Consider the following 112,647-nt stretch of genomic DNA (forward strand, 5'->3'; position numbering starts at 1 on the left):
GTGAGTTGCTATCAATAAAGAGAGGAGGGGAGCCCGCGGGAGTGAATTGTATGTGCTCTTATGTACTATTAACCATGGCTATGTTCCAAATTGACTCTAATGGATCAGACGGGAGCACAAATAGAGCAACGCTGTGGAGCAAGGAGGGTTTTCGAAGGCGAAAGTACAAGACCGCGAGAATGAAAATCTTAGCGCGGCCCGTATGGTCGTGTGCAGTCTGTTGACCGATCACAATTAGGCGAGCCGCGCTCAAACGTCAAGTGCAAGTAGGTTTATAATGAGCCAGCATTGTTCAGTGACGAGGAGCTGTTGTGCTCGGTATTCTGCAAATCGTCTAACGACGAAAAAAGACGCACCTTCCCCCCTCTTTCGCCACTACTGGACGCTGGATCAAGCTCGTTTCTGGACTGCAAGTGCCACAAGTATACAGTCGTCCGAGTAAAGTAAGACGCTTCACACACATTGCACTCTATCGCAAAACAGATCCACACGGCATCGATTCTTGATTGGTATCCAAGTGTGCATAGGCACAGAGACACAGCACTTCGGTGTACCGAGGAAGCTTTGAGCTCGCTACGAGACCGGCGAAACTTGCTATCGACGAGCTGCGCCTTTTTCCTGCGGCACTGCACTTTTGTAAAAATTTCGTCGTGTTCTCAATGGCAAGTATCATGGCCCACACAGGAGCTTAAAGAACGTCTTCGGCGAATGACGACAAACAATTAGAAAACGTGTCTGTAGCATGCTGCCACCAACCTCTGGAATGCTAGCCAAACGAAAAAAAAAAGGCATGCAAGATGGCCGTCCTGTGGCCGTACTCGCGCTGCAGCGAACAAGCGGGGATGCACGATCCAGCGAATTTTTGCCGGATTTTTTGGTCAAACTTTCGGGGTTCGACGAACCTTGGAACTTTTAACCATATTCGACCAGTTTGACTTTGTGAACAGTGTGGCCAGACCTCGATACAAGCATGCCTAGGTTTGGAGAATTTTTTTTTTTTTTTTATGCAAAGGGTTATTTTAATTTTATGAACAGTTGCAATTAAAAGAAACTAATTCTAATCACTGAAGAGGTTAATAACGTAAATTTTTGTATTGTATTAACTAAAATAACCAATCAGTGCTGCCCTTAATTTATCCCTTAGCCATCACCGTCCAATCCGAAGCCAACTGGCCAGCCTGTCGCTCATGAGCATAGCAGTCGAACTTGAGTCGAACCTTTGTCAAACTTTTCACAAGTTTGAAAAGTCGAACATGGTCGAACTCGAACCTCGACCGGTTAGCGACATCCCTAAAACGAGCGCAGCAAAGGAGCTGCTTGGGAGAAAGTGCAATGTTTGACGTCAGAAGTTTGTTGTACAAGATGTTTGCTTTGTGTTGTTGTTTGTGTATGTGTGTTAGATGCAAAAGTCTGAACATTTGCCTTGGGTTTTTTTCAAGCTTTCAATGAAAAGTTAACCAACTGAAGGGAATCATCACATGTGTCAGAGAGTGTCACAGTGTGACTTTGGTAGACAGCCCAAGAAAGCTGAGAAAACAAGCTGGACTTTGTTCGTCTCTCATTCAACCTTACACCAACTGCCCTAAATCACGTCCTGGCCGACGTACCATTTGAAAAGAAAACAGAAAAAACTTCTAGGTTATAAGATTGGTGGAAATTATCTAGGGAAAATTGAACGAAGTACAACTCAACATTTTGAAAACTTCTAAGATGTTGAAAGTGCACTGCTTGCCTGTATATTCTGTTATTTCTGAAGTACAACTAACTAGCACAGCCGGCGGAGAGTCGGGATGGAGGAAAATTGGGACTCCCTCCTGCACAGCTCCAGCCCAAAGTCTCAACCCTGCCTCCTACCATATATGGTGTTGGGGAAATGCCGACGAGGTTTGACCAGAGAAAAATTGGCGACTCCCTCGGCGGGGGGAGAAGGCGGGTTGCAAGGGGGAAGGAGGGGGGGAGGGTGCACATCTTTATTTTTTTTTTTTTTTGTCCAATCCCCCCCAAGGTTATCCTGGCAATGTCCCACGCTCTCTGATGATAGTTTCAAAACGCAGAGGGGAAGGAAATTGGCTTAAGCGGGCGAAGGGAAAAAGATTGCATGTTTCAGTTTTTATGCTGGGCGACGCAAGCTACCGCCCGTCAAGAAGGGCACAGCCGTTAGCACTCATCCATCCGTCCGTCAGAGGAAACGTCATAACCATCATCATCAAAACTTGGATTGTCCATTCTGCAACTTTAGTCTGTATGAACCCAGGCACTGCAATTTCTCGACAGTCCATCTTTCAAACCTTATTTCTAGAACTAGATGGCGGTCACTAAACGTCCTAAACGCTGTGCAGAATTTGTGAGTGGTTCTCAGCCTGGTCACTCTTCACGCTCTGCAACTGCCCAATTCATCCCCTAAAATGTTGTCTATATAGCGGGGTGTTCGTATTAACGGGGTCCATATTAATGAGGCATCACTGTACTCCGTTTCACCTTATGAAAGACCTTCCAAGAATTCCTATCAACAGTCGTCTCCAATTAATTGTCTACATGTTCCCATGCAAGCACTCCTCTTTCTCAATTTGCCTGCCATGCTATCTCGCTAGTTGTGTTCAGCGTTACCAAAAAACGACGGTGCAAAATTGGCGGTTAGAGGGGAAAAAGGAACCCAGACCCTCTTTTGTGTATTCCCCCGCACTTTTGTCCCCCCAGAACGGGGGTCTCCAAACCCCGGAGGGCAGAAGTCTTCCGATCGGCCCTCAGCCAGTGGCGGTCCGTGCAGCGACTCCCACTGCAACCGGCGCAAAAATAAGCGTGCGTAAAAGTTAGCATGGTGATGCACATCAAACGAAGATGCCAGAGGGAATGGAACATATTATTTATGGCCCACTGTCATCACCATTCATAATGACGTTTCATGTCTGTGCAACCATAGTCATTGGCATACTCATTTATAATGCGCTTACATGTCCTGTGTCGTAACTATTGATATTTTTAGCATCAGTTCTAGGATTCTCGCTGGTCTTTTGCCTTATGCTAATATGTCGAAGTTTTTATGCGCTTTGATTTATGCCGGGCAAGTTGTCTAGGTTTATCTACTGCGTTGTTTACTCATTTAAATTAACCTGCTTATAGACGCTTTCAGCGCGTGCCAGATTGAGCCGCCATAGCCGACCTTCTCTTGTCTTACCGAGATGCCGAGCCACTGAAGCGGGCGCTGACAAGTCTCCACAAGGGCCTATGCTGGGGAGAAGGATGCAGTAACACTTAAAATGGCAATAACCTCTCCTGCTGTGGTAGTGATGAAGTGGAGCGAACGGAATAAGAGGCAACCAAAACTGAAGGTCAGTTATGGCAGCGCCCACGCACAGCTGCCTGAAAGCGTCTATTTTCTGGAGATGTCAGCCTTGTAAGACTCATAAACGTCTATGATCTACGCATATGAGAGGTCATGAAAATAGGGTATAGCTTTGCGTGCTGCCAATGCTATTTTATATATATATATATATATATATATATATATATATATATATATATATATATATATATATATATATATATATATATATATATATATATATATATATATATATACATATATATATATATATATATATATATATATATATATCTGGGCCTCCCAATGTCCGACCGGACATTGGGAGGCCCAGAGTTCAAATCCTGGCTCCGCCAATTTTTGGCTTTCGGCGGGTTCCTGAAAAACTTGAATTCTTTAATTCATTGGATTAAGTACGGTTCATTCATCTGCACATATTCGTTTATATATATATATATATATATATGTGAATGCACAAAAAAGAAAACGAAGACAAAGAACATGCACGACATTCAAAACACTCGGGGTACGGAAAGGATATGCTGACAAAAGGCATGGTAAATATTAAAAAAAAAATAGACGATTGTTTTAGTCACTTGTCAAATAACACGCATGGAAGTTTTGGCACTTTTCTGCAGAGCAAACACGGGGTTTTTCATCTCGCACGCTCGAGATCGCAAAACGCAATAAATTTCGTGGCCGCCGCCATGAACCTTGCTGCCTTGCTGCCGATGCCAACGAAAAGACGCTTCTTGATTGAGGAAAGACAAGATAATATCACAAAATGTCAAAGGCAACAAAACTTGCGCAAATATAATACCAACGTAAAAAAACTATAAAAATTTAAAATTGATTTTTTTTTTATTTACTCGTTTTATTTACTCAGACAAGTTCACAAATATTGCGGGGAAAAGTCAAAATCCGATGTCAGAGGACGCTAGAATAGCGCAAATGGCGCGCATGCGCAATGCTATTAGCAACCAGTCGCGCGCAGCAGACTGCATAGCTTACGTTTCATTTTGAGCGTGCATCTCTAATCATTTTGCAAAATATCACGTTTCTCTGGTCGTCTCACCATTCGCGTGGCAATGCAAGCTCCCCAAAGTCGCTAAATTCGTTATGTGGTGACATTTCCGATTCCTACGCCACCCAAAAAATGCAAACTAGCCGGTCAGTCGTGTCACATAGCAGCACCGACCGACCCTCCCAAAAGAGATTGATATCAACAGCTGACAGCGCGTTTTCAGCAATCTGGAAAGTAATCAGTGTTTTTTCAGCCTGTGAGTCCCGATCTTGGAAGCCTGGATCAGCGACATCGGCGCAGTGAGTGATCGACCAACAGAAGCCGTTTCCTCTCTATAATCGTAATATATCGCGACGAGTTCGAAATAAATAAACAAATGACATAATGCACGCGTACGCGAACTTTGACCCATATATACCACCTCTGTTAACAGTTATATGCAGTGTGGGGCAGCATTTGGTGCTCGGTGTATCGCCACGTCTCCACTCTGTTTCGTTTTTCCCCCAAGCTGTTCACGGTTCGTCGGTGTGCGCCAGATAAAAAGATTTAAAAAAAAAAAAAAAAACAACATATATATCGAGTGCTCGTACGATAAAACCTCGCACGAGCGCTCGTGCGACGCCGGCATTCTCGGCATTCTTTTGCACCGACGGCGCACGCACGCACGCACGCACGCACTCTGGAAGCTTCACGCTACGGTGCGTTTATGAAGCTCCGACGCCGGTCTAAAGCGTCAGTCTAAACGTCTCTTTACGTACAAACTGCTAAAAAAAAAACAAAAAAAAAAGAGAAGAAAAAGTTAAGCAGTTTGAGTTTTAAAATGATAAACCAAGTCGAGATTTCTTTGCTAGCTTTAGGTCATTTGTCGAATTTTCAATCTTATTCGTTATTTTAGATAGTGGTACACAGATGTCTCATAAGGGAAGGGGTGTGGTGACGGTTTATTGCTGAGACTCTTCAGAATATAAAGCGATAAATTTGACATTAGCAGTAAAGTGTGAATTTTGGCGTCCATATAATCAAATTTGATGCGGTAGAACACTGACCCCTCTCATTTACAAAATAAGCTACACTACCAATGAGTGGATGCACACTTAATTTCTCTTCAAGTTAGAGATAAAATAACAATGGTGGTACAAAAAAAAAAAAAAAAACAGTTACACAAACATAGTATGGATTTTAGGTCTGCAAATAACTGTGGGAGTGCTGTATACACCATCATTTAGTTGCGGCTCATATGCATACATCAGCATTTTTAGCCAACCTCACTGACACTCATAATCGCCTCAGTCGCCCTCATCAAAAATTACACTCACAATCACACTTCAACGCAAAAATTACTATCATGATTCAACGCGAAACTAAAACTCACTTCCACCCACAATCACAATTTATTCGAAGCAAGGTCATCACACACACACACACACCATCACGATTAGATACAAAACCAAAACTCGCACTTCCTCATCATGTTGGTCATCATGCTCACAGGTTATCACGGTCATCGCATACACTTGCGGATCGTCAGACTCACAGGTCGTCACACTCACAGCTCATCACATTCATCACGCTCGCTCACTCATCGACCTCACTCAGAAATAGTCCTTTCCCTTATCGTAGTCACGGCTTGACTCCTTCTGAGCGCTGGCCAAGTGCTCAAGCAAGGCGCATTTTGTTGGGATACAAATGCGCGTCATCATGACTCTCATGAAGTATTCTTGAAGTCTCATGGAGTATTCCAAGCTTGCAGTACTGTATTGTCCAGTGTGTACGTAAGTCGCAGATTTTCCCCAAATTTTCATCAGTGCATCTTATACGGTAATGCGACGTATATGAGATTTTTATAAGCATGAACCTTAACTGTAGAAGATGTAGGCCACATGGACATTTATGACAAAGGAGGAACAGCAGCGCAGCGTTTGGTCACATTGTTGCATTGTACTGAATCCCGATCCGTCTGGTATGTGACCATGGTACCGTGGATCCGCTTTCCCTCACAATTGGCGCCCGGCAATATGGTGGCTTCCTGTAGAAACAACGGCCGACATATCAAAACAAATTTGCTGCAAGTGTTATATTTCTCGTTGGATTTGTTGGCGAGAATGTCGGGAATGACTCCCACTGGCGCACATATTGCAACCACAATATACATGTGTGCAGGCTTATCGTTCCAGTTTCGCTGTGCTGACCGTACAAAGATGTGTGTCATATAAACCTTTTTCACAGGGGCGCCGCCATCTTGAAATATTGTCACTTCCAGTATGGGCGAAAACGCTGTTTTGCCGTCGCCACGCCAATAGAATGCATTGAGGAGATACCGTAAAATACCAGGCAAGCGCCCACTCAAAATTTAGAGATAATCGCGAAAAAATGAGGGATGGGCGCTTGTCCGGTCGTCAATTTTACATATTAAATGTACTGTGCATATTTTCTCAGATCTTACAAATTCGGGTATGGGCGCTTAGTGTGGTATGGGCGGATGCACGGCATTCTACGGTAAGCGTAATCGTCACCCATTCTCATTTTGTCTCCCCTCTATTTTTTTACTATTTGGAGGTTGAAACGTTTTACTATTTTTTTGTCACCCATACTGGATGTGCCTACTTGGCAGTGGGCACAGACGTTTTTCCGTGCTTGTTTTTCAAATAGCAACACAAGAATTATCGGTGAAGAAATCTAATGAAAAACTAAGAGTTCAAGAAGGCTTCAACAAAAACACTCCTAGCTGGAGCAGAAATTCCCAGAAATTGGCGTTTAGGTTTTTAACTGATTTTATATTTTTCACTCCAGTAGATGTTTATCCAATTTTTTTTTCCAGATTTAGTTATGTTTGCGTTATTGTCACAAACAGATGTTTATTGGTGCTTTTCAGTTAAAACAAGGAAGTCTACAGCCTACTTGTATACCGACTATTTCAAGAAAGTGGTAATTTCAAGGGGGTGCAATTTATACAACAAATACTGCACCTAGAAACTGCACATGTGCCTCTATTTGTGTGCTAGGGTTCGCACCTATCTCTCCAGCAATGTTCTACGCCAGGAGGGCTTTAAAGCCTGGCTGGTATGGTGGAAGTCAAATTTGTTGCATAGGGATTTAGGCAGCAGGAAGTTAGTCTAACTTAAAATGACATCTGATATGTCTCCACTATAGAGGGGAAATCTGGCCAGTGCAGTTTGACTGCTAGCCTGAGGTCTTCAGCATGCACGGTATTCTTGGTGCCACCTGCCAAATGCTCAGCAGAATCCATGCACGCTGGGGACGAGGTGCGTGCCTCTTACACCACTCCCCCTCCATGTCGTCTGCTAGCAAACCTTGTCTGGCACGCCCAACATTCCGTCAGCAGATAACATGCAGGGTATTAGAAATTTTAGCCCCAATGCTGTCGGCAGTCTTTCACCTCCATTTAATGCCAGCTTTGTGTGGCCAAGTAACCGTGTGACAGCAGTACTTCTCTTTAATGTAGAATGTGCCATGGAGCTGATTTGGGCAGCCTTTTGAGCATTATGTACATTACAAGAAAGCATTCATGTACATTACAAGAAAGCATTCATGTGCATTACAAGAAAGCATTCAATGGTAAAGCAAAAAAGGCTCATATAATAGTTAGCCTGCATTCATGTGTATGTGCAAACAGCCTAAGATAACGCTAACAAACACACAATTCATATGCACATATATATCAACTGAGCAAAAAAAACATTTTGTGTAATTTTGACTTTATAGGTAGGATTACTGCTTGCTTTTTGCAGCAGCTAGAGCTGCTTTCGTTTTATCTTCCGTAGGATTGGCCCATTGAGGTATAAGCAGTGTGCGGCATTCCCTTTAAAAAATCCCAAGTTGCAGAAAGTGCCATGTACCAGAAAACATGTTCGCTGTGGCTGGCAATGCTGATAACTGAAACTAACATCTTTTCCCAGCAGAGTTGAAGGAGACAATCTTCCTTGCAGCATCAGAGGCCCTCCCGTGTTTTTGCTGCGACAGATCGTTCCCATCCCAAGAGCTTTTATTCTGTGTTCCACCTTAAGACGTACCGCAGCGAAGGGCTACCACAGCAAGCCCCATGTTCAAGGATGCACAAATTCTCGCGCAGTAGGTAGTATTCACTGGCTGCCATAGTCGAGCCCTTTGCTGCTGAGCGCGAGATTACGACAAACTTCAATGCTCCTGCAATGTACGTTTTACACCACTAAGATTCTAGTTCTTGCAAGACAAGTGGGGGCTTGTTCTAAGCATATGCTGTGACACCGCACTCAAATATGGCGCCCAGTGAATGCCACCTATACAAGCACCTGCCAGAGCTATGAGCTCAGGCTTTTAGCATTTGTTGAACTGTTCCCTGGAGAGAAAAATGTGGACTAACGAAAAAACGCTGTTACCAGGTGACGCGCCTTCGTGCTCAACGCCACTCTTCATAAAAGTAATGTAGAAAACCTAAAATGAGTTTTCATGCATTTTTTTTTTTTTGCGATAGTGATGTTTAGTTTTTAGCGATGGGAGTGTATTGCAGTTGACTTCGAAGCAATCTTATTGAATGTGTGGAGATTCTAAATTTGTAAAATATATTGGAATAATGCTTTTTTTAACTAAATGTTATGAAGAAAGTTAAGTACAGTCAACTCTCATTAATTCAAACTAACATGCAGGTCCCTCCCATCCAATGTGTCTCTGTGAGCGGAAACTCTCGGTAATTTAAACTTTGCTTTATTCAAACAATTTTTCGGTCCCCCTCAATTTTGAATTAACGAGATTCGACTGTAGCTAAATAAACGGACCGCTGGAACTTGCACAGCCTGGGGAAAAAAATGTTTATGTCTACGCTTTGTGGGCTAATTTTCGTCGGCTCTATCGGTCGATTTGTGCATACTTCAGGTCACACGAGACGAGAAAAGTGTTGTTTACTAAGTACAGATGTATGCCTTTCTTGAGTGAGCTATGTTATGCCATTGTATATTGGATAACTTGTCTTGTCTTTGCACTTGCCTCTTCAACCCTTCCCCATTGTTTGATGTTTTAGTGTTTTTTCTGGCATAGTAATGCTTTAATTGTTTTTCACTCTTGACACTCAAATGCACCCATGAATGACCAAAGAAGTTGTCTTGTAGACTTATGTGGGGGTCCTTCCTTTCGTCTCTTTCCTTTTCTCCCCTACTTCCCCATTCTAGTGTCGATACCGTGATGTTGTCCAAATGCTCGTTACTTGTATGTACTGTTGGCTTACTATTGCAGGCTGTAACAGTGAGATTTATAGGAACTGTATAGATTATATAACCTTCAGATACAAGCAGTATATGTAGTTGCAGTTTATAAATATAGGGAGCTTGTGAACTCGACTCATACCGTATATTCACATTCAAGCAGGTGAGTATGACCACTGAAATTCTATTTTAAAAGAAATGGCAGCTTCTATGCAGAGACATTTAGACTTTTCAGGGTTATTTGGAAGGCATGCAGGTCCCTATTGCCTCTGTTATGTGTTTTTCTATCATCCTCGACAAACTCCAGGCCAGCACACTTCGACGAAATCTTTACCTTAGTTTCCCACATCATACATAAAAGACTGGATGGTGTTAGCTAGGTGAGACCTAATGCAAAATCAGTAGCATTTGTGAGTTTGCATGCCACAACGTTTTGATCGACAAGAGAAAGGGCAGAGAGAGGCCGGGGGGTGCGAAACTCGCACGTGACTTGATAGTTCCGTCTCGGCCCAGGGGACCTGGACGGGATGGTCTTCACCACGATGGGGGAGAGCTTCCGGTGCGGGGACTGCGGCAGCCTCTTCTCGTCCAAGGACTACCTGGAGCGCCACTGGAAGATGACACACAACCGCAAAGAGGGCCGCCACCTATGCAGCTACTGCGGCTACTCGAGCGACATCCGGGCGCACGTCATCAGCCACGAGAGGACGCACACGGGCGAGCGCCCCTTCAAGTGCGCCACCTGCGGCAAGGAGTTTGCCCAGAAGAACCGCCTCATCACCCACCAGCGGATCCACACGGGCGAGCGACCGTACAAGTGCGACGTCTGCGGGCAGGGCTTCAAGCAGGTGGTGCACATGACCATCCACAAGCGGCTGCACACGGGCGACTGCCCCTACGTGTGCGAGGAGTGCGGCAGGGCCTTCAACCAGAAGGGGACGCTGGTCAGGCATGCCCAGACGCACCTGCGGCGCCTCAGGCGCTGAGTCGTGCGGTGACTCCTCTCGCGAGGCGGGCCGTTGGCAAGTGGGCACAACGTGACTGGTTGGAACGTGCTCGTTCTCTAGGTCTTCGAAATGTGCGTCGTCGGTCACGGTGAGGCCGGACGGGAGGTTGGGGGAGCCGGAGACTTTGGCCGGAAGCCGGCGACAGAATTGTTTGGAGTACTTTGTTAAGGGCGCTTGGGAGAGCTAATTATATTTATAGGCTGATGCAGAATTGAGAGTTCTATGCCTGTTTCATTTTAGCCATCCCTATAGTCTTGGGGAATTTCGCCATTTTGTCCTTGTTTGTGGGGAAAAAGGGTAGAACCTTGAGCTGCAAATTTTAAATTGTGCTTAAGGCCTACGTAAAGGGATTGTCCGGTTGAAACTGGAAGTACCTAAGTTTTTACACTCGATACGTCGAGGGAGCCTTCATATAGACAAATGTCATTTTTATTATGATATGTAATATGTCTCAATATTAATTAAACCTTTCGTAAGCGTGTGTTCAAAACTGCACCCCTGATTTCGCCAGTGTCAATAGCCGACATTCGTAGCTGCTGTGTGACGTCGCATAACGCAAAGAAAGATGGTCAGGATAACAAAGAGTTGGTCAATAAATATCTGGTATTTGGTTTCGAATTATATAGTCTCCTAGGTGGAGACTATATAATTCCCTACTGAATAATGTCTTGTAATGCAGTTCCCAATTAAGCGCATACAAGAAAGTCGCGCCTTTTAGCGGGACATTGTTACTCGAAAATGGCCGTTAGCTTCAAGCAAACGTATGCCGTTTCGCACATATACTCAACTGCGACGGCTACCGATCGGACAAGGAGCACTTGCAAAAAGAAGGAAGCAGATTTTGCCTCAGAAGTGGCATCTGGGTTCACGAAGCGGCATCTGGTCGGGTCCACATATCGACGTATCCACTGGATTGGTGATGCGACTGCGGGTCATTCCCTCGGAGGTGACGCTTGTGGGTCGAAGGCAAATGCCGAATCGTTCAAAATGCTTGGTAACATTTCTTGATCGTCACTTGACTTTGGCGAGCTTGGTGAATCGTAGCCATGTTTCATTTTCACACGCGGGTCAAACAGAATCGGGCTGCATGCATGCTAGCTATAACTTTTGGAATCATTTCAAGATGGCTTAGCTGTTGGTTTCGGTTTTGCTGCATAATCAAACCAATTGATTCGATTTGGATGAGGAGTGGGTGGACATAGTTGAATATCGTTGGCACAGCATCACACCTCAACTTCCGAGCCTTCTTTGCTCTTAGAGCTCAGCTCGTAGCTCTCCTCTGTGAAATGATTGCTGCATAAGCGGGCTCTCTATCTTGACGGGAACCCAGTCCCTACGCACAAGGACGATCCAGTTTGTTTGTCTCTGCATGTCTCACGGATGTTAGGTGCTGCCCGGTGGTTGTGACACCCAACTGCGCAACAAAAATCTCACTCATCCACGAAACAAGTCGAACACAACAAAAAATTCAGCAGAGACACTTAACACTGCTCACGTGTAGGAATGCAAAAGCATTCCTACATGCAGTGCATTCTTTTAAGTAGCACGCCGCGTATTCCTTTTCCAGACGGCACTCCGGTGGTGACACAGCTTTCATGACGATGCATCTGCATTGCTGTGCTTTTCTTTGCGTTTCATTTCCGAGGCACGTCCGCTTTGACCTCTGGCAGCCTCGCCGGCTTCCATGACGAAGCATCGATGCGTTGCAGCTAATGGGACTTTAAATGCTGTTTTCCTCATGCAAATGAGCATTTAGGCGGCTTTTTTCACTGCTACAGACAACAGCTATAGACACCGTTGGCTCCATTCCATGGAACAGCTAATACTTTCGCATTAAAAATGAAGCACGCTGCAGCACTCACCTGCACTTCACCCGTAGGCAAGCGACGAGATGAAAATGCTTGCTTTGCGTTATGCGACGTCGCAGCTTCAGTGCTGCCGATGAAAGCGCCGTTTATGCTAAGATACAATTGGTGCAGTTTAAAATTTAATTACTCATGCAGAGGGGCATATAAAATTCAGATATGGCACGGACAATGCGTTTCAAGGCAATAACAATGATATTCAATTGTTTTGTCGAACACAAAATTTGAGCGGACAATCCCTTTAAGTCAAACGATACTGCCGATTATTTTACAGTATATGGCTCAGGAGAACTTGTTCCCTAAACCCAGTTAAGTGATTTTATGGCCCGATGAATTTGCAAGAGTGGCATCAAACGCAGGCACCAAAGGAGAGGTATAGTATATGCTCCAATCAGGATATTCCGCTCCTGCTGATGCAGCAGGATATGGGGATCAAGTGATACCGTAAGCTACTGAGCATGGATCCATGTCTGAATATGTGCCCATTACCTACTTTTTGAACGTTTGAAATGTAGGCAAAGGACGTATCAAGCGTCCATCCTAGCAAACTTCCGGGCCAACCAAGCTAACTGAGGTGCTCGTCCACGTCACCTGCTTCTCCGAGAAGCCGGTGTAAAGCGGTGAAGCTTTATGCTTGTGCGGCGGTGTGAAGCGGTAATGTTTGACGCCAGAGCACGACGCAAGAGGGGCCCGACGAGCGATGCAGCTACCGCTTCAAAAATGGAGGGTTCTGCCATATCCCTGTACTGCTGCTTTACCGCCCTGTCAGATCAAACAGGGGTCTACTACTATGTGGCCCTTCTACTTTCAGACCTAACAAATGCTCATCCCCATTCGTTTCATGATTATCTCGCAAACTTTGCATGGGTGCTTGTTCGGTATTTTATGGCAAGCTCAAATCAGCAGCACAATAACAGTCCAGAAGCCCCGCTTGCAATTATGCATCAATGCTACGACGAAGGAATGCGAGAATAGTGGAGAGTGTTTAAGTCATTCCTATCTTTCCCATTTTCAAAGGGCTTGTACTGTGAAAGCTACGAGGAATATTTAATTCAAACCTCTCTGTTCCCATTTCTATTACATTTTTCACTAGCACCTTCTATTGCACCCAAGAAAGAAGCTACAGAAAATTAAGTTTTGCCTTAAAGGGGATGTGCAAATTCCTATTGGGTAGGAATGTTTCTCACTTTACACAAGCTTACTGGCACTAGTGATGCCCAAGCACACTCGCACCCAATGCCATTGACCAACAAACTCCTTTCTCGCTGCATAATTTCAAGGATTAAAGCGGACATTTTCTTTCGTTTCCTCCGCAAAACCTGATGACGAAGTGCGAAAATCGCATTGTTGACAACACCAACAATGTGATCCTTAGGGTTTCCTAATCAAGCTTTGCGATCCTCGCGGTGACAGTATTTAAATGTGGCTCATACAGTGGACACAAGCACTTTGTGAGCATACAATTTGGGCTTGTGACAGTCAGTGCCTCGACATGCATTCGGGTAGCGGCCGTGTCCAATCGCTGCGATGAGGGGAATAGCCAAACGTGAAACTCTGCACTTGCCTTGTGCCCTGCCATCTCGAGCAGATGATTGTGATGAACATTGCTGGCATATGATCGGCTCCGGATCACATGTCCTCTGGTTCTGGCTGCGAGTCGAGGAATGAACACTGTTCGTTTTGCTCTCATTTTTTCTACAACACTTATTGTGTGGAGATAATGCATGTTTCATAGGTTGTGAGTGTCGATCGAGGAACGATTCTAAGCAGTATGTATTTATCGAAAGTACAAAAATCATTGCATCGCCTTAACTTTTTTTGAGTATGAAATACCATGCTTTAGAATTACGAGCCTTCCATGCTTCCTAATGAAACTTTGCAGTACTCCATCCAAAATGTGGCAGTAGTGTTGCAGGCATGTCTGGCTGGAACATTCCCCTTGGAGCCTAAAGACAACCATGTTTTGTAGTAGACAATGAAAACAACCTGCCTGTATGAATGCTGCTGGGGAAAGTTCCCACTTTAAATTTTAAGTTGTCAAATCTTGCACTGTTGGCTGGGTCACATACACCGTGCAAGCACCAAGTGACGGCACCTTTTTTGGAAATCACAAGGTCGGGAGGTTTTCGTACGAAAGCTGGTGAGCATGTGCTCGAACGAGTGCGGGCTCTTTCTTGACCAAAGAAGCTAGACCCTGCTAGCTCTACTGAGCCACAGTGACCGTACACTGGGCTCCTCCGAAATCCCTTTTGTGCGTATTGTGGCTTATCTGTTTGCCTCCAGGTTCCTTCCAAGACGCTTGTCTTTCCTAATGCACCTGTCATTCCGTCCTGGGAATTTTCAAATCCTGTTTTCTATTAATGGTGCCAGTTATTTCTAATGTGGTGGATTGGAACTTGGGATTCTTTGTCGGTGGCATCGTCAGGGAAGGCTCATATTGAGTCAGCATTGCCAAATGCACGGGATGTAATCAATATTGAGTTCAACACTTGTTGTTTTAACGTGCAGGACGGAGGGATCGTGAAGCGTAAGGCTTTCACATTATATTTATCAGCCCGGCGCATATGCGCATTTTCCTTTACGTGTGCAGCTAATAGCAATATTTGTGTATAGTTTGTCACAGTGTCGGGTGTCAGAAAAGTACATCTCAAAAGTACTTGAAATAAAGTGCAAAGTAATTATTAGAGGTAATGTAGTTCAACTAGTATTATAGGTTACAAACACGTTTGTTTTTGCAAACTCGAATAATTGTGCAAATTGTCCAAAACGTGTAGTGCAGTTCTCATGGAGAGCATTTAAATTTATAATCAATCTTTAGAGAAAATTAGATAAAACAAATTAGTAACCAATCGCCTTAATTTGTCCAGTTTAATGAGGTTATGGGAATTCCAGTTTTCTTTCAGGCAGAAATCGTGAATGGCGAACTGTTTTGCCCACACATTCCCATGTGTGAGATGGGAAACACCACTGACAAAATACAAAAAATTGTTTAGACTTAGTCCACACAGTACCGTACAAGTGCTTGCCAGCATCTCTCGTATCACGCTTGGAGGGAAACGTCGGTGCCGGCAAGCTCCATTAGCAACGCAACAGCACATGTGTGCACTACTACATAAGCTGACAGCTCGTTCTACAATTTGGCGACGGCAAAACAAATTTTTCTACAGCAGCCTTCAGGGATTTAATGAAACGAGAATCGGAAACGCCAAGGACAGCTGTAACGCACAGGACTCAACCTGCCTTATCAAGCTCCAGGCTTGTTTTTGGACATTTTATAGGTTGTATCGAACAAAGTGACTCGTTGGCACTGTATACAACAAAAAGAGCTCACAAAAATGTGATATTGTTTAAAATTAAATAAATCATTATCAATCGGTACAGAAGCCAGCGAAGATAACCACATTGGGCGACTATGTGGCACGTCGTCTGCTAGAATTTTATAGACCATTTGGAATATTTCCAAGCACCCCGGCCCGCACTCGAGAAATCTAGTGATCGCCAATTTCATCTGATTCCATGGTTACACAGTTTTTGAGCGTAATTCGAAGTCACCTTAAACGAGCGCCTGATATACCCCAAGGACCTGTCATATCACTTTTAAAATTTCTTGTCAGTGTCAGCATTTTTGATACTGTGTATGCGATCCACCCTTTAACCTGGCTGAGCTGCATAAATCTCTTACAATATTATCATTCTCGTGATTGTTGTTTTAGCAGGAATTGCTTAAAAAGCCGAGAATTCACAACAACAAAAATCGGGATTTAGCTCGGAGTCCGCGGGGCTGCTTATAGCATTTTTAGCGTTTCTAACTTTCAGAGATACTACAAAGAAATTTTGACGCTTATTTTTCTGTCTATATATGTTCAAAGGAGCAGTATCACATCAGACACACCAATATCTTGTTAAAAAAGACACAAAAAGGAATTTTAAAATGAATTAAACAATTAGCAAAGAGCACCTGGTGAATGTCGCTAATGCCTTGTTTGTAATGCCCGTCTAGGAACCTTGACAGGTAGTGACGATAACTGTTTCGATAACTGTGCACCAGAGTGGCAAAATAAAGTAAAAATATAAAGTAATTTAAGAAAATTTGGGGAGCTTCAAAAAATTTATTATTTGGGGTGTCTTTGTTATACCTCTACACCCCCCATCCATCTGTAACGATGAGATACAATGAATTGCATGCTTCTCAAAAGGAAAATAACCTCAAGATAGAAGCTGTTCAGCTCCTGAACAAGCAAGAAACAAACGCACCAATGGCAGTACTCCTGTTGTTCCTGGAGAGTAATCGCACAGGCTGTTCACAACTGATAGAAATGCCCTTATTTACAAACTAGGGCCAGTAAAATTCGAGACAGAAAATCACATGTCAAAACAAAAGGAGCCTTCCACACAAACTACCTCCAGGTAAGGTATGTCATATATCCCTCACTCATGCATACTCTTCCAATGTCTATTTAAATTGTTACTCTATACAAATGCTCTCTTGCAGGCTTCACACGAGTAAGGCTGCTCACCATTGTGGATTCTTTCGTGAGCGGACAGAGTCTATCTTTCTGCAACCCACTTCCCACATCTGGCGCACTGGTAAGGTTTCTACTTTTAAGTTTCTGTTTCCACCCCTCTGCTGCTCCTTTCGTCCCATGTTGGGGAGATCCACCAAACTAAGTTAGTTTAGTTCTTACCTTGCAGACATCTTAGAAGATTTTGTATACGGTCCGCTGCCAACATACAAATGTTAGACCAGCTTAGCTAATTTACACAGCCTTCGGCACAAAGTTGCACACATGCGCTAGCATCTCAACACCCATTTGTTACAAAACCAACTGCAAATGAGGTAAACAATTAACCCCTCAACAGTCTTAAGTTTTGGGGGAAATTCCTGACCCTCAATGGCTTAGTGGTTGTCTTCATAATTACATTTGTTGCCTTCAAAATCAAGTTTCAAGCCATAGACAAAATGGGAGCAAAATTGTAAAAATAATCAGTGCTGCCCAGCGGCGCAGACTTTCCATTTTTCCGGGGGTGGGGCAGGCTGAAAAGTTCTCCAGGGGGGGGGGGGGGGGGGGGGAAGGGTGCGCGCGCGTTACCTTCTTGCCAGAACTGGAGATTGAAGCTAACGAAAGCGCGCTGGGATTCCATTTGCTATGTATTTTGTCAATAAAGGCAACGTGGGCGTTCTTTTGTTTACATGCCACTACTAGAGGCTCGATCGTTACGTGGCACGTAAACAGCGTCTCGGTAAGGATCATAGCCCGGGCCCAGGGGGGGCAGAGCCCCCCCCCCCCGGATCTTACCAGGGGGGCACGACCCCCGATGCCCCCCCTTAGTCTACGCCTATGGTGCTGCCATCTGTTGGCAGAGCTTCAAGCTAAGCCATGAGCAAGCCTAGTTCATATAAAATGGTCGAGCGCGTGAACCGGGGAAAGCACTCAACCATACTCATCCTGAACAGTTTGGGGATGGCTCCCCGTTAAAGAGCTAGGCTTGTCGAAATTAAGGGGCTAAAAAGAGCAAGAGAAAAGAAACACTATTGCAACTTTAAGGTGATGTCACACATTGAACTAGTGGTGCAAAGCAAATGAGCATAGCCCCTTCGTTCATAGCTTCCATGCACACTAGTCAGTGACAGGTTAAGAAAAATTTTCGGGCTGCTGGGGAAAAGGAAGCAGACGGAATGCCAAAGAGAGGAGGTGGTTTCCTCCTCTCCAGCATTCCGTCAGCTTCCTCCTCCCCTGCCCTCCTTTCTCTCGAAAACTTTTCTTAACCTGCAATGACTATATAGGATTTTTAATTGACTCGGCTCTTTCCTTACGGCCACATGCAACGATGAGAAAGCCTGATTGCTGCGTCTCAAGATTTGCTTTGAAATATGGTGCTAGAACAACTGCTGGGGCACCGTGGAGACTCCTTTCTGCAACATTTGTATGCTGTGGGGAAGTTTTTCAAAAGTTACCTTACAAAAGTCAAAACAAAACCATACACTACTTGAGAGAGCACGCAGTGCTTCCAGTACAATGCAATTACAGAAGTTTGCTGATATCTTGTATACTCTAAAGTGTAGGCAAGTGCAAACATGACAAAACAACCACATTACAGGTTTCATTTATAATTGCAGGGATGGTGAATGGGTCATGTGGGTTGATTGCTGATATTAATCTAGATTGAAGGGACTAGTTTCATGCAACAGCCAGACTAGGGACACAATTCTGATCCAATGATGCTGGATTGTTGTAAATAAGGACACTGCACAAAGAATGCATGCTGCCCAAAGAATTGAGTTGGCTGGTGGGAAGGAGTCTTTTTCCGAGGCAGCAATTTGCCATTTGCCACATCTTAATTGGGACGGTTGCCAGAGTCAACCTGCAAGGTTGGGAAGAGTGTAAAAGGTCAAGAGGCATTATAAAGCAATATGATTCTTTTTAAAGCCACATTAAATAGCAGACTGAAAAAAAAAATGAAGGCTAATGTTAGCAACAAAACAAAAGGGCAACGGCTAGGAAAGAGTTGGGAAAGGACATCCACATAAATATTGCTTACCAATGTCGACGAAACAATAAGCACGGGAAAAAATATTCCATGATTCAAACATTCAAAGTATTTATTGTTGTTGCCATTGAATGAACCCTTTCACAAAGCAGCACCTGCCGTCGTGCAGAGTGCACGAAGAATGCTAGAAAGCCCGAGGTTAGCACTTGCAAAAGGATTCACTGTAACGGCTGATTTCTTTTTGCAAACGTAATTTAACACATCTTTACTGTTGTACACATTGTACAAACTACCGCACTGGCAGTGCTTCTGTTCAATACACACTAGAAATGCCAGAGAAACCTCTCACTACTATGCGATGCTTCGAGGAAAAAAGCGTGAAACAAAACCTTTCCTCATCTCTGCGGCCACATCAATGCAAACATGTAATGAAATACATGCAGCATGCCACACCAATACAAACACATGGTGTCTGCCAGCCTGGGAGTTGCTCTGGTAGCGAGATATTTCATGTGTGCCCAGGGGCGGATGCAGGAATTTCCTGAGGGGGGGGGGGGGGGTCAGGTGTTGGTCAGCATACCATTCGTTTAGGAACCCCCTCCCCCTCTCCCTCGTTTCACACCCTAAATTTTACACATGCAGAAATCAAGAGGGGGGTCAGGACCATCCGGACCCCCCCTCTAAATCCGCCCCTGTGTGTGCCCCACTTTTGAGTGTACTGTAAAGTACTGACAATTGTTTGGATCTAGTCCAGATAATTTTAGCTGGTTATTGGGGAAGGGAGGACAGTGGCAGATTCAAGAGGGGGGTCCGGATGTCCTGACCCCCTCTTGAATTCTGTATGTGTAAAAATTTAGGGGGGACTTTATTTCTGATGTATTTTGCGTGTGTAGGACAAGGACCTATACATTGCACAATATAAAGCTCTTTCGTCGCACGAGCGGCATAGCTACTGCATTTTCCAATTGGAATTGCACCATGTGAATCGGGCACAATGCCTCCATGTAGGAAGCACGTAAAAGCAGTGCTGATTGGCCGTTCACTCACCTACGCTAAGTTGGAGTATCCATGATTCTTCGTCAATTTCTCACTAGAAAATGAGGAATCATTGTAGGCTAGCCGCAATGACCCTAAAAAAAAAAAAAAAACTGATTTTACCCTAGATGGAAATAAGGTTCTCCACATTATGGTGACATATTTCCCCAATGCTTCCTATAGTCAGTGGGCTCCTGAACCGTGAAAAAAGGGTTTGACGAACATTCTTGACAAAAATCCCTGGAGAAGGAAGGGATTGTCCAATTTAATGCAGGTTTGGAAGAATGTCTGTCTGCAAATGTTTCAATTAAACATAAACAAATTGCAAATATGGCATTTTTGCTCAATGGGAGTCTTTGAAGCAGGAGGTTCAAAACGAAGCACTTGAATGCACATGCATTGCATCGCAATGTCCAAAGCGTCGCTCGTAAAAATACCAATGTTTCTTAAGAGGCTACACATATATATATATAGTTTTGAGTCTGAATAAAATCTTTAATATTCCGTTCATTTACGATTTTGCAATTTTATATTTCATACTCTGGAGATATTTGCCTGCAATCAAATATATCAAAAAAGAAAGAAGCAAAAAGGAAGACACGTTCCAGTGTGCTGGAGGAAGGTCAATTTTGATAAAAGAAAGTCTCTTGAGTACTGTATCAGAGTTCATCCACTCGGGTTTCTTGAGCAAAGGTCCAGCAGATCAAATTAAGGCCACAGGAGGCTAAAAAAACACAAACTAAACATAATAAAAAGAAATTTAGGATGTTTAGAAAAGTTATTACTCTTACCAAGATAAAGAATGCACGAAGTCGTTTCCAGCAAAGGTCGGTTGAAGTCCTTTTCGCATTGTACTAATGGAGGCAAACTGGTATTGCTGATGTAGTCGTGACTTGGAGAAAAACGTACTGGGCATGTATGGCAGTCATGCGGTAGGGCACCCGTCATAACCGTTCCATGAATGCTAAAGAGGGCCATATTAACTTAAACCGCCAAGATGGATGTGGCAAACATATTGAACGCAACACCACTTTGTTGGCACTAATATTGTTGTGGTCCAGAATCGGATTTTCAGTTTTCTGTCCTGCTGACACTAGTGGTGTAGTCAGGGTTGGGGATGGGGGCTTACGAAGCTTTAGCTCCCTCGTCACTGGATGATAAGCTGTTTTTCACGCTACACAGCCATCCCATAAAATTGAAGGCTGTGACAAATGGTATGCTACTAACACAGTTCATTGATTGACCACATGCCTGGAGAGAATCCCGATACCCCTCCCAAAAAATAAGTTTGAACGCTGAGTGAGCAAGAAAACAAAGCTTATGACATGGGAATGGGATGATCTCTCTCTTCATGCGGCCCAGTGACCCTAAGTCGCCGTTGGTTATTCAGGTATCTCTAGCTGTTTGCAATTCTTAATTGCACTGCTGAGCACAGAATCCACCCAGGCTTTTCTTTCCTGGGTGGATTTACACTTGTGTACACGTGTGTATAAGACACACATGTACAGAAGTGTGTCTTATACACTGGAAAATACGGTACTTATCTATCAGGCACCACACAATCTTCAAAGCTGAAACGGTTCACATACTGCTATTCATATTAGCTCGTAAAAACACAAACCTTTTTTTCTGACAGAGCTACCAACGACACACTGTCAAGCTGTCGATACATTGTTTTCTCTTAGAGCGCAGCTCTTAGGCACCCGTTTCCAGCTTGAGCAGCATCGCCGTCGTCGTAACCGCGCGTTGCATTATGGGACATTTCCCATAATGACGTCACACACGTGACATCACGTGTGATGCCACGAGGGTCACGAGTGATGTCAAGGTCACTCGTGAAGGTCATGACGAAGATAACTACCTTCACAGTGACCTTCACGAGGGTCACAAGTGACGTCACGAGGGAGAAGGGGAAAAAAGGAGAGGATACTCTCTTCCTCCTCAAGAGCTGCTCTCTAATTCGGCATTACTGGGAATTGTAAACGTCTTTCATTTTTTTATGGGTGTTCCATGTTCTGACTTTATATTTGCGCCGTCATCACTACACAGAATGGGTGATTACTAATTTCTGAGGAATTAGTAAATATGCCCAATAAACTTCAAGGATATTACAAAAAAGAGGATAATTATTTTTAATGAAGTGACAGACCTAAATTATTTTAAATTGCATTTGTGCAAAAAAAAAAAGTTTTTTTTTTCAGCTTGGCAGATATGGGGAATATCCGCCAAGCTAAAAAAAAATTTTTTGAAAATGGTGTGCTCTTTTTTTTGCATTTGCTCAAGGCTTGGCGACTTCTCTCTGCATTTCCCGGTTTGGCAGTGAGCTTTTCTCCGGTGAGCTTTTCTCTGGCGAGCTTTTCTCCGCCACCCTAGCTTCTCTAAGCCTTTTCCTCTCTCACACTGGCCCCAACCTCGTTGACAGCCCCGGAAAATAAGCCATAAAAATTAGTTTCTGATGGTGCTGTTGGTGTTGTGGTGGCATTTTAATGGACTCATCTGTTGCATGCCCAAGAGTTTCAGTCCTATGTATGCTCCGTGCCAGTAGTTGCGTGCAGTACAAGCAAAGGCAACACCAGGCAAGGGGAGAAAGGACAAGCACTAGGAAGGCTGGGGAGGAGGAGAGAAACCTCCTTTCCTTTCTAACGTTCCTAGTGCTCCTCCTTTCTCTTCTCGCCCTCCGTTGACCTCATCTTTCGCCCCGCCTTTCTAGTGCTCGCTCTTTCTCTCTCTGCCTGGCGTTGCCTTTGCCTGTACTGCACACAACCAGCGACACGGAATATAGTTGGCAGTGCCTGGGACTGGCTCAGCAGCTGATCCTTTCGGACATGACACGCCCGGTGGCGATGTTCTGAGCGTTTTGAGCTCGCATTTCGGCATGCGTCTCACTTAAAATTTTGAATCTGCAACAAATGCGATCTGGATATCCATCTGTCATCCCTGCACGTAACAAATGTAAATGCGTACACTACGTAACACTGAGAAATTGGGCACGCTTTTTGTGCCTTTATATCGCGCAACCGCACCTTCACCTGGTTGCAGTCTCACTCTCGCCCTGCTTTAAGCAGGTTTCATGAGCTCATTATTTAGTTGAGATTTTCTGTTTGGTTAACCCTTTCCCAACCATGGACGAGCCGAGTTTGTCCACACTGTTTGTACCGCTCCCCCCGAAGACGAGCTGGGCTTGTCCACATCGATTCGGGCTCCAATACGCTACCATGGACGAACTGGGCTAGTCCATGTGTTTCTAGTGAGCTTTGCCGTGGATAGATGGCACTTCACGGAAAATAAAAACCTGGTAAATTTTTTGAATTTGGCAGAAAATTGTTCCAACGGAGGCAACAGGGAATTTAAAAATGGCGACGTCAACTTCTGGTCGCTGCGTTTATAGTGACAATCTTGCCTCAAAATTGGGGCGAAACAAAGATGTTGTGACGTCTCTTCATATCCAGAAGACGAGGAAATGAATCTTTCATCGAACAGCGAGAGCAATGCAACTGAGTTATTGGATTTGAGCTCAGACGACTCAGATTTCGATGAGGAAATCGTGTCGGCATGGACTAGAATCAGCGTAGAAAATCCCCCTCCAGCCTCTCCACGTTTTGCATTCACTTTGTGTGCAATGTGAACTGTCTGCAGTACTGCTACACCCGGCCTGAACGTCCATGTGGAAGGTGATGTGAACTGTCTGCAGTAATGTAGTGAAGCGGAACTTTAGTCTTCTTCTTTTGCAGTGTGTTCAAAGATTTCTCATATAATAAATATTTTGGCATTTGTTTTGGCCTTTGTATTGCATATTAAATTTATAGGGCACATAAAAACATTTGGTATTTTCAAATAGTTTTTTTCAAAATTTTTGCGGTAGGCAAAGGGTTAACCACGTAACAATTGGGATGTTAAATAAAAGGTTGTGAATGCAAACATTGCCACGAGAAAGGGGCAAGTTGCTCTTTGCAAATTTTACAAAAAAATATGCACCATCTGTGGGCAACGCTTCACAAAGTCATAGCGCGATAGGTTAAGAAACCGAATTTTGCGGTAGATTTAAAGAGCCTGGCCGCTCTTGAATCACCCGGTATATATATATATATATATATATGTTTTTTTTGTTGTTTTTTTTTCAAAATGTTAATGCAAGTTTTTATAATACCACAAAATCCTGAGCAGATGCCCATTCAAAATTTGGAGATAATCATGTAAAACTGGGGAATGGGTGCTTCTTAGGTCAACAATATGTAATGTCCTTTGTGTAATTTCCAAAAGTTACAAAATTGAGGTGTGGTGCTTATTATGGAATGGCAGGGTATTTTACCGTATACATAAAATATAGCAGAGTAAGCACTTTGGCAGTAGTTGGTGCAAACAGCACATCAATCACTTAACCGCATATATACCTGCTGTTGGCTGGCAATGTTCGAGCCCCAGGTTGCATACAAAGTGTGCTTGGTATTGCTCTTTGGTTACAGTGCTCATCTAGAGCAATAAGACCATTGATTGCATGGGATAGTATTTTATTTGTGATCCACTAAATCCATAAAATAAGACAAAACCTGGAATGAAGTACCTAGTGCAAGGTAGCATATTTTTTACAATATCAGCAACACTATTCAGCCTGCACCAGTGCCAAAAAAACTTCAAAACATTATTAAAATGATGAGACAAAAAGAATTACATGCACCTCAAAATGAAAAAAGGTCCTCAAGATAGAAGCTGTTCAGCTGTATTGAATTAAGGCCATTAACAAGCAAGGAACAGAAATGCCCCAATGGCCATACTGCCGCTGTTCCTGGACAACAATCACACTGGCTGTTCACAGCTGATAAAGATGGTTGTATTACAGTAATACCTCGCAAACTCGAAGTCATAAAAATCGTGAAAAAATTTGAGATAAGCGAACTTTCTAGATTAGCAAAGTACAGGAATTTGTTACCCCTGATCTAGATAAAACTTATAACAATTGCGGCAACATTAACTTCTTTGATGAGAGGAACTTTCCTTTCAAGCGTCAATGATTTGCACCGTTTGGGCTGCGCCATAATCACGGTCAATTGAGTCACGCGCCAACAACGTCGGAAAGTTCTCAACCGATGACCGAATTGAACACTTGACCTTTACTCGTATGGTGCCGCGAGATGATCAAAACACCCGAAACAAAAATGGCGGACAAGCAACAAAGTGCAGCAACACTTGAAACGAATGAGACACTATCCGAAACACTAGATCAGGGGTGGCCAAGCTGCGGCTCGCAGCTTCCTCTTCTTCCCCTCCCCCCACAACGCCACCCTCCCGGTCACACAATCACTTCCCTCTAAAAGAGACATGGAACGCGTTTTAAATCGAAAGACAGGTTGCGGTTTGGTAGTCTTGTGCTACTGCTACATTAGGTACAGTTAGACTGCTTTCGACTGGGATAGATTTAAAGTACTTCCAGTTTCATTTATTACTCTGGACAAGTTTGCCGCCTTGCGCCCCCCCCCCCCCCCCCCCCTTCCTCCCCTACCACGGCTCTTGGAAGTTTCGTAGCTTTGTTTGCGGCTCTTAAGCCGGGTCAGCCTGGCCACCCCTGCAATAGATTGACAAGATGAGGACCGGACCGGGAAGGGAAGGGAAACGCAAGGAACCCAGAAGCAAAAAAGAGAAAACGAAGGACAAAGCCGAACAAAACACTCGAGGGAGAGGGGGCACCAAACGCCAAGCACCTCAGCTTGCCATTGGCTTGTCCAAGTGGGGGTCATAAAAAACAAAACAATTTTTTTTTTTGTGGTTGCACACTTTTTTTTAATTTGCGTCTGCATCTTTTTTTAGTTTTTGCGGTAGTTTTTTTTTTTTTTTTTATGATTTTCGCTGTGTAGATTTTGAGATATCCGAAGCCCGTCCTCAAAACCTTTCGAGATAAGCAAGGACAAAATGCATTGTTCTTATGGGAGCTCATTCCATGACAAGGAAATTTTAAGACTTAACCACTATTTCGAGTTAGCCGTGTTCGAGTTAACGAGGTATTACTGTACTGAACTTCCTCTTGTAAAAAAAAAAAAATGCTGGACAGACAGCAAAGTGCACAGTCAAATATTAAATACGTCCTCATAAACCACATCCAGAAATAGCACAATGACAATTTTTCAATTGTGTGTCGTCTTCCAATGCCTATTGAAAGAGCTGCTCTGCCTGAACGTTCTCCCACAGGCTTTGCATCTGTAAGGCTGCTCGCCACTGTGAATTCTCTCGTGTGCCGACAGCGTGGATTTATCTGCAAATGGCTTCCCACATGTTCTGCACTGATAAGGTTTCTCCCCCGTATGGACTCTTTTGTGAACCACCAAGTTAGTTCTAAGTAAAAACGCCTTCTGACACACCTCGCAACGGAATGGCTTTTCACCCGTGTGAGTCCTCATGTGCTGTTTTAAGCAACCGCTTCTAGAAAACGCTTTGTCACAAACAGAGCAGCTAAAAGGCTTTTCCCCTGTGTGCGCCCTTTCGTGCTTGGTGACACGATATATGTAATGACTGGAAAAAGGGCAAAAACGGCACTGGTGTACGCCCTCATGTTTGGACTGTGTCGTGGGTTGCAACGCGTCCAGTGTGCCTCTCAGGGAAAGGGAGTCACTCTGGCCGTCTCCACTGTTGAAGCAGTCTGCCCCAGCCGGCCCTGTTGGGGAGAACAGACGAACAGGATGAGGACAGTTTCTTTTTTTGCAGACGTTCTACAAGATATTCTAGGCTTTGATGCTAACATGCAAACTTTAGACACCAAGTTTGCTCGTCCGCACTGCCTTTAGCCCAAGGAACAAGATGCCAAACACACTATCAGACAAAGACATTCAAATTAAAAAAAAAAAGCACCTGCAACATCACTTCTACAACTACCACACGCAATTGTGGGTGACAGTTGTAGAAGTATGGAACGACATCGTGGTTGGGTTCTTTGTCTGCTTCACTGTATTTGTGTCGCCTTACGATGACTTAAGTTCGGCGAATGTGTGCAGCGGTCGACTGGTATGCAGCCGTTCCTTAAGTGGCAATAATGTTTAGGAGTCATAAAGATACCCCCATTTCTGAACTTTATGCAAACAAACACTATGCGGGTAGAGAGGCATACAATAACATCAACATTTTCTCAAACCACCTTCCAATATTGAGCAGCAAAGATCCCTCACTCGTGTACATTTTTTCTTCTTTATTTCATTCTTCGCCTAAACATTTGCCAGCAGGCCTCGCACCTGTACGATCATAATCACTGTCGCGAGGTCCTCTTATAAAAAAAACAGGTAGAATCTTTGTGCAAATGCATTCCCCCAAGTGTTGTACTGGTAGGGGTCTCCTCAGATTGAACTCTTAACTCTTTTGTGCATTCTGGCAAACATGCACCAAAAATGCATTTCCTTTGTGTGCATCCTTTTTTGCATTACGACTGCATTTGTAAGAACTGGAATGAGGGCAGAAGCGACACTGCTATGCTTCCTCTCGTGATCGACTCCTGGGTTGCACCCAGTACAACTTGCCTTGTAGGGAAGAGGGCTCACGGATGCTGTCCTGGAGGTGAAGGCTGTCTCGATCGTTCCAGCAGTATGCATGCTCAGTCTTCACTGTTAGAGAAACATGTCAAACATGAAAAATGTTCTTAACTTGCCCATGCTGAAATGATTTCTCTAGGCTGCAACAACAGCAAGCACATGTTACCAGTCTGGCTAATGTATGCCAGCTTTCAACACTAAGCTGCGCACATGTGTCTCTGCACCGTTGCGTTTCAAGGTCAGATTCACTCAAAGCCACCAAACAAGGAAAGTCAAAGTACACAAGCACTTACAACACAAAAGTGATCATGCTTTGAGGCGATGCAAAAATAGATGTCCAAAGCCTCATTCCAGCAGAGCTTCTCTAAGCTCTAATCTCTCTCCGACCTGTTCAGTGCAGCTTACATCATTTTGGCCACAAGCAACAATGGGTGACCCCCTGCCTTGTTTCCTTACGGACTATAAAATCTCAAATTGCAGCAATTGGTGCAGGGCACAGCTCTGGCTACTGGTGAATCTGTTCACTGTAGGGATGTTTGTAAAAATACCATAGCACCACAGAGAAGTCAGCACAAGAAGATACTACTCGAAAAACAAGCACTGCTTAAAATACAACACAATCCTAGCAGAGATGTCTTGTACACTTTATAGCTTCAAACATTAGAGCAGGGGTCTCAAACATGCGGCCCACACCTTGCTGGGACGCGACCCGCAGGCAGCCGGCTGCAAACGACCGTTAAAGAAAGGCCCGTTCAGACACTTGTAATTTCTTAAGACCGAGTGCCTTGGAACCTTTGAAAATCTCTTACGACGAGAGGACTCACTGGCACCATCTATTGGGTAGCAGTGAAAACTTGGCGATCCCGCATATTTCCTATTTCTCTTGTGCATCATCCTCTCGGCCTAAAAAACTTTTGTCAATATTGTAAACGAGACTTTCTCATAGGTATTAAGCACAATTGACCTCGGAAATCCAACAAAACCTTCGCTCTTGTGAAATGCAGTTCCAGGATCACTGCATAGATGGCGCCAGCGTGCAAGTGTTCTCTCATTCTAAGAAATCTCAAGAAATTGCGTGAAGAGGTTTTTCTTTTTTACACGTGTTGAGCTTAATACAAATTTTAAACGAATTGAGCAACGAGAACAGCACGGTGATTGCTCCCTTGTTCTATTAAAAATGCCAGCACGTTGTTGGGGCGGTGCCATTTTATCATTTTTATCACATCAGGTAAACCCAAAGTATTCCTATAATCAAACCAGAGCTAGAGATGTCACTGGCACAACTGTGAACACAAAAAGTAGAAACTCCAAGGTCCCTTCTCTATTAAATCTCTTGACCCCTTTTCCCCCACCCCACCCATACACGTTATGCTGGCCTCCTGCACTATACTTTGTTTCACCGTAACTTGGTAAACAGCAACCGCTACGACCCATCTTGCCAATCAAAGTGATGAAGGCAAAGCATGTGAAAGCCCTTACCAAAGGTGCAGGGGCAAGAGCGTAACCAAAAGAGTTGGAGAAAAGGGGAAGGACCAACTTCCCTGTTATCATCTTTTGAGCGTCCCAGACTTGCCGAGACGCTGCTTTTGTCCCCCCCAAAGATTCGCTTGTTTGCAAAAGAGGCTCTTCTCTCTTTTCTGCCCGTGGCTTCGACAGCACTGCGCGCAACGAGTGAGATTTAGTCCCATATCTCCCTCTGATGAGCTGATTGTTCACTGGGACCGTAACTTTTGCCGTTTGCCAGGCTACGGTGAGACGGAGACAAGAGCAGCAGCACAACCACAGCACACTGTCTGAAGTGGACTTGGCTGGTGGGGAGGAGTCTCTCCAAAGCATCAACGTGCGTTCTCCGCCTTTTCTTTGGTGATTGCTTTCCAGATATTCAACCTGCAGAATCAAAACCATCAATGGCCACAAGTCGTTCGAATAAAGCGAGCATATGAGTGCATGTAATGTTACAATAGGGCATTGAAGTGAGCAACAAGGGTCAATCTTAGAAAAACTGAAATAATGTACTCAAAAATGAAGCAACAGGAGGAAAAAATCTTTACAATCATAATGACTTGCATCCCCACAGAACCAAATGGAAGCCAACACAAGACCATACTACTAGATCAACAAGCACTGCTTTGAATACTACAGACAGACCTATAGTCGGCGACAGGTCAAGAACAAAGTGGCTCCTCCTACCTCTTCCCACTTTAGTAGAGCGAATGCTAGGGAGGAGACAACCTTCTTTCCAGCGTTCACTCCGCTGAAGTGGAAAGGGGTGGAAACAGCTTCCTTTCATTCTTGACCTGTCGGTGACTATAACAGAGAAGTCTTTTATATTTTAGAGCTTCAAATACTAAGCACAAAAACTGCAGCAACACAACCACATCGAACTGTCATAAGTGGACTTGGCTGGTGGAAAGGAGTCTCTTCGAAGCAACAACGCGCAATTCGCCAACCTTTTCGTTTGGGGACAATTTCCCAGAAAGTTGACCAGCAAGACAAAGAAGCTTCTGTAGTCACAAGAGTCATTTGAGTGAAGTGAGCACATGACTGCATGTAATGCTATTGAAGTGAGCAACAAAAAGCAATTTTAGAAAAAAAAAAGAAATTGCGGTAAGAATTTTTTTAGAAGAGCGTTTAGAATCATAATGATTCGGGTTGCCACAAGACTCAATACGATCGCGATGTTATAAAAATGCAACTCGGCTTTCATTAAAAAAAAAAAAAATCTGGAATATCCAATTGAGCGAAATCGCTCCATTAGTGTGAGACAGTGGTTCTCAACCAATGATGTTTTGGGGACTCCTTCTTAATTGGCAGAAGTGATGGGGGACCCCACTTACTCGAGGCAAGGGGGGGAGGGGGGGGGGGGGTTTGAACGATTGCAATTACAACAGGGTAAATGGAGGAAACTATACATGCGTGCAAACCAACTCTGCAGCCCTGAAATAGAGAATATAATGAACCCTACGCATTCGGTGCACTTGGTTTCGTCTATTTAGCTTTGCAAAGCAGCCTGCATTAATTGAAAACATTTTTCTTAGTGATCGGCTTGACTGATGTTTCAAGGCTTCAGGGACACCAAGAAGACCTTCGGGAACCTCAAAAGGTCTATATTTGAGAACTACTCGAGATGCTCGAAACATTCTCGATTTTGTTCCTGGTATGTTTGCAAGTAGACAATTATGTTTACTCCCTCTTTCTTTTCCGCTTTCAAGTGTAATGAAGATGCAGAATCAAAAACACCCAGAACAAATCTAATTAATCTCTCTATACTACGCAGACTTAGTCAAACTGCATCGCGATGCTCTGCACAAAAATAAAACTATTTTTTTGTGCCGGTATGGGGCGATCAATTGCCGTGGCTGAGGACAAGTTTCGACTGATCCCAACATGACAGCGACTTCTCTTGCATGGGATGATTGGCATTCCAACTTTGTTACCTCACAGGCAAGAACCCTTACCAAGAGCTGATCCATGGCTAAGAGGGTTGCGATGAGCGAGCACCCTACTTTAAATGCACTATATGTAGGAAAGGATTCTGCCTTAAAATTGTGATACAGTGCTGTCAGCAATTGCACGGTATTTTGGCAGTAATGTAGCACCTTAACTGCTGGAGCCTAAAGCGGGTGTTTGAGGTGGATACACTTATCAAATATCTCAATGCTTTGGAGAAAATGCAAATTATTGGCCTGTCAAGATCATAGGACGATCAGTTCATGCTTTGAAATCAATACACTTAAAGGCCACGCATTAAACCTCACAAGAATTGCGGGTTTGTTTAAAGATCAGAGTTTGCTCTGAAGCAAGCTCAAACTCTGAATAAATTGCTTTTATTCAGCACAAAAGAGGTTAAAAGTGCACAAACTATATGCAATAGAAAAAGGAAAAACAGAAATGTAAGAAAAGGCAGGAGATGCTTGAAAGAACTACCCTTGACCTACCAATAAAAATAGGGTTAATGTTTGACTGGACAAGGATTTTATTTTCTTGGGGTTCAAAAATGCTAAAGTGTTTTCTTCTTTTCTACGTCCTGTCTCTAAGTGATATTTTACATTTGGTTTAGAAATCAAACAAAATAGGGGAGGATGAAAAAATGTAAAGCATCCACTGATAGAAATGCATAATTGTTTTATGCATGGATTTCTATTCAAGTAATGGAAGCAAAAAAAAAAATGGTAAGTTGTTAATGATTCAAAAGAAGTCACCAAGGTGAAGAACATTCACACAAAAATAGACTGAATTCCGTGCAAAAACAGAGATTGAGTTGTGAGTCAGCACTGTGTGAGTGTTTTGTCTGCTGTGATTGTCTCCCTAGGTGTTATTGTTTTTGTGGCCTGTGGTGATGTGCATTTGTGAGGATTCCCTACTTGCACTGTTATTTTTGTAACATTTCTGGAAGAGCAGAGCATTTTTGCTTCTTCCAGCATCAGAGGTGATGACTGAATACGCCAGTAACCTTGTTGCATTCCCTAAAACTACATTCTCTTCGGACACTGAAATCAAATGAGCTTGCAATATTATTAGCGGTTGCACCGATTCAAATAGGAATTGAACAATAACCTAACTGTTTTTGAATAGTGGGTAGGCAGTTTAAAAAGGGGGCACTGCCTGAAACAGGTGTCTCAAAAGACATGCGGCCACAACTTGTTGGGACGCGGCCTGAGAGCAACCGACTGAACGCCCCCTTACCCATGTCTCGAGCACTAAAAATGGCATGCACCATAAAAATCTCATGTAAGCAACTCATATCTGCTCGAAACATAGTTCTGTTCTTATAATGTGCTCATATAGTTAACACTACTCAGTTTTCATTTGCCTTGCATTTCACTTTAATTTTCTCTTCCCAGCTTTTTGTCACAATAATTATCTGCACACCGATTCTGCTACTGGGCTGCAAGTGCGAGACCTTTGCTTAAGGGCGGACGTCGGCAGCACTAACTCTTGCTCAGGAGGAGAAACTGCAAAAGATAAAGCTATGAGCTTGGGATTGTTGCCTTCAGAAAATGAAGGTTTTTTTTGTTTGTTTTTTCCGAGACATGTTGAGCTCGACAGTGTTTTGTGCTCTTGCTCTGTTGCAGGGGTGGCCAATTGCTGCGGCTCTCAAGTTGCATGCGGCTCTTCGCGTGTTAAAGCGCGGCTCGCGGCTCTTCACCCACTTCCCCGCTTCCCTCACAGTCACACGAGCACTTCCTTAAAAAGATAAATGAAACGAGTTTTAAATAGAAAGACAGGTTGTGGTTTGGTAGTCTTGTGCTACTGCTATCTTACATACAGTTGGACTGCTTTTGACTCCGATAGATTGAAAATGGTTCCGAGTTTCGTTTATTCGTCTGGACAAAAGTTTGACACCCCCCCCCTCTTCTTCTTCTTCCCCCCCCCCCCCCCCCCCCTCCCCCCCTGTGGCTCTTGGAAGTTCTGTGGTTTTGTTTGCGGCTCTTAGGCCGGGTCAGCCTGGCCACCCCTGCTGTATTGAAACATGCCAGCACGTTGGCCGAGCGGTGCCATTTTAATTCTTGTTATCACATCACGTAAGGATCCAAAGTAGCCCATAACCAGATGAAAGCTGCAGATGTCATGGGCCAAACTGCGAGTTTACAAAAAGCAGAGAGCATGAGGTCCCCATTTTTATCAAATCTCTCGACCTCCCCCTCGCCTTACGTCGGTTCTCAACCCTTTGGGGTGGGCTATCTAGACCCCACACTTTAATTACTTTGGGACCTAACCTATCACTGTGCAAGTTGGCATCACACGGATGAAGCACACACGAGAATCAGTCTAAGCACTTTCACACTTCACCCTTCTTTTTTTTTTTTTTTTTTTACCAGAAGTTTTTGTTTCAAATTCACTCACACTGAGCAGTGGCACCATATGTGAAGGGCAGTCCAAACAAACCACGACTCCGTCCGACTCTCCATAGGTGCAGACATAAAACACATTAGCGGCAAAGGTTTTTTTTTTGGGGGGGGGATTTTTGCAGGCACTTTTTTGGAGCGCAAAATCGAGCCCCCAATATGTCAAAGGGAATTGTGTTCAAACTGTACGAAGTGAGACAAACGAGTACAGGTACCTAACTTGTACATTTACACGTAAAAGGCAACTGCCTGCACCAATCAGGCGCGAATGCGGAGAGCAAGTCGTCTGCTTCTTACGCAGGGGTTGCGATGATGTCAGAACACCAAGCTCTTACTCGCTAATTAAAATAAAAAAAACAATGGTAGATTATAAGGCACCTAGCATCAAGGAGGATAGAAGGGTAGGAGAAGGCATGACGCCAGCCGCTTAGCCTCCACAAGCCATGCTCCCTTGACGCCTCGCCTCTTTCTCATTTTCCTCCTTACTCTCCTCACTTACCATGCCAACGTGACCACATCACGTGAAAGCAGTGAAAGTAGCTAGCCTTCGTCTAGCTATGGGGTACTAGAATCCACAGTCTATCCTTCGATCCGATTAAAAACTACCGGACGGAGCGCGCGCAAGCCTGCAAGGAGTCATTGTACGATCAACCATCCATCTCACACGTGACATGTCACGCGCACCAATTGCCAGGGAGATCTACAGTCACGTTGGCCACATCATTTAAACTTTTAATGACTAGGCTTCACCAATATTGCAACGTGCACTCTCCTAGTACAGGGTGTCACAAAAGAAAATTTACACGGTCTTTTTTACCGCAAAAATAAACTAGGCATCGCCGAACGCTCATTCTCCGCCCAAAGGTAGAGCTAGAGGTCACAACCAGATGCCAAAGTTTCAGCCCCATCCGATAAGTTAGTCAAAAGTTATAAATGATTTTCTGAAAATTTCAATGGGAAAATGGTGGCCGACGGAGTTTTCGAACACATGGGGCTCTATGGCACCAGAAACCGAAAACGAGCAAAAATGGGCTCCATTTTCCCATTGAAATTTTCAGAAAATCAGTTATAACTTTTGATTAAGTAATCGGATCGGGCTGAAACTTTGGCATCTGGTTGTGACCTCTAGCTCTACCTTTGGGCGGAGAATGAGCGTTCGGCGATGCCTAGTTTATTTTTGCGGTAAAAAAGACCGTGTAAACTTTCATTTGTGACACCCCTTCTAACCTTCTTGCCTAGCATTCAGTTACATTCAGTGCTACCCACTATTTTTCTCGATCGGCCAATACTAGTTTGGCGCCGTTCAGACGTCACGGCAATTCTTATCCTCTTTTTCGTACAGTTATTTTGCGAGGACTTCCCGAGGGCCTTCATGCGAAGAACACAGGTGCAAAGTGGCCATGGGTTATTCGTTAATCTAATTTCGCTGTCGGCACGGTGTTTGCCTAGCTGCATGGCGTATACAGAATTGGGTAAAGCAGGCACGATGCCTAGGTGCGGAAAGCATCCAAGAGAAATTCTCAGAGGCCGTTCACTCACCCAATGCTGGAACTCGCTCTAAACGTGGAAGAAGTCTGCCTAATAACCTTCGGCACACACAAACAAGAAAAAGGGGAAAAATGCATTTGATGAGCGGATTAGCGCTTACGCGGCGCGTCAGTAAAAGGACCGATTGATCCTAAAAAATATTGCCACCCAGGTTATGATGAGATATTTCCTAGATGCCTGAGGTAAGCACCGGCTCTGGTAAGCACGTAAGCATGCTAAAGTTGTGGTACATTTTTCTGTCTTCTGTTTTCAAGTCGTCAGCGACTACCTCGACGTCTACGTTCAAGATAAACCATATTATTTTGACGTCCGTGACGACACTTTCTGAAGAAAACATTGGGCAGTGATTTCAACGTCCACCGTCAAAATATCTGAAACATCATTTCGACGTCTGTGACGTCACTTCCGTAAACACTCAAAATAGTTTTTCGAAGTCCTCCAGCTTTTTTGTGGTTTCGTAGTTTCGCTCTGTTTAGTTTCTGATGGCGTCGTCGGTGTTGTGTTGGCGTTTTGTGGGATAGTTTCGGTTTCGGTCCTAGTCGGCAGTGAAATATGGGCAATGTGGGTCTGGCCTGGCCCAACGAGGTAGAGGGGCCTCGTTGGTCTGGCTCGGCAGTTTATCGTTTCGGACGTGACACGCCCGATGGCGATGTCGGCAATGTTCTACAAAGGCGAGATGAATATTCCCCAGTCTTCCCTGCACGTAACAAATGCAAGTGCGTGCACTACGTAACACAGAAATTTGGCACGCTTTTTGTGCCTATATATCGTGCGAGCGCGCTTTGCACCTGGCTCCCGCCGTTTTTAACCGGGTTTAGCGAGTTCCTTATTTAGTTGTGTCTACAGTGCCGTTCGACGGCACTTCAATCGCGCATACAAGTGCCGTCCAAAAGAGTCGGACGGCGCGTGTATCACTAGGGAGTGGGTTAAGCCAGCCCCCCGCCTGCGTTCACGCCGCTTCGCGGTGACAGTCACAGTATGCGGCTGCTAATTACAAGAACTATTGACCCATTCACGAGACATTGACCCATTTGGCCCCGTCTTACACGCCGCTTGGCGGCGTCCAGTCGGCTAACGAAGCCCCGCTGTACCCCATGCACTTCCGGAAACGAAGTCCCATACCATTTCGTTCAGCGAAATTTCGGCGACAACATTCGTTTTATCCTGTGTTAATTGTAAAAAAAAAATATAAATGTAAATATCGCCAAATGCGTCGGCAAAATAAAATGTTGCGTATAAGGCAGACTATAGTCACTAAGTTCTGTACAGCTTCCAAAAACTCATTCTGACAATTCACTTTATACGAGACTTTCGGCCGGCGCTTGAACACCCTGCAAGAGTGTCGTCGGACGGTACTATAGACACTACGTCTTTTATAACGAGCGGGTTAACTACGAAACGATGGGGATGTCGAATAAAAGGTTGTGAACGCAAACATTCTCTCCTTGATGTTTCTTCACGTACTTTGCGTACGAACAAAGATCCCGGCTCGATTGTACAAGATACAGGCATTTTCCCAAAAACTGCAAATTTTAATTGCACGGCATTTAGCTCCTTCGTCTATATAAATCGCCTGAAATAAATCGTAGAAAGCAGCGGTGCTGCATCCTGTAATGTTTAGCATCTCTAAGCTTCAGAGTTCGGACTGGAAAGCAATCGAAAATGGCGCTCAAACAAATATCTTGCTTGCAGGCGACGTCACGCTCGTTACATACAGAAAAGAAACAAAAAAAAAACCCACTAAAATAATGAACTTGTGAACGGCGGGAGCCAGATGCAAAGCAAGACTGCAACCATACGAAGGCACAAAGAACGTGCCCAATTTCTCAGTGTTACGTACTGCCACACTTACATTTGTTACATGCAGGTAGAGGGAGGGATAGACAGAGGGATATCCAGCTCACCTTCGTTATACATACAAACTTAAGTGAGATGCGTACAGACGGCTCAGAACATTGCTGCCGCGGCGTCATAGGGTGGGCGCGTCACGTCCGGCGGCACAACACGACTCCGCCAACACAACACCGACAACACCATCAAAAACTAAACAGAATGAAACCGAAACCACGAAACAGCTTCACTGTGACAGCTCACAGCTGCATTGGCTGAAAACGTCAAAATAAAAAGCCCCTATTTTGTTGATTTTGCGGAAGTGACGTGAGGGACGTCGAAATAAATTTTGAGATATTTTGACGGTGCGGATTGGTGGAGATATTTTGACAGTGGTTAGAGTTACAGCGCCGGGTGAGTGAAAGGCCCATGCTTTCCACACCCAAACATCATTCATACAATTCTGCTTACGCCATACATCTGCGACGTTTCCTCGGACGGCAAGAAAAGCCTAGGCAGACCCCGTGCTGACAGTGAAACTGAAAATTAACGCGGAACGGCTTACATAATTCACGGCCACTTTGTACCTCTGTTCATCGCATAAAGGCCTCCAGGAAGTCCCCAGAAAATAAACTGCACGAAGAGGAGAGGGATTATCCCATACCCCTGTTGCGAGTTTCTTTTCTTGGTATCTTTAATCTAGCCTAGTTCTTTTTTGGTGGTATGAGGATTCTGTCCAGGCATGTGGGCAATGATCTGTTTCAATAGCATACTATTTGTCGCAGCTTTCAACTTGTAACGTGACAAACAGCTCATCTCATGTGTTGTGGTAACCGTGGCGTGTCGGTGGATGACGGGAAACGAATTTTGGACCAGAAAAATTAGTCCAGTGCCGCCAGAGTGATGCCACATTGGTGAACGCAGTGTGTTTGCTGCAGCCCCCTTGGCAGTAGATTGAGTTTCAAGTTAATGCGCTAAGGAAATGAGGGAGATGAGGAGATGAGAACGCGTGGAGACATCAGAACGCCCAACCCTTATTGGAATGATTAGTGGGTAGACCCAAAACTAGCTGCCTTTGTCTCCACTCCACTCATCGAATGCGAGATCCGAATACCAGACGCTGGCACTCCGTGTTCTACAGCGTTCGACGAGTGCAGTAGAGGCAAAGCCACTAATCGTACAACCAGAGCTCGCCGTTCTGGCATCCCTGTGCACTCTCATTTCTTCCCCTTCCTCACTTTCTCGGCGAATATGGCACTTAGCATTAATGGAACGGTCGCACAATTGCCATACATGTCAGATGTTGACACTCTTTTCTCTGAGGCGCAATTGCGTCGAGCAGGATGGCTAGGTTGATCATCTACGTGCGTGGTTTAAAAAGGTCACATAAGTGACGGAATGGCGTCTGATTGGTTGGGTAAATTGCCTCCACCAATCGGACGCCCTTACGTCACTTTCATGACCTTCTAAAACATCCGTGTAAACGTCCAACCTAGCCACCCTGCGCTTGTTTGTCTCGCTCCGTGCAGTTTGAACACGACTTCATCCGACGTTGTTGCGGGCTCGATTTTGCAAAACAAAGACGTGCCCGCAAAGGTCCCCTCAAATCCACTTTGTCACAAATGTGCTTTATCCGTTTTCATAAGGAGAGCAAAATTTTGGAAGAAGGTTGGAGAGATTCGTGGTTTGCTTTGACTGCCACCGCTCAGTGCAAGTGAATTAGAAGCAGAAAGTTCTGGTAAAAAAAAATAATGAAGTGTGAAAGTGTTTTGACCGCGTCAACATTGTCTCGTTTAAGTGCCTCGTGTGTGCTTCATCCTTGCTATGCCAACTTGCACATTGTTTTAGTTCTTGTCCCTATTTACTTGCAAGTCGTTCACCTAGCTTTGGTCTGCACAACAATGTCTAGGAACCGTGTTGATGATAAACTGTATCTTTCTAGACCAGAGGTCTTAAACTAATTTGAGAGTAGAGCCCAGATGACCCACCCCGAAAGGTTGAGAAGCGACTTAAGGCGAGGGGAGGTCAACAGATCTCATACCAGGAACCTTGTGCTTTCTGCTTTTTGTAGACTTGCAGTTTGGCCCGTGATATTTTCAGCTCTCATTTTGCTATGGGCTACTTTGGACCCTTGTGAGATGTGACGTGCTAGTATTTCAGTACAACCAGAGTGCCGAACCGGAACCAAACCGGAACCGAACCATTATCTTTTAGCCTAACCTGAACTCAACCAAACCAAAATCTTCGCCGCCATCTTGGAACTGAACCGGAAAAATGTATAATGGTAGCCGGTTCAAAACTGTTCAAGGTAATTATTTTCTTCTTTAGAGCGCAGCTCTTAGGCACCCGTTTCCGGCTTGAGCGGCGTCGCCGTCGGCGTCGCTGTCGGCATAATTGCGCGGTGCATTATGGGTAAATTTCCCCGCTAAATCTAGCGGAAAAATTTCCCCGTAGATTTAGCGGAAAAATTTCCCCGCTAAATCTAGCGGAAAAATTCCCGCGCTAGATTTAACGAAAAAATTTATCCGCTAGATCTAGCGGAAAAATTTCCCTGCAAAATCTAGCGGAAAAATTTCCCCACTAAATCTAGCGAAAAAATTTCTCTGGGGGGTCACGTGACCCTCCCCCCGAAGTCACGTGACCCCTGAGGTCATGTGATACCCCCCAGGTCACGCTACCCCACCAAGGTCACGTGACCTTGGTAGGGTCACGTGACCCTACTAAGGTGCTTGTGTACGCAAGACTTCATTTTTGAACGTAGCACAAGCAAGCGAACGGCAATGTAGCTGTTCATCTCATAGAATTAAAAGGCTGCCATAAAAGCTATTACTGTCTTTAGAAGTGCTGATCTGAGCCAGTACTGTAAGCCAAAAAAATTGAGGCTTGCTAATATAATTTCGAAGTAAAATTGAAAAAATTGACAAGGTCGTCTTTGCAGTAACGGTGTCGCAGGGTGTACATAGACAGTATCGGGGGTGCGCGTTATGGGGATCATCTTGAAATAAAAAAAAAAAGCAAACACGCTTTAGGTGATTGGACTAAGAATAATACATTACTTCGAAGCTTGCTTGAAAGAGGTGCATGTTTTTAGCAAACATTGGTATGCAATAATATTTCAGAACATAAATTCTTAAGCAGGAAAGGTGCGCAGACCAGGGTTAGAACAATTAGACTTTTCGCGAAAAGGTTGCGATGCGCAGGGTATTATACAAATGGGTTGAAAAGGGACAGGTTCAAACGCAAAGGGTCTTTCGAGTATCGGTTGAAACCGGACGAGTTCAAATGAGAAGGTCGTTTCGAGGATGGGTCGAAACGGGATGGGTTCAAACGGGAAGGTCGATTCTGGAATGGGTCGAAATGGGACGGGTTCAAACGGGAAGGGGTTGTTTCGGGCTACACCCATTTGCTGAGCCTGGTGCTTCATCGTGCAACTAAACAGCTGGTTCTGTGTTTGAGGAAATCAAACCTGCAATTGATGAAGAAATTGATAAAAAAAAGCACAGGAGAGCTGGTGAATGACATCCATAGTAACCCTGAGACGTAGGAACAAAAGATTGAAGCACACCTAAGCACTTCTTATGAGTTGTGAATGCGAAAGCATGTACATCAATTTTGCTCCACGCGTGTTGGCACGCTGACTGGCGCTGACGGACGCTCAGCGCCATGAGGTGGCCGGTCGTTGAAACTGACGCGCAGCGTCAGTTTCAACCATTAACCACCCCATGGCGCTGCGTGTCCGGCGAATGGGAGCCTGGTCGACGCACGCTAGCCAATGGGGTCGCAGTGGTGTAAAAGGTGCCGTTGGCTGTGAACGCGCGCTAGCCAGTGGGATCGAAGCGGTGTAAAAGAGGCGTTTGGCGTGGTTTCAAAGCTGACGACGTCGGCTCGCTTCATGAGACAGTTAATACTTTTGCATTAATAAAAAAACGGACAGAACAACGAAGTCTCTAGAGACTTCGTTGTTCTGTCCGTTTTTTTATTGTTCCTACGTCTCAGGATTACTAAGGATACAATTGATGCTAACTAGAGGTTGCAGAGCAGTGGGAAGACAGAAGAGAGACTATCTTTTCAGTTAAACAGGCTCGCACACATGGGGAAACATTTCTTTTATTATTTACAATAACTAAATTACATTTTTACAGTAAAAATAGTGACTCTAATACTCGGTGGTTAATACTTCTTGTTAATCCTTCTTTGGCCTAATTTGTCAGTAAATATTTCTAGACTAGTAGCCAGAAAAGTGTTTTGGGAGGAAGCCGCCCGAAATGTCAACATTGCACGATACGCAAAACGCGCACGTGACCGAGAGGGTGCTTACAACTTTTTTTTCGCAAAGACTTTTTTTTTTTAAACAAGGATTTGTTTTTGTTTTTTGGGGCACGGAGCCAGCAAAATATTTTTTTTTTCATCAAAATTAGAAATGGTCACCGGACATGGTTATTCAATCTTATCTAAAAACACCCTTCTGTTACTTCATTTTTGAGTGTACTTATTTCAGTTTTTTCCAATATTTACTTTTGCTGCTCCCTACAATATCCTATTGTAACATTACAATGCGCTCATACACTCACTTCATTCAAATCTCTCTCGTGACCATTGATGGTTTTGATTCCGCAGGTCGACTTTCAGGAAAATTGTCCCCAAAGAAAAGGGGAAGAATGCACGTTGGTGCCTCGGAGAGACTCCTCCCCACCAACCAAGTTCACTTCAGACAGTGTGCTGTGGTTGTGCTGCTGCTCTTGTCTCCGTCTATGCTCTGGCTTGAAGATGCTGTAGCATTTTCTCTTTTCCAAGTTTTGGTGAAACAAAGTATAGTGCAGGGATCTCGAACTCATTGAAGTGTGGGGGCCGGATAGCCTACCCCCTAGAGGTCGAGGGCCAACGTAAGGGTGTGTGTGTGTAAGTGGAAGGGTCAAGAGATTTTAAGGAGAAGGGGCCTCATGCTCTCTGCTTTTTCTGAACGACATCTTTGGCTCTGGTTTGTTTCCAACTACTTTGGGTTTACCTGATGTGATAAAAATAATAAAATGGCAGCGTCCCATCAACTTGCTGGCTTTTTTAATAGAACAAGAGAGCGAACACACGGCTGTTCTCGTTGCTCAATTCACTAAAAAATTAATCAAGCTTAACATGTCTAAGAAAGGTCTCTTCACGCGACAGTTCTTGCTTTTCTGACGATTTTTATAGCAGCTGTATGAGAAAATACTTGTATTTTAATGGTGATATTTTCAAAAGACTGGAATAGTGCTCGTAGCTTTACCTTTGACAGTTGCTCCTGTTGAGAAAGAGTTTGTGCAGCAGAGGTGCGTCTTCGAGCGAAGAGATTGCGCTTGCAGCCTGCGAGCAGAATCAACATACAGGTGATGAACACAACAAAAAGCTGGGAAGTAAAAATTAAAATGAAGCTTATGCTCAACTGAAATATGGATTTACAAAATAAGGCCGCAGAAGCGTTCAAGGGACGCTACAAACTCTAAAACATCACTTGTACACCGATATCTCAAACGGAAGGGTGCTATCAAACGAGGGCTACGACGTCATTGTCCTCCTGGAAAATTTGAAAATATGAAGAAGCGGCTTCGCTTCCTCGCTTTGGTTCATCAGCTTGACGGGATGAGCAAGGAGCACAGGGAACGAGGATCGTAACGTGACTTGTCTCGTCAAACGTATTCAATCACGCACTTCTTTTCCAAAAATACAGCGATCCGTTAGAGATATCGCTGTACGAGTAATGTTTTTGGGTTTTGCAGCGTCGCGCCTATCCGTCCAGCCTTGTTTTGTGAGCTCGAAATTTCGGCTCAGTATCCCTTTAAAGGGGCAGTTTAACGGTTTTAATGTTGAAAGAATTGCCAGTTTGCATTTTTTATATTGTTTATACAAGCCCAAATGACCACCGCTGCTACACTCGCCGTCAGCCCCGTGGCGAACCGTCCTTTGTGTCAACCACTCGCCGCGACCTTCGACGAGGCTAATCCTTTCAAAGTCGACAATCGCGGAGAAAGCGGCTGGGGTCTCTGAAGGGAGGGCCCAAGGGGAAACCACATGAAACCCCAGAGACGTCACTCGAAAGTCGGCGTGGAGAGTTGAGGGGCACTTCGACCTTCGATTTGTTTCATTCTTTTTAAATAAGAACTAGCCCTCGCAAGAAAATGCGGCTTTCGGTTTTTCGTTCTATAGGTGACGCAGATTAATTTCTGCAGTTAATTGGCCAAAGTCTGAAAATCGTTGCACAGCCCCTTTAAAGTCCTATAAAGCGAATTATGCATCGAATAACTTATGAACGTTCCCCGTTGGCACGTTCGCTTTCCGCGTGACGTAGCAGCCACTGCGCCGATACCATGCGCAGAGCAAAAGCCGCCGGGCAACCTTTGCCAATTTTTCGCAGCATATTCGTCCCATGGAGTTCAGCCTTATCATAAAAAGAAGTATAAACTATGTGAGTTCATAGAGTGGAGCTACTTTTCAAATGGGAATGTGTCGGCGACATGAGATCATTATGGCGCATGCATTTCCGTAGCAGTCGACACGTGGAAACAGTCTCTCACAGATGGCTGCCTGCGGGTCGCGTCCCAGGGAGATGCGTTCCGCATGTTTGAGACCCCTGCGCTAATGTTTAAAGCTATAAAGTATACAAGACTTCTCTGCTAGGATTGTGCTGAATTCCAAGCTGTGCTTGTTTTTCGAGTGGTATCTTCTTGCGTTAACTTCCCTGTGGTGCTGTGGCATTTTTAAAAGCATCCCTACAGGGAACAGATTCATCGGTAGCCGCAGCCGTGCCCTACACCAATTACTGCAATTTGAGATTTTATAGCTCCTCAAGGAAACAAGACAGGCGGTCACCCATTGCTGCTTGTGGCCAAAATGATGCGAGCTGCACTGAACCGGTCGGAGAGAGATTAAAGCTCAGAGAAGCTCTGCTGCAATGAGGGTTTGGCCATCTGTTTTTGCGTCACCTTAAAGCATGATCACTTTTGTGTTGTAAGTGCTTGTGTACTTTGACTTTCCTTGTTTTCTGGCCTTTGATTGAATCTGTGACTTTGAAACGCAACGAAGCAGAAACACGTGCGTGCAACTTTGTGTTAAAAGGTGGCATATGTTAGCCAAGTTGGTAATGTCTGCTTGCTGGTGTCAGAGCCTAGAGAAACCATTTCAGCATCGGCAAGTTAAGAACTCTCCTCATGTTGTTTCACACGTGTTCCCAACAGTGAAGGCTGAGACATGCTGCTGGGACGATCGAGGCAGCCTTGACCTTCAGGGCAGCATTGGCGAGGCCTCTTCCTTGCAAGGCAAGTTAGATTGGCGGCAACCCAGCAGTCTGTAACGAGAGGATGTACCAGTGTCTCCTGCCCTCATTCCAGTTCTTACAAATGCAGTTGTAATGCACAAGAAGACGCACACAAAGGGAAAGCCTCTTTGGTGCGAGGTCTGCCAGAAAGTTTTGCACAAAGTACTATTAGATTAGTGATTTACAAAAGAGTTCATTCTGAGGAGACCCTTACCAGTACAACATTTGAGGGAATGTACCTATTTGCACAAAGATTCTACCCGTTTATTTATGGGAGGACTCGCGACTGTGAGTGACCGTACGGTTGTGAGACCTACAAGCAAATGTTTAGGTGAAGAAGGCATTGAAATAAGCACCGGGAGAATGTACACAAGTGACGGATTTTTGTTGCACAATATCTGAAGGTGATTTGCAAAAAACTATGTTTTAATCTGTGTTTCTCCGCCTGTCCAGTGTTTGTTCACATAAAGAAGTTCAAAGTAGAGGCATATTACTTCTAAACATTACCAGCCATTCCGACTACCACTTAAGGAAAGGCCGCATACCGATCGACCGCTGCAGACATTCGCCGTGACCTCAACAGATTGTAAGGTGACACAAATAGATACAATGAAGCATGCAAAGATCCCAACCACATTGTCGTTCTACACTTCTACAGCTGCTGCCCCCAACTGTATGGTCGTAGAAGTGTGAACCTGAATGTTGCAAGCACTTCTTAAAAGTGGGTTTGGCATCTGGTTCTAGAACAAATGGTTCTCGAGATACTTCTAGATGTGTGAAACTTTGTGCTAAAGGCAGTGCTGATTACCAAACTTGGTACAAAGTTTGCATGTTAGCACCAAAGCCTAAAAAAATATTTTAGAATGTCTGCAAGAAAAGAACTGTCCTCATCCTGCTTGCCTGTTCTCCCCAACAGTGCCGGCCGAGGTAGGCTGCTTCAACAACGGGGACAGCAAGAGCGACTTCCCTTCCCTGAGAGGCACACTGGACATGCTGCAACCCACGACACAGTCGCGACAGAAGGATGCACACCATTGTCGGTTTTGCCCTTACTACAGTCGTTACACAAAATTTGTCACCATGCACGAAAGGACTCACACAGGTGAAAAGCCGTTCCCTTGCAAGATTTGTCATAAGGCATTTGCTAAAAAAAGTTACTTAAAGCAGCACATGAGGACTCACACGGGTGAAAAGCCGTTCCGTTGCGAGGTTTGTCCGAAGGCATTTGCACTCGTTAATAACTTGGTGGTTCACAGAAGGGTTCATACGGGGGAAAAACCTTACCAGTGTAGCACATGTGGGAAGCCATTTGCAGAGAGATCCACGTGGTTGTCTCACGAGAGAATCCACAATGGCGAGCGGCCTTTCTCGTGTGAAACCTGCAAGAAAGCATTTGTAAAGAGAAGCTATTTGATTAGACATTGGAAGAGTCTGCATGAGCGAGGGATCTGCGACATAGATTAGCTGGAGGTGGCCTGTGTGGAAGGCTCCTTGTTTTGACATGTGCTTTCCTGTCTGTCGAATTTTACTGGCCCAAGTTTGTAAATAAGGGCATTTCTATCAGTTGTGAACAGCCTGTGCGATTGCCCTCCAAGAACAGTACTGCCATTGGGGAGTTTCTGTTTCTTGCTTGATCAGGGATGAACAGCTTCTATCCTGAGGTTATTTTCTTTTTGAGGCGCATAAAATTCCTTGTATGTCATAATTACCGATGGATGAGGAGTGTAGAGGTTTAACAAAGCACCCTAAACACATTTTTTTTAGGTTCACCCGACATTTTATAGATTTCCCTACATTTGTACCTTGTTTTGACACTCTGGTGTTGGCTGAATTGTATTTCAGATATTGTAGAAAAAATATTTACCTTGCACTACTTCCGCTTGGAGTTCGTCTTTTATGGACTTAATCACAAATAAAATATGATCTCATCCAAGTTATGGTCTTATTGCTTTCCTCCACATGAGCATTTTACAAGCAACGAGCAATACTAACTACAATTTGCAACTTTGGGCTCATGCACAGACAGTGGGTGTATTCGAGAAGGGATCTTTCGGTGGCCCCACCTCGCGGCCACTCCCCCAATGTAGTGAATAGGATTCGAGTAGATGACATGCCAAGTTGTCGCACAGACAGTCATGTTCGCTGGCTTCTGTACCAATTATTAACGGTTTATTTAGTTTTAAAAAAAGTTTAAAACATTTTTGTGAGCTCTATTTGCTGTATACAGTGCCACTGAGTCGCTTTGTTTGATGCAACCTTTAAAATGTCCCAAAAAAAAAGCCTGGAGCTTGACATAACAGGCTGAGCCGTGTGCGTCACACGGCTGTTCTCGGCGTCTCCAATTCTCGTTTCGTTGGATCTCTGGGGGCCGCTGGAAAGAAATTTGTTTTGCAGTTGCCGAATTGTAGAACGAGTTGTCATTTTCGTTGTGCACGCGCACACTGTTGCCATTGCATGGTGCCGCACACCCTTTGTGGCTCGTGCCGGCACCGACGCTTGCCTCCAAGTGACACGACAGATTCTGGCGAGAACTTGTACGGCACCATGCGGACCAAGTCAAAGTGATGGTTGTTTTGCATGAGCGGAGGAATTCCATTCTAAAGCCCCGTTGCGTAGCATGCGCCAACGCAAGCGCCAAGTTTAGCACCAGCGTGCATTAAGATGGCATACATTATTGTAAAACTCCCGAATGTCGGAGCACTCCGAGCCCAGCAGTTGTGATCGGCTAAGGCAACCACCCGAATCCGCCATAAGTTCATTGAACAAGGTACTGAAAACAAAAATCATTGCAACTTAAAATAGAAAGCATATTACAACGCTGATTTCAGTTTTATTTTGAAGTGCTTAGTACGCGTATGATTGCACGTTCTGCATCTGACACGGACTGCCTCCGACACCAATAAAGCATTCTGCATTCTGTGTGCCATGAAACGTGGTCGATCTTGATTCCCGGGTTGACTCAAGACCCTCCTCCCCTTCACTCACCTTTCACTGCTAAAGCATAAGTCGGAGACGAGGAGTGCAACATATATTTACAATTTTATTTGAGACAGATTTCGGCAGAACACGGGCCATGACGGTAATTCCATGCACGGATTCTGCTTTGCGTTGGGAACAGAGAGATGGGCATTAAGGGTCAAAGGCTTCATCAAAAATTATACATCGGCATTTAGTTTTTTGCCCTTCAAATACCATGTTTTGCACAGAAATAACATTTAAGAGCACAATAGTATCAATTAAAACATATCCAAACATGTAACTCGCTACAAGTTTGAATACAATGATTGGAAGAAATGAAACGAGAATTTGGAGAAATTGACAAGCTCGTGTGAGGAATGACAAATGGAAATAAACAAAACTAAATACATAAATATAATGTGAAAAGAAAAAAACAGCACAGTTTATTTAGTGTTGGGGCGACACCTTTAAGATATGTTCAGGAGTGCAAGTACCTAGGCGTTCTCGAGTTGTTCTGCTACCAGCCGACATTACACGGTGGATGAAGGAGTACCGAGGACAAGCACATCGGAGGCCGCGAGACCTCTTGCTATTGGTATGTTGTTGCGACGTTCTTAACAAAATATTGCCAGATGTGAACTCGAAAACAAGTAAGAAATGTATCATTGGTAGACTATGAGCAAGTTGTGGCATCACGTCCAATTGGGAGCAGAAAACCATCTCACTCCCACCTCGACCAAAATCAAACTCTTGGCGCGGTAGTATGACAAAAACCACATGACAGAACGAAAAAGTGCTTCGAGCAAACACGAGACGTCCGGCGCAACTACCTTGCAATGAGCACCTTGAAGAAGACGATGAGGTCATTGACCTCGGTGATCTGGCGGGGCCCGAGCACTCGCCGGTTGCCCAGGAAGGATGAGGCCGTCAGGTCCCTAGACACCACGACGCGCGCCTGGCCTCCTGCGGACTGGGTGACCACGATACCGTCGGGCCCTTCCTGGATCTCCCAGGCACCGCCCACCAGCCAGGGTAAGTCCTCTTGCACCTCCTGGAAGGTCAGGGCTGGAGGGTTGCCGTTCGAACCCCCCTCCTCCTCTTTGTCAGACCAGTCCGGGTCTCCATCCCCCTCCCACACGACCGCGCACATGTAAGCACCATCCTCGTCTCCCACGGGGGTCACCACGACAGCGTAATTGCCGCGTGCGGGGGTCGGCACGCTCGACGTTGAATTTGTGGTCGGCAGGGAGCTCCGATGAGCTCCGACGGCACCTGAGGACCGTTTCGGGTCAGCTGCAATCGAAGACGGCATCCCCGAAGAGTCGTCGCCCGAAGCGTCTGTGTTTGCGTCGGCTTCAGTCCTCCCGACTTCTGGAGGTACTCCCTCCGGTAGCTCTCTGGAGTCCGACGGTATGGGCAGGAATCCTTGAGTGTTGATGTAGCCCGGAGCGTCTACGTTTGCGTCGGCTTCAGTCCTTTGGACCTCTGAAGGTACTCCCTCCGGTAGCTCTCTGGAGTCCGACGGTATGGGCAGGAATCCTTGAGTGTCGACGTAGCCCGGAGCGTCTGTGTTTGCGTCGGCTTCAGTCCTTTGGACCTCTGGAGGTACTCCCTCCGGTAGCTGTCTGGAGTCCGACGGTATGGGTTGTAATCCTTGAGCGTCGACGTCGCCCGGAGCGTCTGTGTTTGCGTCGGCTTCAGTCCTCTGGACCTCTGGAGGTATTGCCTCCGGTAGCTCTCTGGAGTTTGACGGTATGGGCAGGAATCCTTCAACATCGACTTCGTTCAATGTTTTCCAACTCCTGCCCGGGTTCTTCGGCTCTGGGAAGGACCTTGTGCAGTCCTTGACGGCTGCGCTCGCACTGCCTATCTCCGTCGTTTTTTGCGAGCCCGACGGTGCGGGACTAGCGGCGCAGGAAGTTCTGGCCCCCTCGCCGGAACTCGCATCGTCCTGGCTCGTATCTTCAAGACATTCTTTTCCGTCGATTCGCAGGACGGTTGCCGCATCACGAACGTCGTATGCTTCGGACGCCCCGGGACCGTCTCTTGATGTGGAGGCGCCGAGCCGGTCCCGTCCGCCATCGTCGTCCGGTTTTTCGGGGATGCTCAGTGCCAGCTCGGACGGGTCCATTTCCTCCGACACGAGGTACTGCAGAGCGTATTGGGTGAGGACGACCTCCTCCTGGAGCTCACAGACATCCGCGTTTTCCCACAGAGGAGGGACCGGCGAAGCGGCAGGCGCTTCCGCTTCGACAAGCCCCGGTTGCAACGACGCACCGGACGGCGGAAGAAGCAGGGAGTCGTCGGCTTTGTCGACGGAGACCCGTACCTCCGACAGACTGACCGCAAGTTCAGACGGCCTCTCCTCCTTGCCGTCGTGTTCCAGATTTCCTGGTGGAGTCAACAGGGGCCGGGGCAGTTCCCTTTCTTCCGCAACGTCTTCGGGCGAATGCGGCCCCTCAGCCGCACTCTCCGAACCGCAGGCCAAACGTTCGGTGGGGGTCACTTCTCCGCCGTCAAGCCTATACTTGACGGGTGTCACGCCAAAGGAACTGGGTTGCTCCGGCACGGGAGGGACGACGCTGGCATCTCTCATCAACTCGGCGGTCGCCAGATCGACGTAGTCGCCTTGCGAAGATCCAGGTGGGGCGACTTCGACGTCGTTGCGTGGTTTCTCCGACGCCACGTCGACGGTACCAGATGACGCAGCCGCCAGACGTTGCTGCGTTTCCTCGGAAAATGGTCTCGTTTCTTCTGCGGACTCCAACTCCTTTGACAGATCGGGCGTGGACGAGCCTCCTTCCGACGGAATGGAGGCCTTCGAGGCGGGGACTCTGCCATCGCTTTCCGCCTCCTCCGACCGCTTTGCCGTGGATCCCGACGCCACGCATCTTGTGGGGGTCTGTCTGTTGGACCTCATCGACGCCCCTGCCGAGGAGGAAAGCTTTGATGCGTTGATGCAGGGCACCGCAGTTGGGGCGAGCCCCACGAGGCGCAACCTACGCCTCACAAAGTCGCCAGTGTTGAAGTGCTGGAAGCACACGCGGGGACTGAGGGGCCGGTTGCGTCTCAGGTTGATGGGTACTGCCTTGCGCCAGGCTGCCGCCAGCTTCTCCTCCTGGGGCAGGGCGAACATCCAGATGCCCCGGCTGTTGCCCGTGGAGGTTGTGCAGTCTCGGACGCAGCAGTGGTAGTTCTTGCCCGTCTCGCACGGCCTGCGGCGAGAAGAGTGGAGCACGAGCTGGGGTACGGGCAAACAAGGAAAATGACACGGTGGCTTGGTTAGCTTTCACTTCCGGGGGAGCTCCACAAAGGTAGTCACTCCTTTTCCTCAAAACTGAATGATGCATTGATAGACCCGTCTGAACTAGTCCCCCAAATTGCAAGTAACAATTTTTTTTATTTTTTTACAAAGGTGTTTAAGTTTTAAATTTGGTTCAAGAGTTGAGATGCTCTACTGGCGACAGTGAAAACGTCATATGTTGTATTATGAGGCAATACATTAGAGCCTGTTCCCAACGAGTTACAAAAGGTTTGAGGGTGTGAAATGAATGCTGGCTAAGCTTACGCTGGCAAAATGAAAAAGCAAGATGAACAAAATACCGTGTTTTTAGACTTTACAAAGTAAATGAGAGGTTATATACTTCAAGTAAAGTAGTACCGTAATATCCCGAGTCATTGCCCATCCCAACTTCGAACGAATATTGATTTTAAAAAAACATGAGTGATTGCCCACCCCTACAAAGACCCCAATGCAAACTCCGCGATCCACGAACATTCATCCTACCCGAATGATGCGGCTGTGGACCTTACGGTTGGACATGTCCGTGACAAAGGAAAACAATGGACGGAAAGACACTTTTCTTTGATTCCGCGACTCCGAAGTTGTACTACATGCATGCGAAAAAAAGACTATGGAGATAACAAAATTAAATCTTGTTTTGCTTAAAAAAAAAATGTTGGAAAGATAACACTAGCAGTAACCCATTCAGGGATTGCGAGATGAGCGAACTTCCCATATCCTGAAATGTAACCGCGGAGTGTAAGGCCATAGTCCGCCTCCACCGAAGTAAGGTCGCCGCAAACCCACTCCTTCTCCCAGAACGTCGCAACTGTGGTTGTGCAACGTTCAAAAGAAAGCTGAAAGACTTTTGGAAAAAAAAAAAACGAGTTAGAGGTGAAAATAATCCCTGGAGAAGGGGAACAAGAGGGACAAAGGACAAACACAAATCTCCAAACACAGCTAGGTGACTGGTGCGCGACCGAAAAAATCCGCCTGGTCTGGGTATCGAACCCAGGACCTCTCCATTACAGGTGGAGCGCTCTACCAACTGAGCTAACCAGGGGTTAGACGTCAGTAGAGCAAACGGGTTTTATCAGCTGCCACCAGTCTAACACCAACAAGGGTGAAGCTTGCAATTTAAGGTTATGATTATAATGCAATTAAATGCAAAGGTGCAAGCGAGCTGGAAAGTAAGAGGTGAATTCTGGTGCATTTCTATCCCGTAAATCTGAATATCACTTTCATTTTCTTCGAAGAAGTAACTAATTGCGAGAAAGCGCGAAAAACATCCGACCAGTTGTGACGTCATACTAGGATCTTGAAGCCGCCAAGCGCGTGTCGCTCGTGTGGGCAGTGCGTGCAATTGCAAGCTCGCCAGGTATATTTTTCTACACCGACACCAGTCGTGACGTCTCTTTCTGACCTTTTTGAAAATAGCAAGGATGCGCGTGCACAGCGTTGATGGACGTTGAAGATGCACGAGAGCAGAGATTCTGAAAACTCCTAACATGACGTCACGCCCCGAGAAGGAGGGGCGTCGGCGGCACTTCGAAATTTAATTTCTGCAGCCTCCGTGCACCTAATTGAAAAATAATCTTGATATTCGTGATCCTGGAAGCGAATGGAGGCAGTTGAAGTGTTTTTTTCTCAAATACAGAAGCACTTCTCTTAAGACAAAGAGAATGGGTAAATAAAGATTTGCTGGAACGCCACACACGTGCGGTTGTAGGGCGTCCCATCCCGAGCTCCGCGTTCCCGGTGACGTCCACGCCATGCAGCAACGCCGCCTCAACCCGCGTTGATAGCATGCCATGCACGGACATACGCATGTATGCAGCAAACAAGAAGAGTGCGCAACAGCCTGACGAGGCGCCCGACGTGGCCCGACGCCAAAGTATTAGCCAATGCGATCGCCGGTTTTCCCGCTACCCCAACATGTTAGAAACGTCACGGAAGAAACGTTTGCGCTGTAGGCCGATTAGCGGTGTTCATCGTGCGTGTGCAAGCAACAAACTTTGCAGTGGTAAAACATTCTTTCATGAGCATTTCTTGCATAAAACAATGAAACTAATTTGAGTTTTATGTATCTCTTGTGCAGCCCTGCTAGATATGTAAAGGAAAATGGGCATTTATATGGCTTTTTCTAAACTATTTGTGCTCGCCCACCGGGACATGGCTCACCCCAAGTCTTTTTATGAATTTCGAGTGACAGGGGAGTGGGCGATCACTCAGGATATTATGCTGCTTGAAAGTTATAAACCTGTAGATTTCATAAAAGGGGGCAGGTCTGCTGGAGCTTACTTGCCTCCCAGGGAATACATCCAGGTGTTTAGTTACTTGAAAGTATTGACCTCAATAGACTATTTACCAATGCCGCTCCATCGAGCAGCGCTGATTCCAAACTGCGCATACTTGCTGGGACTACCGCTGGCACCGTGGCCGCCATTACGCGGTATGTGGCTGCAAAGACCAGTAATCGTAGCACCCTTCCAGGTGCATTTTTATTGCAGCGCAGCACTGTGCAAGCAGTAAGGCATGAAGGATAACCACCAAACAGGAAGACATTTACTGTTTTGCTGCAATACAGCTGTCAGAAAAAAATGCATTCATATATAGTGCACCCCGTTTGGAACAAACCCACGTACAGCTAATTATTGTCGATATCGAACTCACGAAAAATTTAAATAAAAATACACGTAAAAAGTAATTTTTATAACGAACAACATATTGGCTATATCGAGCTCCCCCCCCCCCCGAGAAGGCTTCCAAAAACACGCAAACAATCGTCTTCCAGCCTGTCCCTGCCCCCACCAAAAAAAAAGTAGGAAAGAAAATTTTAAAAGCTCAAGCTGCAAACAAATAAGAGTGAAGAGAAGTGATTCAGAAGGGCAGAACACTAAAACAATACCCTCTGCATGCACGCATAGAAAAAAAAAATATATTTTTTTTCATCCCAAAACGGTTGCTTACAAAGAGAAGCGATTCAGAAGGGGAGATAAGCTAAAAGAAGAAACTCTGGTCACAACGAACGCATCGTGGAAGTTCCTTGTAAATGCTATATCGAATTACTTGCTATATCGAACTGATTGTAGCATTTCCTGCTGTTCGTTATAAACGGGTTTGACTGTAGCCGCAAGCGCAGCTGACAAAGCAGGCAGCGAGACTGTGGCCTAACGGTTATCGTGCTTGCCTCCCATGAGAAGAGACAGGGTTCAATTCCTGGGAGCGACGCGTCTTTTATTTATTCTCGCAATTTAATGTTCTGGTAAACTCGAGAGCCCTGTTGCTTCTTCGAGGTCCAAATGTTCTAGTTGCCGAACTTTCTACGCCGAATATTCCAGAAACCCACGCGGGTACATGAGGGACTCCGCATGGCGAGCCTAAGTCAGTCTCGCTCCAGCGCTTGATCCTCCTCTTTTGCCGACATCGACGCATGCGACAATAACTTACGTCTATTTTGTTTGGGGCACAAGTTCGCCCCAATAAACATTCAGTTTCTTCAGTTTTGCTTTGCCTCATCATTTGTCATTTGTGAGAACATAAACCAGAGTCCGTTAAGCGCATGCTCGCTACGCTCAAAATGAATTAAGTTGGGATACGCGTGCATGCAGGAGTGTTTATTGTGGCTGCTTGTGCACTAAAAAAAAAAATATCATAGCTGCGAGCACATGCACGTAGCTCTCCCGAAGGATACTTTATTTGGGCGTGGTGTATGAGCTATTCTGAAATTTGGGTACTATCCTTTCCCAGGTGTCCCACTGCTTTCCTTTCCAAGTAATTCATTGTTCAAAGCAACCAAGAAATTGTTATAAAATGTCAGGGAGTAAACATAATAACAAAAAATATACGAGGCTATAGGCTGAAGAAGCGTAGGCAGGCTGGCTACCTCTCGAACGGTGCATTTTTGTGATTTTCAGGACTTAAGAGGGGACACTACTCAAGAGGGTGAACTTTTGAATCTTTGACTTAAGATAAATTTAATTGACAATATATGCCGGCAGTCGTGAGGCATAATGCAGTGCAGTTTCATCTGTGTACGTTAATTGTGAAATAAATTATAGTCATTTTTATCAGGAACATTGACTGTTTAGGAAAAGTGTCGCTTGAAAAATAATGTAATAGCCAACCTTTTTCTTCACTAGACCTGCAGCAGAATGCCTGGAGAGTGCAACTGTGAAAACAAAATTTCCTAGAAGGAATTTTTTTATCCTAACATTGCTGTGAAAAATCCTTTTTTTTTTTTTTTGCCTTGCATGTCGTCAATAAAATTTAACATACATTTATAAAAGACATCCACGAAGTAAACAAAAAATATTCCATTCCACGGTTGCATTGCCTATAAAATTCCAAAAGCAATGAGTCTTTCTTTTTGTCCCATTAATAAACAACAGTTTCCATAAAGTGAAATTTATGCCAAGAAGTGGAACAAAGAAAAACGTGTTCACAGTGCTCCATTCCCTACTTTTTCTTTAGCATTGGTGGGCCCAAATAATGTATAAAAAATTAACTTGCAGAGTAAACTAATGAAACTTTTTGGGAATAGGTACTCTCTAGATGCGGGAGGCACTCACTTGATCGAATGACGTTTTAGCGAACGCCCACGTTTCATCGAACAACACTTTAGCGAATAGTAGGACGCCGCGAAGCGGCGTTTTCGGGTGGGCCAAGTGAGTTCATATTTTTGTAATGAGTTGCCGTAGACTGTCGCCGCGAAGCGGCGTTAAGCGCAGCGCGACGGATGGGTTAACGCGCGCCCCCGTTATTCGCTGAAACGACCATTCGCTCATATGTCGCCGTTCGCTAAAATGTCATTCGCTCTTGTGATATGGACCCTCTAGATGCTGGTGGATATACATGTGGCATTTTTCAAAATCAACTTTTTTGGCAGAAATATCTGAACTACTCAAGTGATGAAAATTAAATTTCCAGGAACATCTTGATTCTGGTATCAGAATACTTTTACCTTCGAACAAAAGAATCCTCGAATGAAATTTGCAGCAAAAAGTGGAGCTGAGAAAAATGCATTCGAACATTGAGCTCCTTTACTTTGTTACTGCCTCGCAATGTGTTGAAAATATTTTATATCAACGTAACTATTTCATGTATGGTTATTAAATTTGTAGCAGTGTATAATTAGTTTTTAAAACCGAAAACCTAAAATTTGAAATATGGACTTTTTCAAAAAAATTTGAAATATAGGCCGATGTCCTGCTTTAAGAAATATAGCAAAAAAGAAATCACACAAACAACTTTCCTCGTGGTAAAGAATACAAAACATACCACTCCAGACCGCAAAATCTTCCGCAAAATGCCAGATATTCTCGAAAGCCACTCTTCGTAAAATTTGTGAAATATCGAGGCCACGAAAATAAAGTTAGCAGTATTTGCTTAAAACGTTCCTGAAAGGTCCAAGAGGAGAGAACATTGTGTCGAAGACTACCACTGCCACCGAAGCAAACAATCCATACTGGTGCTGCCGAAGACGTGATAAGGGACACAATCGTGGACCATGTCGGCAGCAGCAGCGTGACCAGCAACTCAATCGTCAATGTAAAGCGGCAACTCAATCAACAAAGTAAAAGACGCAACAAGCGACTCCATCGCCGATGTAAGAATGCAGCAGCAAAAACCAAGTCGCCTTTGGTTTTCGTCGACTGCACCTTTGGTTTTCGTCATTCATCTTATCGGTGACAGACTTGTCATTTACTATATCTAGTGTACCAATTTGGAATGTCAACAAAGCTGCTGGTCCACGATAGCAAATCGGAACCAGCAGCACCGGTGTTCGTGTTCGCGGGCGCGTACCACGTAATGGCAGCGCCTTGCCCGATCATAGAAGCCGGCTGCACTTTCGAGCGCCGTCGAGGCAGCGGGTCATAGTTGCCGAGAGCAATTTTGGGAAGGGCCTAATGAAGCAACACTTTATTTGCAAGATTTGTCGTGGGACATTTAGTATTACCAACGGCAAGTGTGCCAATGACGAATTCAGCTGCAGTCACATCATTGGCGAGTTCTTACGAATTTAGTATACTTTAGTGTCCGGATATCATTTTTTTTTTTTTTTTTTAATACTGAAATTTTGGAAACAGTAAAATGAATCTCCCCATCTTGGAGAATGTGGAACATATAAAAATAAGATAAACTTAGATAAACCTCGGGCGAAAGATTAACTCTGAAATACGCCCTCCATCCGAACGAAAGCAGAAAGCTCGCACTGGAGGCAAGACGACCGAAGCATCTCCCTGCCGTCCTCGCCTTCTCGGCGACTAGACTCAAAACCGTGCCCTAATACATAATCCGTATCAAAATCCCGCCGGTGCGATTGCCCTTCCCCGCCACTCACGCAGGCTTCACGGCCTCAACTTCCGAGCTTGAGAAATCCAGGACCTCGGAGGTGGACCTGGTAGGCGCCATTTTCGCTACAGGTAGCTCTTTGTCTCGACGGCCCACGGAAGCTTCGACGGCCGGGAGCTGGGACGCTGCAACGGCAGCAGTGCTCGCCTCCTTTGGTGACTTTTTTTCCGTGACTTTTACATCCAATTGCCTGGGGGGTGACGGTTCCGGCCGGGCAGGTGTGCGCGGCGAGGATCGCAGGTGTGCGCGCGAGGTTCCCCCGGAGGGGCTTCTCGACACAGCGGGGGGCGAGACATCCTTGCCCGTGCTGGCCGCCACCTTCCTTCCCCGGCCCCTGCGCAAGGAGGGCAGCAGTTGGGCGACGGACTTCGTGACGGTGAACCATTTATGATGGGCAGTAGCTCATGCCACCTGGCCAAGAAACCGTCGGCATGATTCCTCGCCTCGCCCTTCTAAGCCAATGGACCTTTTTCCATTAAGCTTTTGCACATGTGTACACCGCCTTTCCTGGCCTTGCTTCGAGCCGTCACCATATTTGCGGGGCAAAGTTTCGGTCGACCGACATATTCGGCACATAGCTTTGCGCGTATTTTGTCTTTTTTGGCCCTTCTCGTACGAGTACACGCTAGTACGGGTCATAAAAGATAACGAAGATCAATACAACGGCACAATGCCAATGTATTCTGACGGACGGAGGCAAGTTGGGCTGCCCTTCATTTGTGGTTAGAAGACAACCCCCCAGACGACGCTCATTACTGGAAAGAGGTCCATTTACTCCCCATCTACATTTTTGTAACTATCACCGGGAAGTGCAGCCCGGCAACAGTTAGTTTGCCCGACAACCCCAAAGGACGACCTTTGAGGGATCGGGCAAAAAAATCTAGAAACATTACCCCCCTGCCTCCTCCTCCCGGCGAGGCCAATTTTCCTCCGGTCAAACCTAGTCGGCGTTGCCTCAACGTCGAGCCCCCTGGGAAGCGAAGGCGAGACTTCGAGTAGGAGCAGCCATCATCTTGGTGCTTCGAGTAGTCGCCGTCAGTCGTGCGAAGTGTTACCTGAAATCTCAGAAAGTGCTTTTCCATCCCCCAGAAACACAAAGACGGCCCGTGACAGAGAAGAACGACGTTGCCCGAGCTTCCCGACTTTCTTATCCAGTGCTCGGGACTTCTACGCCCAACCGTCGGGATTGCTACGTACAACTGTGCGGCACTTAGAACGTTTCTGACGACGTTCCTGTTGCTTCGGGGCCGCTTTCTTTAGAAGCGCAGTCGGAACGGGACGCTAAAAGCACCGGTCCGAGACCGGTTCCATGCACCATACCGTTACGTTGAAGACTGCCCCCTTGGCAAGCTTGCTACCCTCCCGGAATCGAGGCGGTCACGCGGCGAGCAATTTGACTAAAAGGTGCCCCGTGGCAAAAGAGGAAGTGTGGAAAAGCGAGTGCGGCCGATCGCATGCGAGACCGAGCCGTGCTCCGGTAGATGACGTCCTCTCCGGAGGGCAAACGTGCGACACCTCGGTTGCAAATGCTTCGCCGGTCGACACACAAAAGGAAAAAGTACCATATCTGCCGGACTATACAGTAAAACCTCGTAACGTAATTGACTATAACAAAAAAAAAGGGGGACATAACGAAATATTGCAATCCCCTTCGAAAGCTTCTATAGATGGCTATGTATTAAATTTCTCGTCTTAACGAAATAAAATTATTTGAGCATTGGCTATAACAAACTTTTTCATTCCAACGAGAAACTGAACTGACACTTTGCGCGAAAAAATTAATTTACGACGGAGAAACTGAACTGACACTCTGCCGTTGGAGCAATGTGATCTCGGTCACCTCCGCAGTTGCTCCACCGAGCTTTTCGGGCTTTCCAAGTGCATGCGCTCCCGACACCATCTCTCGAATAAATGGTCAACTACATCAACTTTAGCATCCGCTAAAGTTGATGTCGCCTAAAAAAGAGAGGAAAAGTGCCACAAGCGTCACAAGAGTCGGTTTGTTGATTGCTCTTTCTGTCCATTGAACGCTTTGTGAGGATTTTTGCTGCTGCTACCGCAAAACTAATTGTTCGACAGCAGCAAGACGAGTAATTGCAGCTCTAGACAAAACAGATCTAGCCTGTGAACTACAGACCAGAAATATGATACCGTCCAAGGTATTTTCCTTGAGTCCCTATCATCTCGTCGAAATGCGTTTCACGGAAACACGATTCACGGACTTTTCATATACAAACGTTTCATAGATAACGTTTCATGGACACACGCTTTGTTGACACTGCAATGATTTGTAGATGCGTGCTTTGTAACGTTTCGTTGACAACAAATTTGTTTTACTAAGTGGATCGGATCGCATTGCAGAACTTATTTCATCGGCCGGAAGCACGCCAGAACAAAAGCGGGCTCCCCCAGGCGGCTCCTATAGGGCTAAAACAAATTCGCTCGGCCAGGCAGAAACTTCGGTGTATGCATCAAAGTGACCCGAAACTTCCACACTCTGTTTCACAGAAAAACGTGTCCCCTTCTGAAAGCGCAAAACACGGGCTTTTAAAAAATTTACCTCGAGGCACCGCCCTAAAAAAAGAAAAAAGAACCCCAAGAAAAAAAAAAAAAAAGAAAACGAACAAAGTGCAACGTACGGCAGTCGGCCGTCTCTTGAGGCTCCGGATTTGCCCGCTTCCCGAGAGCTGGGGCCTTTGGAACTGTCGACGCTCAGAAGCTTGGCAGGTGCAGACGACTTCACCCCGTATATTTTGAGAGGCCGTCCAACCGGGTGCTTTGCAGCAGGGCCCGCTTTCTTTGTGCCGCTGGATGGAGCCGCTTTCGCACCGGACCCCTTCTTGAGCGGAACTGCTGGACAAAAAGAACCGGGAGAGCGTTGCAGGCAGGCTGCGGACATCCCGCCATTCGTTTCGGGAACAAGACCTGCCAGCACTCCCTGGCGTATCTTTGGTTAGGACAGGTCGGATGTCTCCCCTAAATACAGCAAACAAGCACCTTACGCTTGCGCCAGATTTGGCAATTCACGGCAAAAAATATTTGCCATAAACGAGGGTGAAATTGGACGAGGAACTTTAAAAAGGCGGTGCAATGATTTTCACGCTAAAAGAATTGGCAGCCCTATTTTTTACACCGTTTATCTTGGCACAGGTGAGACAGAATGCAACACCTTCCCCAGAAATACTGCGATTTTGCCCCACGCCTGCGAAAGAGAAGAAAAAGCACTTCTCTGATCTGCAGTTAGGTGCGGGAGTTTTCCGCAGCTACGGTTGACGTTGTTTGGAGTACACAAATTTTCGTGGCGCCGTCTGTTGAAAGTCAAGAAAACTGTTACTCCACTGTCACTATCCTCCCCGTCTTTGCCCAGGTGAATCTTATTTTGCCTCCATCGCTCACCCCACCCAACTTGTTACATTATTTTCAAATAATAACTGGCGCACACAAAAGCAGGGTTTCCCATTCTTCATTTTATGAGCAGCATCAAACGATTCCGCAATTAATTGGCTGAAGTTCAAACATCGCCGCACGGCCATTTCAACTTACGAAACGAGCTATCCCGGTACTGCGTCACCTCCTAACCCATCTGCAGTCCGTCAAGCACTGGACAGCAAGGGGTGGCAGTCCCGTCAAATCCCACTGTGCACGCCCGTGCGGCTCAACTGCTCTACAACGCCCATTGTCCGTTAGTGAAAGAAAGGTATGACGTAAAACATACTCGGGTAACAATAGCAACTATTTTGCTCTAACAGTAGTTTATTACTATGAGAATTTCTAGCGCAGACAAATTAACTAGAATTACGAATCAACTTCAAGTAGTAACAAAATTACTTTCCTTTGAGAGCTATTGTATAGTGGTATGGTTTCGTGTCTTGCTACACAACAATGAACCTGGAAAAGTAACCTCCGATCCGGTTTTATTAAAATTGGGGAAAACAAAGAAACCTTGAATTGCAGACAACCTAGGATAAGAAAGACCCCATAGACGGTGACAGGCTAGGAGCTTGGTAAATGTCACACCTCAAGCGTAAGCCTGGCAAAAGGCAACGGGGGCATGCAACCCGTCCCCTACTATAGCCATGTGGGAAGAAACCACCTACACTTTTACTTTGCGTTCTCCCCAAAACAAAGACTGCACCATGGCGGTAGGAAAAAGAAAATCGACTCCTGCCGCCTCCTGGGGTGCACAAACACCACTAAGAACAGTCAAACCCAATGCACTAGCATTTCAATGTTGTCGGAACGAGATCGACCCAAATACAGATTGGACACGAGCGCTGCATCGGAGTTCAGCCAGGCTTCGTTCCAACCGATGCGTCGAAGGACGATTGGCCTTCTTCAAAACCCCGTCGAGCAACATTGGTGGCAGTTATTTTTTAGGCACAAAATGCGCAAATGGATGCTTCACTTCGTGCCGACTTTGCCGGGGGGCGACATTAATGATTCAGCACTATGGTCTTCTCATCGCGGAGGTGTTGGTCCGATTAAAGGGGTCTGCGGCCGATTTGGTGCCACCAAAACGCAACGTCTCGAAGCGGGACGTTCTGTGTTTATTTTTTTGTTCCGTCCGCTGCGTCCGGTTTTTAAAAAATGTGTAACACAAACCGGCTCATCTGTCTGCTCACTCCATCTCCGATAGTTTCATTCACTCGGCCGCGAATGAAACCAGTCAAAAGTTGTGCTTGTCCCCGTTCGCTCCTCCCTGTTCTGTCCTCCGTGCTTGCGCATACAAGTTTACTCCACAGGAGACAGGTTTGCAAGCCTTGCCTTAGCTCGAGCTGGTGTTGGGTACATCTAGTACCAAGGGCTCCCTTGCCCATGTACTTTGTTCTTTATGTTTTAAATGCTTTTGACATGCTCAAAAAAGATGCAAGGAGGAGTGATTTTCATATAGGGACAAGACTGGCATATTAGCAATATATAAGCGTCACCGGAGTGCTGGCGAGTCTTAAACACACTCGATATTCCTTTCAATTGTAATTTTGCTTAGAATCATAGCTTGTTTTTCCACACCTGCTGCGGAACACACGTTGGGACTGAAATGTAATGAAGTTAAACATTGGACACCGATGAAGAAAAATATGTCAACTAAAGCAATTACACTTTTACAGTGTTAATCAAGGTACGTACTATTCGGTACGACCCAAATAACCAACGTGTTGCGTGTTATTTTCCGGCGAAGAGACAAAATGCACCCGCGTTTTCCCATAGGAATGCACAGGAGAACCTTAAAAGTAGACTGGTTGCTGTCTGCTTCAAATTGCGTCACGGAAGTCGCATAGACATTAGCGCTAGTTGAACCTCTAGCGTACATAATAATAGGGAGTTTTAGAATAGCGCACGCTAAAGCTTTGCGTACGCAAAGAATAGCGTCGTCGCCACTGCGCATGCTCCGAATGCAAACCAGGTTTTGCGCTTTGCGTGCGCAATTTTAGCATGCGCTATTTCTCGGAAATAGCGTGCGTATGCAAAAAGTCTTTGTGCTTCTTCAAGGAGGATTCGTGATGAAAAGTTGGCTAAAGCCAAGACGAGCAGAGTTAAAAAAATGGCGGCTTCCAGGATTATGTCGGCGGCTGCTCTGGCGGCGTCGTGAGTGTGACTTCGGCGGCATCCTCCTCACTGCGATTTTGGATATGAGACAACATTGTACTCGGTTTGGCAACGATCACCGGCAACTTGATGCTTGTGACGCGCGAACATTTCTCGGCGAAGGTACGATGTGCAAAGGTCAGTACACGAGACCTCTCTTGCCGACGCGACGCAAGCGGACACGACCAGTCAACCGCTCGCGTCGCATTCTCATTTTTAAACAAATCTAAATTAGTACTTTGAACCCAAAAACTTGTTTTTTTTTCCAAACTTGCAGCATTTCGTGCGTGAAATAAAAATTGCGACTGTATCTTGGTGGCGTCGCAAGCGCGAGCTGCTTGGGCTTTTGCGTCGCGATGGAGAAACGCTATTCTAAAACTCTCTGACGTCGCGTGCGCTAATACAAGCGCTAAATTTAGTGCTAGCATGCGCTAAAATTGCGTACGTTATTCTAAAACTCCCTAACAAGGAGTTTTCGAATAGCGCACGCTAAAGCTTTGCGCACGCAAAGAATAGTGTCGTCGCCACTGCACATGCGCCGAACGCAAACCACGTTTTGCGCTTTGCATGCACTATTTTAGCACACACTATTTTAGATATTGCGTGCGTACGCAAAGGGTCTTTGCGCTCCTCCAAGGAGGATTCGTAATGAGAAGTTGGCTAAAGCCAAGACGAGCACAGTTAAAAAAATGGCGGCCCCCAGGATCATGGCTGCGGCCGCTTTGACGGCGTCGTGAGCGCGATGTCGGCGGCATCCTCGCGACTGCGGTTTTCAAGACGGGACGAGATTGCATTCGGTTTGGAAAACCCAGTAAGGTGGGCAACAATCACCGGCAACTTGATGCATGCGACGAGTGAACATTTATCGGCGAAGGTCAGTCTTGCCGAGGCGACGCATGCGGACATGACTGGTCGACCACTCGCGTCGCATTCTCATGTTTAAACAAATGTAAAATTGTTACTCCAGACCAAAAATCTTTTTTCTCTCAAGTTACAGCATTTCCTGTGTGAAATAAAAATCGTGACTGTATCTTGGTGGCGTTGCAAGTGTGAGATGCTTGGGCTTTTCCATCGCGGCGGAGAAACGCTATTCTAAAACTCTCCTGCGTCGCGTGCGCTAACGCAAGCGCTAAATTTAGCGCTAAAATTGCGTACATTATTCTAAAACTCCCTAATAACTCTATGGTTTACACTAGCTCATTTAGTGGCTCTAGTTTACACCACAAGCTCTTTCAAATACGCTGCCAGGACTCCTGAAACCTCCTCCTCTGTGGAGACATTGCGCCAAACCCTGGTCCTAGGCCTCTATCCTCTCGACCAACCTGCTGCCGCTGTGAAAGGGTGGTGTATGACAACGTCGCGGCTCTGCAGTGTGACGGCTGTGGACGGTGGGTGCACCGCAAATGTGAATTTATGTCTCTTCCTCTGTACCGGAGACTGTCAACGTCCACGGAGTGCTGGTTTTGCGGTGCGTGCCAGCTGCCCCCCTTTCACGCCTCGCTCTTTGAGCCGCCGCGAAGCTCAGGTCCACCTACTCTATCGCAACCCGCCACCCCCCGCACTCTCTTGTCCTCGATCACCGGTCCGGTCGCCCCAAGAAACAACAACCGTTGGTCCCGCAACCATTTGAACATTTGGTATTCAAACGTCCGTTCTGTTCGAAACAAGATCAGAGACATCAGCGCTCTATTAGCATCGTCTCCATGCGGTACGGTGTTCGCTTTTTCCGAGGCCTGGCTCGACGCCTCAGTTCACGATGGTGAACTGGTGAACTGTGATCAGTACGTGGTCTTCCGCCAAGATCGGCGCACTGGTGCCCGTGGTGGTGGGGTGATGGTCGTTGTTCCATCCAGTGTTCGCTGTCACCGATGCATCGACTTAGAACATTCTGACCTGGAGGGAGTGTTCGTGGAATTGGGTTTCGGTTCCCGTTCCTTTCTTCTTGGTTGCGTGTACTGCCCGCCCACGCTCCGTGCTGCCTCGTATGATCTTCTTGGCATGTCCCTTGAGCGGCTTCACTCATACAAAACGTCATTCGAGAACATCTTTCTCCTGGGTGATTTCAATGCCCACATTGACTGGAGTGACTGCACCACCCCTGTAGCAAAAGACTCCCCTTCAGCCTCCCTTCTCAACATTGTGGAAACGATGGGCTTTGCACACATCTGCTCAACACTGACGTACTGCAGTTCATCCGGCACACCCTCCTTTCTAGATCTCTGTTTCGTCTCAAACCCAGCCCTCATCGCAGAGTGTTCTGTTCAAGAAAGCCTAGACCGCTGTCACCATCTGGCCGTCTATGTGCAATGCTACACTGACCTTCCTCGCATCGGTCGTCAGGCGCAGATTATCCATGCCTACGGTCACACAGATAACCCTCACTTGCAACACCTCGTTCACTACGCTCTGTGCTGTGTTGTACTGGATAGTTCCTCGCCTGAAGAAATGTACGAGCTCTATCTTGACTCCGATATCATTGCTCTCACACACGAAAAGCGTAGGCTTTTCCGCTGTGCCAGACATTGACAGTGCAACCGCAGCTACCTCGAGGCTAAGAGGCTACAAAAAACTATCAAGAAAGCTGTCCACCTGGCCCATAGGTCATATGTAGAAGAGATATCGGCCTGAGCAATGAAAGACCCAAAACTCTGATGGAGTTATATTAACTCTCAGCGTAGGCGCTCCCCTACGGATCCTTGCTTCATTTCATCTGGTGCCCCTTTGTCCTCACCACGAGATATAGCCTGTCTTTTCAACCGCCATTTCTTCTCTCTTTGGTCGGCTGGCTCCTCAAGCCCTGGAGATGCCTATTCTACGGTGTCCACCACCTTTTCTTGTACCACGAAACTATTACCCTCACAGAAGATGAACTGTATCACGCTCTCTCCCTACTTCGTGTACATCAGCGCGCTGGCCCCAACGGTCTCCATCCTCTGATTTTCAAGATGGCCTGCTTGGCCTGTCCTACAGTACCCCTCCGGATGTTCCGGCGTTTTCTTGACTCGGGGTCTGTCCCCACTGCTTGGAAGTTGTCACATGTGACCCCCATCCTAAAGGCAACCCACCTACCCTCTGACAATCCAGACTCCTATCATCCTGTGGCCTCAACCTTTGTTGCCTGCCGCACATTGGAACAGGTTATCAAAAAGCAGCTCCTTTTTCATCTCGAGTCCTCAACACTCCTGAGCCTGGCCCAACATGGTTTCCGACAAGGCCGCTCCTGTGAAACCGCCCTTGCCTCCCTGGTGCACACTGCGAGTGCCCATCTTGACTCTCACACACCATGCGAGATAGTTAAAATGGATCTCTCCAAGGCATTTGACCGGATCAACCACCATCTGCTTCTGCAACAGCTCCGCCGTGTTGGCGTGGACGGGTGCCTCTTGAGCTGGCTGTCCAGCTTCGTCACTGGACGCTTTCAGTCGGTTCGCTTTGCGGGAGCACTATCAGATCCCTGTCTTGTGGCATCTGGCCTACCTCAAGGAAATGTACTTGGTCCAACCCTTTTCATAATATTCATAGACGACATCCCGACCAGCCTATCTTCCACACCTTTCCTCTATGCTGATGATCTGGCCCTCCTTCACCCTATCAAAACGCCTGTTTCACACACCTCCCTTCAATCCGACCTTGACCATTGTTACCGGTGGTCCTTAGAGAACCTTCTGCCCTTCAATCTATCCAAATGCTGCTCCATGACTGTCACTTCACGACGACCTTCATCTTCTCAGTCCCACAGTCTCTGCCTTGGTGGTGTCCCTCTTCAGCAGGTTACCAACCTGCGCATTTTGGGAGTGTGTGTGGACAGTCGACTCCACTTTGGTGAGCACATTACACTAACCACTGCTAGAGCTCGTCGCCTACATGGTTTCGTTGTCCGCGTTACCCGTGGAATGAGCCCTGTGGCTTTTCGACAACTTTACACTGCCCTCGTCCTCCCCATCCTGGAGTACTGCTCCACAGTTTGGCATCCTCACCAGTCATCCCTGCAATCAAGCCTGGAGGCCGTGCAACGTCGGGCCGCATATATATATATATATATATATACGTGCGTCGTACCGATCCTGCCACGGAATTTACCTACAGGGGTACCACCCAAGCTGCGCTGTACCAGACCTCGAGATGGTGGAGTCTTCTTCACAGGAAACAGCTCGCCTCCATCCGTCTGTTTTGTCTGCTTATGCAGCCCTCCTACTCCGATATCCCAGACCGCCTTCGTCTCAACCTGCGAACTGGTGCCGTTCAACCCGTCCTCGCTCGTACGCTCCGACACCGCGAGTCGTGCCTGCTACGTGCGGCCTCAGTGTGGTGAGGCCTACCCTCTTCAATGACTCACTCCCTGCCATCTAAGCGTGAGGACATTAGAGCGCTCCAGAATGAGGCAGCAAGATATGTGTAGCTGCATCAATGACTAAGTGTATCAATAGTGTGTGTGTGCGTGTGTGTGTTTTGTTATTATTTATTTATTTTTGGGGTATGTAGGGTCAGTTCTGCGGGCGCACATGTTGCATGGGCCCCCCCCTTCCCGCAGAACTCGCACGCCCTCCATACTCCTCTTCTTTTTAAGTGCAATAAAGTATGAAGTACAGTCGGAGCCGACGCACAAGCGTGTTGACAACATAAAGACGTTGACAAGGCCGCTAAAGCAGAAGGGGAACAAAGTGCATAGACAAATCTCCAAACGGGTGCGCGACTGCAATAAATCCGCCTGGTCAAGACGCTACGGCAAGTGAAGTCAACACAATGGCCCACATTAGCTGAAGAAGTCGAATCTTACCTGCTTTACCGCGCTTCGGGTTGCGATCCTGCTTCGAAGCTTTCGCTTTCCTTGGTGCCATGATTTTTGAGCTGGGTTGCCTGGGTTGGCTGGCTGGATGGATAGGAGTTACTTATACACGGCTCTGGAGCTACGGCGTGGAGCTGTATCCATATTGGATGGTAGCTTGCGTCACCTAGTTACACCTTGCCCAAACCGTTTCTACTTGCCTTGTTAAGACTAATCACGCTCTGCTTTTCCTTCTTTTTAATTTTTTCCGAAGTCGATCTTTTTTATTTGTGTATTGTTTTATAGTTATTTTGCTTCGACGTTTTGCTCCGGGGGCTTACGGCGAAACCAATGAGGTTGGTCAGAACTTCAGCTTGGGCGAGTTGGTAATTCATGATAATGCTTCACAGCGCACAAGATCAGACACACTTAAAAACGAAAATCACGCATACAGGAAGAACCGAAACAGAAACAGGGTTCGGTTTTCTCGCACCCCTTAGTAATGTACTTACAACACATGTAATGTACTTACAACACATTCTACTCCGCTCACAGCCACATGATTTTTGGTAACTCTCTCCTCCTCTATATTTCTTCTTTCTCAAAGTCCAGTTTCGGTTTCGAGCGGTTGCGTCTTTTGACTTCATTAAAAATGTATGTGATGCTGAAAGCAAAGTACTGATTGAGTAGCCTTCTAAAGCAATTTAAATCGCCTAACAAAAAAAAAAAAAAAAAAAAAAAATTGGGAGGTGTCATTGTTTTTTTAAGGACACATAGCTGAAAGCCCCATGCTTTTTATACACCATCAAAATTTTCGCTGTTAATCTGTAATCCTGGTGCTGACGTCACAGATAGGTTAAGAGAAAGCCACTAAAACATATTGTGGCAAAAGACGAAACTTGACGCTTGTTACCTTTAAGGTGCGGCAACGCTGATTTACGCCGTGGACGAGAAATTTAGCCAGCGCAGTACGACCACTAGCCTGGGGTCTTTAACATGCGTCAAGCAGTAGTGACACGCGACTGCACGCCGGTAAGACGCTCGTCCAGGTCAAAACAAGCGGGGTTTGGAACTGAACTCAGGATTCCTGGGTTCTGCAGCATGAACTTTTGCTCCACCTGCTCCGAGCTGCAGCTTGCTAACACACTCGGCCACCAATCCCCCCTCTTCGTCGCCAATAACGAAGGGTGTTCCTTTACTGCGGTCTTTCGCACTCAAACGTTCCTAGGGTTATGAGATTGCCGCCCTCGCTCTACCGACAGAGGAGTCGTCACAGATTGTGGGCATGTCCCAATTGCAAGCAACAAAACACCCCAGTGTACAGAAACTTCAACACTTAAATGGCAACTCCGCTTCATTTTTGATATTTAGAAAACTATGTAGCCTTCTTCAGTATCATAGAGGAAGACCCCATGTCAAATATTACGGTCTAATTCTGTCTATATATTTATTAAACTGGCCAGCAAACCTTCAAATGAGCCAAGTCGGCGCAATCTGCCAACTCTAGCGTGCGATGTGAGGCGCAATCGTCAGCACAGTCAATGCGACGGAGTTTGAGCAGCCAACGTTGAGCCACTACGTCAGAGGCATGACTGCGTCATTCTCACGTCTTGTTTGTTTTTACTTCTGAGAGTGAAATTGAACGATGACGTCATGAGTTTCTCCTCCCGGTGTTGGCTGAACGGCGTCCACATGATTACCGTAACGTGGATGCACTAGTTTGTGTTGCCCTGCGCGCTTATCGGTCTGTTTCTCCGCTCCCCCTCTCCTCTTTCGTCTTCTCCTCTTCCCCCTCTCCCCTGGGCCATCACCGTCCACGCCATGCGAAGCGACCTGCCCGAGTCGCGTGCCTTGTACCTCGCTCCCTGCCGAACGTCACAAGACCACGTGGTTCGACGTGACGTCGCCATGACTCTTACGACCCGAGACCAATGTTGCCTGATGCAACCGAAGTTTCGGTTTCGGTATCAGCTGATGTTTAAATTAGGATTACACAAATAATATTCCAGATTTCGCGAATCCGAAGACGTGGAGTTGTTCAGTAGTGCTTTGTGAATTTGAATCACATGTAAGCCTAAATTTTTCGGAATTGAGCGGAGTTGCCCTTTAACAGGCAGCATTCCCTCAAGAATGGGGCGGAAAAATATGGTTGCGCACCCCCAATCATCATCAAGAGCCCAAGCAGCGTGCAGTTGGCAGACGAAACTGTAATAACGCATCCTTTAATCTTCTGGCAAAAAAATTAATTTTACATATTCATAAAAAGAAATGCGAAACGTGGCAGCTCATTCCTGCGAGTAAAAAAAGGTATCTCGGAAGATAAAGAAAAAAAAAAAAAAGAGAGAACTGAAATTGTACGTGTTTGCAACGCCGGCCTCATCCAGCTCCGGGCAAAGACGTTCGAGACGCGCATCACAAACTATTAGGGGGTTCGAGAATGCTAGCAAGAGGTCGCTCAAAGAACGTCTCGACAAACGGCACTCGAGCCACCCCGCGTTGCCCGAGGGAACTCAAACACTACTTGTGTTCGTCCAGACGGCATTCAAAGCATCCGCGGAGGTTCGAGTGCGCGACGCAATTATCCGGGATCGCAACCACAGTTTGCAAATGCGTGAGGAAACTTTCTGACAACGCAGCGTTCACGAGTTCAAGTTTCGCACGAGACGGGAGCGCCGGCACAGTCAGTCCTCTTGGCAAGTTCTAGGTCTTTTGAAATGCCACGTTCGGGAGGACATGCGCCCCGCAGACTCTGCGTCGGTCGGCAACGCCGTGAGTGGGCCTCGTTGTCCGGGCAGACACCGGTCAATTCATGATGTCGAGGTAGAGGTCGTCGTCGTCCGGGAAGGAGCCCCGGGAGCCGTTGGAGCGTGGGCTCCAGCTGTTGTCCGAGTCGCTCTCAATCTCCTCCAGGAGCCGGGCCGTGCGGGAGCCAAAGAGCACTCCGAGGTGGTGGCCGTCGCCTCCGACGTTTGGGGCCGGGCGCCGGGCGGGCTGCCTGGTGGCACCCGTGGCGGTGGCCATGGCCTCGGCGCTTCTCAGCCGAGAGCCCAGGTCGCCCAGGTTGCTGGTGAGGCCCTCCACCACCACGCCCAGCCGGTGCAGGGTGTCCCGCAGGCTGCCCAGCGCCTGGCCTGCCTCGTCCGCCTTGCGCCGCCACCCGTCCCGCTCTGCCGCCGTCTCTGTGGGGAGGGCAGTGGGCCGCTTCCAACTCAAATCTTCGGTCGTGTCATTTTATTATTTGTATCCCGTTTGCCGAAAGGTGGCGCAGACTAAAGGCCCATTCGCACACTCGTATCTGCTTAGGACCGAGCTCTCGTTACCTCTTACGACGAGAGAGAACACTGGTGCTATCTTTGAGCTGACCCTGAAGCTGCGTCTCACTAGAGCTAAGGTCTTGCGGCAATTGCGAGATCAAAACTTATACAAATATACAAAAAATGGTTGTTTCTAACATTGTCAGAAGTTTTTCAAGCGCAGAAAGGAAGGATAGTGCACCAAGAAACTACTGGGAAATATAAGGAAACTGAATTTGTTTCACGAATACCCGACAGATGACTTCAGTCTGTTTTTTTCAAAGCCAGAGATCACCACATGTTTTAAGAGGGGACACTACCCAAAAAGTGAATGTTTGAACCGCTTGTTTCATTTAAATTAGATTTACATGGCTTCTTTCTGTTAACGTTGAGACCATTTCTGCCAAACTTTGTTAACCTGGGCGACATACAAAAAATTGCAAATGTTCAAAGATGAAAAAGGGCGTGTCTGCATAGGAAAACTATCGTTTTGAAATTACTTATAAATTTGTCATTTTCATGTGTTATATTCCTTTAGGACAGTTCAGAGCAGATAACTATGGAGCTATATTTCTACATTATACCATCTTTCATGACAGAAAAGCCAAAGAAACACAAATACTGTTTTTTAGATTTCCATCCTTTGTCCAAAAGTTTAGTTCTTGAGCATGAAAAATGACAAAAATAAAAAGTACAAGTTCATAGTTATCTTCCCCTTAAAATTTCACCCCAGAAAAACTTTTAAAAGTGAATCCAAGTAATGACAAAACAATAGTTTTCCTAAAGTGAAATTTCTGCCTAAAACTGGAATGGAGAAAAAATGCATTCAAGGTGTTCCAACCTCTACCTTTTCTTTAGCATTAGTGGACCAAAAAAAATTTATGAAAAATTAATTATGCAGTGTAAACTAGTGAAACTTTCTGAAAATACTCTCTGGATGTTGGTGGATGTAAATATGACATTTGTCAAAATCAACTTTTTTGCAGAAATTGTTCTTTCTGGGTAGTGTCCCCCCTTAAAGGGGTATTCACACGAGGGAGAAATCCCGGGGATTTCTCCCCGGCACGCGCATACCAGGACGAAAACGACAGGCTTTGCGATGTGCAAAAGCCTCGCGTTTTCATCTCGTGATGCGCGCGTGCCGGGGAGAAATCCCCGGGATTTCTCCCTCGTGTGAATACCCCTTAAGGAACGAAGTCGTGAGCAGTCTCAAGTGCGTGAACTAGCTCTAAAGGCACGAATTCCGATGAGGTCTTTGCCCCCCTACCCTTTTAGCAAGGGGTACTTCATTTCCAGCAAAAAAGAAATCCTTACACACAAGAAAAATATATACAAAAATGTACATCAGCAACGTAATAAAAAAAAATAGTTTCTAACAATAGATTGATACAGTCAAATAAATAAAAAAATTCTAAACCACATAGAAAATTCTCAAAGAACACGTGGAACCATAAATATCAAGTATAAGCGTGACTCGTGCCAAAAGCTAGTTCGTAAAGCAATGTCACTGCCTGGCAAAGCACCCTCAGTTTTATTTTCTTTAAAGTTAGATTAAAGACCAGTTTAGTTAAACTCAATATCATTAAAGAGGATGGCAATCGTCGGTTTCACGCGCCACACCAATGAAGAGCATCTGGCACAGCCCTGAAGATGATCGAGGATTAATTTCGACCACCCAAGGATCTTTTTGTGCGCAATCGAAATCTCGGTCACACTCGCCTTCTCCACGACGAGCCTCCGTCGGATTTGCCGGTTGGCTCGATGCATCGCCGCAATCCGAGCACCCTCCGCAACTGGGCTGCCCGCAAGGCATCTCCGACCGGCGCATCTGCCGCATCCTCGTTTCCAATTAATATCAATAATGATACTAATAATAATAGTTTATTCCTCTATCTTGGCTAGACGATGCCACTACGATGTTTCACCGATGTCCGTCGTGGTACCCCAAAGTGGTGGATTTTGAGTTCGAGGCCAATACTGCTTTATGTCCAATATATTCTACAGGTTTTGTCGCTCATTTTAATTCAAGCGACGGCCAATTTAATCCGAGTGCCACCCAATTTAATTCTTGCGCTACCGAATTTAATCTCGGGGTCAGTCATTTTAATCCACAATATGTATATGCACTTATTGTCTTCTTGAACGACCTCAAAGACGACGCCTAGAGGACGACGTCTAGGGCGACCTCCAAAACGAACTCAAGGACGACTTCTAGGAAGACCACGAGGACGACGATTAAGACGACCTCGAGGACAATGGCCAGGGCGACCTCAAGGACGACTTCAGGGACGACCTTGAGGACGACCTCAAGAACGACGTCTAGGACGACCTCAACGATGATGTCTAGGACGACCTCAAGAACAACTTCTAGAACAACCTTGAAGACGACGTCCTCTAGGCGTCGTTCTCAAGGATGTATTAAAAGTCGTCCTAGACGTTGTCCTTGAGGTCGTCCTCGAGATCCGTCTTTAAGGTCGTCCTAGGTGTCGTGCTTGAGGTCGTTCTAGACGTTGTCCTTGAGGTCGTCCTAGATGTCGTCCCTGATGTTGTCCTAGGTGTCGTCCTTGAGGTCGTCCAAGAAGTTGTTCTTGAAGTCGTCCCAGACGTCGTCCTTAGGCATCGTCCTAGACGTCGTCCTTAGGCATCGTCCTCTAGGCATCGCCCTAGACGTCATCCTCTAGGCATTGTCCTAGACGTCGTTAAAATAGCTTCGCTAGTCCTCCATCTTCACGTGAAGTGAAAGGGCTCTACAGTTTTTCCATTAATATTCGAATCAGAGATTGTTTACCTCGAAAGTATCGCAGACACCAAAGGGAGCCGTCGGACAAGGGGAAGGGCTCACTGGAAGGACTTCTGGTCCGACGCCACCCTCTGGCGTCCGCAGTAATTGAAGGGAAGTATAAAGTAACTCAAAAGTAACTAGAAGTAATTGAAAAGTAATCAAATCATCAATATAGTGCATAATTATTAAATTGGCTGTATAATGACCCAAAGTAATCAAAATACTGGCTCAATAGCAGCTCAAACCATTTTAAAAGGTAATCATAATTGCAAATTTAGCTTATAAGAACGTAATTGGTTCGATTTAGCTCAAAGTAATCAAGAGTCATGAAACTCAATTAAGCCGAACTAATGTTTGTTGGCTCAATAGTAACTCAAAATAATCAAGAGTAATTGCAATGAAAATTGAGCTCATGACAGATAAATTGGTGGCGCAATAACTCCAAGTACTTAAAATTGTCACCAATACGTCAACTGCGCGGATTTAAAGCACATTGGGTTAAGAGTAAATAAAAGAAATTAATCCTCATGTCAATATGCCCACAATACATCAATTGATTGAAAATTATAAGAAAATAACCAAGCGTCATTACAATGTCAATTAAGCCAAATTAAAATTAATTGGGACAAAAGAGTAATAAAAATGTGAATCAAGCTCTTCAAAGACCAATTGGTTGAATGTGACCTCAAAGTATTCAGAAGAGTTACCAAGTCGTGAAATAGGACAAATCCATTGGGTCAAGGTTACACAAAGTAATCAGAGAGTAATCATAATATAAATTATGCTCATAACAAATAAGTTTACATGAAGATAAGCTCAAAGTAATCAAAAGAGTCATCCCAATGTAATTTTGGTCGAATTCAAGTCCACTGGGTTAAAATAACTCAGTGTAATCAAACGAGTAGTAATAATGTCCACAGAGTTGATTGTAGATCAATGGGACGTATAATAACACGAAGTGATCAAAAGAGCAGCCAAAATGTTCATTAAGCCGAATTAAAGTCTATTCGGTCAATAGTAACTTAAAGTAATCAAACAAGTAATTGTGATGTAAACTGAGCTAATAATAAATTTTTTGTTAAATATTAGCCCAAAAAATCAAAACAGTCATCGCAATATCATTGAGGCCAAATGAAAGTCATTTGGATTGAAAGTAACCCAAAGTAATCAAGACTAATAATAATGTATGATTGAACTCACATCTAATAAATTCACACTATAATTACACAAAGTAAAGAAGAGTCACCAAATGTCACTTGGGCCGAATTAAAGTCAATTGAATTGAGAGTAACTCAAAGTAATCAAGAGTAATCATAATGTCAATAATCATAACATAAAAATTTAATTTGTTGAAGATTAGCTAAAAGTAATGAAGAGTCATCACAATTACATTTATTTTGAATTTATGGCCAATGGGTCAAAAGTAACTTGAAGTAATCAAAAGAAGAATAATAATGTCAACTGAAATCATTATAAACCAACTGGAGCAATAATAAAACGAAGTAACAAAAAATTGCAATTGTACTTATATCATCTGAACCGTAGCAATGCTAAGTCGAGTAATAAGGAAGGTTAAACAAAACGTTCATTCAGCTAAAATAAATTCGAGCATGCCACAATAACTCGAGATTACAAAAAGAATAATCAACATAATAACTAAGCCTCGTCAATAGTGGGACTAGTAACAAGTAATCACAATAGTGATCAAATGATCACTTGTCCCCTTAAAAATCTAACTGTATAAACAAATACTCTAAGTTACCAAATGTGTAAGCAAAACACAACCACCGGAGAAAATAAGTGCATCAATATATTGTGGATTAAATTGACTGACCCCAGGATTAAATTGGGTAGCACAAGGATTAAATTACGTGGCGCTTGGATTAAATTTTGTGGCACTTGGATTAAATTGGCCGTCACTTGGATTAAAATGACCAAGAAAACTTGTAGTCAAACATTGAATGGTGTTTCTTAACCTTTCACTGCCGTTGCAACCGCGCTCGAACGTAAATCCTACTGAACTCGGGAAGGTCGACCTCGAGCTTTCACTTGTTCACCTCTACAAGGCTAATTTTAATTTTTTAACCATCTACGGAATTTGACCTCAGAAAGTCCAATGCTCAGATTGGGATGGCAAGTAAATGAGAATGACAAATGAATGAATGCAGGTTGTCGGGACATTTTCGTCTAATGTACACTCTGGCATAATAGTAGTTACGCTTTAATTGTACAACGGATAGATAGTGTAGCGGGAACGATAAACCTCGTCTCTTCGCGATAAGGCACCACGCAATGCCGCGGAGGCTGCCCTTCGCAGCGCAAGCCAACTCTCGTGTCATGTGACCTTGTGAACGCAATATCCGTCTGTCCAATTTCTGCTTCTGGTCGTAGACATGCGGGTCAGTTTAGCATCACTTGCTCGAATCACTCGTACACAAACTCCAAAAAACCACGAGATGTGCCCGGAATCCTGCGCACCGACTGTGACGTCGGCGTCTGGTATCCCAAAATCTTCCGGAGCTTGGGTACGAGTGAGTTGAGCTCCTTGTGCGAAACCGACCCAGCATGTCCACGTCCACGGCCAGAAGCAGAATAAATGCTGTGGTCTTCACGAGATGCGTCGATCGCTTGGACGTCGTAACTGGCGTAAATTACTTCAGTTACCACGAGGGGCTCCTCGGAATCCGAGGGCGCAAAGAACCCGGGATGCTACGTGCACCCTCGGAAGAAGCGGAACCCGTGAAAACTTCTCGCTGAAGCGTACTCTTTGCACATTCTACTCCCCAATAAATTGAAATTCGTCTCATTCTAATGAACCCGGGAAGCACATGAGTGTGTTATGCGTGTAACGCATCTGGAACCGGTGGCAATCAGTTTATCAAACGACGTTTCATTGACAGATTGTTTCATTGACAAATCGTTTCATTGACTGCTCAAATGAGCTTTTTCTGTAATAAGCTGCACGAGACTGTCGCTGCCAAGCGGCATGTACGGGTCGGTCAGGTGGGTTAACATTTTTGTAATGAGCGGGTCAGTGTGGCAGCGCCTGCGCATTATCCGAGCAGCGTCTGCCCTGCGTTGCTCCAGTGAGACCGAGTACAGCACAGCCCGCTTATAACAAACCCGGAAATAACTAAATAGCGGATATAACGAAGGAATTTTGATTTCCCGCTCCCGTTTGTATGCCTGCAATGCGATTCGAGTCCACTTTTAGCGAATAATCTTGGAAGGCCTGTGCCGATATAACGAACAAAAATTTGCCGAAATTCTTCGAATTGATTATGAACAATACCATGAAATTTAATCTCAGCTAAAATAAACAAAATGTAAAAGGTAGCTGCTGACCAACAGCGTGCGAACTGAGCATTTTGACAGTGCATACATCAGAAAAGTTTGCACTGCTCGCCTAATCACCTCGCGCAGAAACGAAATGCTTCTCCGCAAGACACGCGATGTGGGCAGCGTGGAAAACCTAGAAAAACCCATTCGCTTATCGCGTTAACGTGTTGCGCGCGCTGCCGTGCTCCCGTTTCCCACGTAGTTCTGGTTCACTCTCCTCTCGATGTCCGTTTGGATCAGGGTGTAAGATAGACAGGTGGTGAAACGGCCCATAGAAGCCTACCGCAGCGCCGTGACCGGATTGTGTATTCGTCTGCTTGCGGGTACCCCCGATTTGCGACAGATGGCGCTGCGGCGAGAGGAAAAAAATTGGAATCGGATTTGCATGGAACTCTACAGGAGAGTGCGCAAAATAAACCGAGAGCACGACAGTCCTCTATTGAAAATCCACGAGAAACCATCTCCGCCAGTTTAGCCGGTCGCCACCGGTCGCCCACCCGGAGTGAGAGTTTGCGGTGCTCCACATAGATGGCGCCACAAAAAAAGAGAAAACCGAGGGGGACACAATCCGGTCGCTCATTTGGCTCTCGTTTCCCCACCTGTTTATCTTACACCGTGGTTTGGATAGTGTTCCCCCCCTGCTTCTATGCTGGCCCGCCATCTTGTGACCCAGACTGCCTTCCTGATTTCCCTTTGACAACGGACCCTACATTAACTGCTCCTCCCTCGGCAAAGACTGACTACGAACTTGACTCAACGCACCTATACTCCGTTTCAAACAGAGCGTGCAACGCTGGGAAAGGTACTCAAGTAGTGCGCATGAAAAAACACAAAAAAATGTGTTACTCCGCGCGTTTCGTGGCCGAGTGGTACAAGGCGCTGCTCTGGCGATACCGACGTCTCGGTGGCGGTGCTTCAAATCTACTTCAAGCGCAAAGGATTTTTTTTTTTTTCTTTCTTTTTTTTTCGACGCATTTTTTGTGCGAAATTGTGCGCATTGCGGAAGTGTATATTTCAATTCCTATTCTCTTATTGTTTTTATTTATAAGGCGGTAGACTAGGGGCTGGTGTTCCGTTTGCACCCCGTACCGGCCTCGTCAAAACGGAAGAACGGTCGAGATCCAGGGCGTCTCAATTTAAAGCCGTTTATTTACATGGTAGCGTGAAAATCAGAGAGTACCTTGAGAGTGCGGTGGACGGTCCTTTATACAACGAATACTGGAATTAGGGGATCGCACCGCCATTGATCAGACGGCTTGGCATTCCCTCGCGTGATGGGACTTCATGGAAGTTTCCTTCAGAGTGCAAATACTCGCCGGTGTATGGAAGTCATCCAGACGGCAGTATCTCGCTGCTCTGGTGCCGGCGTTCCCATGAACCGGGAGTAATTCACAATAGACGCATACACAACACACGGCACTCGAGAGCAGGATCGAGTGTTGTTTCCTTTTCCGAGGAAAGCAGGGGCCTCGGAATACAGGCACGGGCATGTGCGTCGTCCACTTAGCCGACCAAGGTTAAGGTGCCTCAGGCAGACGGAGCCGACCGAGGTTACGGTCCCGCAGGCAAACAAACCCAGACGCTTCGGAATGCAACCACAGGCATCGTCCGCTTAGCCGATCAAGACGAGGCCGTAGGCACGATTCATCACCGACACGGTTCCTTCTTGAGGCTTGATTCACTTTGAAGCCACAAGGCCGACTTTAACACCAGAAATAACAGAAGGCAGTTCACAACACGGTCCGCACGCTCGAAACTTTCACGTTGCGAGGTCCTCGCTTCGGGGACGCCACCTTGCCAGACACTCCGGTGTCGTTACTGACCGTCTCCAGGACTTCACGGACCGACGTCTCCGGGAAACGCGTTCTTGGACTCGCGTACACGTTGGCGATCACCTGCTTGCACTTTTTCGAGATCTTCACACAACGGATCTCCGAAAATATCCGAGCAGGAGAGGAAAGCTTCCCTGCGTAAGAGGCCATCTTCTCAAAACCGGCGAGGCAGGGGAAGCCGCACAACCCAAAAACCTGAAGCGACTGCCGCACGGACGAAAACAGAAAACAATTTGGACTTTGGAGTAGCTTACATTATCTTTTCCTTTTTATTGAAAAAAAATTGGTGTTCTGTCGAAATCATAACGCCACTATCAGTTACTAGCTCCAAAAATGCACATTTTACGATTTTTTTTTTTTTTTTTTTTCTTGAAGGGGTAGCACTATTTTATGGGGCGAACGTAGGCGGTCGGCAGTGCAAACCGGTGCGCTAGCTTTGACTGCGTTGCATGCTATGTATGAAACGGAGTACAATCGCAACTGACCGGACCGCCCACGTACTTCTTTGATCATGTCAAGCACCGGCATTTTGACCCCCTTCCAGAAAAAAGGTTCTGTCTCTAAAGGTGAAACGGGCGACTGTTGAGGAAGTTCGGCTCAATGTCAAAAAGTCGGAGATCGCCCACAAATACGATGATTGTCGACACCGTCGACAATCATCAAGAACTGAGACAAGATCGATGCAGCCCTAGACGATGATGATGGCAGCACAAACCGCAAGAAGATTCGCAAGCCTTTGTACAATGATGTGGAAGAGGCGCTGTACAAGTAGTTCGTCAACGCCCGCACAGAGGCAGTTCCACTAAGCGATCAGCCTTCTGGAAAAGCCTCGGAACTTGGGGTTTGTGTTGGGGCACGACGACTTTAAACCTAGAAATGGCTGGGTTCAACGCTTCAAGGATTGTCACAGCATCGCTTGCAAACACATCAATGGAGAGTCTGCGCCCGCTGACGACGCATCACTCCAAGTTTGGCTCGACAAACACCTTGATCAGATCTTTGCCACTTGCGCTGATCGCAACATCTACAATGCGGATGAGACTGGTCTCTTTTATCAACTTCTGCTTGCCAAGACACCGGCATCCAAGGATGACAAGTGCGTCGGAGCCAAGACAAGCAAGGAGCGTGCCACACTTCTAGTTTGTGCCAACATGGGCGGCACTGACAAGCGAGGGCTGCTGCTGATTGGGAAGTCCCTCACACCACAGGACTTTGCGACCATCAAGTCTCTTCCCGTGACCCAGGGGTTCTCACACTTTTTGGTCTCACGGAACCCCAGGAAGCCTCAAGAACTGCCACGGAACACTGCTCCCCCCGCCTCTATATTTGCCGTCCGAGAAGCAACAGATGCACAATTGTAGGCAATTTTGCTTGTGTTGCTTCCCATATATCCCCACCATATCAATCGCGATGTCAGTACAAAGTGAGATGAAGGCGCTTTGCATGGTCCTGCCGCGCAGCCTGCGGCGGGGGAGGGGGCGGGGGGATTGGGGGGAGGGGGGGTGGCAATTTGGGTGTTCGCAGAACCCATGAGACCAGCTCGTGGAACCCGTGTTCCCCGGATCCCAAATTGAGAACCCCTGCCGTGACCTATTGACCTATTGACCTGTGTCCAGAACAGAAAATCGTGGATGACGGGGGACCACTTCCGCAAGTGGCTCACGGATTTTGACGCAGACATGGCTTCGCAAAATTGGAAGGTGCTGCTGCTACAGGATAACTGGAGTGCCTACTGCATCAACCCACTGCTCAGCGCCGTGGAGGTGCTCTTTCTGCCTCCAAACACCACAGCCAAACTTCAGCCAATGGACCAGGGAGTCATAGCGAACTTGAATGCGCACTACCATCGCCGAGTGATTGAGCGTCTGCTTGTTGACATTCAAACCGCAGTGCCACCCAAGGAACGCACCGTTACGTTGGCCAGAGCAGTGTTTATGGCCAGCGGAGCGTAGAAGGATGAGAAGCCCGAAACCATCACCGCCTGCTTCAAAAGCGGCGGCTTTTCTTGGACGAGTGTTTTGGAGGCTCCTGCTGCAAGCGACGAAGTAGTTGCCGACGACGGAGTACCTGCCGTCAACGAGATCTGCGCACCGCTGGAACAGATGTGGGAGAGCCTGACACAGGTCCGGTTCGTCATGCCCAGCGTTTACCTCATCGAGTTCGTCCCGACAGAGATGATGGACGAAGACCTTGCGGACTGTGGCCTCGTTGCGAATGTGCGAGCCAACGAGCGACAGCGACGACTACCGTGTGAAACCGTCGGACTAGACCAAAGCTGCGATCGCGGCAGTTCATGTGCTTCGGTCGTACCCCGTTGGTGCCGGGCTTGGGCAGAACAATTTCGTGCAATTGTGAGCCCGTATGTCAATTGCGGTGTGCAGTCGTGTATCGACAGCTTCTTTGGTAAGCAGCAAACCCTTGCTCTAAAACATTATTTTGTTGTTTTTGTTTTTTATCCAGATATAGCGAAAAACGGGTATAACAAACTGATTTCTGGTTCCCGACATGTTCGCTATAAGCGGGCTATACTGCACGGCCAAACGGCCGGGAGTGCCTTGCCTTGGAGCTTGCGCTTGAGCTCCTCCACGCAGCTGTGTGCCGTCAGCTGGTCCGCCGAGAGCACGCTGTCGCAGCCCAGTTCGCACGCCACCTCCCGGCGGGGGCATGTCTTCACGTGGTCCTCCAGGTCGCGGCGCGGGCAGCGGTGCTCGCACGCCTCGTGCGGGCACGGTGCCTCGCCAAACTCGCACGCGCCCATGTGTGCCACGTAGTTCTCCACGGCCACCCGGGCCCCGCAGCCGGGGCTGCGGCACTTCACCTGCAGCCAGAGCAATGGCAACGAGTCAGATCCCAAACTTTTTGCGCATAGAGTAACTGTGCGTGTGGGTCAAATAAATTAAATGAAATGAATGAGTCACGAAATAAATAAGTTTTCTTATTTTGTGACACATGAAAAAACTAAAAATTTAAACGTTTACGCCGCGAGACGCAATTTAGCTGGAAGCAGCATTGTCCACAAGGGTTTTTGGAAGCGCCGCTTCTCACCTCTCGTTAGCCGAACAAATGATTGATGTGTGAAATGTTAGTTGTAAAACTAACTGTGTGCTATGATCGTCTTTTGTTCTACATATTTTTATGCTTAAGAAGCAGGCAACCCATATAGTCATTATTGTTTGCAAAGATATCACGAGACTGCCACTTTTGCTTTGATTTAAAACCCTAACAGACAAAGCTGCAGACATTTGCAAGTAGTTGTATACACCGCATAGTTCATCGAATGAATCTACTGGCCTCAATTGAGAAAATAAACCAGTTTTTTGGCCCATGTAAAATTACACAAGGCAGAGACGAAACTCTATTGAAATGTGACGATAGCGGTGGGGATAGGACATGAAGAAAAACTAAATTTCTCTAAGAGCTGACGTACATTTAAGGCTAATTTTGTCAAAACAAGAAATGAGACCGTGGCCGCCTGTGGCACTTATTTCAGTAAAACAGACTTTCTAGATGGGAAGACAACATTGTTTCCTTTCTTGGTGACAAGACTGTTCCACTCCAATGTCATTTCTTGCTTCGACAAAATTAGTCTTGAGTGGATGTCAGCTCATAGAAAAAAATGTTGTCTTTCATTTTTATCATTTGCCCCACAAAACGTTAAGTGTTCTCAAACTGTTATATTTTACCCCCACTACTAGTGTCACATTCTGATGAAGTTTCAGCTTTCTGCAATGTTCAGTTTAGTTATGCGGGCAAAAACATAGGGTTTCATTTTTTCAAACATGGTATTTCACGAGTGCAAGCCTCGTATTCACAAAGATGTTCATAAAAAAACCTCCTCCACCGATGCGGTTTGCAGCAAACAGCCATCGCAAATATACTTGTTTATGTAGGCTTGCGTGTGGGTACAAGTTTTCGTAGCTGACATGGCGTAGACCTACCGCCCTGCCCCTGCTGCTTTGCTTAAGCTGGCTCGAGTTGTTTGTTTGCGCGTGTTTAAAATCAATAAGGCCGCCAATTCCCATAAATGTAGCCCCTCTGCTCCGTGATGGGCTACAAGTGTCATGATCGCATCCATGGTTCCAGCACTCCTGGGATACCGACAGGTGTCAATTTGCAAGCCACCATGCTCGCAAACACCTGTCGGCATCCCAGTAAATGCAACCTATAAGCTTTTTTTTTTTTTATTTAACCTGGCTCGAGTTGTTTGTTTGCGCGTGTTTAAAATCAATAAGGCCGCCAATTCCCATAAATGTAGCCCCTCTGCTCCGTGATGGGCTACAAGTGTCATGATCGCATCCATGGTTCCAGCACTCCTGGGATACCGACAGGTGTCAATTTGCAAGCCACCATGCTCGCAAACACCTGTCGGCATCCCAGTAAATGCAACCTATAAGCTTTTTTTTTTTTTATTTAAAAGGACCATGAAATGATTTTAAAATCGAATTTCATCCACCGCACGTCGTAAAAGGTGTGAAAAGAAACACAAAAACACAAAAATAGGGAGCCAAAAAAAATTATTTGCTATAGAACTTAAAAAAAAAAAAACTGGACTCTTTTGCGCCTTCTTTCCTTCGCCTTTTCACTACGATGCATCCGCAGGAAACGGAGCACGTCAGCCGAATCCACGTCGCCTATTGGGTCACCTCAGCAGCACCGCGATCGTAAACAATAAATAGCCGGCGAATGTTTCCTAAAAGTTTTGTTAAATAATATTCAGATCCACATTTTGTAGCATAATTAGAGATGTGTGGCGAAAATTGCCAAATTTGATAATGCTGAGCCAAGCGCCATCTATCGTGTGGTAAACGAAGCAACTACTGCGCGTGCGCAGTAGGGCAGGGCCGACTTCAGTTCGACGACCGACGAACGTTTATTTCATTTGATTTCCTTCCTCTCAAAACTCTGACTGACTGAACGTTCATTTTTCTACGTGTTCTTCTCGCGTGTGCCGACTTCAAGCAGCAAGAAAAAAAGTACTTAAGGGGGGACACTACCCAATAAAGTAAATTTTTGAACCACTTGTTTGATTTAAATTATATTTACAGGGCTTGTTTCTGTTGATGTTGAGAACATTTCTGCCAAATTTTGTTAACCTGGGTGAAGTACAAAAAAAACTGCAAACGTTCAAAGATGAAAGTGAGTGTGCCTGCGTAGGAAAACTATCGTTTTGAAATAGCTTACAAATTTGTCGTTTTCGTGTGTTATATTGCATTAGGACAGTTCAGAGCAGATAACTATGGAGCTAAATTTCTATGTTATACCATCTTTCATGACAAAAAAGCCACATAAACACAAATACAATTTTTTAGATTTCCATCCTTTGTCCAAAATTTTTGTTTTTGATAATGAAAAATGACAAAAATAAAAAATACAAGCTCATAGTTATCTTCCCCTTAAAATTTCACCCCAGAAAAGCTTGTAAAAATGAATCCAGGTTATGTAATAACAAAGCGATAGTTTTCCTAAAGTGAAATTTATGCCAGAAAGTGGAATGCAGAAAAATGCGTTCAAAGTGCTCCAACCTCTACCTTTTCTTTAGCGTTGGTGGACCAAAAATAATTTATAAAAAATTAACTATGCAGTACAACCTAATGAAACTTTCTGAGAATACCCTCTAGATGTTGGTGGATGTAAATATGACATTTTTCAAAATGAATGTTTTTTTGCAGAAATTGTTTTTTCTGGGTAGTGTCCCCCCTTAAAACAGACCACGACGAACAAGAACATTGGATCTACAAACACCCGAGAAAAGCCCTCCGACGAAGCGAGCTGCTCAGAGTATAGGCCTAGCAGGCACTCCGACTCGGCGCAGCGTTGCTTCGTCGAAAGACCGTCTGCCTACGACCGGCTCGCTTGCTGAATGGAATATGCCCGCGCGACCCTTGCGGACCCTTCCCGCATTATAGTTTGATCGCTGACCTCAATTTTAGATTAAGAGGTGAGGTCAATCTCTTCCCCTTGTTTTCCGAGGCAGTGTTGACGAACACTCGTCGAAATGGGACTCTTGTCGATTCTATCTTCTTGTTTTGTGTGATATAGAGCTGAAATAAACTCCGTATGGATTACCTTCGTAACACGGTATGTACACTTTGTACATACCGTGTACACTTTGTACATACCTACCGTAAAATGCCCCCTGGCATTTTACGGTAGGTCCTTTATACACATACCTTTATCGATGCCGGTTCAATCGCTGTAAATGGGCACGAATAACATAACCAAACGTGAGCAATTCCACTTTCCCCTTCTCATATTTTGCAATAAATCCTTTTCGAGCTCGGCTCTCACCGTGCCCTCCACGGGTCCGTACGGCCTGCCGAACTAAGGAACAAAACTGCCCGGGAGGCAGGACGGGCGACAGACGCACCTTGAGGCGGCTGACCATGTTCTGCACCAGGGGCAGGGCGGGCACGAGGGAGGAGGCCAGCACCCGCTTGCGGCACACGGGGCAGCTGCTGTTCTTGTGCAGCCACTCGTGGATGCAGCGCCGGCAGAAGACGTGCCGGCACCGGCACTCCACGGGCTCTTGCAGCACCGAGTGGCAGACCACGCAGATGAGCTCCTCGTCCGGCGCGGGGTCGTAGTCCTCCAGGGACAGGTCGGGGGCTGAGGGGCAGACGGGCACTGAGTCTGCGGGCTACCGTGCCCGGAAATACGACGCATAGACGGCGTCTCCGACTGGTGCATGCGGCGTCCCATTCGCCCACGAGTCGGAAGTGGTCCCAAAACGCTGCTAAAGTTGAAGCCTGGGCCTTTTAAGTCCCGAAGCAGCAACAAATGACGTGGCGGAAGCCGGAGTGTCACGCTGACGGACGTTGCGATCCTCGTGGTTGGTTGTAGAAGTCCCGGCAAAAAGCATGAGCAGACGCGAGTGTCGCCATTGACCCGGCAATGCTCGCGTCCGTCAAGCAGAAGAGCTACCCGAGGCGAATAGGGCACCTGCCACATCTACCGCCGCCGCTGCGACGCCGCCAGGTTCGCGGCTGACAACGGCTTGACACTTCTGACACCACCAGGCAGAAACCAAGGGACCACCTTTTTGGACACAGTAAACGCGGCAGTAGGAGACGCGTTACAGGCGTCGTTTCGGAATGCATCTCCGACTACCGCAGAATACCGCGCATTCCACACTAAGCGCCCATTCCCAAATTTGTAAGATACGAGAAAATGCACGCTGTACATTTATACATAAAATTGATGACGAGACAATTAAGCCCCCATTTTATCGCGCTTACCTCCAAATTTCGAATGGCCGCTTGCCCAGTATTTTACGGCGTACTCATCTTTGCCTCGAGAAAAAAGAGAAGTCTCGTGCATTGTTCGTATGCAGCTTGGCGTAGTTCTAACAAAATTTGAATGTCGGAGGAGGAAGCGGCCCCTTTGGCGTTTGAAAAGTGTATGGCCAGACAAGGTAATGCATATCTAATCTAAAATGCACCTAGATAAGTCTTACTTCTCCGCATAAAGGAGGAAATAGGCAAGGCTCCGTGAGGGGCGAAACTTTTTTTACTAGAGTTCTCAAGGTGAGAAAGAGAATCGAGAGTTTGCTGCGTCCCAAAAGGTTGTCCCCCGGTTTCTGCCCCGGACATCGGGGAAGTGTCACGCTGTCGCCGGCCAAAGTCCTGGCAGTGCTACAGCAGCGGTGGCCGATTGGTCCCTGGAAGCTTTGGCAAAAAGTAAGAGTGAAGCTCGCATTCACTCTTACTTTTTGCCGGAACCACAAGCACCAGATGCCAGCATCGCAACACCCGACGTGACATGGCGGCTTCTGCGACGTCTTTTGTAGCCCCTTTGGGACCGCTTCGGATGTGTGGGCGGGAGAGGACGCTAAACGTGCCAGTTGGAAGACGCACCTAGATCAAGCGCAGGTGACTGCAACCGACGACTCAAAGCAGACTAATGCCGTCGTCGGCATCGCTGTAGTCCGTCGGAGATAAAGAAAAGGAGGACAAGGGTCTCCCACAAAGCCCTCCACTCTTTCCATTTTAGCAAAGCACACACTAGAGAGAAGGCGAGAGGAGGCGTTCACACGCAAGAACCAGTGAAGCTCAAATTGCTATGTTTAGCGAAAAAAGAAGGAAAAAAAAAACCTTGTCACAAATACCATTTTACTTTTCTTTTTTTGTGTGCGATTCAACAATTATTTATATTTATAGGTGCAAGCTAACATAACCGCTCCGCACAATTACTTAGCAAGTCATCCGCTCGAATGCCACCGACCACGTCAAAGAACAGCGTCCACAAGGTGATGCCACCGAAACATCTAGTCACCAATAGGTGCATATATTCCCCGAGGATAGCACATCGTAAAGAGAATGGCAAAAGCTAAACAACAATGGGCACAACCAGGGCCACTAATTAACCAATGCGTAAAGTGTCGCCACCCCAATTTCCTAATTATCCCGCAGCTGCCGCCATTACAGTGTCAGGAAGCTCCAGCAATATTCTTCCGTCGTGGACCATTTTTGACATTTCTGAAGGACGGAAAGCACTTTCTACGATTTCAATTCCTTTAATTCACCAAGATGGCGACTGCTCCTACCCAAAATCTCAACTCTCTTTCCCAGTTGCCTTTATGTTAGGGTAACGCCGACCAAGTTTGACAAAAGGAAATTTGGCTCCTCCCTTGCAGGGAGGAGACGGCGGGGGGGGGGGGGGTGAAGTTTTTAGTGGATATTTTTGCCCAGTCCCCCAAAGGTCAGCCTGGTGACTTCCCACAATGCCTGGGGATAGTTACAAAATGCAGAGGGGATGCAAACTGGCTTAGGGCGACGAGGGGAAAAATCATACTTGTGGTTTCTTGGCTAGGTGGCGCAAGCTACCGCCCGTTAGAAAGGGTACAGCCAACCATCCACCCATCCGATGGCCGAAGTGTCTGCACTTCGAAGAGTAGCCAACGTTACCTTAGTTGAGGGACTCCTGCGGAGGGGGGTACCCTCCCTTACTCCCCTCAGTCTGCCTTCTGTCGTTTGGAGCATTATCTCGATTCTCAATTCCAAGCAAACTGTGTGACCCATAGATTACGGTGAAATGCCATCTAGATGCTGCACTTCGAAAGATATGTATTCCATCAAATGCGCTGCAGTTACACAGCAGCCGTACTCCCAAAACGTTGACTCATCCAACGGGAGGCAAGTCGCGGGGGAGAGGGGGGTACTGCTTGCGCAAGCAGTGTCTATGGGCAGTTCCGTAACTGAGCTAATCTAGTAACATTTGAGAGGCGCTTTCTTAGTGGCTCTAGGCTCTAAACAGAACCGTGCAGACAAGAATCGAAATGTTTCTGTCCTTTGGTTTTCACTGATGTCCACTAGGCCCATTATTTTGTGTTGTAGCGAGTAACAAGCAGCAGTAGTTCTGGTTGCTAAAAAATACTTTCCATTTAAGTGATAATTTTTCTGCCTATGGTTCCTACTAGCCGCGTGCACTTTACTTTTTTTTTTTTTTTAATTTTTGCCTGTTCGTGTCCCGAACAAGTTTCATTGTTTCAATGTATGTCTAGGAACTCGGAGCTCATATCAGGGATGCGCTGAGGGGGTCTCCCTTCAGTTTTGAAACGGAAGAGAATAAATAAATACCCAAGTACGCCGCTAAACACGTTTTCGTTGTTTTTCTATTTTTTGCCCGCAACAACACAGACCGCAAAAGGAGCCCTAATTCACTATCAACTTTACGTGCCGTTTGAAGGAAGCCGGATAGGCCGCGGCAACGCGACCGAACTTGCGATTGCAGCGCGAAGGACTGCTAATTATCGTCACACCCGTTACATCCCTAGAAAACAATTTAAAGCAGAAAAGACAAGGGCTGCCACAAAGAGGCCAGGGGACGGCAGCTCCCATACCAGAAGCGCTGGACGAGGACCTCCTCCGGGCCATTCTCCGAGGTCTTCCAGAAATGAAACCGTTCGGTCGCCGCCGAGAGACAGCAGCGTGGCAGCGTCTCGAACACTTTAGCTTTGACCGCACAACAAGCACCAGATCCGAAGATCGCAGCTGAACGCTAAACGGCTGAATCACCGTAAGCTATCCAGCTGAACTACCGCACGACCACAACCACGGACCACGGGTGCCCACCAAAGCACTAATCCCACTGATGGAGGTAATCAAGGTTGATCAAGATGATCGAGATGATCAACATTCAAAAAGCGATAAAGGAACCATTTTTTTTTTTTTTTTTTTTTTTTTTGGCGGCAGCATTGGCAGCATGGTGGCACCAGTGGCGCCAAAACTTGATTAAACCTGATCCCTGATCCGTGATCAAGAGCGTCGGGGATATGCTTTACTGAAATTAGTTATAGGCTCATTACTATATTGGTAACTTCTAGAAGTTAAAAGAGAGGAGAAGGTTATCTTACAAAATTCAGCACAAACGTTTCAATTATAAATTGCGACACAGTCGAAAAGCTGCCGAATTAGTTGAAGACGAAGCCACATAAAATCCAACATGGCGGAGCCCGCTCGCCTCGTTGGCCGTTCGTGCGTTGCCGTTGCTGGGGAAATACTGGCAATACCACGGGCAATACTTGCCTACATTCGAAAGCAGCATTGAGGCAAGCCTTGGAGGTTGGTTGCGTGTTGTATCGTCAGCAAGTAACGATTGGGCAAAACACTGTCGTCCGAATTTCGGAACCGCTCGTTCCAAGAGCGATCCACTGAAACTCGCGCGCGTCCGCGGTGTGGTGAACTTGTCGTGGCGTTTGAGTTCGTTTCTTCGGTGCCACTGGGCTTCATCTATCCGCCCCACCGTTTGCGACTTTTTGGTGAGTGAACTCGCTGCTATTTCCATCTGACACGGGAGTCAGGTGTCTCAGTCTTCCTTCAGTTCTCTTGGTGTCTGTCACCTTTCGTATTCCTCGGGTTGTTTCATAACAGAGTGTCGAACCGAAATTTTACCGGTTCGGTTCGGGTTCGGGCTCACCGCTTTGGGTTCAGTTCCGGTTCAGTTCCAGGAAGCAAAAATAACTGTTCGAACCGGTTTGAACCGCTAAATTAAGAATATATTCCCCGCGTTGTTTTGGCAATAGGCACTCTTTCAACCGTGAAACGAGAAGCTTTATAGCTTTTAATCATTCGTACAATCCACTTTTATTTTAAACTACCAAAACTTTAAAAAAAAATGGTTATGTAATTTGAATGAGAGTCACCGCGAGATCCGTGCTTCGAATGCCACATGACAATAAGTGCAAGTAGAAACTTTGCAAGTGCCATTCGAACCACGGATATCGCGGTGACTCGTGTCTTCGCTCTATGTGTCTTCAGCAAGGAGGATAGAAGGGTAGGAGAGGGCATGACGTCGGCCGCGTAGCCTCCACAAGCCATACTCCCTCGACGCCTCACCTCTTTCTCATTTTTCTCCTTACTCTCCTCACTTACCATGCCAACGTGACCACATCACGTGACCGTAGCTAGCCTTCGCCTTGCTATGGGGTACTAGAACACACCGCAGTCTAGCCTTCAATCTGATAAAACCTACCGGACGGAGTGCGTGCAAGCCTGCAAAAAGTCCTTCTACAATCAACCATCCATCTCACATGTGACATGTCACATGCACTAATCGCCAGAGAGATCTGCGGTCACGCTGGGCACAAAAATCGTTTAAACTTTTTATGACTAGGCTTCACCAATATTGCAACGTGCCCCCTCCTAGTACTTCTAACCTCCTTGGTCTTCGGGCTGACATATCAGTGTTGCCAGATGGTCCCACCAAAAAACCGCCAAACGACTGGGAGGTATAGCCCAAATATAGCCCAAAATAGCCAAGACTAAAAACAATGATTTTTAAAAGGATACTTAAATGAAATTTGAAATATATCCGTCGTGTTCAAAAATAGGTTGAATATGATCCACAATATCCGTAAATGACAGTCACACGTTGGTATTTTGAGCCTGGAGGCTGTATCTTCTGTTATAAACGGCCCACTCTCGCAAGCGCTCGGAGAAGGCCCAGCGGAGACCACGTGACCTCCAACGCAATCGTGACTTGGGTCGTCTCAGGACGAGCAAAGCTACGGCGAGGCTGATGTCGAGGGGATGGCCTAGTCGTTCCAGCCACCGAAGCGGCTGCTTTTGTACGAATTTTGAGTGACGGGTTAATCTTCTGTAATCTTGTACAGGGACAATAGCGACTTCTGGGACACAAAAGATATTCTCGGGGAGAGGGGAGTTCTTCCTTCCCCTCTTCTCTCGTCATGACCGTTGGCGAGACACTCACCCTCACTAGCTGTCAAGGTTCCTAGACGGGCATTACAAACGAGGCGTGAGCGACATCCTCCAGGTGCTCTTTGCTAATCGTTTAATTCAGTGGTCGGCAACCTTTTGGCGAAGCGGGCCGAGTTGCCGCGAAGCCAAGGTGGAACGGGCCGGACGGCAAGCAGCGTGGGGGGGGAAGTTAAAATTAAATAAAAGCACTTGCACGAACTTACGTACATAAATCAAAAATGAACAGTTTCTTTATTTCACGACAAACAACATGAGATACGACATTTCCACGAAAACCTAGAGACTCTTCTCAGTGAGACTTGTGGTGTCGAACTGCGCTCGCCAAACTACAAACATCCACATTCAAGCTGCTAACTGCGAGTCGTAAAACATTGTGGAGGTTCTCGTCAGTCATTCGTGAGCGGAAGTTGGATTTTGTGCACTTCATTCATGAAAAAGTCTGCTCGCAGACGGGCAGCGAATTAGTCAACTTTATTTTTTTTTCTTTAGCTGACTGCGTAGGGGGCGAGTGGGGGTTACCGGGAGGCTGAGGGCCGTATGATATTACCTCGCGGGCCGGATCCGGCTCGCGGGCCGCTGGTTGCCGACCACTGGTTTAATTCATTTTTAAATTCCTTTTCGAGACTTTTTTAGCAAGATATTGGTATGTTCCATGTGATACTGCTCCTTTGAACACATATAGACCATAAAATAAGTGCCAAAATTTTGTTGTAGTATCCCTTTAAGCCTTATATTGACAATTTCTCACACTCATACAATACATGTTACAATCTCTATTTCAACCCTCAGATGCATCGCCTTTTGTGTACATTATGTTACTTGTAAAGTTTTCAAGAAAAGCTTCGAAAGAATGAAAATCCATACAAAACTGGACCTTCCTTCGTAGTTTTTCAGAAGTACAAAACACACAGACAGCTTTATTGTGAAGCCCAGGAGATATGATCATACAGTAAAAGAACAAAATACAGAAGCAGAACAGTCGGAACACTGGGTATTTCAAACCAGAACCCCAATACCTCAGGTCCTTACCGATATTCCACCCATCTCTTTTTCTTTGTGAAGATTAGTGTCACCCATTCATGTTCACGCTATTTTTTATTGTGTTGTCCTTTCTTGGGGTGGACAACGAGTGGAAGGTAGTCAATTGTCTTGCGGCAAAAATGCGGACTTCTCATTGTTATAAACTTGGGTGCCTAAGGATTCTCACAATGGGCACCAAAGCAGCATTTGGAGAGTTCAGTCTACGTCCGGGCAGAGCCATATGCGTCCGGGTTGAAGGCACGCTACCGGGCTTGTGGTAATAGTCCATCTGTTTGGTTTGCTCCACCGCACTGTAGGGAGACCGCATGAACTCTGCAAGCATTGCTTCACTGCGCATTGTGAAAACCCCAAGGTTTATAGAAGTTTGAAGTCTTTCTCCTCCCTCTTTCTCCTCTCGACTAGCCAAAAGAGAAACAATTTTTTTTTTTTTCGAAACTGATCAAAGATTTTTAAAAATTAACTAGCCGAACCTCAAAGTTCGGCGTCGAACTCTAGGTTCGACAGAAGTTTGCCGCATTCTTAGAAATACCCCAAAATAGCCACATAGCCTACTACAAAAATTTAACGCCAACTAGAAAAAAATGTAGCCCAATTTGGTTATATATAGCCCAATCTGGCAACACTGTGACGTATGAGCAGCGTGGCCTCGGCTTAAGAGAGAAGCTAGATTAACATACAAAATGTCATGTTTATATGACTCAACGTCTATTTGTTTGCCTCAGTCACATATATTTTACCTGAATCGAAAGGTTATCAGTCTAGTAGGTCGCCTAGGATACCCCGTGATTGGTACGACTTTGCGTCGCAGTATTAAACATTGAACCCTAGTTGTGCTCTCAAATTTAGGAATTAATTACAGTGCATAAAATCATGAAAACGGCACCTTTTCACCATATATATTGTGAAATCAAGTTTACGATATATGTTTTGCAATATATATAATGGCGATGCAATTGGGAAGCTAAAAGGAGTACTTTCAAAATGTCACTAAAGTTCGAGGACAAGCCCTTGCACTCTACCTTTTATAAAAACACCAAGCGGCAATCACAACTAGAGGTGTCGCATACTTTTGTTGAACCTCAATTTCGACGTTGAACCCCAAGGTTCGACTGGTTCACCGAACCTTCAAACTTTCACTAAAGTTTGAAAAAATTCGACTTATGGTCAGTGTTGCCTGGCTTCCACACATATATTTACCTATGTCATTTCGGGAAACAAATAATCTAGACAGTAGTTTATTTTATATTTTGTAAAATGGTTACCAATGTTTACAAATTGCACCATATAAAAGCAAACATATGTGCTTTTAATGTTTTCGTTAGTAATGTGAACCACTGATGCCAATACACACAACAAATAGTGCACTTTTCCTCTGCCAGGTGGAGTCAGCTGGTTTTTTAATTTTCATGCATGTGCGCATAAGTCAAACTTCAGTCGAACCTTTGTGGAACATCACGTTGAAAGTTGGAAAAAGTCGAACTTGGCCGAACTCGAACCTGGGCAGGTTTGTGACATCCCTAATCACAACGCTTGTTATCCTGGCCAACAATGTTGGCACTCAGCACCGTGATGCAGACGAATAATCATGCAGAAAAGAGGGATCAAGATTGTTCACTCTCCAATTCACTATAGGTGGCGCCACTCGTTTTCCAAAATGGCAGGTATAGTGAGGGTTGGAGAGGCGTGTTGCCGCCAAGCCTGACTAGTGTGCTGGCTTCACTGAGCGACATAAATTATTTCTAGTAATATGAGAAAGCTAGGCTTTTATGAGCATTGGTCACCTCTTTATCCTGCGAACGAAAACGGTGTTTAGCGTAATATTTACGCCAGGAGGCACGTTTTAATTGTTGACCGAAACCGAAAGTAACCTCTATTTTGGATTTATTTCTTGGTATAGGTCTTAATTTCGGATACTTTCGAAAACCAAGATGTGTCTCACATCGTAATTATTTAGTTAAATAAAGAAGTTGTTCGCAAAAGCTTTGTTTTGTGACATACATATTCGATCCAGGCACTTCAGAATATTTTGGAGATTTTAGTGTCGGAGCTGATATTTATGCATTTTGTGTTTTTTCTAGCTCAGATAACTGTCATGTGAAGTGATGAACTGCGGGCCTTTTAATGGGTTTTTGTGTATTTAGATGATTAATTGCTTTAACATTATTCCCAGCACAAGAATGACATAATAAATCCAATTTTTACAATATGTTCACAACATGTGTAGATTAGGAAACACTGTTCTCACTAAAAAAAAAAAAAAGTCAGACTGAATCTGAGTCAGACAGCTCTACAATTTGTTACTTATGACCTAATTTCAACCGTGCAAACAAGTATGATAATCAAAAGTGTGAAAATTATCACCAGCATTTTTAATTACCAAGTTATAAAATAAAAATAGCCGAAAATCAATGAAAACATTCTAGCTAATGTAAGAAATCCATAAAAAATGACATTGATTCTGGGTAAAGCATATGGGGCCATCAAAGTCGCGACTTTTGACAATCTGCAAAACTTCCTAAGTCGCCGCCAATATCCTTTCAGACCAAATGCCCCCCGCCCCTTTCCTCCCAAAAAAAGGTTTTTTTTTTTTTTTTATTACTAATCTTTTAATAACATTTAGTTTACTTTCATTCTTACACGCCGTCGTTTTGCCAATCTCAACCTTTCCAGTTTGAAGGAATGCCTACCTGCTTGCACATCTGCTTACTGCAGTATGTTTCGTTGGCGTTGGATTGCATATACGAGCAAACGCCAGCGCTGTGTGTTTGCGTTAGCTTTGCGTTTTCCACACTGCACGTGTGCGGAGCCCAAAATTGCGGTCTTAGACCGGCTCATGGAGATGACACGCATGTGCAACGTGGAGCACGCAACTCTAATGCAAAAGCAGAGCGATTGCGTTAGCTTCTGTACACAATACTAAGCTCTCTAATGATCTACAATCTCATACCGACTGCAGCACTAAGTTGGGACTGTGAAGTGTGCTTTTGCATTCGAAAATGACATTTCGCGAGCCATGATCGCGAGCAGTTCCGTCGTGCCCGCTGAGCAGGAGACTCAGGGGATCCTCACTAGAGCATTTTCCATTTCTGTCGCAGGTGGGCGAGCAACGAGCTGGAGACACGAATACAAACCTTCATACTCAGATTGAACCTGGCCTAAAATAGCACATACCCAAGTGAACATTTTTGGTATAGCTTGGTGTTTGAGGTTTGTTCTTGACAAAATGTTGGTGAATTCAATTTGAAAATAAGCATCACCCTTGCTAATTGGTAGTTTTTTTTGTTAATTAGAACAAAATAGTATTTCATATTCTATTCGACATTGCAGCTGCTTAAAGGGCAACTCCGCTTCATTTTTGATATTTAGAAAACTATGTAGCCCTCTTCAGTATCATATAGGAAGACCCCATGTCAAATATTACGATCTAATTCCGTTTATATATTTAATAAACTGGAGAGCAAACCTTTAAGTGAGCCAAGTCGCCAAAATCTGCCAACTCTAGCGTGCGGCGCGAGGCGCAATCATCAGCGCAGTCAATGCCACAGAGTTGGAACGGCCAACGTTGAACCACTACGTCAGAGGCATGACTACGTCAGAGGCATGACTACGTCATTCTCACGTTTTGCTTGTTTCTACTTCTCAGAGCGAAATTGAACGATGACGTCATGAGTTTCTCCTCCTGGTGTTGGCTGACCGGGCGTTCACGTGATCTCCGTAACACGGATGCGCTAGTTTGCGCTGCCCTGCGCGCTTATCGGTCTGTTTCTCCGCTCCCCTTCTCCTCTTTTGTCTTCTCCCCTTCCATCACCGTCCACACCATGCAAAGCAAACTGCCCGCGTCCAATAAAAAAAAAAAAAAAAAAAACGACCTGCTTGCGTCGTGTGTTCTGTTTCTCGCTCCCTCCCGAACGTCACAAGACCACGTGGTTCGACGTGACGTGGCCATGACTCTGACGACCCGAGACCAATGTTGCCTGACGCAACCGAAGTTTCGGTTTCGGTATCTGCTGATGTTTAAATTAGGATTACACAAATAATATTCCACATTTCGCGAATCCGAAGACGTAGAGTTGTTTAGTAGTGCTTTGTGAATGTGAATCACATGGAAGCTTAAATTTTTCGGAATTGAGCGGAGTTGCCCTTTAATTGGTCACTTTCTGGCGGTCTGCGTGCGCAATCGTCATAGTTCCGTTACGGGCCACTGTGTACTTTATTCTTTTCTTGCCCCTAGACACCTAAAATTGTTTTTCATCACATAAAAGAGGTCATGACAAACTTCTATATGTTTGAGAAGTTAAATGTGTGTCAGAAGCATAGTTATTTAAAGCAGCTTCAAAATCGGAAATTTGTTTACTAATCAATTTAGACGTGCCTATTGAGGATAAAAATGCGGGAAAAGATTTTCAGCTCATATTTAGATAATTAGGGGGTGCATTTACTGATATATATCTTTAAGGTGATTGGCCCTTAATTTATGTTGTCAAATCTTCAGTTAGTAATTGCCATAAAGTCCTTAATCAACAACAACTTCAGTCAGTAATTAAATATATTTGTATTGCCACCAACAAATTTGACTGTATGAAATTCACATAACCGCTTGAGACCGACACGGGAGGACGACGGTCAAAAATGCCAGCTGTTAAATCTGCAGAAACATGATGTATTTTGTTTCTTTTTTTTCTGATAGGCAGTGTGAAACAGTGTTAGCGGGGTATGCCAAAAAGAACTGTGTGTTCACATAAGTCTAAAACAAATACACAAAATGTGCGGAGAGAGGGATAATAAATGGTATTCTCGAAATAATCTTATACACAATGCCTCACTGCACAAAGAAATACATAGAGATGCATGCAACAATATTCATAATTACACCTAAATAGCACGAACTACAGACAGAGTAAGTAAAAGGTGATGCCTTTTACTTACTTGTATATGCAATAAAAAAAAAAAAAGTGACTGTCAGCATTGCATCAGACTTATTTATTTGCATAGCCTATGTACCGCTTGTAGCCTCCCCTTTCTGGATAAGACGAGATCAAGGAGGTTATAATGGGCAGGAGGTGGCGTCCCTATCCCCAATGCATGGAGCGAAGTGAAACGGAAGTAGGCGTGGCCACGAGCCGCAACGAGCATTTCTTGACCAATGGGAAGCCTAGTGAGTGGGCGCCGCCATTAATTTCGGTACAAACAACCGCGTTGCCATGACATTTCCGTGGCAACACGACTGTGTGCACCGAAAGTAATGGCGGCACCCTCTGTTATTTGAAACAACGCTTAACGGGAGACTTTTAAACCGGTATGGTCGGAATTGGATGAGATTATTATAAACAAACGCCTGGTTGCCCAGCAGGAAGTAAGTGACTAGAATTGAGACGCTCTAGACGACGCACCGTGAAGGACTTGGCGGTGCGCAACGCATTTTTTAATAAACAGCAGCAGCAGATCGCACGAGTGCGCATGCAAGCCAGGAGCGCACAGAACAACGGGCTCGCGCTTCTAGTTCTGACTTCGCTCGCACATAATGTGGAACTAAGTATAAACACTCACGCTGCAAAGCATTTGCATCGTGGACGCCCACGGCGGATGCCGACCGCATCAAAAGCTAGCCTCATGAAGCACACGCCGGAGCAGATTAGAAAGCAGACGAACCGCCGGTGCGCTACCCCACGGCCTCGGAACGGGTGCGCAAGGCAGTCTGGGATTAAACGCCTCTTCCGGTTTCACTCAGGCTGACGTCATGCCGGGTCCTGTCTGTTTAAACGTCCTTGGACGAGATCCAGAATGAGAAGGATGTGGTGGGTTTTTCCAAGCATGCTGTTTATCATCCTACTGTTAAAAATTCACTTTCTTGTTTATTTATTTCTTTTATGCAGCAATGCATACATACTTTGTACTTTCAGTAAATACCGCTTACAAATATTCCCTGACACGCAAAATCTACAAAACGTACATTAGTTTTGTTTTCTCCACACGATGGCATTTGCAGAAATTCGAGGAAAACGAGGAGTGTTCACCTTTTCAACTTGCAGCCAGAACAAATGGCCTTATGGTCTGAAGCCGATTATATGAAGCAATTGTTTATCATAGCCACGCACTAGGGTTTGCAAAGCACATGGCATGTGCTGAGTTTGCACACATTAGGGAGTTTTGGAATAAGGGGCCCCAGCTCTCTAGGTTCTTCTAAAGTCACTAAATTCTGGGAAAGTGGCATGGTCGCCATTTTGGTCCGTGAAATGAGCAACTTTTTGACCCCGCTGTTCTTGGTGAGCCAATCTAAATTCGCTGGTGGCAGGTAGCTCTATGGAGACGATTCTTGTATACCGGGATTTCGCTATCCAGACACCGGCAAAGTAAGTGTACATCTTCGTATCACCACCACATGCTGTGTCGGTGCTTGGAGGCACTGAAAAATAATTTGACTGTTTTGAAATATGCAAGAAGAACAATATAATTGTAAAAGATGCGTGGAGATGGACATGATTGATAAGTTGATTGCATACTCAGTGCCAAAGACGCTTATATTGGCGCGGAACACTTTCAATACGATGGTGCTCCATGGCACAACTGGTTTAGAACAACCCTCTGGAAGCTTTGAAGATTTAAATAGACGGAAATGGCAATTTCCATGGCAACGTATACATATTAGCCAATTGCCTCGCGAGGTTTTGGTTGTTTGTATGTTAGTATCTGTTTGTGTCCAGCTAGCAGGTAGGGGAAGCAATGGCACTACTTTTCCAGGGTTCAGTGACCTTAGGTTCCCCAAGCAGCTTGGGGTTTGGCACTGAGCATTCGCAGAACTTCTGTGCACTTGCGCAGTGCGACGTCCCAAGTGCTCTTGGGACCCAAAGCATCTGGGCCTTCTATTCTAAAACCCTCTATTGTTGAGGTTACGTTATTGCAGTGATTGGACACAAGCCAATACCCACATGCATATTAAGGCATCAATTGTCACGAGCCCAAGTCAAATGCCCACGAAGTGCTCGTTTCCACTGGATGAGCTGCATTTAAATGTTGTCACCGCGGGGATTGCGAAGCTTGATGACGAAAACGGGGGATTGCACTGTTTACGACGCCAACAATAGGGTTCTCACATCTTCATCACCAAGTTTTGCGAAGAAGAGACCAAAAGAAAAAGCCCGCTTTTACCCCCGAAATTGTACGGCTACGAAGAAGCTTTTTGGTCAGTGGCGTTGCGTGCGAGTATACATGGGTCTCACTAGCGCCAGTAAGCTTGTGCAAAGTGAGAGACGTTTTTAGCCAATATCGTTGCACTACCCCTCGAAGAAATGGACATCCCTCTGTCTTACAGCTTGCCGTCCCTTCTGCAGGAGACGGGCCTGCGGCCCGACCGGAGCCCCCGATGATGTCTGCCCGCATGTCCGGCTTCTCTCCCGCTCTGGACTGGAGACCCCTCCTGTTCCGAGAGCCGGCCGTCGCACAGATGGCTTGCTCGCTGTGCGGGGTACTGTCCCGGAGATCCTACAGGCTGCCCTGTGCGCACACACTCTGCTCCGAGTGCCACGAAGAAAGCGCTCGGGGAGGGAGCACCTGTCCCCTGGACGACACGTCCTTCGGTGGTAATGCCGTCCTCCGGTTCGACGTTCAGGATGGCTACACCGGAGAACTCAAGGTGTGAACACTTCTGTTTGTTTTGTAGTTGGGGGGGGGGGGGGTAAACGCAGGAGCAGAGCGTGGCAAATCATAGGCGCCGACATTGATGGCCGAGAGAAAGAGTGAGAAAGAGAGCGACAGAAAAGCGAAGAAAGAAAGACGATAGGTTAGCCATGTTCGTTTTACCACCACGAGTTGAAGTTGCGCGAGTGCATGTCTACTTTATTAATTTTTTGAATGCGTGACTCCTGTGTTTTTGTGCGAAATAAATCTAGAAAAACGGCAGATACAGACCATGGAAGTGATGTTTTTCTGCCACTTTGTGTATGATAAAATGTCACCAGCAATATGGTCCCATCAAAACCACCGATGTCCATGCCTATAACCTCGCAATTCCGAAGCGGCTGAAATGCGGGGGACCTTTGCCTTTAGAGTTATATCACATACTACCGGGTTCAAATGAAATCCGAACAGCGGAGCGTGTGGCCGTTGACTCATGCCGTGCCTCCTGGAGGTTTCTGGAAACTGATAAAACTGTGGGGAGGAGAGTGGGGTGCTGCGAGGGTATGTGTATCACTCCGATATGTTTCACCCTCGCCCAGCAAAACCCAAGCTTCGACGCTGCGCCGGTGGTTAGCCGGAAGTTCCATCAGCCACTTTCGTTGGCTCAGCACGAGCCACGCGAGGAAGCCCACCCCCCGCAACAGGAGCAGACTGCTTGCGCGCACTCCTCGCGTGCGCATCCGTGGAGCATGGTCGCAGCAACATGTTCCCCCGAACTTGCACAGCTTCTTCTTTTTCTTGCTTTGTGGATTTCTTGGTTATTTTTGTGCATGAACAGTAGAACAAGAGGGCACCCATGACGGTTGCTGATGCCCAAGTGAAGTCAATAACTTTGCAAACTTTTGCATATCATCTCCCAGCGCTTGCCCCGCATCCCCTCTAGTTCTTGTGTTTCGCGTGTGGCGCTGGGATTGCCGAAATGCGGGTCCACCAGCTCTCGCTTTCACCAAACCTTTTAACGAAATGCTGTAACTTTATCATTGACCAGCCACATATTGCAAGCAGCCAGGTTTTCATTTAGCGCGCCCATTAAATGATCATCCCATGTGTCAGAAGTATGAAAAAGAAGTTAAAGCAGTTTGTTCGTGCACTGAAGACCTGTGGAGCTTTATGTCAGTTATCAGAAACGGGCAAGTGTCCTCGTGAAGGACCAAAAGTGCATCGCTCCTGCAAAATCGTTAAACAGCGGGGACAAGAAATGACATGTTTACTGCCATGGAGGATCTGTTCAAAAAGAAATAATGAACAAAAAAGGAACACGAAAGCTGCAACCACCAGAGACTAACACCTCAAACGCAATGCGTATTTTGAAAAGAAATAAGAAGGGCCTGTGCAAGTTAGGAGAAAGCATGACGCTGCAGTCATGCTCCACGGACGCGCGCGTCTGGCTTGTGTGCTAACAGCCTGCTCTTGTTTTGAGTGGCAAGCTTTCTCGTGTGGCTCGTGCTGAGCCAATGAAAGTGGCTGTGACAGAACCTCCAGCGCACCACCGGCGCAACTTCAAAGCTTGGGTTGTGCTGGAGGAGGTTCCAACACATCGGAGTAGGACGCACACCCTCGTAGCGCCCTACCCTCCACCTCGCAGTTTTATCAGTTTCTAGAGGTCTCCAGGAGGCGCAGCGCATGTCGACGGCCGTGCGCTCCGCTGCTCACATTTCATTCGAACCCAATAGTACCTTGAGCATAGTAGTACTTTACTAACAATCCGAGACGAGCCTAGAAAGGAACAAGTGCTTTCTATCATGGTGTCTCTGCCCACTGCTCGCGTCCTCGTGGTAATCTACTTCATCGTCTTATGTTCTAGACACTGGATGCAACACTTTCCCTTTTAAGAATCACTTTCTGTAATGAGTTGGAGGATTAGAAACCCCTCGACTTCCATAACATAGGTGCCATTGCTTGAAGAGAATGCTAGTGGTTCCTCGTCTATTAGCACGCTGAGCTTGATGTTTTGTGGTGCACTTGGTGAGTGTACGCTCGTGCGATGTAGCACACCCTGTTCTGTTTCTATCGCATAGGATTATAGTTCATTGATCTTCTGTGACACCACAACCTTGTTTGCGGTACCCGCACACGTCCAGACTGCTGATCTGGGTATCAGTCCGGCTCTATGTCTTGTGACGCTTGTTTTTGGTGGCTTACCTCTTTCGTCTTTACTGTGGTATTTTGTTGCCGGTAACGAACTTTGTAATCTCACTTGAGTTACGATGAGGGAATTGTAGGCCTTAGTCATTGTCACATCAGAAGCTCCGCAGGCAAATAACCCTCCTTCTTGGCGTAGACTTGTTAGCCAGAAGAGCTTGTGCAACAAAACTGCTCGCTCTGCTTCGCCATTGCCTTGGGGCTAGTAGGGACCTGACACAACAGGTCGTATTCACCATTCATAAGCAAACTTTCCGAATTCACTGGCCCCATCCATGGGCGAACCCTCCAAATTCACTGATCCGAACTGAGGCCCACCGTCGGAGCAAATGTCCTCTGGAATCCCAAATTAAAATAGTTCGCTAAGCACTTTGCTTTGGACACTCAAATACATGTGTTTCAAGCAGTGGCTGGTCTTCAGAACTTTTGGCAGGTGAGGCACATGCTAACATAGTGATGAATTTGTTAACACATGCATGGCCACCAAACATAGTCCCTTGCTTTAGCTCTACATCAAACGATGCACTGACGTCCACTTTGCAGGCGAGAAGCCAGGAGGTTTGAAAGCCATGCTTTCAAACCTCCTGGCTTCTGGTCGTTAGTTAGCGAGTGCGGGCCATTGGCTTACGCAATAAAGCATCATCCATGTCACGGTTATATCTTTGAATTCTGACCTGACCCATCTTTTTGCATCTGTAGCACTTCTATCAGTTTGCCGTGCATTGATCCTCAGCATGCCAGTGCACCATTTTGCAGGGCCGCAATGTTTCAGATGCGGCTGGTTGCCTTGCTTGGCCTCGACGGGGCGGGGAGTTTTGACAACCTCTCTACCCGTCTCAAATTTCGTGCACAGCAGTGTGTGCCTCCTTGTGGTCACACCTTGTGGTCACACAGTTTGTTCTGTTGGCACCTGACCATTTTAAAGTTGCGAGTTACTGCAGTTGCCCTTTGTAGTGTGAATCTTGTGTCGAGCTGTAGCTTTTCGTTTAACTTGCCTAGAAGGTATATGACTAGCCAGTTCCTGATCAGGTCTTCGCTTAGGTTACCATAGTTGCAGGTGTTTGCCATCTTGTGTAAGTTTGTTATAAATGTCCCTTGTGTCATGAGCTTCTTGTTTTCTCTTGTTGAATGTGGCCTCCTGAAGATGACGTTCGTGTTGGGGGTGAAACGGGCTTTGAGCCTCGTTTTCATTGAGTACACTTTATGCTCGTCGCTTGTCAACCTCAGTGAAAGCAGCATGCCTTTGGTTTTTCGTCCCATATAGCATAGAGAAATGTATTTTCCTGGGTCTCTTCGTCTCGTAGAGTCCGGAGATGATTCCACGGATATCTGCGGAACAATTAGACAAATTTTGGCGGATTGCGGATCGGATGCGGATGTCGGGGGCTGCGGATGCGGATATTCGCGGATCCGGATCTAAATTTTTGCCCAATGGCATTCAGTTCGTCGACTGACGTTTCATCTACATATTGTTTCGTCGACATGCGACGTTTGATCGAAAGGCTTCTCGTGTTCGTTTCATCGAAAAACCTGAGACGTTTCGTCGCACACGACCCTGCTATTTTCGTAACAAACTTTTTGCGTCTCGCCTGGATTACAGCGGGTAGGGAGCATGGTTTGGTTAAGCTCACCTTAGTGAATCGCGCACTAGCTTTTTGCGGCTTCGTGAAGAAATGCGTTGTCGACAAAACGTCACAGGGGCATGTGCCCACAAAACATACAGCGTCGACGAACCGTGTGTCCTTGAAATGTATGTCCATGAAAAGTTTCCACGAAACTTATTTCCACAAAACGAGTTTCGAAGAAACGATAGGGATCCTAAGAAAGATCTGATTCTCATTGAAGATCGCTTCAGTTAGCGCGTTTCCTCTCGTCAAAAAGGCTATCTATAGAAAAAGTAAAGATTGCAGGGCATCAGTCGTCCCGAGAAAGTTAGTACATTGGCAGGGAAAGAGCGGAAACTTTCTTCGGGCAAGAAAACCTCAAACGTACAAGTCACAAGGAAGTAGAAGAAACGTCCCCCTCTCCGCAAAGAGTAATGTGGTCATAATTCCAAAAATAAAAGAAGTGCCTCGACAGCGAGCGCGACCCTGTGGCGCCACAGTTTGTAAAGTTTCAGAATCAACAGCGCACTCACATAGGCAGCCCGTAAACTACCTGTGTGTTTCTTTTTTGTATGCTTAGAGTCCTAGCCAAAAAGTCTAGTGGTTCATATTCGTCCAACTACGATGCCAGGGCGTCGTAGCCGGACGAATATGAGCCTCTCTTACTTTCTAATTGTTTGACAGAACTAAAATGTCATAATTTAGTATGCCCTTTTTTTAACATTCATGTTTTAAAAGTATGCATCTGCATAAAACAAATGTTACAAAGCAAAAAAATATATATATATATAATATCCTTTTTGTGCGGTTCTTCTGGGCAGAGTGTCGTGGACTCCTAGGACGATCACATAACTGAGATTATTTTTTCTTCGACGTGCAGTGTCTCGGGAAGGCTGATCGCTTTTATATAAATACAATGAAACTGATAGTGATAAAATGACATCCCCTTTGAATGGTGACCCAAAGATTTCTTTGTACAAAGATAAGCAAACAGCTTAAAAAGTGCTATTTGTATTTTTTTTTTATTTTTTATTTTTCCATTTACGCTTGATGTTATGATATACAAGGAATGCCTAGATTGTGAGTCGAATCTGGTTCCACATTTTGCGGATGTGGTTCGGATATAGATACAAAGTATGCGGATGCAAATCGGATACGGATACAATAATGTAAAAAGTTTGTGGATGCGGTTCGAATGTGGATGCAAAGTCTGCAGATTGGATGCGGATAATCAAACTGTTATCCATGCAGGGCTCTACTTATATTGTTGCCTGTTCCATTCTTCCGTTTTGAGATCGACAAACTATATCTGCAAGGGCCCTAACTCTGCTGAGTTAGATTTTTGCAAAGATAGCTCGCCCCTTTCGTCGTTTCTTTACAGAACTGTAACTGGGATGTTTGCTTGTTGTTTCTTTCCTCAAGGTGGCCTGCTGGAATGCCCCAAGTGGCTGCAACTTCGTGGGCCCCGCCGCCAGCCTACTGGAACACTTCCAGCAATGTGCCTTCCACGTCGTGTCTTGTCCTAGGTGCCATTCGTCTGTGCTGAGAAGCTGTATTGTGGGACATTGCAAAGGTGGCTGCAGCGGTGTCTCCTCCGCTGAACCCGCCGAACCAACCACCGCAGCTGAACCCGTCACCCTTCCTCAACCCGCCACCGACCTAAACGTCGCGGTTTACGGTGTTGTGGAAAACGCAAGCAAGAAACTTGGCAAGGAAATGGGCAGGCTCTATGAGGAGTTCTGCTGCCTTCACACCAGCCTGAACCAGTGCCGCGAGGACATCAGGATTACTGCGAGAGACTCCAGGGACCAGCTGGAAGCTCGACTGGCGTTCCTCTCCGAGCAGCTCGCGGGGTTGAGCGCGCTCTCTGCCGAGAGCTCCGCTGCAACCGTTGACATGGGCAACGCGCTGAAAGCACACATGTCCTCTGAGTTGCGCATGCAGTGCGAAAGGCTGACGAGTATTGCGGGGAGCACGTCCCCAGAAGTGTCGACCACCGACGGGGGAATGGAGGTCTACTGGCGCGTCGTGGACTGGGCAGCCTTGAAAGCAAAAGCAGAGCGTGACGGTACTGTGTCGGTCGAAAGCCCCGTTCAGAATGCATTTGGATACAGGGTGTCCCACCATGTCTCTTTCCGTAAGTCATCGCTGGGACTACATTGCTGGATGGCCCTCAGAATCCACCTGGGGGACGACGATTCGGTGCTCGAATGGCCCTTTAGAAAGGCTTTTGCAATGGGGGTCATAAACCCTGCAGACAAAGCGAAGAGGCTTTTTTGCCGGAATAAGACCTGCTGTGGGATTGAGAAGCCGGTGATAGGGCACAGTACTTCCGGAGGATGCGTTCTCTCAAAGGCAAAGGATATGGAAACGGCAGGTGTCGTGAAGGATGACGCACTGTACCTGTTCTTTCAAATTGAATCGTAGCCGGTGTTTTATTGGGGATAATAAACGAGGCAGTGTCTCCTCCTGGCCGGAGTAAACCCTTTCCGAAATTCAGTGCCGTCCAGTGGCTCAAGTAGCAATTTAACTTTGCCGTACTAATGAATGTGTAGTTTGTGGTAATTTTATCGGGCACCATCAGTTTTGCGTGTCAACGGCAGATGAGAATCTGTTTTTTACCATTCAATTTTTGGCAATTTTTTTTTTCTTTTTTTTTTTTGTGTAGACAACTTGGCAATTGGTCAGAACCAAGCACCAGCCCACATAGACGCCTCGATTAGCTCCTATACATTGGGGGGGTTTCAGTGCCGATTGTTTGAAGCTAACAAATTGACTGGACCCGAGTAAGAAATGAATGGTTACGCAGACCTAGTATTCAATTCCTGCGTCGCATTATACAAACGTCCTCGCGTCATCCGCTCAGGAGCATCTTCACCTCATCACGGAAGGCCACCATTAGTAGGGCACATATGCCATTCCTCAGATGATAATAGCGATCACAGTTGCCAGGCTGAATTTCGGAAAGGGTCTATCGCGTTTGCTCGCGAAAAGTAAGAATGCTCAATTTTTGGGACCAAAGTGTATAGTAATATTTTGTCGGCTTTTCTTTGGTTTGTTTTGTACTCTGAACCAGGCTGGACAAGTGGGTCAAAGACGACGCGGCATTTGTTACTTCAGGCTCGCGCATGGGCGACCGACTCCTCAAGCTTATGTTTATTTTGTAAAGAAACAAGCTTTTCTTTAGAGCATGCAAAGAGGTCACAGCCATAGCTGTTGCAATGCTTAGTAACATATCTTTTTATGCATGTCTTTATTTACTCAATCCTGGACAATACAGCCTTGTGAAACGCACTGTATAGAGGTCAATGTCCCTGCCTAATACTAAATTGAGACTGGTACCATTATGAGTGGTGGGCTACTTTACATCTGATAATGTATGCAAATGGAGTTGTACTGCGAGGAATCTAGGAAGCCACTCGTTATCTGAACTAGTGGCATTGTATGTTAATCTCCGGTGATAAGTAGTGGCACATCTTCGAGACATGCCACTGGGAGGTTTGGAATCAGGAAGATCTTTATGTCAGAGTGGGATGTTCCGGGCGAGATGTATACACTGGATAGGATAGGACAGGATATAGTTTATTTACAGAAGAAAACTATCAAAAACACATCCAGTTCACTTAAAGGGATGGTGAACCGAAATTTGGATTTCAGAAAACAATCCAGAAGCGGTAGGCGGGACGCTACAATCCCTACAACACCACTCGCAAGGCGATATCTTGAATGGATGGCCGTAGTTTTGGAAAAAAGGTCAAGATTAAACGAGGCTGATGAGGCGCGTTACGTCAACATATCTCGTCTCCTCTTCTCTTCACTTCGCCCCCTCAAGGCATTGAGGCGGAGAAGACGCGAGGCAGTTTCCTCTCCTTCTCGACTCTTCTCGGAGAAACAAGACGTCAACATACCTGTCAAATGCGCCTCTTTTTCTTAGAAAAATACGGTCATCCGTTTGAGATATCGTTGTATGAGTGATGATCTGGTGTTCGTAGCATCCCGTTGCACGCTTCTGCCGCTGTGTTTTGTGAAATCCAGATTTCGGTTCAGCATCCCTTTAAGTGTAGAACACTTGTATGTGGGGCGGGGCAGTGAATGTACTCGCCTCAATTGGAGTGGCAATGACTCCTTTGGGGGGTTTCTCGGTGGAGGCGTTGCCACAACTAACGTGTGCAAAGGATGGTGCTCGAGATGCAATGCATTCCCCACTAACTCTCTTCTTTACCCCTCGGCCTCGGCACTGCGGGGAGCGCGGGCATGCCCGTCACCTTTTGCCCGCGGGATGAATTACTCTGGTTGAAGGTGGTCACATATTTACATCACTAAAGTTGGTTTTTCTTTTCGTTTTATTTTTTTAAGCCCAACACTGACACTGCAAATGCAGCTGGGAATTTCCTATAACAGCTATTGTTGTAAAAGAAAATAGAGGAACAATAAAGAAAAAGATGGCGTTTTATTTGCTGTTTGTCTAGTCAGTTTATCCGGAAATTCTTAGTATCATGTCTCAAATAGAATAGCCTCTGACTAGATTCAGATGATGGTGTTCCCTAGCTATGACATGTTTGTGCTGCTGGCTAATAAGTGCAAGGTGTGGCAAGCTGCTGAACATGTTACCGAATGGACAAGTATTCCCGAAGGCCTCCTCCAGATGTGAGGTTTTTATTCTTTCCCACCTAAAGACATGGTGGCTTCTTTCATCGTGCATCCAAAGGCACTGAAAAGTGACTAAAAGTGTTCCGCTTCCCACGCAATAAAGAATGCAATAAAGAAGGAAGAAAAAATGCCTCCAATTGGCGCGGTGGTAGAATGTTTCGGTGCCTAGCAAAATGCTTTTGAGGAGCCGTCGGCGCACCACTTGTGGCAACCGCTTGGATGCGCCATGTTAACAGGGTTGTACATTGCCATCCTAAAGAAGTAACTCGTCCTACTGGGACTTAGCCAACTTGGCTTCTCGCTAGCTTACATAGAGCATGGAGATGGCGTCAAATGGGTGCTTCCAGAACTGACTTGCACTGATGACTGCGGTATCAGTGTGCGATATACAACAGCTGCTTGACATATGCATCAAGGAGGCTACAGAGCTTGGTTTGAAATTGAACACCAGCAAGTCAGCAGCTGTGGTATTTGTGGGACCACACGACACGACACTTGGCACCCTTTGACTCGGAGGGAACAGTGTCCTTGTATTTCACTCGTACAAGTACTTGGGCATCACGCTGTCGAACGCGGAAGACTATTTAAAAATGCATCACACACGCCTCTGCCAAGCATCCATCCGAGGAGCCAACATCCTCCGAAAATGTAACTTGTGGTGTTGTAACAGGATTATTGTGTCTAGAGACCTGCGTAAGGCGGTAGTAGTAGCAGGACTGACATTTGCCAATGCGGTGGTGTGTGTCCCACCAGAGATATGCGCCCATATGGTGCGTCGGCAGAGAGGTCGGGCGTCAGGCTCTGGGTTGCCATGGAGCAGTTGCAAATGAGGCTGTCCAGAGTGACCTGGGCTGGTCCTCCTCTGAGGCTCGGGAGGCGATGAGCAAAATGGCTTACGGCGGATGCCTTTGCCATATAAACAGCTGCCATTGGGCCGAGAGACTTTTCACGTACACCCATTTAACTGCATGATTGCAAAACCTTTGGCAGAAGTGCCTCTGTCGGCTCTAACACAAGTGCGGATTTTTTTTTAAACCCCGTGCAAGCATCGGCGATGGAAGAGGGGGGGTCAGAGGCCTGGAAAAAGGTATGTGACCAAGAGATTAAGCAGTGGCTCCAAGATGTCTTAACCAAGTCGCCCCCTACTGGCTAAAGACATAGCCCTTTTTTTTTTTTGTGCAACGTGCGACGTGAGTTTTTTGTCTGTCTGCTTAGCACAGCCGGAAAAACCAGAGGAAAAAAGTAAACGTGATCCGGTCTAGTCACGTGACTTCCTCAACACACCCCTCCTTTATGTAACGCGTAACGCTGCAGCAAAATAATAGCTGTGTTCGATTTACCTGCACCTCCTGTGCCGGTGTAGAAAAGTAGGGCGGTGTACTTTCGGTCGTATCTCAATACACATAATGGAAATAGATAGCCCTACACTTTTCTGTTGACTTTTCTCAACTTCTCTCTACCTCGACTTTTCTGCACTGGTACAGGAGGTTCAGCTAAATCGAACGCAGCTATTCGGACTGGGTAGTCTTCTGACACCATACTAAATCACCTGAAAAAAAAAAAAAAAAAAAAAAAAAGTATTCTGAAGGATGTCAGTGTCTCTTTAAATAGGTCTTCAGCGAGCGTAAAACAACCACTGGCCACATGAATGATTCAAAATTCGCCAGCTGTTTTCGAAAGTAACTGATGTACGACGAAACCGTCCGATCCGACGTCCGACCGCGCAATACGACGGTCGGAGGCGAGGGTTTTCAACGCTCTCCGATGCTACGAAAACCCTCTCCCCCCAAGGTCATTCCGGCAGCCCGCACGTCGGATCGGACGGTTTCGTCGTACATGTGGAGCGATGTATATACCAGTTTTAAAAATTAAATATTGTGTTAAAAAATACTTTTACTTTGCTTTGAAAGGGTGTGCATTGCATTTATAGTACTTTACTTGAGCTTTGAAAGCGTGTGCATTGCATTTATAGTACTTTACTTGAAGTACAGAACCGCCCATTTACTTTGTACTTCCAGTACTTCTTAGGTGTACTTTACCAAATAACGGAAAGAGCGTGGGTTTCAGTCCCTGCAAATGGTTCCAGTGTGAGTGATCCGGTCAAAATGTTGGTGTGTGGTCCTTGTGTAGTATATGACTCCACCTCTGTATGACTCTAGGCTGTCTAGGATTGACATAACATGACGGCATATGCGAATAGATTTATTGCTGAATCACCCAAGCATCAAGGAGAATGCAGGGATTGGTGTTCCAAGCGCCACACGCGCACGCCTTCCCAGTATAAGAGATTCAAAGTAAATAACCAAAATAGAGCATTGACGAACGCGCGTGCAACGCAACGAGCTTGGTGCAACATGCAATTTGTTTTAGGCACTTGCTTTAGAAAAGTAACTACTGCTGAGGCCAGCACGTGCGGCGTGTGGAACACCAATCCCTGCTTGATGCTTGGATAATTTACCAATGCCTGCACATTAGCAAGCTTTCAATATTTAGAGAGAAAAAAAACGAATTTTTGAGTCTTGGATTGCTTGTGGAGCTGAATTCTGAAATCGCGACAATTATTTTCAACGAATTTATGTTGCATAACAAACAAGAATACCTCAAACCGAAACAAAACCATAATGAGCAAATTTTGCAGATTTCCTCGAAGCGGCTACATTAGGAGACAATCCAATCCAGCGATGGCGGTTCAAAATGGATTTTGTTTGTGCTGGCTCTTATATCACCAAACCATTGCGTTGTTGATAAGCTAATAATCTCCAGAAACTGTGAGTAACGCTTTCTAAGCTGGTCTATTGTATGCTTTTGTTGCTGCCTGTAATCTGGCTTTTCCCTGTGTCGACACAGACTCGTCAAACTGCCCGTGCGATGTGTCTCGGGAGTTTTGCGGCTGAGCAGCTCGACAAGAGATCTCTGAAAAATAACGTGAGCTCATAAAGATGCCGGTTAAGTTCGCGACGGTGTGCATTCTGCCTTTGGGACGCCACCGTTTTTCCTTTTCACGGCGTACGTACACAGAGACCGAATGTTTTCATTTCCAACGAGATCCTTTCGAGCCAGTTTGTTATCACTGCGAGGGCTGCATGACATGGATGTTTTGTCTGTTGCTTCTGCGGGAAAAGTATTTAATTGGATTGCTAATTACTCGACGTAAAAGCCAACGAATGATTGCTCAAAAGTGAAGTATTAAGCTTCAGGTTACCTCACCGTGTTACTACGTTGCTAACTTATAGTCCAGTAATTTATGTGCGCTATTGACTTTATTAAACAACTTGTGGTTTGTTATTTGACGTCCTTTCCTTGCAGAAAATTATATTCTTTCTTTTGCTATGCCTGCGTAATAAAAAAAAATTAAAACACTCTTTAAATTTCACTTTTTAATAAATATAACCGGGTAGCCCTTTGAATAACAGTTACTGTGATATAGTAACTTCAGTAGTACTTATAAAAGAAATCAGACTATTGCTCATGGTCACTCTAGGTAAAAAAATAAATGAAGCATTACAAAAATTACTTTTGGAAGAAATTGATTTCTAGTAAACCGATTACTAATGGTGCGTGCCATACATGCCTGCACATGCTCTACGAGTCTACGTCATCACTGCTGCAACCACAAGGGGCACCATCGTGGTGAGCCGGCGGCCATTTTCTCATTTCCTATTTTAGGAGTTTATCGCAGACATGAAAGTAGTGCTATGTACAGATAAGTAATAATCGGCTCAAGCTTACACAAATAGAATGGTCCAAAACTGTTTCCAAGGATCGTACTATCAACGACAGATTGATCTGGATGAGCATCGCACCGATGTGCGGTCGTGTATCACTACTGCGTGAGCACGTTAAAGACCCCAGGTTATCAGTCGTACTGCAGTGGCAAAATTTCTCATCTAAAGTGTAAACCAGTGTCGCCCCATCCTCGCAGACCGACCTTACGCTGTATAAACACTGAAACGTCCAATTTGACTTTGAACAGATCAGTGCATGAACTCCGAGAAATCCAGCACGCCAGTTAACTGAAGAATGTTTTTGCTAATCCACCTTCTTTCAGATTCCCAGTTTGAGGACGTCTCAGTATGGGGCTGCGTGGTCGTGGCTCGACAGAGCGCTTGGACATTCCTTCGAGCGAGGATCCTAGATCCCGCTAGCTTCGTCGAGCTACAGTGGCCTAGATTCAGCTTGCAAGTCATTCCTTTTGTGCTCGGTGCGGCTTTCCCTTCTCCCCAAAGTTCGTACAAAGAAGCCTCTCTCATCCCCTCTCCTCTGCAGTGGCGTCTTTTCTTTCCTCGAGTTTCCTACCAAGACAATCCTCCGGCACGGGGTACCACTTTTGCCGAAAGAGGTTAATTAATTGAGCTTAACCGGCAATCAGGAGGGTGGCAGCTTGTTCCATCCATACTGTGTGTACTGGGATAATAAGTATCTGTGCTGCCACACTCTTTGCCCCTCTATATCCTGCATGCATCGAATATGAGTACTTCCCGGCCTCATCCTAGGCTGATTTCTTAGAAAATTATACAATGATGGGTTGTTGGTGTTAGTACGTCGGAGAACTATTAGTGCCTTCAGCTAAGCATTTGTTTTATCTTCTTTGACAGGTGCATAGTACAGTGATATGTCTTGTTGATATGGATATGTCCAAAGTGTCCATAATGTGAATTGTCCAAAATAGTGAGAAGTGCGTTTATTTATCCAGTTTGCCCCTGAAAATTTTGTCATGTACCGGAGTATCCGTACATGACTGTGATGCTCATCTGTGTTTTCAGGATTCGAGAGCTAAACTCTGTAGCCTATGGGAGAGAAAGCAAAAATGTATCAAACGTTTCTGTAAATTTGTTTTTTTGCACAATATCAAACTTGCGTTTACTGCTCATTGATTGTGGCAGTAGTGCTGGTTATGAAGTGAAGAAAGATAAACTTACCAATGCGTTGCTTATATGTGTAGAGTGCACTTGCTTTGAGGACTGGCAGGTATGCAAACCTTTCATGTACAGTTTGCATGCTTCGGTTTAACACATTGCATAGTCATCATGACACTCCCCCTCCTCTTATGGTGTAGTCTGTGTTGGACAACAGTTACATTGTGTTCTTGCTCTAAAAATCTTATTCTGTATCTTGAAAATGAAGAAGTAAACAAAGCAGTATTTAAATTAATTGAATTACTTTGTTTGTTCT

At 45.9% G+C, this 112,647-nt stretch overlaps 6 protein-coding genes across 13 annotated transcripts; 3 read left to right on the plus strand and 3 right to left on the minus strand.

The window, feature by feature from the left end:
- The first annotated feature begins 6,787 nt into the window (after positions 1–6,787).
- Positions 6,788–11,178, plus strand: LOC115313081 (zinc finger protein 567). The gene is made up of 2 exons (XM_040216300.3): positions 6,788–7,609; positions 10,055–11,178. The coding sequence occupies exons 1-2, from the start codon at positions 7,546–7,548 to the stop codon at positions 10,525–10,527; spliced, it is 537 nt and encodes a 178-aa protein (XP_040072234.1). The 5' UTR covers positions 6,788–7,545; the 3' UTR covers positions 10,528–11,178.
- Positions 11,179–24,428: 13,250 nt separating this feature from the next.
- Positions 24,429–43,398, minus strand: LOC115319567 (putative zinc finger protein 833). Its single transcript, XM_040216319.2, has 5 exons — positions 43,372–43,398; positions 43,218–43,273; positions 41,933–42,009; positions 27,434–27,517; positions 24,429–26,580 (listed from the first exon to the last, which is right to left on the minus strand). The coding sequence occupies exons 1-5, from the start codon at positions 43,396–43,398 to the stop codon at positions 26,054–26,056; spliced, it is 771 nt and encodes a 256-aa protein (XP_040072253.1). The 3' UTR covers positions 24,429–26,053.
- LOC115313079 (zinc finger protein 717) lies at positions 42,886–45,422 on the plus strand. The gene is given in 3 exon segments (XM_029971992.4): positions 42,886–43,958; positions 44,874–45,265; positions 45,268–45,422. Coding segments are annotated over 3 exon segments (651 nt in total). The 5' UTR covers positions 42,886–43,765; the 3' UTR covers positions 45,334–45,422.
- Positions 45,423–46,977: 1,555 nt separating this feature from the next.
- LOC115319562 (cell surface glycoprotein 1) lies at positions 46,978–67,019 on the minus strand. 4 transcript variants are annotated; one of them, XM_040216296.2, is made up of 4 exons: positions 66,916–67,019; positions 59,192–59,402; positions 56,542–56,886; positions 46,978–50,130 (listed from the first exon to the last, which is right to left on the minus strand). In XM_040216296.2, exons 1-4 carry the CDS (start codon positions 66,974–66,976, stop codon positions 47,742–47,744), a joined length of 3,006 nt encoding a protein of 1,001 aa, XP_040072230.1. In that variant the 5' UTR covers positions 66,977–67,019; the 3' UTR covers positions 46,978–47,741. The 4 variants fall into 4 exon arrangements, with proteins under 4 accessions (XP_040072230.1, XP_040072229.1, XP_040359019.1 ...); XM_040216295.3 differs by having other exon boundaries at positions 59,192–59,405; positions 66,916–66,985; XM_040503085.1 differs by lacking the exon at positions 56,542–56,886 and having other exon boundaries at positions 66,916–67,012.
- Positions 67,020–69,095: 2,076 nt separating this feature from the next.
- Positions 69,096–88,550, minus strand: LOC8053933 (RING finger protein 151). The gene is made up of 4 exons (XM_029979613.3): positions 87,988–88,550; positions 84,517–84,755; positions 80,709–80,967; positions 69,096–70,082 (listed from the first exon to the last, which is right to left on the minus strand). The coding sequence occupies exons 1-4, from the start codon at positions 88,019–88,021 to the stop codon at positions 69,706–69,708; spliced, it is 909 nt and encodes a 302-aa protein (XP_029835473.1). The 5' UTR covers positions 88,022–88,550; the 3' UTR covers positions 69,096–69,705.
- Positions 88,551–88,595: 45 nt separating this feature from the next.
- LOC115313075 lies at positions 88,596–107,278 on the plus strand. Of its 5 annotated transcripts, none has more exons than XM_029971984.3 (4): positions 88,613–88,905; positions 94,501–94,612; positions 98,734–99,035; positions 104,248–107,278. In XM_029971984.3, the coding sequence occupies exons 3-4, from the start codon at positions 98,766–98,768 to the stop codon at positions 105,250–105,252; spliced, it is 1,275 nt and encodes a 424-aa protein (XP_029827844.2). In that variant the 5' UTR covers positions 88,613–88,905; positions 94,501–94,612; positions 98,734–98,765; the 3' UTR covers positions 105,253–107,278. The 5 variants fall into 5 exon arrangements, with proteins under 5 accessions (XP_029827841.2, XP_029827844.2, XP_029827846.2 ...); XM_029971986.3 differs by having other exon boundaries at positions 94,501–94,593; XM_029971981.4 differs by lacking the exon at positions 94,501–94,612 and having other exon boundaries at positions 88,596–88,905; positions 98,715–99,035.
- The last annotated feature ends 5,369 nt before the right edge of the window (positions 107,279–112,647 follow it).

The sequence above is a fragment of the Ixodes scapularis genome, unplaced genomic scaffold (genome assembly GCF_016920785.2).
Source record: "Ixodes scapularis isolate PalLabHiFi unplaced genomic scaffold, ASM1692078v2 PGA_scaffold4__175_contigs__length_147842914, whole genome shotgun sequence".
Lineage (NCBI taxonomy): Eukaryota > Metazoa > Arthropoda > Arachnida > Ixodida > Ixodidae > Ixodes > Ixodes scapularis.

What these genes read in the sequence shown, in the direction of transcription:
- LOC115319562 (XM_040216295.3), bottom strand. Translation starts at nt 66,976, where the DNA reads ATGGCACCAAGGAAAGCGAAAGCTTCGAAGCAGGATCGCAACCCGAAG. An exon ending in CCCGAAGCGCGGTAAAGCAG is followed by an intron (nt 59,406 to 66,915) that starts GTAAGATTCGAC and finishes CTTTTTGTCCAG; the next exon opens with CAGTTCCGCTCAAGAAGGGG. An exon ending in TCAAGAGACGGCCGACTGCC is followed by an intron (nt 56,887 to 59,191) that starts GTACGTTGCACT and finishes CTCCTTGCGCAG; the next exon opens with GGGCCGGGGAAGGAAGGTGG.
- LOC115313081 (XM_040216300.3), top strand. Translation starts at nt 7,546, where the DNA reads ATGCACGGTATTCTTGGTGCCACCTGCCAAATGCTCAGCAGAATCCAT. An exon ending in CCATGCACGCTGGGGACGAG is followed by an intron (nt 7,610 to 10,054) that starts GTGCGTGCCTCT and finishes GTCTCGGCCCAG; the next exon opens with GGGACCTGGACGGGATGGTC.
- LOC115319567 (XM_040216319.2), bottom strand. Translation starts at nt 43,398, where the DNA reads ATGCCACAGCACCACAGGGAAGTTAAC. An exon ending in AGCACCACAGGGAAGTTAAC is followed by an intron (nt 43,274 to 43,371) that starts GCAAGAAGATAC and finishes ACATTAGCGCAG; the next exon opens with GGGTCTCAAACATGCGGAAC. An exon ending in TGAGCCCTCTTCCCTACAAG is followed by an intron (nt 26,581 to 27,433) that starts GCAAGTTGTACT and finishes TCTCCCCAACAG; the next exon opens with GGCCGGCTGGGGCAGACTGC.
- LOC8053933 (XM_029979613.3), bottom strand. Translation starts at nt 88,021, where the DNA reads ATGGCCCGGAGGAGGTCCTCGTCCAGCGCTTCTG. An exon ending in ACATGGTCAGCCGCCTCAAG is followed by an intron (nt 80,968 to 84,516) that starts GTGCGTCTGTCG and finishes CTCTGGCTGCAG; the next exon opens with GTGAAGTGCCGCAGCCCCGG. An exon ending in GCTCAAGCGCAAGCTCCAAG is followed by an intron (nt 70,083 to 80,708) that starts GCAAGGCACTCC and finishes CCCTCCCCACAG; the next exon opens with AGACGGCGGCAGAGCGGGAC.
- LOC115313075 (XM_029971981.4), top strand. Translation starts at nt 98,766, where the DNA reads ATGATGTCTGCCCGCATGTCCGGCTTCTCTCCCGCTCTGGACTGGAGA. An exon ending in GCTACACCGGAGAACTCAAG is followed by an intron (nt 99,036 to 104,247) that starts GTGTGAACACTT and finishes TCTTTCCTCAAG; the next exon opens with GTGGCCTGCTGGAATGCCCC.